General features: G+C 38.6%; 1 protein-coding gene across 1 annotated transcript; it reads right to left on the reverse strand.

The window, feature by feature from the left end:
• Positions 1–8,145: 8,145 nt before the first annotated feature.
• slc1a7b (solute carrier family 1 member 7b) lies at positions 8,146–98,587 on the reverse strand. Its single transcript, XM_036591144.1, is given in 12 exon segments — positions 8,146–8,409; positions 11,902–12,001; positions 13,082–13,216; positions 23,908–24,102; positions 28,192–28,286; positions 28,288–28,426; positions 29,058–29,157; positions 30,359–30,590; positions 33,615–33,657; positions 48,602–48,817; positions 78,181–78,260; positions 98,444–98,587. Coding segments are annotated over 12 exon segments (1,740 nt in total). The 5' UTR covers positions 98,585–98,587.
• Positions 98,588–127,823: the final 29,236 nt, after the last annotated feature.

Below are 127,823 nucleotides of genomic sequence, written 5' to 3' on the forward strand. Positions count from 1 at the left end.
AGAACCAGTTCTTCAATGAAAAGTTCGTTTTAGCTTCCTAACGAACCTTTTCATGGAGGGTTCTTCAAAGAACCATTTTGTGAATGAGATGCGCAAGTATAAGAACGTTTTTTCATGTTTAAAGAACATCCACTCAAACACATATTCTAAACCACTTATCCTTCTGGGTTGTGGGGGGGAGCTGAAGCCTATCCCAGTGGTCGTTAGGCAGAAGGCAGGATACACCCTGAACGGGTCACCAGACCATCGCAGGGCAGTCACACAGACATATACATTCACACCTAGGGGCAATTTAGCATGTCCAAGTGGTCTGACTGTGGGAGGAAACTGGACTACCCAGAGAAAACCCACACAGATCCGTGTAGAACATGCATACATACAGAAAGGACCTTGGGTGCCCAGCTAGGGAACTGAACCCAGGCCCTTCTTGCTGTGAGGCAACAGCGCTACCCACTCCACCACCATGCCACCCAAGAACATCTACAAAATGTAAATTCTGTACCAAATCCTGCAACTGTACTACGAAGCCAGGAACTTTGAGGCAGGTCACTGAAATCTGCCAGCCAACAAGCAAGCTCTTCTGCGACCTTCTCAAATATTCAAACAGCCAAGTCTATTTTGTCTGAATGAATTACAGTAATTTTGGTGGAGGTACATATGGTGATCATGGAACTGGTGGTAGAATCATGTCAAATAGCTAATGCTATTTAGAGTAAGGTTGAACCTGGAACCGTGCTGAGACCTGGAGGGTTTCCAATGCACTCTGTAAAATCAAAGTGTTTTGAAAGTTCTTGGGAGCCATAGAACAAACACCTTTGACTCCCTAACAATCCTTTCCATGGAGGGTTCTTCAAAGAACCATCTTATTAAATGAGATGTGCAAGTATGAAAAACCTTTAAGTTTAAAGAATCTCCATATAATGTAAAGATTCTGTCCCAGTTAAAGGTTTTTCCTACCACTGCGCTACCAAGCCAAGAACCACTGACATCACTGAAATCTGCCAACAGTAGGTTTTATCCCTTGATAAATTAGCAAATGTGACTTCATGAAAAGTCTTGAAACCTGCTAGCTTTTCTCTGTGAACTTCTCAAATGTTCAAACAGCTGTATCTTGTCTTGTCTGAATGAGTCGCAATCATTTGAGCGAATGTTGCCATGGAGCTGAAGATAGAAATGTAGTGAACACTTTATGGTAGGGAAATGTTCATAAGGCTACATGACATGCTGGCAACTACAACCTGTATGACAAATGACACCTATGCAGATAAATGTTTGTAAATATTGATGTAGGTAAGTTGTCGTGAAGAGCTTATGTAGGTGTCATGTGGCATTAATAACATTGCCCTACAGTAAAATGTTACTGAAATATATTTAGGAGTGAATGTCAAATTCCATTGAACTTCATATACTACATATAGGAATATGACCCATCAATATGACAAGTAAGTGAAATTCATTCAATAACATGTCAGTGCTCCTAAGCAAGCCTGCTACTGTTCCTACAATGCTTCCTATCATACAGCCACCTCACGTTTCATTCAAGCTGAGCAAAACACTGCCATCCTTATTTCCTAACTGTCCAGAATGAAATCTGTTTAGTCAATACTGAACACGCCTGTCAAAGTGCACAAATACAGACATTGATTTACAAATCAGATAAAGTTTACACCTATTTTTCTAATCTGGAAATACTCGTTGGGCCTACCTGGCTACATATTATCTACATGAGGTCCTTTGTGTATTACAGCTTTACACTTATTGCAAATATTTCTTAAAAACAGCAAATAAATTATTTTTGAATGAAAAGATCAGTTGTTTTCTTCTTTTGTTTGTATTTTCTGTATTTGCAGAAACTGGCACTACAAATAACCTGACTGCAAGTCAGACTGACAGTACAAATGCATGAAAAAAGTAAAATAAAATCAATCAATCAATCAATCAAATCAATCTTTGGGCCTGCTGGAGGGCCCTGGCTATGTAAGAGGTTAATACATGGTCCTGTACATTTTTAGAAATGTAAATGTTGCTTCCAGTCATAAGCAGGAAGGGAGTTTCAAATAAAGTGGCCAGCGAGTGTAAGAACAAGGTAGGTGTTTCTAATAAAGTAGCCAGTGAGTGGAAGTACAAAGTACACTGTATGGTCAGAAGTATGTGGTCACCCCTGAATTACTGAATTCAGGTGTTTCAGAGTGGGTTGTACTGAAAAGCTTGTTGACTTTAAAAGCCATTTTGTGAAATGTCTACCCTGCTGGATCTGCCCTGCTCAACTCTTAAGTGCTATTATTGTGAAAAGGAAGTGTCTACAAGCAACAACAGCTCAGCCACGAAGCAGTAGACCACACAAACTCACAGAGCTGAGTGCTGAATAATATAGCACAAAAACATCTATACTCTGTTGCGTCACTCACTACAGAGCTCCAAACTGCCTCTGGAAGCAGCATCAGCACAAGAACTGTGTATCAGAAGCTTCATGAAATGGATTTTCATGGCTGAACAGCTGCACACAAGCATAAGATCACTACAGGCAATGCAGCATGTTGGCTAGAGTGGTGTAAAGCACACCACCACCGCACTCTGGAACAGTGAAAATGTTTTCTCTGGGGTGATGGGTGATGCTTCATTATCTGTCAGTCTGATGGATGAATCTGGGTTTGGCAGATGCCAGGAGAACACTTGTAGAACGCATAGTGCTAGCAGTAAAGTTTGGTGGAGGAGCGATAATGGGCTGGGGCTGTTTTTGTCCTTAGCTTTGTCAATGGCTTTGGCATGGGATGTCCAACAAGCCAATATGGCTGTGATGGTCAGATGGTCCACATACTTTTGGCGACAGAGTATAGCCATTTCTAATAAAGTGGTCTGTGAATGAAAGTATAAGGTGGGTGTTTCTAATAAAGTGGCCAGTGAGTGGAAGCACAATGTAGGTGTTTCTAACAAAGTGGCCAGTGAGTGGTAAGTGTTTCTAGTAAAGAGGTTGGTGAGTGTATGTTTACAAAAATGTATTGTGACTAATATTAAATCGCCTTCTTTACTTTTTAGCATTACTTCAGTTCACTTTGTGAGTTTACTTATTTTTTTATGTGAGTTAGAGACAAAGAGATGCAGTGGCAGTTAAAAGATTCTCGAAACCAATCACAGTGTGAAGGAGAGTCTTTAGCAAAAATAAAATAAAAATCCCAGACAAATTTTACAGCACTTTTGCTTTGAAGTTGCTCAAAAGCAATCATTTGGAAAGGAAGGCAGTTTGATCTCATTCCCAGAGTAAAAGCCTGTAAAGCTCTGGGAGACGGCGGCAGAGCAGAAGAGGAACTTTTAGTCATGCCATCTGCTGCTGTTTACAAATTGCAGGAGAAAATTGAGCCATTTCTCTGGTAATATATATGATCATCTGTGTCTGAGTGCGCGTAGTGGGGCTAGATGGGGAAAAAAAAATTGTCCTCACATGGAACTGCTAGTGCTGGAATGCCTGAAAATAGATCATTCTGTAAAGAGGAGTGTGGAACATTGGAGCCGGGCAGTCGCCACCTGCGCATACCTGCCATAATCCAGTGAGCGTGGATTTCAGCCTAATTCAATTAATTATTCTGAATAGGGCCATAATTTAGAGGAAGCAGGGGGCCCGATTCACAACTAGAACGTTACTGAAGCACTTTTTGCCTGACAGAACAGAAATGCTTCCATTTTAACCAATGACTCACTCCACAGCAGCTCTCCTAGACATACAGTCTAACTAGATAATACTCAAAATGTCTAACAGGTTTTAGGAATTAAGTAGAAAAAAGTTTGTCACTCAAATTTCAAAGAACTGCGTATCAATTTAGGGTAAAATGATGATCATTTTCCAAAAAGGTTCTGCCTATTAAGCTGATGCAGAACATGGTAAAATATCTTATAAATGGATAACAACTAATGGAGTAGCAAGGTGGTAAGTATGAACAAATGCACACTACATTTCACTGGGATGTCACAATTTAATCAGAAGAAAAATCAAAATGCCAAATATGTGTTGATACAGGTGATACAAAGATATCTGCAGACCTGAGTTATACAGTATGGGCCTGTTTATTACCTAGAAACAAAGTCCGGGCTATAAAAGAAAGCAGTGACTCTTATTATGGTTTACTGGTAAATGGTCCTTACCATTTGCTTTACTTAGAGAATACTGAGATTTACTTTCCTGCATAAATTTGTACCATTACAGCAAAATTAATATGTTGGTACTCACCACCTTGTAGCTCCAAATAATTATCCAATTATGAGATATTTTAGAAACTCTTAGGCATTTCAGTGTAATTTAGTCTCTGTACTTTTACCCAAAAAATACACAGCACTATGAAGTTTGTACCTCATACTAGCTAGAACCTGTTTGGCATTCCAGTGTCATTTAGTCCCTAGAAAGTGTGCAGGCATTATTGAAGAGCCAAAGGCTGCTATTCTTACTGGAATGCTCACAGAATGAAATCAGGTCAGCAGCAGTGTGGACCGGATAGATGGACACTATTCATTTACACTGTGCTTATGTGTCACGGTGTAAGCCATGCAAATTCTATGTTAGGCCAAAAGACAGCCCATGCAAGAATGCAAACGCAATTAACAATATTTATCCAACAAAAGCCAGAAATTTAAGTTTTAACCCTGAGAAGTTTTTGACCATAAAGGAAAGTGTTTAAATGAGGGAGAGAGCGATTGTTCAACTTTTTGCTATTATGACCCTTTTTTGGCCTAATCCCTACTGGGGTCTCACACATATAGGTGCATTCTCAGCAGCAGATTAATAGGATGAATGGATAGGCATCTATAAGCCCATGCAACAAATTTATGAAGGGTCCTATTCTATGCACATGACAGTACACAACAAACTTACACAATCGTTTTCAATAGTACTTCTTTAGCTGTGTTTGTAATATCCTGAAAGCTAACTGGTCAGTGGTGCCTGGCACAGCTAACTAGCTATCATGTGGATATGCTGTAACAATTTGGATTCACATAATCACAGAGTTTAGCCAGAGTTTACTTGATGACTGCAGCCAGTCTCTTCTCCATGTTCACGCACTGAAACGTGAGACCGAAAAGCAAGCGAAACATGTCTTTCTCACCGAAAACCACTGGAAACAGCGCAGTCCCTTAAGACCTCATATAATTAACCTTGGATAACTTGAAGAGACTGCATTTCCATCCTTGCATGGAGTGCATTTCTGCCTTTAGTGGTCCTTTAGTGTGGACCACAGTGGCCTTGGGTGTGGAACTACCAATTATGCGCAGTCATAACATTTACTATACATTTACATGTCAGTAATATTTATTTAAAGAGAACTTGTTTTCTTTTACCAAGATTTTTTTACATATATGATTCCATAGGATTTGTGCTCTTATGTGCAGGCATCAGAGTGAAGCTTCAACCAGGCAATTTTTGCACCCTCAGTCTAATGGGAGAGTAAAGTGTAGCATGCTGGTGATCAATCAGGACCAGCAGGGCCTCCAAATCCCTCACTCTCCTCTGCTGATAAGGCAAAGATTGAGGAAGAAATCTGTGTGAAGATTTCCTCTGAGAGTTCTGAAGTGGCTGCCCACACCTCAGCAGGGTGGATGGATCTGCTACTGCATTTTACTCACTGACCTGCAAATCCATTTGTACGAGTAGCAGAACTGTAAGCTCCAAATAGACCCTTTAAATGGTTCTATTAGAAATCAAAGTGTTTCTTGAAACCACAAAGGATTCAAGGTTGTATCTACGGTGCAGTAATAACACTTTGTGTGGAACAATTCATTTGTTACCAATAGGGGGCATTCAGATAATGCTTGTTAGAAGGCCAAGCACACTGTGTCTGCAGGGGGTGCTGGAGCCTATCCCAGCACTCACTGGGCAGAAAGCAGGAAACACCCTAGACAAGTTGCCAGTCCATCACAGGGCAGACACATAGACACTCAGACCTATGGACAATTTAGCATCTCCAGTTCACCATTGGACTGTGGGAGGAAACCACACAGACACAGGGAGAACTGGGTTCAATTCCTGGCCTGGGAATCAAACTCAGGCCCTTCTTCTTGTGAGATGACAGCACTATACACTGCACCACCATGATTGAGATATCAGCAAACTTGAAATTCCATGGTAAAATAGCAGAGCTCTTCAATAATGTGCTACTGAGTGTTGGATGTCATTTTTAATACCTGGTTGCAAATCTTTTGCAGTCAATGATAGTCTGAGGCCTGGAACCCATACACATCACCAGACACTAGGTTTTTTCTTGCTGGGTGATGAGCTGCCAGGTCTGTCTTCAGTCAGGCTTCTTCTTAGAGCACTTTACCTTTAGTTTGGATTGGATTGAGCTCAGGTGATTAACTTGGCCATTGCAGAACATTCCACTTCTTTGCCTTCAAAAAAGTCTTGTGTTGGTTTTACAACTTTGCTTTTGTCAGCAGTCACATCACCAATAAATACAAGCCAGTTCTATTAACAGCCATGCATGTCCACACCGCAAAACTACCTCCACCATGCTTTACAGATGAGCTGGTATGCTTTGGGTCATGAGCAGCTGAGACCTGACAATGGTTAACAACATTTTATGGTAGACCTTCTGTACTTACTCTGGTAAAGTTGTCTCTTGATTGTCGATTTTGACCAAGATATGCCAACCTTGGGTGATGTTCTTGATCTGGCCAACTGTTGTAATGGGTTTTTCTTCATCAGGGAAGAATTCTTCTGTATTCTACCACAGTTGTTTTTGATGGTCTTCTGGGCATGTTGGTGTTTCTGAGCTCACCAGAATGCTCTTTCTCTTTAAGAATTTACCAATTAGCTGATTCCACCACAACTAATGTTTCTGCTGTCTCTGCTTCACTAGCAGTGACAGCTGTTGGACAGCTGGACTTCATATCGAGAGTTAACAGCAATGTATTCCACATGCAAATTCCACATTTGAAATTATCTCTAGATCTGCTTACTTGTAAGTGAAATAAAGAGGGAATTACACACACTTGTCCATAAAACAGCTGAGCGGCCACTTGTCTAATAGTTTTGGAGCCCTTAAAAATAGGGGGATGTATGAAAATGATGAAATGAAGTTCCCACATCATCTACCCATTTTTAACTCCAATATGCCATGGTAGACAGCTAAAACAACTATCACTTTTTTGATGTCCAAATTTTTATGGACCTGATTTTATGGACCTGATCACTAGATAATAGTGTGCAGGGTTACAGTCAAAAACATAATGATACGCCCACACAACCACATTTTAAAGGGCTCTAAAAAGTTAAAAAGGTTAAAAAGCAGGGTGCTACTTTGGAGGATGGGTTAATGCATTTGACTGACAAACAGGTGAACTTGAGCCTGAGATAATCAAAAATGCAATGTGCTTTTCAGTTGCAGTGTGCATTGCTCCATTGACAACAATGAAAAGAAAGAGTCTGAAAAGGCTTCATTTGATTACCTGCATTACATTGAAAGTCAGATTCTTTTTTTAAATGGGATAAAATAACAATGAGATCTTCCCACATGTAGCTTGAAAGGACAAAAACACCCATACATAGGTTATATAAAAACTGAAAAATCAAAGAAAAGAAAAACAAAAACAATGCAGAGAGTACATAGACTAATACTTAATATTTACAATTAAAATATCACATTGTTTTGTCAGTCTCCAAAAGGACTGAGTAAGTTCAGGCTCCCTGACTGGGTTTTAAGCCTCACTGGCTTTCAGATTTTACAGTTTCTTTCCTTCCAAGATCATGGAAACCATGCATCGTGCTCCAGGAACCTGGCAGATCCTAAAAGTCTAGGCTAATTTCAGGCCTTGGTTTGATTTATCCTTGCAAGCTCTGTGGCTGTGAAAGCTGTAAATGATTCACCTCCTTCCAGGCCAAAGTGTCAATCCAAGATGGTCAGCCAAGGTTGCTAGCAGGCATGCTAACTCAAGCCTGCTCGTTAAGGAGTGCCAGAATAGCTTAGCACGCTAGCACAAACTGAACAGAAGATGTTGCGTCAAGTAAAAGAAATCTCAGGTTCTCCAAAGTCATAAAACAACACAGAATTAGACAAAATAAGATCAACCAGATTACAAGAAGAAACTACTATGCTAGTTCTTGCAGTCCTTTCTGTCCACTTTATTTGTCTGTTGTCCAAACCACCCTGGTCAAGATGGCTGCTATACATTAGTCTCCAGACCATTCATGTCAATGGCGCAGTGGTCCTTGTCTTTGTGCTTGAGGTGCCGAGGAGGAATTGGAGGCTTTTTGCGCTCTGGAGGTGGGGGTCGCATTCCCTCTTCAAGCTGCATGAGTCGTGCCACGTCTGGTGGGACATGCTCAGGCTTGCCTCCTGGTGGTGGAGGCTGGAAGTTGCCATTGTTCTGCTGACAGTTCATCAGCTGCTGAATGTTGATGGGCTTAGTCTCACAAATTAGGGGAACCTGTAGGAAGAAAGATCAGAAAGATCAGAGTAGATGGATTTGATTGGTAATGGAATTACACACAATTCTCAGCCAAACAGAAGAAATTATTTTTCAGATTTTTACCCAGATTTGTGTTCATTCTGTTATATCAGCTAATGGATTACTACATAGCGTATTCTCACACTGAGTAATGGCGAGAGAGTGAGGACCATCTTACCCACCCAGAGACTCTTTGATTCCCAGTGACTCATGATGTCCTGACAAGAGAGCCAACACTTAAGACAGTGGTTCTCAAACCGGTCCTCAAGGACCCCGAGATGGTTAAGATTTTTGCCCTCAACTTGCAATATTTTGGGATGCAGCAAAAATGTGGATTGTCTCAGGGTGCTTGAGGATTGATCCACTGGCTTAGATGGTTGCGCTACTTAGGAGACCCATTTGCTTGCTTACTCAAAATGGTAATCTACTAATGTCATCTTTTCATTTTAAAATAGATACAGTGATGCCATTTGGGCAGCTTAAGGCAGAATTAACCCTTTTATCCTCTGTGTAAAGGAGTTAACCATTTTTGGCAGTAGCTATAAAATGCAATTTCAAAGCATTGGCCCATATCATCAGGAGAATGTGAGTTCAGTCCCTGGTGATGCTACAGCCATCCATGGCCGGGAGTCTAAGAGACCACAATTGGCCTCACTCTCTGGGTGGGTAGGATGGCCCCCCATCACTCGACATGATGCTAGTCAGCACAGGTGTCTGTTAGCTGATGTAACAGAACTGGCAATTAGTGTTCTCCTCCAAGCATGTTCAGCTGTCCAATGATGTTGTGTGAGCAGCAGTCCGAAAAGATGCAGTGGCTGGCTTCACAGGTCTAACCTTTGCTCTCCTAGCGCTGGTGGTATTGTGTGATTGGGGGAGTTGGATATGACTTAATTGGGGAGAAAATTGGGTGAAAACATGCATTTGAGTCTGCTTTGGAGGTCCTCTGTTGAACTACACTATGCAGGTTTTCTTCAATAACACTGATGTTAAACATTTCATGGGGGATGTGTTTGATTTTCAAAACTGGAAGTGACTGTTCCTTCGTAGATAAGCTGGCAGATCAACATTTATAAAGGTGTTTTTTATTCCCTCGTTGCTCACTAGAAGATCGACACAGGCTCACTCAGGTTTATGAGGAAAACATTTTATTTGATTATATAAATTGAAAATATTCAAGTTGATTTCCATTCTGCCACAGGACACCAGGCACTTTTTGCACTGGAATCCTACCAGACAAGTAAACACCCTGCCTTGTTTTGAAATTCTTGATATTAGGTTCCTATTTTTCTTATTTATGTCAGCAAGGGTTTTATCAGCATTAAACCACTCTGTGCTAATCCTTTGGGTATATTTAACTTCATGGTCATAAAAGTGTCTTTCTTGACATGAAGATCAAGTTTTATGTAAATAATTGTTTGACAGTTTTCTCTGTAGGAGGTTGGACCAGAAAAGCCAAAAAGAGAGCAATACAGACAGACAGGGGGTAATGGAAAGCTAATGAGGGTCATAGACCAACACTGAGGTACCACACACATCTCCTTGTTTGACTCCAAACACATTGCCAATTCCTTCACTCTGTACTTTAACACTGGAAAAACTAAGTGTAGTCAAGCCGCCCAGAGGCAGCTTGCCCACATACTTTGGCAGCTGAACGATAAGGGGCTTGTCCTGCACACATGGTGTCCATTAAACATCTAATTCTGCACGGACTGAAGCTTTTGACCAACTTCTGTAAGAGTCAGTCACGATCAATAAAACATTCACAGCCATAACCTCCCCAACCATAATGTTAGCGACAGGATTTTCTGCTTTGCAATTCCTTCTATTCGTTTTTAACTAGAGTGTAGTGCTTGAGAGTCTGAAGTGTGAATCAGAGGAATGACACTTTGCTGAACCTGGTTTTGAGTGTCACAGTTTCCTTGCTGTCTTTCTCAGAGATGTGGATGGATTTGAACAGTGAATAAATGTTCACAATTTACAAGCAGGACAAGATCAGTAATTCAAGGCTATTATTGTCACACCTGGCTAGGGTTGGGTAGTTAACAGAATCTGGTAGTTGACAAGCTATTATTGTCAGTTCTGGATAGGGTTGGGTAGTTGACAATCTGGTAGTTGATAGGCTACTATTGTCAGTTCTGAAAAGGGGGTTGGGTAGTTGACAGAACTTGGTAGTTGATAGGCTATTGTCAATTCTAAAAAGGGTTGAGTAGTTGACAGAATTTGGTAGTTGATAGGCTGTTATTGTCAATTCTGAAAAGGGTTGAGTAGTTGACAGAGTTTGGTAGTTGATAGGCTGTTATTGTCAATTCTGAAAAGGGTTGAGTAGTTGACAGAATTTGGTAGTTGATAGGCTATTATTGTCAATTCTGAAAAGGGTTGAGTAGTTGACAGAATTTGGTAGTTGATAGGCTATTATTGTCAATTCAGAAAAGGGTTGAGTAGTTGACAGAATTTGGTAGTTGATAAGCTATTATTGTCAGTTCTGAAAAGGGATGAGTAGTTGACAGAATTCGGTAGTTGACAGGCTGTTATTATCAATTCTGACAGTACCTGCATGTTGATAGGTAATAATTGTGAGTTCTGGATAGAGTTGGGTATTGTTTGCTGATTCTTTTCAGTAATCAGGAGAAATAGTTTGTTCTAGTAGAACCAAATTATGCTCAATTCAATATTTTGATTCTCATGTTTAGTTTCAAACTGAATGACTTTCACCAGTACTGTGGTGGGCAGTGATTCTTTGTGTTTGTGAATGAAAATTGCAGCAGCAATATTTTGTGCATGTTTCTAGTAGTATGATGGATGCAACAAGCAGAAAGAATGAGCTCACATAATCTGTATAAAAGGCTACAGTCATTAGCAGGTTGTAGCAGGATTTCGATGCAAGTCCATAGTATAAGTTATATGGTCCCTGTGTTTTTTCACAGTTGGTGAACGGAACTGAGAGGTGGAGGGGTAGAAGATGAGGGCTAACCGAGAGAATGTTTAAACAGAACAAAACTGCCTACGGTTCAGTGAAAACAACATACATCAATTTCTCCTTTATACAAAAATCCAAAAAAGTGAGTATGAGAGTAAACTGTAAAAATAAGCTAGTAAACTCTAAAAAGAGGTGGGTAAACAATTATGATAAGTGAGTAAATACCTTTTTTACATTTAATAAAGTACGTAAACTGCATTCTGGCAAGTTGACCCTCCACTAAATCCTTGTTTTTGACTGAGAAAATAGCAAAGTGATGTTTGTTTTCCAACATTTGTAAAAGGTTTGTGCACAGTGGTTGAATTAAGCATGAAAAGGATCAAACATTAAAACAAGTCATGTCAAAAATATAACAAAGACTTATTGACCTTTCAGCAGATTCACATGTAGAGTCTGGGAATTAATTGTGTTTCGGTGTAGAACTCTAGACTGAGGTTGGATCAGAAGTATCAGAAGCTATAAGGTACTTGCACAGGGTGGAGATCAAGACTCACCCCATCTCCCTCTTGCATAAAGTCCTTTCTGCAGATATGTGCCATAATTCCTGTAGCGAGGGCATCCCCCATCACATTCACCATAGTTCGGAACCTGTCTCTAAACACAGGGAAGCAGGAGCAAAGTTCAAGCAGGCACTCACAGGCATGAGTCACCAAAAATACATTCTTTTACAAGTATTTTCACACGTATGTAGGTACACCACGAATTGAAGATATGAAATGCAAAGTATTGGTGATAGTTTTGTACCAAAAACTGTTATAATTCATTTTTGCATGACAATTTTCCAACCTGTCTTTATGCCTTAGGATTAACTCCTTAACATTGAAGGTTTATTTCACACAAAGGCTTATTATTCAGTAACTACAGGGATGTCAATGCAATCTAATGGAGTAATGCTTATGTTACAGAAGTGTGCTGATAAATTTGGGTGCACCAGGCTGTAAATAACCTCTGTTCAGTTTGACTGTTCTACATTGTGCCTCATTCACAAAGCAGTCTGGGCTGAAACACCCCTTATAACTTCAATATGAGTGGGTCGGGCTCAAATGCTGAAGGCCAAAAAGGTGGACAAATGTACATGCCTTGGTTTTAGTGACATCACAAAAACAATACATTCAAAATGGGCTGTTTTGCAGGTTATTTCCATACATTTTATGCACTGCTACTGGCTGGTGCTGCTGTTTTTATCTATGTGACATACTTCAGTCCAATTTTAGATATTACTGTATGTCATACAGCAGCAAGCCGGTTTGAGATTTTGCAGGATACAAGGTTTTGTTCCACCAGCAGCGATAGGTTACACAATTGTGTAACCTATCGCTGCTGGTGCAACAAAACCTCGCATCTCCTAAATGATAACTTTACAGGAAAAGGAAAAAACCTACTTTGCTTTCAATGTAAGTCAGTGGGACCGGACTTTTTTTTGAAGTCATTTTGGGCCGTTTCTTTTGGTCCGTTCATCATGAAATTTACACACAATGTAAAGGACGACAGGCATTTTCAAATTATGTCAAACACTGAGAAAAGATAAAGCAGCGCTATACATATCAAGTGTATCAATTGCATTATCTTTAAGAATGTATTCACGAAATGCTGTAAACCACTTTCTTCCAGACTCTGAGGGTTATTATAAACATCATTGACAGACTTTAGTCAAAAGTTGGGTTATTTACTCACAAGGCCCAGTCCACAGCGATGATAAGCGTGATGTCATCGGTGGGCAGGCCGACGGATGTCAGAACTATCACCATGGTGACCAGACCTGCCTGTGGAATCCCAGCAGCGCCGATGCTGGCAGCTGTTGCCGTGATACTGGAAAAAAAAATGAAACAACATGGTGGCTTAAAATAAAGTAATATGACCCAAACTCATATTAGAAACTCTGCAGTGACAGAAGTGTCCCATCTGCTGGAGAGAACAGAGAGCAGTGTTGACAGACCTCAGGCCTTCGCTGAAGTTTCCAGATGTTTTTAAGATGTGGATGAGGAACATCGCTGCAAAACCCAAACGTTGCATTTTTGCCATAATGGAAGATGCCAACTGCCTGATTTAAAAGTGCAGTTACACAACATGGCTTAGGTAAGGGAATCATTTTCCATAAGTGATGGCTGCGCTTCTGCGGCAACATCTACTTCATTTTCCATAAGTGATGCAACCCTAAGGAGCATTCCTTTAAAACAGTTCTGATTGAAACCTGCACAATTCCAACTGCACAATTGCGTTTACCATATTAAGTCACAACTGAGATACAGGCATATCAGTCGGTTTTATGGCCTGTGTGCTCCAGTTATGTTTCTAGTGGCTTTTACCTACGATAACACAACTGCAGAAATAATCCTGGGTTATGTTAATCTTGTGCTAAAAATAAACTGTATTAATAAATCCAGGTTATGTTAATCCTGTACTATAAAATGAAACATAGCAATAAGCCCAGGTTATATTAATCTTGTGCTATAAAACAAACCACATAAGTCAGCCAAGTCCATATTAGTATATATTATATCTTAGGCTTTAAAATGAACTATAGACATAATCCCCAGTTAGGTTGATACTGAGCTATAAATCAAACCATAGTCTAGGTTATATTATTCCTGTGCAATAATAATAATAATAAAAAAAAAAATGTAGAAATAAACAAAGGTTATATTTATTCTGTGTTATAAAATAAAACTGTAGAACTTAAGGCCAGGTTATATTAATCATGTGCTATAAAACAAACTGTAAAAATAAACTCAGGTTATATTAATCCTGTGTTATAAAACAAACTGTAAAAATAAGCTCAGGTTATATTAATCCTGTGTTATAAAACAAACTGTAGAAATTAAGCCCAGGTTATATTAGTCCAGTGCTATAAAAGAAGCCATAGAAATAAGCCCAGGTTATATTAATCCTGTGCTATAAAACAAACCGTAGAAAAAAGCCCAGGTTATATTTATCCTATGTTATAAAATAAAACCATAGAACTTAAGCCCAGGTTATATTAATCCTGTGCTATAAAACAAGCCATAGAAATAAGCCCAGGTTATATTAATCCTGCACTATAAAACAAACCGAAGAAATTAGGCCAAAGTTATATTAATCCTGCACTATAAAACAAACCGTAGAAATTCAGCCCAGGTTATACTAATCCCATGCTATAAAATAATCTAGTTAGAAATAATATACTAATCCTGTGCTATAAAACAAACTATCGAAATTAAGCCCAGGTTATATTAATCCTGTGCTTTAGAAAAAACCATAAAGTTAAGTCTAGGTTATATTTATCCTGAGCTATAAAATGAAACAAACAAAATAACCCATGTTATATTAATCTTGTATAGTAAAACAAACCACAGAAGTAAGCCATGTTTTATCTTGTGCTATAAAATGAACTGTAGAAATAAACCCAGATTAATCTTGTGCTATAAAACAACCTGTAGAAATAATTCCTGATTATATTAATCTTGTTCTACTAAACAAACCATAGAAGTAAGCCAAGTTTATATTAATCCTGTATGTAAAAAAACAAACCCGAAGAAATTAAGCCCAGGTTATATTTAGCCTGTGTTATTAAACAAACCATAGGAATAAGCTCCTGTTATATTAATCCTGAGCTAAAAAATGAACCGTACAAACCTGTTAAATACCAATGTTTGATACAACTAGAATGACATAGGGGTGCTAGCGGACATTAGTGGTTTTGTATTCTGTCTTTTTTTGACCTTCGAGGCCTGAACTGAAGGCCACAGTTCCACACATGACTTATTCCTTCTCCATCATGCATGTTTGTATGTGGTAATAACAGTGATTGCAGCTCAGCTGCGATGGCTGAGAGGAAAACAGCAGGCTGCAGGGTTCCACAGAGGCTAATCCCGACGCTTAATACAGCACACATACACATCTTTTCACCTTGACTGTCACATGCACAGTTCGGTTCACCTCACAAATCCCCCTACAGACTCATCCCACTCACACTTTTCTGTTTCGCTGTTCCTCTCATCTACTGGAGCTCCAGATAAACACTCTACTGTCATCTGTTTGGTTTCTCCCTCTGCGCTCCAACATGTGTTTGTGTGCTGGGGGAGGTGCTTTTTCTGTCCAGCTGCTGTTCAGCAGATGTAAAGCCCCGTGCCTGACAGAAAACATTATTAATCAGGCAAATAGGAATCTAGCAATTGAAAAAAAAAAAAATACCGCTTGGCTTTTGGCCTCAGTAACCGCTCAAATCTACATGTGGTACAGAAACCGACCAATCAGAAAGAAGGCCTTTGAGGTCACAGTCAGGGTCAGGCTCTGAGTCCAGTGGCTACTGCTGTGTGATCTGTTCTAGGATAAGGATCACAAGGATCTTTGGGCCTTTATTCTAGTCCTAAATGCTACAGGCTCACTGATTTATATTGATTTTATAGATTTATATTGGCTCTATTTACAACATGTATCAGAGTTTACCTGCAGTGCAGAACAGTATTGTGCAAAAGACAGACGGCTCTTCATTTATGTAATTTCTAGGTGAAATTAAGCCTCAATAATTCAATATAATATCAGATTTTTTCAGTATTTAGTGTGTCCACTCTATAATGGAATTACAACTTCCATTCTTTTTACTCACTCTCAGTTTTTTAAAGAATTCAGCAGGGATATTTTTCCACACCTCAAAAGATCAGTTCTGCATTTTTGCATCTCACGATCCAAGTAATCTCAAACACATTGAGTGGTGTTGAGGTCTGGACTCTGGGGTGGTCAGTCCATTGTTCAGCTTCTTTGTTTGATGTGTCCGTCTCCTTTTCTCAGTGAGGCTTCTTAACAGCTACACATCCTTTCAGACCCATAACACTGTAGCATTGTGGTCTTTGACTCATTCTTGTACATGACTTCCACGATTATATCAACACAATTATTTCCAAAGGTAAAGAAACTGAAAGGCAAAATTGTGTTGATACATATTTATTTTTGTCACTCAGAGCAAAAGTATTTTAGTCCAAACTCCACGTTAAAAGTCTGAAATGGGTTTTCAACCAATGACATACCTTTATATATCATTGACAAACTTAATTAAGTTTAGACCTTAAAGGTTAGACTTGTAACATCTAGTCTCTAAAGGCTTATTTGATGTCACTTACCCTTTGTCGTGGCACTTTGTGTGACAGTACATTTCCAAGGCTAAAGAATTGGGAGCAGAGCAAAATTCAATAATACAGACAGACTGTTCTATTTTCTTCTAAAATTAATGTCGTGTTTAATTAAACTGATATATTTTGTGCTTGTTGCATGGCAAAAGTTTGATGTTGATACAACTTTTATCTAGTAATATTTAAAACTACAATTACTGTCTGTATCAGAGGTCCTGTACTTTGTGTTCTTTAAAAATTAATTGAAGTCAATGAGTCTTAACTGCCAGTGCCAATGAGTGTAACTTATTGGCCATGTGATGTCATACGTACTAATGACTCAAAATGTATGACCAGAAACTGGACTGGAGGTCTAGATTTTAAGACTGCTGGTCTGTATGCATATATAAAATACCTGTTATTCTAAAAAAAAAAACAAACACCATCTTTCACTTGATTTTCATAAACTGTTAATGATGAATTTTGAATGAACATATTTAAGCTTAAAAAATTTACATCTTACTCTTATACATGGCATTACTGAGTGAATGAATAGGGAATTGAAAGGGAACTCAAATGGCACTTTTCATGGAATGACTTGTCGAAAAGAAGTAATTGTCATCACATTATTGTATTATCATTTTTTGACATTGAAACAAATTGAAAAAAGTTGAAAATTCTGATTCAAAACTGTCCACACAGAATGAGTCCAATATAAGTGTAATTCATTAACTAACTGTATAATTAGTGATTAGTGAATTAGTAAACACTATTCTTATCTGACACTATCTTCTTCTTTTTTGTCTTTGTCTTCATCTTCTTCCTCTTCTTCTTCTCCTTTTTCTACTGTATTTTTGTCCTCAGTTTTTGAGATATTGACACCAAACCTACTCTGAAATGTTCACTCTGATGGAGAATGACATCTTACACCTTAGCAACCACCTGTGATATCCTTGCAACTACCAAGCAAAACCCTAGCAACCACCTGGAGAACCACAGCAACCACTTAGCATCACCTGAACAATGATCTGGGATACCATGGCAACCGGTCAGCAACTGCCTAGCAAACCACCAGCGATAAACATAGAAACTCCTTAGTAACACACTAGTTACCAACTAAAACAACATAGTGCCCATCTGGCAACATCCCAACAACTGTGTGGGAGTTCCTGCCTGTGCAGTTACGCTGCATCTTCTTCAAGGAATACACTTTTCTTGATTGCATATCTGGACCACTAACACAAAAACACAGTCATAGCTATTTTAAGGCTTAATGTACACATTTATGGTCTAGTTAAGAGTTTGTTGCATCCATAATATTTATGTTAATGCATGTAAGTTAAAACAGCATGTGTGATATAACTGTGTGCTGAAGATAAAAGGGTTGAGGTGATTTAAGGAGAGAGAGTGTGGAAGAGAGAGAGAGAGAGAGAGAGAGAGAGAGAGAGAGAGCGAAAGAGAGTGAGAGAGAGAGAGAGAAAGAGAGAAAGAGAGAGAGGGAAAAGAGACACAGATGGAAAGTGAGGCCAATGATTGAAGTGCACTGGGGATAAAAACAGAGAGAGAGAGAGGGAAAGAATGGTGGCACGAGTGGAAGCTGCTGGTGATTTGCAGCTTGGTCACATGATGGTCTTATCAGAGGATTACTGTTTTTTAGTTTTCACTCCTTCCACCTCTGCGCAGCGGCCAACAAGCTCCGCCGCTGCTTTATTCAGTCGCTTCATTACCTTTTTACCTCAATCAACTGAAGACTCTTAATAACCAACCATCACACGCCATCTACTGTAATTATGGTACTTACAGTCAACTCCTGGCCTTTTCAGTCCTTACAGAGGCTGTTAGACATGACATTTCCACTCAGAGCTCTTCAGCATTAGACCTGCTTTGGTAGAATCTCACACCTGTACTATTTAACAACCGCCTTTTACTTGTTATTCAGATGCTAAAGCATTCGTTCTGTCCCTTTTTGCAGCACAGGGTCAAAGGTTTTATTCCGATGGAACGGTTCTCTGTTGCAGTGGGTGCTAGTCGAAGCGCGAGTGGCTAACGTTTGAGCACTAAGTCTGCTTTAGAGAGCTCTCTTCTGGCATGTGTTATTGGAAGCTTGCCAGTTGGGAAGTGTGTTTGCCTGCGTTTGTCCTGTTCTGCAGTAATAGGAAAAGCTTGAATATTGTCAGAGAGATGTGCAGATGGAGCAGGAAGGCCTTTTCCACATCTGGTCCACACGCAGTTCCTGAACTCCCAGCAGACAGGCCAGTGTCACTGACCTCAATGACCTATACACACCCAATCAGTGAGCATCCATCTACATTCAAAGTAATGTGAACTAAAGACGAACTGCCAATTAAATCTACTGGGTACAAACACATGGCATTGGCCACTAGGGGGCCCTCTGCCTCAGATTTAGAATGGATTGACCAGTAGGCTAGCTACCCATTTCAATCCTGGTTTTTTAACAACTCTTGTCCAGTTGGCCTCTTCATTTAACCTCGGGATCATTTAACCCCTGATGCCATCTTAAGTGGCATTCCATTACTTTATTTGCTCAAATAAAGCTTGTTGGGCTTCTTTTTCCAACTAAGGGTCAATCAACATAGATTAAATACTACACATTCAGTCAGTTGTAGGCATCAGCAAGACTTCACCAAACGTAAACCAGCAGTATACTTCAAATGACAAGAGCTAAAGAAAATCAAACTACTGCTATACATGCTGCTGTAAATATACTGTTAGAGGCTCTGTGCAGTGACACATTCAACCATACAACAGCATGCGGACCAATCACAGACCAATCAGTGGGAGGCCTCAGAACAAATGACACCATGACTGGAAGTTCTGTTCAGCAGGTGGTCCCAAATAATGTTTTGATTCGAAACGTCGGCTTCACAAGCTGTACCGATTAGTACAACAGTGAGATAAACACAGGCTGCTTAGCACTTAAACATTAGCCTTTAGACCATTACGGCTCGACTAACAACCAGCTCCAAATCTAATCCAGCAAGAGAAAAGCAGGGCTTCCCAAATACTGAAGCGAAGGGTTTCTCTCACTTTCTTAAAGCTTAAAAGTAAACTACACTTTCAGGGCTGGCATCCTGGAAATGGACTAAGCCTTGTCTTGGTAATAAACTGCTGCGTTAGCACTGATTCTCCACTGAAAATCCAGACAGGAAATAGACATAATACAGACGAGAAGGTTTTATTTTGGGAGATGTGCAGCCTTTGAAAATTTGGCTTTGAAGTCCAAGCAACACTCTCAAGCTTTCAGAAGACATTAAACCCAAAAAACTGATCTTTGATCTGAAGTTTCAAAAGGGTTTTCTGGGAAGTCATGTCGCATATCACACCAGTTGTAGCATCATTACACTGTCTTTCAGTCTCTTTTAGGAATATTAATTAAGTACTTACTACTCCTACTACTACTACTAATAATAATAATAATCATAATAATAATCATAAAAATACATTACAATTTATTAATAAATAAAGAAATGTGACTTTAGGGGCTCTGGAGTGGGGTGTGTGTGTGTGTGTTATATTTAACTGAGATGCAGAACTAAAAAAATGTGAGTTAGAAAAACTTCAGACTGAACTGGGGGCCCACTTTATATTGTGTTTCTAATAACTGTGTAGTTACACATTAACAATATATGCAATTACAATGTAACTACTAGCAATGTATTAACTGTTACAGATGGATTACGGTAATACAGCTTATGCAAATACACAATCAATTTCAGTTTTCACTCATGTTATTACGCACACATTTGATAGCATAAACAGCATAATGTTACTAACGTAATTACATATTTATAAAAGTCACATTACTGTCACATTACAGAATGGTTTAACGGCAGAATTTTGGTTGGGCACACAACTACTGCTACACAAGCATGCTACTACAGCTAGCTAAGTGTTAGGAAAGTGATGCTACTGTGTCAACATACATTGGATTAAGTACATAGGCTGTACTGCTGTCATCCATCTGTAACTGTGAATACATCAATAGTAGTAACATTGTTGCTGCATGTATTGTTAATGTGTTATTAGACACAATGTAAATCTGTACTGAACTAGGACTTTTGAGAAAGGCTGTGTAATAAGTTAACTTGAGAGTTCAAGCTGAGGTGACCTTTTATTTTTTACCGTGTGGAGGAAAAAAAATGATGGACAGTAATTGGAGTGATTATTAGAAATCTAAAGTCCAGCTCCTCTGAGTAATGATCTGCTACATGCATGTGTCTCAGTAGTCATCCAGCAGGAGGTTCTGTTAGCAGGAACATTCATGTTCCAGGCTATGTCTGCCTTAAGCAGCAGGCCATATACAGTATGATGAAGTGCTTGTTCTGTCGCTGTATGTTTTGCTGTTAAAGCCACTGGCTGATAGCAGTCTGATGCTGAGTGTAGGTGGGAGGCCCGCTCAGTGCATGATGAACATTTGCCTTCTCCCCCATCTATTCAAACTCCTACTTCACATGTAAACATTCTGTAATGAGTGCACTGCTGCGTGGGCTCAGTGAAGTGCATGTAGACTAAAGTATATGTAACTATGTCTTACGATCGTCATAGATGTCATGCTAACTATGGGCCTTCATGATGGAGTACGATGGCAGGTTTAGAACTATTTAAACAGTAAATGTTTGGAAGATGTAATTCTGGCCATCAATATCAAAACTGGGCTGTAAGTTTGAAATTATGTGTCACATTGAAAGCACATTTTGATTCCTGTTCTCTGAATAAAACAAACTTTCAGAAAGCCTCAAATAGTTTGACCTACTAATATAATTAATGTCAGATAAGTTTAACCAGTTCACAGTGCAGCACCTCTGGTCTAAAACTGGGATGGTGAACATAAGATCCCTTAAATTTAAGGCTGTTGTTGTAAATGAAATTATTATTGATCATGATTTTGATGCTCTGTGCCTACTTTTACATTTTTTTTTTTAAATAATGGTTGCTGGGGTCATTTTGCCTTGAGGCAATATTGTGCGACAATGGGAAGAAATGATATAGAGGCATGTTCCCTGAAGTGGTGACACCTGGCTTGTGATTGGTCAAATCCATTCCACTGTGGCACATTGTTGCTTCTAGGCAACAAACATATTTCTGCAAATTCTCATAAAAAAAAATAAATAAATGATACTGATTGGTAAAAAAAAGGTTGAAAAGTGACCACTGAGAGATTTAAAAACATGTCATTGTTTTTAAAAACAGATAATGTTATTGTAAAGTGAGGGAAATGGGTTTGTTGCCCTGAGGCAACATTTGCAATAGAGGGTTAATGAAGCCACTCCCACAGGCTACAATTATGTATAAAGCACTTATTTAAACAGCCGGGGTGGAGGCGGCAGGGCAGCATTGACTACAGCCTTCCGGTGATGCTTCAAGCAGGTGCCGGCAGTATGGTTGGCCAGGCGTCTGCTTCCTGAGGAACAGATGGGCTAGCTGGCGGCAGAGCTGCGTGGCGATGATTCAGTGGGCATCTGGCATTCAAGCAGACATCGTGGGAGGGCTTGATGCCTGGGTTGCCCCCTGAATGCGCTACTGCCAGAGGAGCTGAGACAGCATGTGCAGGTCACTGCACCAACTAGCCTTCAGTTGGTGGTTGCCAAGGCAGAGAGCTGGGGCTCCCATGCACTCGAGCAGCACATGAGGAGTTCAGCCATGCCTGGAGAGCAGGACGCAGTGCTCAGTCTTTTCATTGGGGCACACCAAGAAAGCCCCATAAGAGGACTGGGGGCATGCATGGCCGAGGCATTTGTGGGGTTTGGGAAAGGGGAGGTTCCAAGGCCCCTGTTGCAGAAAGACCATGGCGGGGTGAGGGACAGCATGCTGTTGCATGCATTATTGACTCTGCTTGGACTTTGTGAGGTCCTGGGATGGCTGCCCTTTGAAAGGGAGGGCTATGTGGCATACTCTGACCGAATGCTTAGAGGATACTTTTCATTCTACTTTAGAGAAAGTGTCTCCAAGGATAAGGATAACCTTAGACTAGACCTTAGACATCAGAAAGTCATGCTCAACCTATCTCTCCTCTCCAATTTTCTAATAAAAATAATTTCTATATTAACATTTCTATATTAAATCAGTGGGAAATCCTCTTCAGAAAGCTTAATGATTTCTGTGAACTGAAAAACATGTTTGTAAATCTGCACATATTGGAGCAATGCTCTTATTGAATTATATATTTTTTTGTTTGGAAAAGGGTTAAAATCTTGAAATGCTCAATAGAAAATCAAGCAAGCTCTCCCATTGGTTAGGACTTCAGGAGCTGGACTGAAAGTCAAATGTATCAGATTAACCACTGATATAATTAGGACATGGCAGTGGAATCAACCGGTCACATTAGTGGGACTAAGTACACGAGAAAAACATCACTCTAGTCCTTCTGGATGTTCTAGACACATCACTGACTGTGAATATGATCCGTAGTCCAAACAGATTTTGGTTAGTTGTTAGGAATGAAAAACTATGTCAGGAGTTTTTACTGAAAGAGTCACTAGATAAAATTAACTGTTGAACACTTAAGTTAAATGGTGCTAGGTATTTTGTAAGATAATGTTTAACGCAAGGCAGGTTCATGTAAGTCCCAAGTCAAGAGCTAAAGGCAGGTCCAAAGTTTTGAACTCTCAAGGCTTTGAAGTCAAGCATTAGGCTAAACCAAACTAACGGAGAGTAAACGAAGAATCATGCAAAACCAAAAAAATGAACTATACTGTTCTCAGAATGTTATGGAAAAGAGGATGAAGCCGTTGCACCTTAAATGCACAGCAGTTATCTTCTGGCATCTGCACTCCATTTAAGGTGGAACAGAACACTAAGATGAAAGGCTGGCGAAGAATAGTGAACTTTACCCTCATGAAGATAGGAACAAGATAATATTCATCTTGAAGACAGTTCAGTAAAAAAAAAAAAAATTTCCAGTAAAAAATGATTAATACTTATTAACTGACACATTTATGATTTAAGTTGAGGAACATTGCAAACACAAATGTGATATGGATGGAAAATTTAGAATCTGTACTTTCCACCAGTGAAGGTCTGACTATTACAGCTAGGCCTTCAGGTCGGGCCTTTAATGTCAAAACACAACCCACCTCTATTACAATGCTAATTTCTGCCATTTTCAGTAGTTTGTTAGTGCTTACATTTTTGTTTATAAGCAGGAGATATTTTATTATGATATTTTATTTTTATTTGACGTGTTATCTTTTATATTTGTGCCATGTTTCAATCATTTGTTGACCCCAAAACAGTTAAAAGTCCAAAATCAAACGCATTGGTACAGAATGTATATCCAATATAACTATAACTGTGTAGTAAAGTAGTAATTACAGTTAAATTAAAGTTTATCGAAATAACAGTAACTATAATCCTCTCAGGGTAAAATCATGGAACCTCAGTGTCCACAGTCTTTACCTGATAGTGATGATCTGGCCAAAGTCCAGCTCGTAATTGTTGACCTGAGCGATGAAGATGGCCGCTACAGCCTCATAGAGTGCCGTTCCATCCATGTTGATCGTGGCTCCCACAGGCAATACGAAGCGGATGATGCGGCGGTCGATGTGATTGTTCTCCAGCAGGCACTTAAAGGTGATAGGCAGCGTGGCAGAGCTGGAACAAGGGGAAAAATCATTTATTAAAAGAAAAAAGGGTTAACCTTGTAAAATCCATTATTAAATCCTATGGCTTGTTAGAGTAATTAAATGGAAAGCATTGTTACAGTAGCACAACTTCTATACCTCACTCCAACATCTAAAGAATTAATCAGCCACTTTGAATTGGTTTTGATGTAAGAAGTTAACATCATCATTTATTTTCTCTTTAGTTGGAGGCCACATTTGCTACTCTTCAACTTTATTCATGCTAATGGACACTTTATTATAGAACACCTACTTTGTTCTACCACTCGCTGGCCACTTTATATATCGCCGCTGTTGGAGCAAAGCCTTGTATCTCCTAAAAGGTAACTTTACAGGAGAAGGAAAACGTTTCTAACTTTTAATGGATGATGATGGAGAAATGATGTCTTCCAAATAATTAAACTCTGACACAATTTAAGTTTTACAATTTAATTCTGACAATTTTTAGTTATGTTAAAAAAAAAGATAAGAGAAAAGAACCCAATTTCCAAAAAAAGTTGGGAAGCTGAGCAGAATCTAAATAAAAATGTATACACATATGCAGAGATGTAGAAGCTTATGCATCTATTAAAACGTAATGGGAACATATTGAATAATTATGAATAACTGTAAATACAAGATTAGTTTATGATTAGTTAATTATGAAGTAAGAGCTAATAAATGTCTTATGTAAAAGTAAGAGCTTATAAATGTCTCAAATAATAATTATATGTAATTATCACAAAGCTTTACCCAAAAATTAGTCTTCACTAGGCTCAGATAATATTCATTTTCTGATCATTTATTTATTTATTTATTTATTTATTTATGTTTTCATTACTTTTTGCAGTCTCAGTTAAACATGCCTGAAATCTGGGGTTGCTGTGGCCTGAGCACCACCACTTTCTATGTATGCATCCAGGACCACTTGATGAAGATATGTGGTGAATGAATATGTGGCTATTAAGCTTGATTTGTAAAATATGCTATTACATGGGAAATATGTTTCCATGTCACAAGAAATATGTTTTGTACTGTTTAGCCGGTCTCTTAATGACTAAAGCATCAGTGTTCTGCCTTTTGAAACATGATGTTCAGCCAAATTTAGTAGCAACAGACTTATTGAAATAGGTTTGGTTATAGTCTGCCTCTGCAACTGCACCCCACTGCTGCGCTCCCTTCACTGGCTTCCTGTAGCTTCATGCATCAGATTTAAAACCCTTATGCTTGCCTACAAAGCCAAAAATGGACCAGCCCCTCCCTACTTGATGGCAATGGTGAAATCTCGAACTGTACCACGAGCCCTTTGAGCTTCGAGCACTGAATTAAGTATTGATTGTAATGTATTGTACAGCACTGCTCTGTGTTTACCTCTGTTCCTTTTTCTCTAGGTGTCAATGACTTTCTGATTCTAGCAATATCTGAGCTCAGGACTGGCTTTCCCTCTAACCTATTGGTAACTAGCGAAGATACTTTCTCTGGATAGACAAAGCACTTTTTGTAAGTCACTTGAGATAAGAGCATCTGCTAAATGATGTAAATGTAAATTTAAATGTCTTTCAGGTGTGGGAAATTGTAGGTTTGGTCATTTTGGATGTTCATTTCATGAGAAATCGAGGAGAGAAAGCCAGCTATCCAATGGATTTCCAATGCAAAACCCACTTTACCCATATCATCCAAAATGCTACTTGTTTGGCTGGATGAAACTGCCAATATTAAGCACATTTGGTAAAAAGTTCAGGACTTCTTTTCTTTACTTTTTCCTTTATTTTGCAGAACTGTTGTATAAAAGCAAAACTCAGAGGTTGTGTTTAAAAGCAAACAATCACTCAACTACCGCTTAATTCATGACCAGGATGTTATTCATGGTAATGCACTCTCTGTTGTGTTCTGGGGTGGATAAAAGTGAGGAGTGTACAGTAAATACTGATAGATCTGATATAGTTTTATTGTTGAGACTTTTGTGTAACTTTCTGTTAACCCCTTAAAATCTCAGGCTTATTACATGCTAAGGCTTATTAACTACAGGGACTTTGATGGAAACGGGCTGAGCTATTCTTAGGATATAGAAGTGTGCAATAAAACTTTGGGCCTGTTGGTGGCTTCTGGCCTTTTAAGGGATTAAATACATGTTTTTTCATGCTGAAAAATAAATAGCTTGTACTATGATTCCTGTTTTGACAGGAAATCGAATGACCAAAAGGGTGTTCTCTGTCTTTTGTACGTTTGGAATCCTTTCTGAGCCCTGCTGTACTTGACTTAACTAGTCTCGAAGATTGTATGTATATCTTGGTTTGTTTTGTCATGTTCTACAGGAATCAGCCACGAGAGGTAGCACGTTACCATGGTTTTCCCACGGAGTCGTATCACTGTACCACGTGGCATTGAGCTTGTTACTGCTTCTACAGCAAAAACCTCACACATTAGTCCATAATTGATGTTCGGTCTTGTGAGCATGTGGAGTGCATTTACAGCTGCGTCGAATGTCTCTCAGTCACGCTGTAAATCTGTCCTCACGAACCGATGATTAAAAAGTTTCAAGGCAACATCACAAATGAATTTGTACTAGGTAGAAAAGAAGCTCTGCAGGGAGGATGACAGTTCATTTCACCTTTGGTTCTTATAGATGCCTTTGGTGCGTATTGCATTCATTTTTAAAGAATCGTTTCATGGCTATTCCGTTATTTAGTTGTATCTGAACCCTGAGGAGGTCAGTCTCGGTCAACTTATTTGTTGGGGTTTGTATGGCTTCGCTTTCACTTCTTATAATGAACTTCATGCTGGGTCGTTATTTCTATCTGGTCACTGGGTTCAGGCTGTCGTGCGTTATTTCCAAAATGCCATTACTTCTGCACAGGCCACATTTTAGGTTTTATTCCCCCCCAGTGTGTTCAATTCAGTGACTGTGCATTAACATGTGCGGAGGTGTGTTAACTTATTTCACTTAGAAAAACATGGAAATTTGACCAGGGGTGCACAAACTTTTGCACAGACTGTAGAAAGAAATTGGTACACTTTTTACATCAACAATCTTGTCTTAGTGTATGAGGCATTACTTTAAACAAGGTCATTTTTGAGTGTAACTGCTTGTTGTTTTATGTGCGACTGTTAGCTAGTCCATTTTTGTTTGCTTATTTGTTTGTTTATTATTCATTAAATAATAAGACAGCTGTAGTCTGTTGTTGGCTTTACAGATGAACTGTTTTATTGTTACTGATATTGCAATTGCTATTGCTTGCTATTATCATTAAGACTAAATTATATACTGAACATTGATGTGTTTTTATTTAAATATTTAAATATTATATTATATATTTTGTTGTTATTGTCACATGACTGTAGCACAACAACTCTGCAACACTATAAAATTATAAAATTATACCAGGCCAGTGTAAATAGCAAATTCATTTAACTTACTAATTTGCTATTTAAATCAATCATTATCTAAAAGTTTGTTAGGAATTCCAAAATGCTATTTTTAGGCTTATTGAAGTGCAAATAATTAGCGCTGAAAATGCTTTTCATACTGTATTTGACATAATAAGTAATGCAATGTCTATTTGCAAAAGTTATAACTTAATAAAGGGATTCAGTTAAAGATTATTAATGTGTAAAAAGTATATAATAACCACTTAACAATGATTAACTAAGCATTAAGAAAAAGTAGCAAGATTGTAAGTAACTCCTTAATCATTTAAAACAGGAGAAGACAACTGCTAAGTAGTTATTTATAATGATTATGAATTTTTATGCAACTAAAGAGATGCATAATATTTTAAATTATATAATTCATGAATGATGAATTGTGAAATTCATCATTTCCACATGAAAAAACACAAAACTTAAGATTATTTTTTCCAAAGTATATTTTCTCTGAAATGGTAACTTTACAGGAAAAGCCAAAAACGTACTTTACATTTAATGAAAGTCAACTGAACCAGAATGTTTTCCAGTAGTAATAGTAGTATTTATGCATTTGATATTTTTTTCTTTTGGAAATGATAAACTCATTTGAATTGCATCAATTTAGTGAAGGCAAAGTGTCCTCAAACTTTTGACAGGCCCTGAGTATCAGTGTTACCTGGAAGAGGTTGCCAAGGAGATAAGCAGGGCCTGCAGGATCCCTCTGATGTAGACGATGGGGCTCTTCTTGGTGATGAAGAAGTACATACTGGGGCAGGATGAAGAGGCCATGGAGGATGAGGCCCATCACCACGGTGATGGCGTAAAAGCCCAGCTTCTTTCCCATGTCTGATGGGTCGCTCATCTCTAGGATCTTTCCCGCCACCAGGAACACGATTCCGAAAGGGAAATACCTGATCCAGCACAAACAGGATGCTCTCTTTTTCCATTGTAAATGTAGCCCTGAACAATAGCAACCTGAACTGAAGAAGCTTTCACATTGTTTTCCTCAACAGGTTCCGTCTGGACATTTTATTAGCTTAGCCTTTTGATAATGTTATAACTTAAATGTGGTGTTATATACCAAAAACAATCAAAATTTGTTTTTACACAACTATTTTGCAATACATCTTAGAACTAAACAAGCTTTTTTGTTGTATAGAAAAAGCATTTGGGGCTGAAACACTCCTTATGGCTTCAGTGTGGATGGACGGGACAAAGCCGCTTTAGGCTGAAAGAGTAGTTGTATGTATACGTGTTGACTTTGTGACATCACACAAACAACAAATTAAGCTGTTTTTGCAGCTTGATTTCCTTATATGGACTGTATGGAGATTAATAAGCCTGCAGTTTAAGTGATTTGGTCAGTAAGAAACTGCAGGAGATACTACATAGTTTTAATCTAACCTGGCTGTGAATCCTCTAAGGAGTTTAGTGAGGATTAGGAAGGTCGTTAAAGTTTGTGTTGAAATGATGTGGTTATGGTAAGGTGTTCATCTCCATGTATAGTGGCAGACATGAACATGGCATGGATGAAAGACTCACCAGATGACTATGGCCACTATTTTCAGCACGGCCTCGTTCAGACTCTGGCAGAAGTTGACCAGTGCGCTGCCGTTAGGCCCCATCCTACCCAGCATAATGCCTGAACACAAAACTGATGTTAGTCCAGTTTTTTAACTTAAGCTTCATTAAACTAGCACTCTAGTCAAAATGAGAAACTTAAATTTGTTGTAAACATGCCTACTAACATCCTACAGCTGTGCCACCATGGTCTATACCAGTAGTCAGCAACCCAAATGGTCAGAAGAGCCATTTTGTCCTTTCAACAAAAACCAAACTACCTTGGGAGCTACATTATATGTCCATTTTACCATCTTGGCTGTAATTAAGTCTTAGTGTGTGCTAATGTCCTAAAATATACACGAAAATGCAGACTTATGTTGCTCTGCTTTAGCACAGCTATAGCCACTTTTCTTGTATCTCCAGCAGGAAACTTTTCTGCAAAAGCAGAACAGTTTCTCATAAAATGTATCTCAATGTTCGACTTTTTTTTACAAGGGCTGAAGTCAGCTTCTTCTTCACCAGCTTCTTGCTCGAATTTTCCCATTCCACCTTAATTGATGCCTGGAATGCTGAACCTTGATGAAGGTGGAATGGGAAATTCTGAACAAGAAGCTGGTGAATGAGAAACTGACTTCAGCTTTAGCGATCGTCAGTTTCTCATTGCAGATGGAAACCAGCTGGAGTGATTATAAACGCAAATAAGTCAATTTGTCTCCAAATTATTGATTGATTATTGATTATTGATTATTATTGATCCGTCTTAAATCTTTCTCTTTGCTGTTTTGTTAGCTACTAGCTAGGCGAGATTGCTGTGTGTGTTGCTATAGTGACCAGCAGTCTACGCGCCAACCCTCAGGGCTAAAGGGTGAAATAGCAGTTCTACATTAACTCCAGCATTTAAGACCATTTACTGTTAAACTGTGTTGAACGATCAGCAGAGCTTTATTTTAGTGCAAAGGAGGATTATTTTATTTTTACCTACAGATCTAATTCTGCTGTGGAGTCACAACAGGACAGTAAAAGAGCCACATGTTGCCGAGCCCTGGGCATACAGTGAGATTTTCTGGTTTAAAGGCTATCTGATGATGCATCTTGAAGGTGGGAGAAAATTTCAGAACAACTGCAAATGCCATACATTATCATGTATTTTTTATCATGTAATTTTAGGCCAGAATGCCCCTTTAAGTTAATGTCCGCTTCAGTGCTATTACTCAAGTATTTACTGTCTGGTCAGTCTTTTTCCTAATACAGTTGAGTGACAGAGGATATTTATGTCTCACCCATTGTAGCGGAGAAGATGACGATGCCCAGTACGTTCATGCCTTCGCTGGTACCGGGCAGCGTGCGGAACACCACGTCCGGTGGAGGCGTCAGGTCCAGCTGGAAGTTCTGGACATCAGAGCCATTATCGTCCTGTACATCATAGATGAGAGGCCGGCGTGTGGTTGTCTCTGTCAGGCTGCTGACCGTGGTCTTGGGTGTCTTCATGATGGGGACACTGTTGGTGCGGTACTGAGGAAGAGAAGCGGATGAACACAGGTTACTGAATTCATTCATTACAAATATACCAGCTGTGGAAACCTCTGACCTCATCATGATTCAAATACCATTCATTAGAAAATGATTCAGTGCATCATGAGAGCTTGTATTAAACCATCACTGTAAGAAATGAATCAATGCATCATTAATTTTCAAATTTTGTTATGACTCAATTTAAATCATTAACTCAAACTGCATCATGATTCAATTTGATTGCATTCTGTAAGCAGTTTGTTCACTATTTGATTTGATTCTTTAGGAAAAGATTCAGTGCATTGTGAATTCTCAGCCACACTATTTGGATTGTTTCTTTAGGAAATGATTAAGTGCATCATGGACTCTTAAATTTCATCATGATTGGTAAAAAAAACTAGATGCCGAATTTTTGGGGAGACGTAGACACCAAATGTCTCATTGTTAAATTCCGACAAAATAAATTTTAGCAAAGTTTCAGGCCTTTTCAAGATAGTATTATACCCAAGTTTAACCAAAGACTTTCCTGGCGAGCTACATAAAGGCCTACTTGCGTTAGTCATAAACACATTTACCACAATACCCAGCAAACCTCCAGCATTGTCACAACACAATAGGTGGTACTGTTTACATTGTCTCAACAAGGTTGTCAAAAAGTTGTCACAACCTCATTATTAAGCCTTTACATTTTATTACACACTTCTATAACCTAAGAATAGCTTGCATTGATCTCTGTAGTAGCCTGGGATTGTAAGGGGTTAAGTAACGTTGGTATTCAGTGGAGTTCCATGCACAACGTGTTGGAACCTACGCTACATGGGCAAATTTTGACACACCTCTTAATCACTGATTTTAGGTGTTTCATTCAGTCTCAGGTGTATAAAATCAGGCACCTAGCCATGCAGTCTGCCTTTACAGACATTTGTTAAAGAATGGGTTGTTCTAAAGAGCTCACTGAATTCAAGTATGGTGCTGTAATAGGATGCCACTGTTACAAGTCAGTTCACAAAATTTCTTCCCTCCTAGATATTTCACGATCAACTGTGAGTGGTATCGTTGAAATTAGGAACCACAGCAATTCCAACATGCCACGAAGTGTCAGACTATGTAAAGTCACAGAGCGGGTTGCAGAGTGCTGAGGTGCACAGTGCATAAAAGGCGCCAACGCTCTGCTGACTCAGTAACTGCAGAGTTCCAAACCTCCTCTGGCATCAACATCATCACAAAAACTGAGCGCCAGGAGCTTCATGGCATCGGCTTCCATGGCCAAGCAGCTGCATGCAAGCCTTACATGACCAAGCACAAGGCCAAGCATCAGTTGAGTGGTGTAAAGCACGCTACTGGACTCTGGAGCAGTGGAAACGCATTCTGTGGAGTAACGAATTACACTTCTCTATCTGTCAGTCTGATGGATGAGTCTGGGTTTGACGAATGCCAGGTGAACGTTACCTGCCTGACTGCATTATGCCAAATGTAATGTTTGGTGGAGGAGGGATGATGATATGGGGTTGTTTTTCAGGGGTTGGCCTAGGACCTTTAGTTCCAGTGAAGGCAAATCTTAAAAGATAATCTTTAAAGACATTTTGGACAACTGTACACTTCCAACTTTGTGTGAACAGTTTGGGTCTCTTTTCTGTTCCAGCATGACTGAGCCCCAGGTCAAAGCAAGCAAGCAAGGTCCATAAAGTCATGGCTGGGTGAGTTTGGTGTGGAAGAACTTGACTGACCCTCACAGAACCCTGAACTCAACCCCATCGAACACCTTTAGGATGAGCTAAAACGGAGATTGCGAGTCGTCCAATATCAGTATCTGACCTCACAAATGCTCTTCTGGATGAATGGGCAATAATTCCCACCGACACACCCCAAATCTTGTAGAAAGCTTCCCAGAAGAGTGGAAACTGCCTATGGATTTAGAATGGGATGTCATAAAAGCTCAGTGGCATGCACCCTCCCCCTGGGCCCTGATGATGGCCGCGAGAGCCGGCAGGATGGCGGGGAGAGAACCGCAAGTGAGTGAAGGACGATGTGCAAATCCTGAACACTGCCGAGGGATGCGAGTGACGGCGGGAGGAGGACAGATTGTCTCTCTCTCTCTGTTCCCTCTCTGCTCTTTTTAAAAGCGCTCACCTGAGCACCTGAGCGGAGAGGGAACGAGAGCTTGCTGTCACCGCCTCCGCTCGGCAGCTCGGCCATCCGGGTTGAACATAAGGCAAATTAAAATGGCCTCACTGTGGGACCGGAGGCAATATAAAAATAGAAAAAAAGGAAAAGAGAAAAAGGAAAAACAAGGCCAGGGGTTGACAGAATGAGTATTAATTCAAAGAAAAAACTAAATTCAGCTTCAGCGCATTGACCATAGTCATTACCGGTTGAACGAGTTCTCTCCATAATACAATATCTTGCATTGAATCAAAGTCTGACCTGTGTCATAAAGTAATCAATCACAAAGAAATGAAAAAAAAAAAAAAGAAAAGGCCTTCTGCCGTGGGTTACTTATGTCTCTATGGTTACAGTCACTGTGAGGTGTCAAATGTGCAGATCAGGCAGAGAAGTGGAGTTTTTATAGCTTTTTAACTACATTTGAATAATCAAATTTGACTGTGGTTAATGATTATCAATTTGATAGTCAAATTTACAGTTGAATTGCCAGCACTTTTTATAAGCTGGTTGCAAGGCAGTGTCTGATCTATTCCTGCACAGAAATGCAAGGACTATTTCTCCACTCTTTTATGTGTACTTTTAAAGGGTTATTGTGAATTTGGGGCAGCTGCTGAGTGAGGAAGCACTTTCATCAGTGTACCTGACTGCACCTGAATGAGATGTAGCGAACAAGAATTTAGGATTCAAACCACAAAGAAAAAGACCTTACTTTAGTACAAAAATTGTATTTTGTCTTGCTCTCAAAAATGTTTCTTAGCAGCTTCAAGGCCTCTGCCAGTCAAAGGTGAAATTATACATGAATGGAAGTTATGACAGTTATTGAAGTAAAAGCATTCAAAACTCAAAGCCAAAATGTCTTACCTGCTGAAAGGTGGCTTGAACCAGATTGGCTGGAAACATGTTCCTGTGGGGGGGGGATACAGTTAATACATTATCATTATCAACATCAAGTATACATAAGCCATTCAACTGACAAAAGTACAATAGCCATACAACAAAATAAAAAAAAAAGTTCCTCCAAAAACATCCAAAACATATTGCCTTTTTAAAATAAACTTTGGGTCTTTTGAGGCAACACATCAAAATCAAGGGTCTGAATTCACAAAAGCTTTCCTTATAACTTACAGACAATGCATCTCAAGGTAAACTACGGACCCAATTCCAAAAAAGTTATGTACGGTATGCTAATAAAAAAGGAAAGCAGTGATTAATAAATAATTCTGTTTGACCTGTATTAAACTGAATACAGTACAAAAACACAATATTTGATAGTACATACTCCCTTCAAATGTTTTGCTTCTCTCACTAAGAGCTGTGATTCGACATAAGGGTTCAAGATTAAATCTTCCTTAGATGCCTGCAACAGTGTTACATCATCATTAATTGATCCAGTTCTGAAAGCAGAATTTTTGCCATTTTTCCTTTATACAAGACTTCAGCTGTGTAACCACACAGCACCTTTGTTTTTGGCTAGTCTAGCACCCACCCTCTCTGATTAAGCAGCCATGCTGTTGTAACATATGCATAATGTTTCTTGGTGTTGTCATGTTAAAATAAACATAGACATCCCTTAAAAACATATACATCTTTCAGTGTTAATGGTGCCTTCACAATTGTGCAGGTTACCCACTAATACCTCCCCATACCATGACAGATGCTGGGTTTAACTTTTTTTGGATGGTCTTTTCTTCTTTGGCCCAGAGAAAATCTGAAAGGTTGACTTATCGAACCACAATACACATTTCCACTGAGCATCAGTCCATTTCGGATGAGCCAGAGCCCAGAGAAATCGGCAGTGTTTCTGAACGTTGTTGACATGACTTCCACCATGTATAGTATAGTCTTGGATTTGCAGAGTGATGAATGGTGTTTATGACAACAGTTTGTCAAAGTATTCCTGTGGGAATATGCCCATGTGGTGATATCCATCACAGAAGCATGCCGGATTTTAATGCAGTACCATCTGAGGGTGTCAAAGGTCATGGGCATTCAGCTATTTTTTTGGCTGTGCAGAACTTTCCCATAATTCCCTAAATCCTTCCATAACATTGTGCGCTGTAGAGGGTGAAGTACCTTAAATCCTTATAAACACTCATCGAAAAATGTTATTTTCAAACAGTTGGATTATTCACTGCATTCTTTGGCGGTTAGTGGTTAGCCTTGTCCCATCCTTGCTCATTATGGACTAGGCCTTTCCTGGATGCTCCATTTATACCCAAACATTACTGCATCATCTTTTTAAGATGTTTTTTGAACATGTTCCTGGTCTTAAATTGGCCCTCTCTCAACCCTTTGGAACATGTTGCAGGCCTCAGTTAATGAGATAAAACACCAAACATCTTCTCTTTGTACTGCTTTTGTTTAAATATATGTCAAAGTGGTTTTACAAATAACTGTTTTAATTTTATTTGCATTCACTTTTTTGGAATTGAGGTTTGTAGGGACATTCAGAAGGATGGGCCTCATTCACCAACCATTCCTAAGAAGAAATTTCTTCTTAAAACCCACTTTCACGAAGAACAAAACCTTAGATAAGAACAGAATCTACACACTCAAGAGCACAAAAGTGTTCACGGTTCTGCAGTTTAAGAACACATCATGAATCCGACATATGCTTTTTCTTAGGGCCTTTCTCAAGAACAAATTTAAGAAAAAATTTAGGAAGATATTGTGAGTCCCATTTTTATTAAATGTATTTCGTGTCCTTAAATAATGTCTTAAGAAAATGTTAATTATTTTCTGTTTCTTCAAAATAATCTTATAGCTCACCCTAATTGACTCAAGACAAATTCTGAATTCAATTACATTATTTTTATGAGCTGGCTTTTCTCTTTAATCTGCTCTGTCAGCGCTTAAGGTCAGCAAAGCGGAGGAAAAACAAGAAAATCAAAATTAACATTTAGATCTTTTAAGAAAATGTTTTTGTGATGGTGGAAGAAATAGCCAATAGGAAAAAAATGTTTAACTTTTATGTTTAGTGATGCTCATTAGAAGTTACAGTTTAAGAGGTTTACCTGTAAAATCTCTCAGTCTAAGACAAGTGAAAGACTATCATATGGGTAAAAATATCTTGAAGTATACCACAGAACAGAATGCTTGAATTTTTTTTTTTAAATCCAAGAGAATTCTTAAGATTTTACATTTAATCTGATTTTACATTTCTTATTTCTGAAGTGTGAAATTAAGGGAAAAAAAAAAATCACATTTTTTTTTCTTAAGAAATTCAGGAAGTCTTGATTCAACAGTCAAATATTTGGTAATACATTTATTAATAAATTTCTTTTTCAATATGTATCAGTGTCTGTATTACCAATAACAGCATTTTTCATGATAAAATACTGAAAGCAATGCAGGATAATGACTTTCTGTGAAACGACATCGATTTTCTGTGAAACTGCAATTTTATAGACTGAGTTATATTGTATTGGAGTATTGTACTTCAGCACAGACAAGGGGACTCAAACACATCCTTCTCAGCAATAAAAAACATCTTCAGGATGCTCTACTCAGGATGTAATCTGACACTGTGCAGTGTGTTTATACTTTTTATGTACATGCCTGAACCCTTCTGAGAGTACCTGCCTGCTGGAGAGCTATTGAGGAGTCAATGATGGTCCTTCACTGTCTTCAACTATTGTGTGTCACAGTAATGACTGACTCACACTGTATTTTTGTGGATATGTTGTATATAAGGGCTCTATTGATCTGTTCCATGAAATACTGCTCATTTCATCTATAAACGTACAATGGCCACTTTCTCAGAAATCTTCTATAGGTCTATATTGCTGGTGGAGACTGGAGCTCATCTGTTGATGCACAGTTTTTGTTACCCATCCTCTAGCCCTTCATCAATGCTCAGTTTCTGACCACAGAGCTGCTCTTGGCTAGATATTTTTGGGTAGTGAGTAGAAGGTAGGTGTTTCTAATAAATTGGCCAGTCAGTGGAAGAACAAGGTATGTGATTCTAATAAAGTGGCCAGTGAGTGAACATACAAGATAGATGGTTTTAGGTAGGTGTTTTTAATAAAGTGGCCAGTGGGTGGAAGTATAGGGTAGGTGTTTCTAATAAAGTGGCCAGTCAGTGGAACAACAAGGTATGTGTTTCTAATAATGTGGCCAGTAAGTGGGAGTACAAGATAGATGTTTCTAATAAGAGAGATGTTTCTAATGAAGTGGCCAGTGAGTGAACACTCAAGGTAGGTGTTTCTAATAAAGTGGCCAGTCAGTGAACATAGAAGGTAAGTAAGTGCATCTAATAATATGGCCAGTGAGTGGAAGTACAAGGTGGGTGTTTCTAATAAAGTGGCCAGTAAGTGGGAATACAACATAGGTGTTTATAATGAAGTGTCCAGTGAGTGAACACACAAGGTAGGTGTTTCAAATAAAGTGGCCAGTGAGTGAACATACAAGGTAGGTGCTTCAATTTGTCAACAATCTTCATGTCTATAAACTATAATGGCTTTCCAAAATCTTCTTAATAAAATAGGATCACTATGTTCTATTCATCACAGTATCCATAGACTAATTTAGATTATATTTAATATAGGAATGCCCCACACAATCTGTCCAGAAAATGTTTAAATCAGATACAAATCCAGTACAGAATAGATTTATGGGTCATGTGGAGGGTAACTGGGTCACTGCCATGAAAATATTTATTCAAATATTTATTGGATTCTTCCTGTTCTCATCAAAACATTGCACTGAAGCATTTAATCAGATTTTTGAGTGGATTGTTCTAAGATCAGTGTTTGGCCATTCCATACTCCACCAGTGGTCAGGAAGTCTCTTTAAGATGTGATCTTCCACCATATCCTTAAACTTTTTTCATCCATCCAAACAATTCAGTTTTGAAAATTCTATCTTACTGAAATCCTTTCATATATTGCATCCTGATTGATCCCATTCTGAGAGCATACAAAGGCCCAGGCAGCTTCTATACATCCATTTTATCCACTAAAGCCTATAATCAAGTTTTATTGTACGTTAAAGTGGATATGCCTCTGTTTCCAGGCAAATTTGCATAAAACTTTATTTTATTTTGCGACTTGCTCCTCGAGAAAACTTGACGGCATTGATGCAACTCAAAATGCAATGCTGTCACTGAAACATGATAAAGTATAAATTCTAATTAATATGATTAATACCGGGATTAAACAGTTACTATGAAGTTGGTATATATGCCTAACATGCTTGAACAGTAAATAAATACGTTCATTGGCAGTAAATAGAGTGTTTATGAGATAAATAAAAAGACTATGCGCAATAAAAGTTTTGTGGTAGTTAATGTAAAGGTAAATATTGATTAATGCTACATTACCATTTCATTTAATCTTTAATTTGAATTGAATGTACTTTTTGCAAATTCATCGATTCACACAGCCCTATACTGAGAGTATTATTCATTTGTTCATGTAGTTAATACTGATGGGAATTGTGGACAAATGTATTTATTTGTGGAGGTTAATGTTGCAATAATTTATTATTATATTTCAGCAATTTTTTCATCAGTAGCAAAATTCGCTGTGATTCCTTATTGTAAAATTTCAGTGTAATTGCCATTTTATAGTATATAGTATAGTATAAAAAATGGTTCTTCAAGAAGTCTTTTGTGAATGGAACGGTTCTATTTAGAACCATGAGCTCTCTATAGAACCGTTTCATGCTTAAATGGTTATTTGCATGGTGAAATGGTTCTATATAGGACTGATGGTTTTATGAGTTCTACTCATGACTGTATACAGAACTCATGGTTCTATATAGAACCATTTCATGCTTAAATGGTTCTTTGCTTGGTGAAATTTCTTCAGATGATTCTTCAGATTGTTGGAGAATGTGTTGTATATGGTTCTATAGACATACTTTTTGAAAATGGTTCTGTATAGAACCAAAAAAAAAACATGAGTTCTGTATACAATCATACGTAGAACTCACAGAACCATGAGTTATATATAGAACAATTTCACGCTTAAACGGTTCTTTGTTTCGTGAAATGTCTTCAGATTGTTCTTCAGATGGTTCTTCAGATTGATGAACAATGTGTTGTATATGGTTCTATATGGCACCATTATGAAAATGGTTCTGTATAGAACCAAAAAGGGTTCTTCTAAAGTTATGATGACCAGCTTGTAACAACAGAAGAACCCCTTTTGGTGTTGTAATCATTTTCAAACAGGTTCTATAGAACCATGTTCAACACATTCTCCATCAATCTGAAGAACAATTTTACCAAGCAAAGAACCATTTATATGTGAAGTGGTTCTATATAAAACCATAAGTTCTGTATACAATCATGAGTGGATCTCAGTGAACCATAAGTTCTATATAGAACCATTTCACGCTTAAATAGTTCTTTGCTTGGTGAAATTTCTTCAAATTCTTATTTAGACGGTTCGTCAGATTAATGGAGAATGTGTTGTATATTGTTCTATTTAGATCTATTTAGATCCTTTTTTGAAAATGGTTCTATATAGAACCAGAAAAGGTTCTACTATTGTTATGATGTCAAGCTTGTAACAATAGAAAAACCCTTTTTGGTGCTATAATCACTTTCAAACAGGTTCTGTATAGAACCATGTTCAACACATTCTCCATCAATCTGAAGAACCATTTTACCAAGCAAAGAACTATTTACATGTGAAATGGTTCTATATAGAACCATGAGTTCTGTATACAATAATGAGTACTCACAGAACCATAAGTTCTGTATAGAACCATTTCATGCTTAAATGGTTCTTTGCTTGGTGAAATTCCTTCAGATTGTTCTTCAGACAGTCCTTCAGATTGATAGGGAATGTGTTTTATATGGTTCTATATTGACCCTTTTTGAAAATGGTTCTATATAGAACCAAAAACATTTCTTCTATTGTTATGATGTCAATCTTGTAACAGTGGAAAGAACCCTTTTGGTGCTATAATCATTTTCAAGCAGGTTCTATATTGAACCATGTTCAACACATTCTCCATCAATCTGAAGAACCATTTTGCCAAGCAAAGAACCGTTTACATGTGAAATGGTTCTATATAGAACCATGAGTTCTATATATACAGTCATGAGTAGAACTCATAGAACCATGAGTTTTATATATAACAATTTCACCATGCAAAGAACCACTTAAGCATGAAATGGTTCTATATAGAACTCATGGTTCTAAATAGATTCATTCTCTTTAAATAATAACTCTTGAAGAACCATAAGATAGTCGTAAGAGTGTAGGACTTTTTTGAATGGTTAATTAATGAATTAATGGTTTTATCAGATATTCATATTCATCAGACTGTTGTCCTTTATATCTTGTAACTGCTTATTAATGATTTTCTAAAATGTTGACTTAATTAATAAACCTATTTGCAGACCATTGATAGACCCTTTAGAAGGGTCATCTTTTTGTAAAGTGGTGCCAATAAATTGTTACTGATCCAACACTGTTATTAGCTGTTTATATCCTCTATTTTGTGGTGGAATCTGAAGTTCTAAAGATGTTCGGACCCCTTCTGAGTGATGAACAGCACTGGGAATTTGTAGCAATAGCACAAAACTACAAAAATTCCATTAGCCTTCACCACATGCCCACCATCACTCGCGTTCAGATACGCTCAAAGAGGCTTTTGTAGAGATGAGCAACAGCAGGGCTTTTCGCTTGAGCCAGAGAGTGTGGCCAGTCCGGAAACGCAAGGGCTGACCTTCTGGGAGGCCGCGGTAGATGAAAGAGGTCTGTGAGTCATTACGAGTCTCTATCCAAATACAGCTCCATCCATACAGCCCACCTCCCATCTTTGGACTAATTTGCTGGACGCTCACCACGATCCCCATGCTGGTCAGAAACTCGACCTTGATGCCAGAACTGACAAAAGAGGATGAAAGGACCCCAGTCTTGCATTCAGAAACCTGTTTACCCAGACAAACATCAAAAAAAGGCCTTTTGCCAACTTTAAAAAGCCAGAGCGAAGCCAGTCAATGGCTGCCAGCGGTGAGCTGTTGTCACTTTTTTCGACTTGACGTTTCTGACCGAGGGAATGAGCTTACTGGCATTCATCCGCCCTGCTCATTCTGAATAAACACATGTAATCAAAGCTGTCTCGCTTAGCACGTCTCCAGCAGGGCAGACTCGCTCTTCTACGCAGCCGAGGTGAGCTGGTGGAGTCCCGCTGGGGGTTTTGTGCTAAGTGCTCGGAGCCGAACTAGGTCATGTTTGTACGGAATTTGAACACGTTTATCTAGATGAATCTTCAGTGACGTCAGCTGCCCGCTCATCTTTTCCAGGCCAGGCTACGTGCTGCAGCTGGTACCCAAAGCTGAGCAAATTTGAATGCGTTGCCAAAGTACGTCAACAAATAAGCAAGGCTTGTTTTCGTAAACAGTGAGTTTTGGTGAAAACCTGCGCTCTGTGTTGCACAATATGGTGATGTGGGTTTGTTTCTCCCAGATGGGCTTGCACAGCCTGCTCCTTTAGGCTTTGCTCAGCCTTAGAATCATTATCTGAGGAAGCTGATCATGCTAGTTTCAAGCTAGTGGGCCTTTCTGTAAGTTTTACAGAGGTGACCTCTTTAGTAGTCAAGCAGCAAATCACTGCTTCATCATTAAAGCTGGAATATGCCCCTTGGCCTGCTATTACCATTATCATCGTTACTGACAATGCACACGCTATGGCTAGCTATTTGCAGCTTTGCTTGTCTCTCCAGATTCTGGGGTCAGCAAATCAGCTTCATTAGACTGGACGCTAATAGCTTTTGTGAGTGTAATAATGAAATAGCAGTGAGTCTCTGGACAGCAGTCTCATATATACACTCTTCCACATTTGTGCTGGGTCAGATGCTAGCATTAGCTTTTATGCCAACACTTGATTGTTCTTGAACCTAAGTTAACCTGCTGTTGTCAGAACTCAGACAGGTTAGATAACTGAGAAGGCTGGGTTTAAGTGGAACTATTTGAGGCAGAACCTTAGAGGTAGAACACAAAACAGCATTTGTCACCAACCCTGGAGATCTTACCGTCTGGTGGAGTCTGGTTCCAACCACAACCAGCTCCAGCTAACTAACCTCTAATTCAGATGCATTAGTGCAAGGTATGAGAGGTAGCATATACTGTATGCTACACAGTAGGGGGTCTCACTCCCCCCTTTTTACTCCACATTGCTCATTATCAGCCCAACAGAGAGTCACAACATTTCACACATAGAGAGACAGCAGTTCTCTTATTTGAAAATATCTATGGCCACTAGGGGGCCTGCAGAAAGAGGTTAGGTTTAAGCACCAAATCATTTTTTACAGTGTAGATGTAGGTTGGAACAACATATTGCAGTAGATCTGCATCGTCAAGTGTGTGCATCATCAAAATTCTAGATAGTGACAAAGCCTATAGACTTTAGTGAGTTCTGCAAGAGTGTCTGGGTCTCAAACCTGGTTTACTGTGGAATTGATTAGAGTGACACAGATCTTAATGGCCACTATGAAGAATGTCTTCACCAAGCCTCTTAAACGTCTCCAGAATGTTCTGGATTATTTCTCTGCTTCTGTTTTGCTCAGTCCAGCTCCAACTCTAATAGCAGTAAGTAAGGAAGTTTGGTCCCACTTTATATTAAGTGTCTCTAATAACTGTGTAGTTACACATTAATAACATATGCAACAACACTGTAACTACTGATGATTTAGTCAGTGTCACAGACGATTACAGAAATACAGCCTATGTAATTACACATGTGTGTCAACTTCAGTTTTGCTTAATGTAATTACACAAGTGTATCTTCTACACAGGAGCTGTCCTGTAGTGCAATGTTAAAGTTATACTTTAAAATAAGTGACAGTTCCTATGTAGTTGTTATGTAGGTAATGTGTAATAACAGACTGGTAATATAGACATTGCTTTGGGGGAAATGCAACACATTTAATTAATGTCATAAAAGTTACATGTTAAGATAATGGTATGTCTGCTGTTTTGTCACATATACATATAGAATGATGTCACAGCACTAGCAACATAAATGCTAGCTAAATGTTAGGAAAACAGACAGATACAGTGTCTTAATGTATATTATCAGACATTTCCTTTTACTGCTGGGAAAAAAAAAAAAAAATTCTAAAAACTGCTGTTCCAGTCTGATTACAAATTTAATTACATGTGTTACTACCCTTGTGTAATTACATAAGAGAGAATAGGCTGTTACAACTATTAAGATACACAAGTGTAATCACATGGCAAAACAGAAGTTGATATACATGTGTAATTGCATAAGGTGTACTTCTGTAATCCATCTATAACGGTGACTAATGCATTAGTAGTTACATTGTTGTTGCATATGTTGTTCACATGTAACTACACAGTTATTAGAGACACAGTATAAAGTGGGACTGGCAGTTTTATTTGTATAGCATTTTCCAGGTAACAGCTTTATTAGGTGATCAAGGAAAGTCAACAAATGCTAGAATATTTAAAGACTTCTCTTGTGAAGGTGTACATTTTGGAAGTGTGTTTGCAATAAAAACTACACATTTTTAATGTGTCTTTCATACATACAAATTGTATTATTTTGGCGCAACTTTTAAAAAGTGTTTTTAAATATTAATTAAGCCATAATTATTAAGCATATATTAAATTCACTTGATTGTGAATTTCAGTGCATTTAAGAAGATATAAGTAAGTAATCCGTAGACACGTGTTATTACAATTGGACTATGTTATAGACATACTATTGAATTTACTAATACACTTCATTGCTACTTATTAAGTTATACTACAACAAAAATGCACTTTAATGCATTTTAAATTACATTTCAATTTCACGTCATAAAATACGTCATATCACTGTCATAAAATATCCATCTGAATAATATACTTATGTTCATGACAAATATATTTTTGTTTAATCATGCTTTAGTATGTTCAGAAATGCATCTATTTATGCATTCCAGAGTTTAAGAGCTGGTGTGATGATATAAACCCTTAAATATTTTTTTCAGTATATTTTAAAACACAGGTCTGTTCTCACCTTTGCAATGTTTTGTAAATGAAAGAGCAAGACTGAGCAAATTTCTTGGTATGCAATGCAAGTTTCAGACTGGTGTCAAAAAACAATGCCTGGATTTCTAGAATACTGTTTAATATTTGTCCATAGAGGACCAAGAGAGCGCTGCAAATTTCTTGAAACATCATCAAGGCCAATGATTTCTATATTTTAAAGCAGCCTGAGGAAGCACATACAGGGAAAATAATATTGGCCCCAGGATAGACCCCTGAAGCACCCCACAGTTAAGACCAGCAGTAGATGACCTAATGTCACCAACAGATACAGCAAATCTCGTATTGGTTAAATAGAACATAAATCAGTCAAGAGCAGCTCTCAATATACCATCCCACCATCTGGGCCTTTACAGTATCATGGTTGATGGTGTCAAAGGCAACACTGAGATCAGATAAAATCAGTCAGACTGAATTACAATATCTTTTAAGAGTTTAAGGACGCTTCCTTTAAACGGTTTGCAATGAAAGGTAGTTTAGAAATGAGTCTGAAAGAGATACAAATTGAAGATGCACCCTATCACTGGCCACTCATGTATCAGTATTACCCACCACCAAAATACAGCCTAAGGTACCTGCTGATTTCTCAATTATGTTACATGATACTTAGTGATCAGTGGCCTTTCTGATGCTGGTTGTAGTATGTTATTAGAAGGTAACAGTACAACTTAAATCTCTCATCTAATTGCTAATATAGCCTACTACAGAGCTTGAAGCCTAAACTGAGCAGCTACTAGAATTAGACTAAAGCATACTGATTAGCTAACAATGCTACTAAAAAAAGTGCTTTACATTTTAACAGCATAATTTCACTCAAGAGCTCTAACATTTTATCGAAGCTATGTTATATGTTAGCCTATAGTATGTGTCCTTCATACCTCAACATCTCAACAAGTCAAAGACCCCGTTTACACCTGGTGACTAGTATCTGGATTGTATCCTGATAAGATTAGATTTAGCCACATACATTTACATTAGGTAGTCAGATGTTTGTCTGGTTAGTTGGACTGAAACCCGATTACTGTGTGGGACAGAATATGCAAATGTGCTCATTGCACGGCAACCAATTACCAATTGTTTATCCATTCGACGTCTTCATCTGCAGTTTGTTTTGCACAGTAGTGTCTGTCCATAGTGCTGTTAGGCATTTTGTTTCGTCCAGTCCCCAACCATATGCGTCCTCCATCATTATCTTACTTATATATATATGGATCACATGGCCAGAGGAGTTTTGATTGTGCCTGGGGGCAGCTGGGTTGTACTGGGGTGGTTCGGTAGTACTGTGAACAGTTTTGGTTGTACTTAACGGTGGTGGTGGTGGTGGTGGTGGTGGGGGGGTGGTTGTTTAATGTGCCTTGGAGGGACAGATTTGTTTATATTGCTATAACGTGGCTCAGATGCATCTCAGACCACTTCCTGAAGTGGCCTGAGTGATTGGATTTGTATCTGTTTCAAATGCTTGCATTGGTTTGGCCTCATCCAGATATAATCCTGATACTCAGGATGCATAAACTGACCTGGCGTAACTGGGGTCAAAGTCACTGTAGGTAGCGTAGCATCTCGTACAGATATAAACATAGCAGATGGCCAAACCACAGCTGTTCTAAGGTCAGCTGAGATTGAGTCACTGTTGATTGTCTTGATGCTGTTTCGACCCAGAACCTCATAAAACCCTTTAGAAACTATAAAAGACTTTGGTGTCCTCATGCAAGTTATTAATGTGATGGTCACCGATAACAAACTGAAAGCTTGAGGTAATGATGTATAGCAGCGATTGCTGAGCGGTGATTGCTGGGATGAGTAATAAGGCAGAGCTTGCTGGAGTGTGTAATCATTTTTATTGGCCATATTACAAGGACATCGCTCACAGAAAACAATCTTTAATAGGGATTGTTTCAGTTGGAGAAGAGGGTAGAATAACGCAAAAACTATTTGTCTACTTCAGTATACTGCAATGGGAGGATCACGCTGCAACAATCATACTTCCTTACAAGGTCTCTCTCCCATTCTTTCCTTCTCTGGCTTTGTCTGCCAGAACAATTCTTTTGATTTCTCGAGGGATCCAACTGTATCTGATTTTTGAATGCAACGGAATAGTTTACATGCCATGCTAACGTGGTGTGGAGGAAGTGAAGCAGTGGTCAAGGTAAAAACTACCACTATGAAACCATTCAAAAGGAAGAATTCGCTTTCTCAAGGAATGTTATTGAACAGAATATTCCACCTTTCAAGTCCTTATCTGTATGATATTTTAGGATTTTGGAAAAAAAATTCTAAGAAGCCGGAAACCAACCTTTATTTATTTAATTTCTAGTCAAGTTATTAATTTTTCAGGAGGTATTTCTGGAAAGATTAGATAATCCAGTTTCTGAGACTGAAATTTGGAGGTGTGGGAAATAGTTTTCCAATAAGTTGAACTCAACAAATAAATAAATAAAAATCAAAACTGCAGAAGAAATACTATTTCCCCCCCCTTAAAATCCAAGGCTTATTACACACTAAGTGTTTATTATTTAGTAACTACAGGGACTTCAATGCAAACTGGCTGAACTATTCTAAGGTTATAGCAGTGTGTAATAAAACCTTGGGCATGCCGGTGCGCTCTGGCCATTTAAGTGGTTAAATTGTTCTCTGTAGAGATGTGTTAACCTTTTTTACTTGAACAAAACATGTAATTTGACCAGGAGTGTTCAAACGTTTGCATACAACTGTAGCCAGGAGGACATATGATAATAGCTATTAATCTTGACGAACAGTGAAATAATTAAATCTGACAATTAAAGTGGTAACAGATCATTGACATTATGCTCTGATCACACCAACAAGGCCAAGAACTATTCTTTCTAAACCCTTGAATGTGCTACGCTCTTGATAATAAAGGTTCCTAAGCAGTTTTTGGTTTGGACACATAGTCCTTTAGTTGGTATAAAATATTTAAAATTTAAAATTGCATGTTTTAATGGTTATTTAAAGAATTGGCCATTGAAGGTATTTCAGGGAACCAAATTGGTTCTTCTATGGCATTGCTGCAGCATGGAGTGTTGGGAAGCTGCTGCATGGAGATCTCCATGACAAAGTGTGCTACTGATGTACAGATGAATGTGTCCAGCTGTCTGGGGCTGATGGTGATCATCCATCAGTCACTGCCTGGGAGATCTGACAGTAATGAATAATAATGGAGATGCCTCAGGCTTAGAGCATCTTTGCAACACTGTGCAGAATCACAACCTGTCACAATCCCACATATTCAAATGTTCAAACCCTGTCAGAATCTCAATTCCACACATTCATACAACAAAAAGACACACGACTCATGGAAATGACCCAAAGGTGTAGGAGTGATTTGGAATGATGCTGGGGTGTCTTACTTAAACAGTAAAAATAATCAGTCTGAAACCTATGCTGCTCTTTAATCACAGCACCAATTTAATAAGTGTTTTTGTTAAATAGTAAGTTAGACTACAGCTTGCACACATTTGCCATTCGTACATACGACGTTTGCAGTGCAAAGTGCTGAAGCCTTATACCTGCTTATTACAAACATCCTTTTTTCAAAAGCACTTTTAATTATTGCCAGAATTTCATAATATTAACTAATAATTTAGTGTAGAATAACAATGTATTCATCATTCTGTTGTGATATCAACTTATTTTAAATACATATTGTGTAATAACGCAGCAAATTTGTGTGAGGTTGACAATGAGCTGCAGCACACAGCATCAAAACCTTAAAAGTTTTATGCTGGATTTTTTAACTCCTTAAAATCCTAGGCAAATTACATACTGGGTTACTATTGAGTAACAACAGGGACTCCAATGCAAACTGGTTGAGCCATTCTTAGGTTATAGAAGTGTGTAATAAAACTTTGAGCCTGGCCTTTCAAGGTGGTAAATTATTTTTTAAATGCAAAAAGGGTTGACAACAAATGTTTTGGTCGGTATTGCCAGATATGTGTTTTTGGTGTTTATGAGAATAAACATATAGCAATACATAACAATGTGTATTTGCATTTAAAATCTATATTTTAGATATTCTGTGCACAAAAAGTGCAAGACATGGTAGACAAAGATTTAAAGCCCTGGCTTTAAATGGTGAAAATTAGATCTAATTTAAAAAAAAATCATTACAGTTACATCACAGTTATTCCTCTAGATCCTCTAGATTAGTGACTATTATTTATCATATTTTGCATATTTTAGCTATTAACTCATCTGTGATATGCAACTTTGGACTAGTAAAACTTTATAAGAACGACAGTTAAGACGTCTAATAGCTGTTACTTCATAATCGTCTAATCGTGAACTAATGAAGTATTGGGAGATATTCATCAGTGATTCCGCTGTAGGATACATATATACCTTTGCTTGATTGCGGTTTAGAAATGACTTATAACTGTTTGTAATGATCATTTATGTTTTCAAAAAACATTTACAGGTCTGGTAAAATTAAGAGACGGTTTCTTTCTAATGTTAATTTACAGTAAATTTCAAGCTACTGAGTTGCGTCACTTGCATTATTATTACACTGCTTAGGAAATGATGACAATAGTAGATTATTCACTCACATTACTCAACATGTTTGGGGGAAAACACTAACTGCCAATTCTGTTACAATAGACACGTTATCTAACATGGGGTAGAAGGTGGACCATCCGGGCCACTCAGAGAGAGATAGAGGACAATTATGCTCCCGTGGCATCACCGGGGACCAAACATTTCAGCTATTTTTTTGTTGTTGTTTGACCATTCATCATGAAATGTTCACACAATGTGAAGGGAAAAAACTTTAGTGTTTTTACAAGAATGATGCTATGTAAGCTGGCATGTATGTTACCGTATAAGGTCGAGCAGGGCGTCGGCGGAGCTCATGATGGGCTTGCTGCTGTCCTCACTGTCCTCTTTCTGGGCCACGCCGCCCGGGTGGATGATCAGCACCATGACAATGCCCACCACCACTGCCAGGAAGGTGGTCCACAGGTAGTAGGAGACAGTGATGAGCCCCAGCCTGCTGGAACACTTAGGCTCCAGGGCGGCCAAGCCTGACATCAAACTGAGACAAAGAGAGAGAACGAAAGGAGGGACTTAATTCAACAACTTTGGTTCAAAAAAGACATTGTAAGTGTCATATAGTCAGGTAATAAGCCTGGCTTTAAATGGTTAAAACTAGACTTGTATGAAACATAATTTTAAAATAAATCTGTGATATGGAAGTTTTTCCTCTAGTTGGGAAGATTAGTGACTATTATTTTTCATATATTGGGTATTTTAGCTATTAAATCATCTGTGAAACGTTATTGAACTTTAGACTGGTAACACTTAATAAAAACAACAGTTAAGCTGTTATTTAATTATCATTTAATCATGAACTAATAAAGTGTTCATTCTTCATTGATTACTTTGTAAGATAACATATGAACCACTACTTGTGGTCTCCAAATGACTTATAACTGTTTGTTGCTGTTTGTTAAAGTTCACCAAATCATTTGAATATTTTTAGTATTACTTTTTTGGCATTTAGAAAAGACACTACTCACTAAAAGTGGATAACACCTGAATTTCTGATTTGTTCGTCACTGATTGATTACAAAGTAGACACATATGTAGACTGTCACATTATAAATTAGTCATGGTCAAATGTCTGGTTAGTGTATGATTTATTAATTATGAAGTGGAAGCTTCTATGTCTGTTATAAAGTACTGTGAATATATTATTTATTGATGAATAATTTCAAGTACCTGATTAGTTCGTAGTTACTTAATCATGAACCAATAGATGTCTTACCTTTACCTCTTTGTATGACTTTTAGCTCTGATGGTGCCATGAGAGAAGAACATTTTCTACCCACATACATGGGGATAAAAGCTGGTTGAGTGCTAGCAAGATGCAACTAATCATTACTCTAAACACCTTACAATTACACTGGGTTTATAGGTCATTTAAAAGCTTCTGACGACTGAAGACCAACATACAAGCGTTTTAGTGCCACACAGCCTCAGACAACCCAACAGATTGTCCTTTTCCTGTCTTGAAAGTATGCCGTTCCATTTTAAGCTCTAATTTTTGCATTCTCGTGCTTGTTGTGTTAGAGCTATTCATTTATTTATTTATTGGATTTTGCCATTGCTCTTTTTTTTGAAAACCAAATATATTCAAGTCAAAGTTTATTTATATGGTGCATTTACAACAGAAAATCTGGGCCCGAGCCCCAGTATGCAAGCCAGAGGCAACTCTACCTAAAAGAACAGAGGAAGAAATCTCGAGAGGAAGCTAGATTCAAAAGAGGAACCCATCCTCCTCTGGTCGACACCAGATAGCAGAACAATAACACAACAAGAACAATGTGAACAAAGAACAGCATTTTAAGATTAACATAAAATATTAAATGTAATGAAAAAGAAAAAAGAAACCAATCTATCATTGGACAGAGGAACGTAGCTTGTCTTCCTGTGTTCTGAACAGCAGTAATCCATGACTATTAGAGTAAGGCTTTTATTTTGGGCCATAAAAAACTTTCTCAAAAAAAAAAAAACCCAAAAAAACAAGAACCCACCCACATCTCTACTGTAACGTTAATTTTGCTAGCACCCCTATGGGATTTGAGGTAGTATGTTAGCACTAACCTAGCAGTGGCGCACACAAACATTTTTTGGCAGCTCTAGAAGTTTGTTAAAGACATTCCATGTTTTTTTTTTTTTGGTAAGATTGTAAGGGACATTGTTTGTATGTATCAGTCAAAGAGTCCTGACAGCCACTGGTTACCATTTCAAGCAAGTAACTGAAAGCTGATTAGATATCTAGAACTTCCAGAAGTTCATCACTAGAGTGATGCTTTTCTCAAAAACGTGGTTGACTGGCCCATGATTGGTTGACTGCTCTGTCACTTCCTAATTATGTTGGTAGTTAATCTAACATGTAAGGCCTTCAGTCCAGCTCCTGAAGTCCCAACCAGTGGGAGAGCTTGCTTAGCCATGTCTACCTAGATACTGAAAAGAAAAAAAATACTGATTGCATAATATTCTGTTGAGTGTTTCAAGTTATTTCCAACCAAAAATTAACAGTGAAATCTATCAGTAATATTTTACCAAATTAAAAAAAAAACTACAGACATATTTTTATTTACCAGAAAACATTAGGACTTCTCTGAGGACCTAGAAGGCCCTGAGGGTTGCCCACTGGCTTTGTTCTCAGTACAATGGTTCTGATTATTGGATTATCCCAAATAAACTCATGCATCACTCATTCTTAGCAATGACTGTTGTTCAGTCATGTGCAGTATTTGGCTAGAACTGGGGTGGAAATATAATTAACTACCATAATAATCCTTATGTTGTAGGAATTAAATCTTGAAATGTCATGATTGCTGTAGCTTTTAATGTCAAACTAGTTGTAGAAGTAGTTGAGCTACCAATACAATGGAGAACAATGTTAATGTGCATGAAGAGACCAAAAGAACTGGGAGGGCGTCGACCTCTAAAAGGCTGTTGTTTCTAATGGAACAGCTGGCTGAGGCCGGCCAGAGATTACACGGCAGGGATGGTAACGGATCTCTCAGCATGGAGAGGTCAAAGTAAAAATGTTGCCTCCACTCCATCCCCCACTTTGCATGGCCGGATTGCAATTTTCAGGGTCAGGAATGGTTTAGGCCATGGTTATGGTTTAACGTAGGAGTTCAGTCCAAACAGCAATCATACAGTAGCTAATGCAGATTAGATTCCTTCTCTCTCTCTCTCACACTCACTCTCGCTCTCGCTTTCTCTCAACAGGACTGTGAAGTCTTTCATGTGTCATCAAAGAAATAATGTTCAATTCTCAAGTGTTTTTAGGGCTGCATGTTATGGATAGAATGCTATACTGTGTTTATACTGGGTCCAAACCACACAAGGTCCCTGTAAGCAATTATGGCAAAATCTAAACAGCTGGCTTGACTCATGATGGGAGCTTTACTAGCAACATTATTATACACTCAAAATCCTGATGCTCTTCATGTCATTCCTGAACATCCATTTCATTTTCTCCCCCAAACACTGCTTAGCAGCCATCCCACTACGCATTATTGGCTCAAGTTGTGAATTTATCCTGAATTTTAAACTCAATATATTGAAAAAAGTAAACATAACACCTGAAGCCCATATGATGGTGGCCATTTCCAAACCCAAACACAATTAAATTTCAGGGCAAGATTTACAAAAGTGTTAAAAATCTACTCTCACGTACTAATTCATCAAAGGTAGGATATAAATGGTGCATTAACATTTCAATGCCTGCTGTGGTGGTATGCTTTAGCTTAGAATGCTTGACATTATGCTGTTGTACACATCACTGCAGTCAGCAATAGTTTAGGATCTCATATCATGACCTAGCAGTACAAAGAGGCAGCCCTATGTCATTATGCTCCCACCTTCATACCTCACTTTGGTTATGGTGGATCATATATGCAACAGTTCTTTCTCCAGACATGATGAATGGATATATTTCCAAAGAGTTTTGTCTGATGAGGGTACATTGTTCCAAACAGGTCCACCTGGACTCTTGTATGCAAAGTTTAGATGTGCATCTCTATGCTGCTTTTTCAGCAGAGGAGTTTTGCATGGAGTGTAGTAACTGAGATGACTGTGGTGCATTTTATTAATGACTGTGGTGCAATTCATTGTTTACCATGTTTAACTGTTGTGCTTCCTGGTTTCAACTCATCCTGCAACTCTTTGTGAGTGACTACTGGCTTCTCTATAACATTCCTTATCATTGGAAAGAACATTTATTTTAGTGCCGCTTCCTGTGATTTCAGTAGTGCAAAGGCCAATATCATGATAACAGTTACCAAACTATATATTCTATATCCCCAATGGCTTTTATAGAGCGCATCCAGAAAGTTCAGCAGTGACCCTCATTTTAATCTACGGAACAGCCCCCCTCTATGTCCTTTTCATCTTTATACATATTTTAGACATATATACATACATTGTGCAAGAGAAATCAATCAGTCTGATGTCACTAATCTATAATGATAATGGATAATGACATATTCTATATTGAATTTCTTTCAGAACACTCAGAGTTCCTCATTAATCAAACCTAGCAGCATGTTTCAAGGTCAACATGTATTTCTTTTCTTGTATCTGTGTTCATCAGATGTAAAAGGGGGGAATGAGGTTGGTAATCTATTATTATTTTCTTGAGTAGATGTTTAATTCATCCAGCTGAGTGCAGGGAAGGGTATGTATGTATGTAATTATTTATATAAATATTATAATAGATGTATTATAGTGCTGAACTGTACTCAAGGATGCTGTTATAGACTTTTACTAAAGCATTTGTGCAAGATTGATCCTTCCAGGTGGGTTTTTTCAGATTTCACAAGCTTTGATTATTTAAATCATTTTAGGCACATTTTATGAATTTTGGTAAAACCCAGTGAAACAGAAGAGATGAAGCAGAAAATAACATTTACTTCCCCAACTAAGGATGAACACAATGTTCTTTCCCTAAATTATCATGTGATTTGAGTGGCTCTTTCCCATTGTCCAAGTTACATCTCTCTGCTGTGTCTATATTTGTTTCTGATTAGCATATTTGCAATTGAATTATTTCACATTATTCAGTCTGGTTTTATGCATTAGGTTCATCTTCACATTCAGTTGTGGATTGAATTATTTTGTTCAATTGAATGACAAATTATCTTCTGCACTGAGTTTTGTTTATTTATTTGTTGACTATAATTTTCTAATTATTTCATGCTTTTGGCACTTTTTTTTCTATTTTCAAGCTATTTGTAGATTTATTGACTGTAGTTTTTGCCAGTTAAGCAGCAAAGTGGTAAGTGCAGAAGTACATTTGTGTAGGTTTACTTTCAAATATTCAAAACACAATCAGAGACTCCATAGAGTTTAATGCTGTGCGCAACACACACTAACACACCACCACCACGTCAGTGTTACTGCAGTGCTGAGAATGATCCACCACCCAAATAGTACCTGCTCTGTGAGGGTCCATGGGGGTCCTGACCACTGAAGAACAGGGTAAAAGGGGGCTAACAAAGTATGCAGAGAAACAGATGGACTACAGTCTGTAACTGTAGAACTACACAGTGCACCTATATAGTAAGTGGAGCTGATAAAATGGACAATGAGCGTAGAAACAAGGAGTTGGTCATAATGTCATGCCTGATCAGTGTATAAGACTCTCATGTCTTAAACTGTGGTGTCTAAATTGCATTAATAACACATTGACATGATAAATTATTACATTTTTTACACCGTTAGGTGATTTGCGTAGCCTTTCGAACCATCCATAATTCCAGCCTGAAACCCAGCTCGCGGGTTATTGCTATTGACTTCCTGGCTTTAGCTCTTCAAATACAGCTTTCAAATGTCAAGTTCGATCAATGACTCTCTTGATAAAACTTATTTTGGTAACTAATTATTTCAACCCTCGACAAAATATAGACATGACTACTGAAACATTTGGTGAAGTTTTGGAGCCATAACTATTGTTTCTTAGTGCCTACAAATGTAGTTAAAGTGTAGGACCACTCAAAGCAAAAGGATTTTAGTCTAAAGTCCAAGTCTTTCATAAGTCCAAAATGTGATTTCACAGGTAATTGTGAACTAATTCGACAGAATGATCCAGACACACTCATTGGTGGGATCTTGCCGCCATTGTTGCTGTCACTGGATGTTGATGATGAAAATTGGAAACTGCTTTCGCCTTGTTTTCATGTTCAAGTTGAATTACTGAAGATAATGAATGTACTCTGAAGTATTCTTAGTCTCTCCATATCAGACTGCTTATTTGCACTTTTCATGATTTTATCTATAAGTTAAAAATCATGACTGGCCATTGTGCTGCCTGATTGCTTATTGTTATGATTGTTATATGTTTTAAGCATTTAACAATTTACCATCACTCAGATTAACATACTTCAATCAATCTTGTTTCATTTAAGTTCATTTTTTGAGTCAGCCTACTTACAGTCATTGTTGTTTGTTACAATGCAGTAATTGAAGAATGGTCCAGCTCTGTCTGCTTTGGTGCTGGACTTCAGGGTATTGGACTTGAAGTGAAATGATGAGTATGATGCTAAAGTGCAGATTTGCTTTCATTTAAGGTTACCTGTGTAGAATTTAGTCTTGCCATTTCAGAAGTGAACCACAACCCATGCATATCCAGCCAAGAGTGTCTTTTTGGTCAGAAACTGACCACGGATGACAGGCTAGAGGATAGCCAACACAAACTGTGCATCCACAGATCCACAGAGCTACAATCTCTAAGTGTATGCAGCATGGTAGATAAATTTCTGATAAAGTGGCCAGTGGTTGTGGCCTCCGTAACAATAAGAAGGGACAATATAAAGAATGTGAAAAACCTCAAATAGCAACAACAACAACAACCACAAAAAAAGAAATTAGCAAAAATATTTGCTAACTAGAGGATGGAAAGCAAGAATACGCTAATTGGAAGGTAATTATTAGAACAAAGTAGCATGTGACATAACTTTCATGACATCACAAATGATGCCACATATGTCTTGACAGTTTCCGGTAATGTAACACAACATTGTTGTATAAATGGACATTATCTGTTATGGCAACTCATGAAAGCATCTCCTACGATGTTAAGTATGCTTATGTCAAAGTTATGTAGCAAGTAAAGCTATTAAAAAAAATAATATCCATATAGTAATTTGTGAATAATCTACATGAATGTAAATAACTGCTTCCCAACAGGCCAGACTGCACGTCCTATCAGCATGTGCCTCAAACCATTAAGGAGTGATTGCTGTTCTTCACATTCCATCTCATTAACCTTCACATTTACCTTCTGCACCGTCTACAGTGCGATAAGCAGACTGACATGTGTTCATAAACAGCCTCAACACTGCATAATGGTGTTTCCCATTACACACATGACAGCAAACAAACATGCTTAATTATGAAATCCATTCAAAAGTGAGGTTTGCCCTTATCTCCTTGGACGTGTTGCTGAGTGACTGAAGGAGAACTCCCAGTATGCTGCTACTCATGCAGTACAACAACAATATATTTCAGCACACGATACACTGTGGAGAGTAATTGTCCATATCTCAGCTGTCCTTGGCCACCAGTGCCTGACGAAACAAATTGCCACATTGTGATTCGTGGCTGCTTTGGGAGGTTCATTCTGCCACCAGTTGCTAAGTTACCTGCAAGCAAGTCATGCATGTGGTCTGGTTACAGTTCAGTGCTGAGGGTCTACTCAGAGTGTGTTAAGGTTGGTTTTGAAATGAAACCAACAATGTCTCTTAGGCCCCTTTTCAATCCATTAACCTACATCTATGATTAGCACTAGAAATTGCATGGCTATTAGTTGTATTAGTCCTTCAAAAAATGCAGACAACTAGTCCTCCAGACATCAGTGAAAACATTGTTAGTAGTTGCTAATAGGGGCTGGTTCTAGTGGCAGATCTTGAGGTTTGAGGTGTGAGAAGCGCACTATAGAGTTTTTCTTTCAGTAGGTTTCACTCTCAGGTAATCTGAACACAGAAGTACACAGACTGTCTGATGTAAACTGCATGCTAAAACCACCACAGCTCTCAGAACGTCGCCTCTCTTTCGGAATTCTAACTGGTCTGTGCACTGCCCGCTGGGAAACAAATGATTGTTTATTAAGCTAAACGCTAGTAGCAAGTAGTTGCATCTCCTTAACAGTAGGCCTTTCAGAGCAAGGCACAGGCTTAATTGCTCAACCAGGAGGCATTCGTGATATCTCATTTTTCAAAGTTATTGTCATATGCAACTAGTAAACAAGATGTTCTCAGGCATTTGTAGTCCATGTTTGTTTTCATTGTGCACATCTCGCTAAATGTTCTGTGACTGCTCTTTTTTCATGTCAGTCAAGCTGCCCTTCCTTTTGTGGTTCTCGAAAACTACATACCCGGCCTGCTTGTCTGAAAAATAGCTTGACTTGTATCTCTCAGGACATGACACTTTTTTGCCGTGATATGCTGTGTTAAAGGAATACACACTGTTGGTATATTTCCTTATTTGTTTATTGTTTCAGATGAATAAGCTATTATGTTGCGAATAATATTTGTGAAAACAATAAAAGTATTTCGGTAGCACTTTCTATGAATGTATTCATAAGGCATTATAAACATGGTTATAAATATTTATAAAAAAGAATGACACTGAATTACATTTTATAGCCATGTTTATTATACATTATGAATTGTTAATATAATGCATTATAAATGGTGTAAATAACATGTATCAGTGCCAATGAAGTCAGTCCCAGCTTGGAGAGCATAAAGTAAAGACAAATACCAAGCTAACGGTGGTGTACATTGACTTTCCCACATTGGGTAAAACACTGATGGCAGCTCTAGTTTAAACTCTGACATTTGAAGCCTGTAATGAGCTTTATTATGTATGTTTTAGTGTTTCAGTAAATCCTTCAGTAAATACTTCAACTTGAAGCCTCACTCTGAACACTGGAGGAGGCTTTAGTACAGTACGCTTCACTTTACTTAGAGCGGACTAATACAACTTATGAGCTCTTATAATTTGTTATGATCAGTACTTATAATGTATTATGTTAACAATTCATAATGCATAATAAACATGGCTATAACACAATGCATTTTTATAAATATTTATAGCTATGTTTATAATGTCTTATGAATGCATTATAACATGTTATGAATATGTTTATAGATGCTTACAAAGGTGACATTCATAGAAAGTGTTACCAGTATTTCAATATAAAAATCACTACAAATGATGGTTCTTTTGGATCTGCCCCTCGAGTCAATTTTTATTGGTCAGTCACCTGACATGAATATCAAATTCACGACGAATGTATTAATGCATATAAAAATATTGCTTTATAAATCTGTAGCATGTGGTCAAATTACATGAACCATGATATTGACATGTTTCCTTGCCACTAACCCCCTTGAGTCTAAACTCACTTTCACTATATGGCAAATGTTTATGGACACATGATTATCACATCAATATGAGCTTTTTGGACATCCCATTTCAAAACCATGGGCATTAAAATAGAGTTGACCCCCTTTGTAGCTATTACAGCCTTCACGCTTCTGAGAAGGCTCTCCACAAGATTTTGGAGTGTGCCTGTGGGGATTTGTGCCCATTCAGAACATTTGAGGTTGGACACTGATGTTGGACAAGAGGACCTGGCTCACAATCAATGTTCCAGTTTATCCCAAAGGTGTTCAGTTGGGTTGAGGTGAGGACTCTGTAGTTTCTCCACACCAAACTTGACAAATCATGTCTTTATGGACCTTTTTTGTGCACAGGAGCTAAGTCATGCTGGAACAGATGAGCAAATGTTTTTATATGCTGTAGCATTAACATCACCCTTCACTGGAACTAAGATGACGAGCCTAAATCCTAAAAAAACCTTAGACCATTATCCCTCCTCCACCAAACTTTACTGTTAGCACTATGCATTCCCATAGGTATTGTTCTTCTGACATCCACCAAACCCAGATATGTCCAGCAAACTGCCAGATAGTGAAATGTGATTCATCACTCCAGAGAACACATTTTCCACTGCTCCAGTCAGTCCAGTACAGGCATGCTTCGCACCACTCCAGCTGACATTTGGCATTGTGCATAGTAATTTTAGGTTTGTGTGCAGCTGTTTAGCCATGGAAACCCATTTCAAGAAGCTCCCAGTGCACAGATGTTCTGTCAATGTTGCTTCCAGAGGCTGTTTGGAACTCTGTAATAAGTGATTCAACAGAGGATAGGCAATTTTTTTGTATTACTTGCTTCAGCACTTGGTGGCTCCACTCTTCTAGATGCTTCCATTTCACAATAATAGCACTTACAGTTGACTAGGGCAGATCTAACAGAAGTGGCACCTATGAAAGCACCACATTTAGAGTCACTGAGCTCTTCAGTATGGCTCTTTCTACTCTATGGAGGTTGCATGTCTATGTGCTTGTTTTTATACACTTGTTAGCAATGGGTGTGGCTGAATCACTTGGAGTAATTAGGAGGGGTGTCCATACATATTTGGCCAGATACTGAATGTCATCAGATTGCTGTTTCACCTGCTGCCTATTGACCTCTAGTATAAAAGAGCCGTGTTGGTTCTCCTTAGGTCTTTGCAACATGAAAACATGGCCATGTTCATTCTCTACATGTGCTCCAAATGGGCTTTGGTCTTCCTTTAATTGCCATTGCCTGTGTTTGTGGTCTGTGTCCTGTGGCATTATGCATTTGTAACTAAAGTGCTTTTAAAAGCTATCAAGGTCATTATACAATAAAAAACACCTCCCTTTCATTTGTGGCTTCCAAACTGGGCTACTTAGAGTTATGGGAAACTCATTTTCTGAAAAATACAAATTCATTTTCTGCCTTCGACAAGCTCCGGTTTTAATCAAAGAGGCTTAATGATTTTAAGAAGTGGATGGAAGGACCACAATTAATTAGCATACATGTGGAGAAGGAGGTGGTAGGGAGAGTAGGAGTGAAAGGAGAAGAGGGATCTGTCAATAGAAGCGTTGTGTAAGTTGCAAAGAATCTTTTTTATTCAGCTGATGAAGAAATACGATCGCAAAATTATAGCAATGTAAATTCACAATCTGACAAAAGCAGCCTCCGGCATCCTTGAGGGGAACGGGTCCTTGAGTAAGATTATTCTTTAAAGCTTTTACAAGAGCGCAGGGCTGATCTTCGCCAGATTATGAAAATGCTCTTTCATATCTGTATACCCTGATTGCATGGCCGAGCTGCCAAGAAGCTGAACATTCTCTGCCAGCAGATTCACACATGAGAAATGGGAAATATATTTGTTTAAAGCAATAGTTTGGTACATTATTCTAATGTGCCACATCCTTGTTGACTGGCAGCAGATTCACATATGGGAAAGTGGAAACACACTCATTCAAATGAATAGATTGATGAATTAATCAAATGTGCCCAAGTTTTCACATATGGGACATTCACACTTTTATGGTCTGAGACTCGCTGCTCTTGCTCGCTTTCCCTTCTTACAGGTTATTCTCCAGCAAGAGGGTGGATGTGCTAATATAGTGACATTGCTTCTGCTGAGTGTTAAAACATTTTTTACAGCCCCTTAAATTTCAGGTATTAAACAGGTAAATGTGAGATACAAACTACAAGTCCTTGGAGGTGTTTTTGATTTACTTGCTTCAATGTGTTACATTACAGTGAGATTTAGTGTATGTTTATACTGACCACTTTGCTGCTTATTCATGGCTATGATATTTGACTGTGTGCTTTATCAGCTTAATGGGTAGAACTTATGAGTCATTACAAGGTAATTTGGTTAGATCAGCACTTTGGAGACTCTACCCCACACTTATTCAGTTAACTCCTTCAATGAGGGCCCATCAGCAGGCCCAAAAGCTGCGTTCCAAAGCCAAGGCTGCAGCCGAGGTAGGCTGCATTTCTCGACTGCTATATCATAGAAGGCTGTTCCAAAGTAAAGGTCCCTTCGTATAGAGCCTAGAAATGCGGCCTATGTTCTGAGTGATTTTGAAAACGCATCCAATGCATCCTTCCAGGTCTTCGGTTACCCACAGTTCTCTGTGCATGAACGATGCCAAGAAAAAAAAAAAAACAGCACCACGAAAATGGCTGAAAACTATGCCTTTGAATCCGTCTTCATGACCTAATAAAGTGTAAAATGATTCATTAATTAAAGCATTCATCCATATATCATAGTTTAATCAGAAGTGTTTGTTAATATGTAGTTTATCATGCTACATAAGCTTGCAGGCGAATAACTACCATAGCACCAAACACAATGCAATGGGCTCCATTTTCTCTCACCAGTTCCCTCACAAATGTTGCACTGCAACTGCAAGAGTGTGTCACCATGTAGCTCCATTTGGACAGTTTGATTTGTGTGACCAATAGGCTACTAAGGAGGAGTCTTCATAGGACTGTCCTACCGAGGACCCGTCCTACCTCGACTGCAGCCTAAGCTTTGGAATGCAGTTTTATTACACACTTCTATCACTTCACTTCAATACTTCAGTTACTTTGCATTGATGTCCTTGTAGTTACTGAATAATAAGCCTTAGTATGTAATAAGCTTTTGATTTTAAGGGGTTAATGTCTAGAACCTATTTGGCATTTTGGTTAAACTTTCTCTGAACTTACCATCATATTACCCAAAATAATTATCTGGTACTTTGGGTTGGTACTTCACACTTACTAGGTCATTACCTAGAACGTACGGGCACTGTAAAAGAAAGTGTTACTGAGTGCACCTCTGCTTCCATCTTCCTGCCCAGATTGACCACCAGATGTTGTGTAACTTTGTAGCTAAAGTTTTGTACTTACTTCACATCAGAGGCAAAGCTAAGGGAGGTGTGGCTTCGAAGGCTTAGATCACCACTTGTCAGCTAGATCCCCCAGAATTTTGGTCGTTAAAAAGTTATTGAAATTAAAAGGGCTGCAGACATCACTGGGATTTGAACTCATGATCATCAGGAGACAAGAGGTCATGAATTTTTGATGCCCTGTGTTGTCAGAAGTCTAAGGGAGACAGCCCTCACCCACATACGAGCAATTTCAGCTTATAAAAAGGCAACTATGTTCACCATTTTTGCTAAATAAGCTTAACTTAAACAGTATTTCATTGTCCTAACAACAAAATACTAGTCAAATGTAAGTTAGGAGGAGTAATATGAGGGGGGAAAAAGCTTTGACTTAAAATGTGCAGTCAATTGTACTTGTGTTTTTGTAGTTAAGTTAATTTATGAGTTAGTCATTATTGATTATTTGTTTGTTGTTTTTGGGCATACACTTATCCCTGACAATGTAATGCTGTCAAAACACAACAAACGATCTATTCATCTGGCATGTTTGGTCTGGAAGCAAGAAGAAAGTGCAGGGGACTATCCTTCTTTATATTGTAGGCCTGGTCTGGTGTCAAAGACTACATAAGCATGTCTATTTGGTATTACTCCACATGAAAGAAGCAAACTTCAGAAATAAAACATGTATTTGTTGATTAACATTTCACTTTATTGAGCCAGTAGATTCTGAAGTAAGAAATCACTGGAATGACTTTTCCAGCAGGCCATGTTAAAAAAAAAGCTTTCTTGAGCCAAACATGACCCACAGTATCTCACCCCAAGCCATAAATAATACCTGTGGTTCAATACAAACCCACCATCTACTTCTGCCATGTGAGTGAACTATATATGAATGATTGAAGTTATGATGATGAATCAGCGTACATTCCCATTCATCTTTAAACCACCAAGGCTGAAACTCCCAAAAGAATTACAAAAGAACAATCTCCAAACATCAATCACAAGAAATTAGCATCATATGGTCCAGTGAAAGTCCACAGAGGAAACTGGATCTTTACCAAGATTTCCAGCAGCAGTTCATATTCTTTCCAAACTGAGCTTTGCTTTGCTTTGTCCATTTGTATTCACATAGTTCCTGACCATTTGCATATGTGTCCAGAGGTGTTCTTGGGTTGCAATGCCATAAACCTAATGTTGGTGCATATTTGCAGTGTGTTAATGTTTATTAATAACTCTGGACTCAATGCATCCATCATGTCTGCTCTCCATTCCATGTGAAGGTCATGGTGTCTCAGAAGATTGAACGTGTTCACCAATGCGGCCATTACACAGAACAGCCTGTCGGAACAGCTTGTTTTAGTTAAGAAAAGGTCAAGTCTCGACTGGCACATAGCCTACATTTTGCATGAGCGTTTTTGTATTTGTTTATGCACCAAAAACAGTAATAATTCATTTTTACATTCCATTTTCCAGCCTGTCATTTTCTCTCACAATTAAACTGGTTGTTTTGGTTACTGTGCTTTTAACATTGGCTGTCCTTTTTATTTTTTTTTCAATAAAAAGGAGAAATCAAAATTTGCAGAAATTTGCTTGTGAATACAGAAAGTACATACCTATGTAATTAAATATGTAATAACATTTCAATAATTGTGTAATGTATTTTTTTGTTTAGCAAAACAATAAGTCTAGATTTTTGAGAGTTAATCACTCAGCTGTTTTAACAGACTTCATGGGCGACGTTTCAGAAGTTAAATCCTCAAATAACTAGGATGAACGTAAATTTAATTCAGTGCAAGAGAAAAATGGCTAAAGATAAAATGTGCCAAAGTCTAAAACTGTGCAAATCATTTTAAAGGTAATGAAAATGGCTATGTTGGAAAATGGGCCCTGTTCACAATATAGTGGAAAGGGTACAGTTCCAGACAAACCACAAAATGGTGCACTATATGGTGAACAGGGCACAATTTCAGGCAAACCCATAGTGAAAAGAACCCAGTTCCAGACACACCCCAAAATAGTGCACTATATAGTGAACAGTTCACAGTTGCACACACCTCCAAATCATGCACTATATAGTGAACAAGAAATGGTTTCAGACACATCCCAAAATATTGCATTATATAGTGAACAGGCCACAGTTTCACACCCCAAAAATCGTGCACTATATAGTAAATAGATCACAGTTTAAGACATGCCCCAAAGTAGTGCAATATATAATGTATAGGACACAGTCCCAGACACACGCCAAAACAGCGCACTATATAGTGAACAAGAAATTGTTATAATTGTGTTTATATAATCGCATTATGTAATGTATAGGACACAGTTCCAGACATACCCCAAACAGTGCACTATATAGTGACTAGAACACAGTTTAAGACATACCCCAAAGTAGTGCAATATATAGTGAATAGGTCACAGTCCCAGACATACTCCAAAACAGTGCAATATATAGCGCACGAGAAATGGCTATAATTACGTTTATATAATCGCATTATATAATGAATGGAACACAGCTTCAGATACACCCCAAAACAGTACACTATATAGTGAATAGGACACAGTTTCAGATATGCCCCAAAACAGTGCATTACACTGTACTGTGTCTGGAACTGTGTCCTATTCACTATATATATATATATATATATATATATATATACATATATATACATATACACAGTACCAAACAATCCATTACTACTAGTATACACTATGTACAACTAGTATCCTATTACTCGTATTACTAAAAACTAATTCTTGCTTGGATGAACATTTGTTTTCTGTCGTCGAGGATATTTGATTTTGTGGTATATACTGTAGCCTACATACTGCAATCATGTAAGCATTCATCATCTCCAACTTCACTTACCCTTTCAATCAAGAATGTTCATTTGCTGAAATGCACTGGACACTTTAGTGGTGCTGTTTGAAGTATTAAACAGACCAGCAATACCACCACAGCTGTTACGGCAGTGTGTGGTCTGCTGGATAACATCAGAAAATAATGCCTATTGTTGTATGTCTATGATTCCAATTATGTGTCACTGTTTCTCATTAACTGACTCTATGTAAGATGCTTTGGGTCTGACAGGTCTTCCATAACAGCTGAAGCTCAGTAGACGTATTATTCCTGAAGCTTATATTCATCATTATTATCTAACTCTGTTTGCTCTTATGGGTCTAATTGAGTCACTGACTGTTCAAATGACCCATGTGCCCTCTGTCTCTTCTGTCTTTTCTAATGGCTTCTAGAGTCGAAGTGGGTTTGGACACTAAGCCACAATGATGTAAAATATATTATGATTATTATTATTATATAGATGACAGCATGTCATACAGTGTCAGAAACCACATAATCACACCATATCAGAGATTACTGAGCAACTCAACACAATTTGAGGTTTGTTCAAAGATAATTAGGGTAAAACCACCCACATTTTGCTTTAGTGGATGGTTCCAGCATGATTGTGCCCCTGTGCACAAAGCGAGCTCCATTTATGAAACTTTTAGTTGAGAGTTTAGTGTTTATCTCTTGAGAAGAGCTTAAAAAGTCTTCAGACAAACTGTGTTTCAAATCATTTCATTGTGCAGTAAGGCCCTGTGCAACTGTCACTAACAGTTAAACCATCCACTGGAGAAGCTGTTCCAGAGTTTCAGTCTGTCCTTCATCTGACAGATGGACAATTAAGAGTCATGTCCACCTGAAGCAGTTTGGACGAGATGGAATCAGTGGTACCTTTCAGTCTGCCACTTTTCATTAACAACAACCAGAATGAGGAAAGGAACAGGCTAGCATGAAGATCAGTTCACTTCAAACACTGATTCCATAAAGTGATCCTTGGCTTTTTCTACCTAAGAGTTCACCATCATAGGTTACTTTTTGTTTTCAAAGAGGAAAATTCCTTACCATCTGCAGAGTAATTGCACACTTCCACACTAGGCCTGCTGCTAATAATTATCTATTACTCAAATAAAATACAGCTTATTTGGTTAATGCATAAAAACAAAAACAAAAAAAGATATTATTTCCAAAGAAGATTATAACTGCAGTTCCAGTCATTCATTATAATAACTGGGATCTTGAACACCAAATGCCAAACAAATCAAGCCCTACATGCAAGGAATGCTTTCCCCCGTGAAACATAACCATGAGCTTAACCCTCAACACAAGCTGTAACACGAAGACCAAGCATGGCTGGATGTAGAAGCAGAGTTTGAACAGTTCACAGTCCAAGAAGTAAAAAGCCAGCATAAAAACACATTATCATAACTAACAAAGTGGTTGTTAGAGATTTTCATATAACATACCACCAATGATGCACTAATACAGCTCATAAGCTTAATGAACAGTAGATAAACAACATAGAAGTGCCTGATATGGGCTTTATTGAATAAAGAATTACACCTTAATACAATGTGTTATAAAGTGATACCACCCATACAAATATATGGTGATATGTGGATTTAAAATATATGACATATGTTAGCATATATGGATTTTCCTTATGTCCAGCTTATAATGATCAAATATGGACATACAGGTCCCACACACTACATGGACAAAAGTATAGGGACACCTATACATTATACCTGAGCTCTCACTCTAAATTCATAGGCATTAATATGGAGTTGGTCCCCCTTTGCAGCTATAACAGCTTCCACTGTTCTGGGAAGCTTTCTACAAGATGTTGGAGAGTGTCTGTGGGAATTTTTGTCCATTCATCCAGAAGAGCATTTGTGAGGTCAGACACTGATGTTGGACGAGAGGGTCTGGCTCAAAATCTTTGTTCTAGTTCATCCTAAAGGTGTTTGATGGGGTTGAGGTCAGGGCTCTGTGAGGGCCAGTCAAGTTCTTCCCCACCGAACTCACCCAGCCATGCCTTCATGGAGCTGCTTTGTGCACTGGGGCTCAGTCATGAACAAAACAGAAAAGGTTCTTCCCCAAACTGTTCCCACAAAGTTGGAAGCATAGAATAGTCCAAAATGTCTTGGTCTGCTGAAGCATTAAGTTCCATTAACTGAAACTAAGGGTTCTGGACCAACCCCTGAATAACAACCCCTATAGCATTATTCCTCCTCCACCAAACTTTACAGTTGGCACAACGCAATCAGGCAGGCAACGTTCTGGTATTCCCCAAACCCAGACTCGTCCATCAGATGTGTGATTAGTCACTCCACAGAATACATATCCACGGCTCCAGAGTCCAGTGGCGGTGTGCTTTACACCACTCCCTATATATATGTTAACAATTTTAACTGTATTGGGATATATATATATATATATATATATATATATATATATATATATATATATATCCCAATACAGTTAAAATATATGTCTCATATACGTTATAGGTTACATATATATGTTACATATATTTTAAAATATGTGCCTGACCGTTTATGATACGATATGATATGATGTGCATAAATGACCATATACTGGATTTTCGTATGTGCAACAAGGGTTGCAACTTTGCAACAGCGAGTCTCTGAGGCTTAAATGATTTTGAGCTTGTGGTTACATTACAAACATATATATTGATGAAATACAACTTTGACAAAAACATAACTTTATATACCTCAAAGCAATAACAATTATAATTTACAATAGCAGTAGCCTGTATGGTAACTGTTTAGGCTGATGTCTTAAAACTATAGCAAGAACTTCCACACCAAGTAAAAAAGCTAGCCTACAGGATACTGAGCACAAACTCCAACACCAGCACCATTTATGTTCTCCAGTTTGAGAAGGTTTCTCAGTGACATTATTAAGGGTCAAATCATAATATTACATCTCCTCTTCTACTTACAAGCACATATACAGTGTGTGGTTTAGACTCTGCTTCACAGAGTTTCTGTTTAAATTAGATCAATATCAAACTACATCATGTGTTTGTTTTTTCCCTCCACTTTTAATGACTGAAGATTTTGGTTGTAGGTGCAGCTGTGAAACTGTAGAAGTGGAAAGAATGTCAAGAACTTCAGCTGGAGGTGTGGGCAGCTCCTCTTTGCAGTGGAAGGTTGGCCTCCACTTGATGAAGACTCTAAATGGACCAGACTAGAGAAACAAACCCTGATGATTATGTTTCTTGAAGGTGAGAGGAAAAACAGAGCTCTAAAACAGCTTGGAGTTGGGGGGGGGCATGATGGACTGTTTGAAATGTGTCCTGCAGAAACATGAGCTATCTGGCAGTTGGTAACTATCACCGGTTATTAAAAAATGGACATTAAACATGCAACAAAAGGCAACGTGAGTGTGTCCATGTACACATGATACTCCAGCACTTTCGGAACAGCCCCAAAACCACCACCCCCTCCACCCCCCAAGAAAAGCAGTTTTAGTTTTTCCTCTCACCTACAAGATACATTAAAAGGGTTTTTTTCTAATCTGCTGTATTTAAACTCCATGTTAAGATCTTTATCAACTGGTGCTCGACCTTCTACTGCAAGAAGAAGCTGCCCACTCCTCCAGCTGAAGTTCTTGCATTTCTTTCCCCTTCTGCAACTTTACAGTTCCTCCTAAAGTCAAAAACTTTCATTCTTAAAAAATTCATATTTCACCTTTACGATTTTTCCTACACTGTTAAAATGTATTTTTTATTTTTTTTTCAAAGTACTGTAAAATGTAATGGCCAACTCCTAGGAAAAGTTTAAATGCTTGTAAATCATCCATACTTATACTGTATTTTAACACATCTGCTGTTAATTTACAGAAATATAATGCAAATTCACAAAAATAAGCTTTATTTCACAGACATATGCATTTAGTTGTTACTGCTATTATGATGGTAAACTATTGTATGTCAGAATAACTAGTTGAACCAATGAAAATATTTCTGAGAAATAAAATGACTGTAATTTTACAGATTTCTATCATTGAGAACAACATACTTTTACTGTTAGAAATTATCAAGAAAAGAGAGGAGATGGTAAGATGGTGGCATGTGAAAGCTCATCACAGAGAACAGAACTAAGTGTTGAGGCGAAAGTTTCAAGTGTGGTTTCTTTCTTTCTTCAGTTAATTCCATTAAACACGCCATTGCAAGCATTATATTGCAAAGAAATAACACATTTACAATCTATATAACCATCTGTGCCTATATATACAATCAAAATAACCCCAGCACTTCTAAGAGAGGGGGAAAAAATCAAGAATAAGACTGCAGGCATTTTAAACAAACATCAATTCAATTTCAAGCACATTTACAAGGACAGACAAAGAACATGCCTCCATATACAGCTTTTAGTGTAAAACTCTGAAGCTCAAGTTCGAGTATAAAAGCTATTGATTTTTAGGAGATGTTTCTGAGATTAGATATGATACTCCACTTGTATGAGGAAGGAGAAAGTCAAAGGAAAAAAACAAAAGCTTCCAAAACGTGCATTCAAAAAATGATTGAAAGTTATGAGAAAAATCGGAAAATTTCTGCCGTGGATGCTGTGTGGCATTCCAAATGGTGATCTGAATTCCTGCAATAAACTTCCCTCCACTAAGTATTAACACATGTGCCTTAGTAAGTGCCTTAGTAACAAAAAAATCACAGTCTTAACCCCCTTAACAACCACCTGGAAGACCTGGTAGACACCAAAACTGCCCCCATCAGATAAACAACACTTAAAGCTTTCATCTCTGAGAGAGAGGAGAAAATCAAGCTGCTTCAGATCTGAAAACATCCACAGGTGTTTCTGTCCATCCTTCCACTGTGAGAAGACGACTCAGCGCTATGGGTCTGAAAGGATGTGTAGCTGTCAAGAAGAACCTCACTGAGAAAAGGAGACGGACACATCAAACAAAGGAGCTGAACAATGGACTGACCACCCCAGAGTCCAGACCTCAACACCACTGAATGTGTTTGATTACTTCAGAAAATGATCAACCAGCTTCTCAGACTGAACTTTTCATTGAAATGAATGGCAGCTGTAATAAAGGTAAGGAGTGGACACATTAAATACTGATGATGTCATATGTAGTTGTTGAGGTGCCTCTGTTATTTTCAGTTAAAGATGTTTTCTGTCCTGATGCTGAAAAATAGATAACTTGTTCTTAATGGCTCTTTTTGGATATTTGCCGGTGCCATAATACATTTTATATAAAGATTCTGTGGGGATGAAATGACCTTTTCTGTGGGCTAATTGCAGCACAAAAACAAATCTGTCAGTAATAGAGTTTAATCTCATTGATCATTTTAATTGTTTCATACCAAAGCAGCAAAACACTGTGATTAATTTTAATTCATCATTAAACTGAAGGGCATGAACACAGTTTAATACATAAACTGAACACCAAAATTGGTTGCTAATCATGCATTCCTGGTTTGTCTTGCAAATAAGCAGTGTGATCCACAACTTCATCTAATCATCTAATATACATTCAGTATATCTCATGCTTAAAGCGTATCTATTTGAAATGCTGGGAGTGAAGGGCTGGTTCTCTTTAGCTGCTGTCTGTTATGAATGTATAAGGTGCAGCACCACGAGGAAGGAAATATGAGGTGGTAACAACAAGCCGAATCACAGTGCAAATGACAACTGGAAAATTTCTGCCACAAAACTCGTGTCCCACTATGTGCCATTCCAGATGGTGATTTGAATTCCTGCAAGAATCTTAGCTTCCTGCACCAGACTGTGCCAACACAATTTACAAATTTGCCCATGGAAGCTTATTATAATTAACAATTTGGAGTAAAACATGGCTCCTGCAGCTCTGTTTGTTCCTTCAGAAGATGCACCCATCAAAAGCATGACTTCAGTACCTTAATGTAAGAGTACCATAAGCTATTGCAGCAACAAAATGAAAAAATGTGCTCCTATTTCCTGGTAAAGTGAATGTAGTGCACCATTACTCAGTACTGTAAAAACCATGCTGTACTGTTAAGGGTATGTTTACATTGTGTGTACTTTGGGGGATTAAAATTACTGGGATAGTACCCTTTTTTTGAGAGTACCCCAACAAACTTTTATGCCTAGTGCTGTACAAGGTGGGCCTGTGGTTAATTAGCCAGTATTTGCCATAGTATGCTATCAGCTAGGCAGTTAAACAAAAAAAAGGTAAAAAAAGGTGAACAATTCAATTTTTCATTTTCTAGTTATGGCAGCTTCAATGTAGGAGGCTAGTTGGCTAACTGGTGGTTGTTATCTTTGTTACAGCCATGTCTCTGGGACATAACGCTTCCTAGCGCAGCCAGCCACCATGCCCTAAAATAAACATCTGACTGCTGGCCACTTCATGGAGAAGATGGAAAGACAGCAAGAAATACATGCACTAAATGCAAACACCCACAATAACTGCAATCCCACTCACTTCTGCTGTGTTCTTGTTAAAGGCTAGTTTTGATTCAGGTCAAGTGTATGCAATTATGTGATGTTATGAGTGCTATTTTCTGTAATGCTCATTTTGCAGGAACCACCCTTAGGCTCTTAAAAAGGTCTCTACAAATAAATACCATTAGAACCTTTCCATTATTGTTGTTGTTATTACCATTATGGTTGCTAGTACAATCATTATCATTATTATATCTCTCCAACCATCAATAAATGACTTTCGCAGATGGATTTGCTGCCATCATGGAGCAAACCATTTCCATCATAATAAAGATAAAAATAACAATAATGTGATAATAATAATCATTATGATAATTATAATAATTTCCGATTTTCCAGTTCTGTTCCCACTTCACTCACATGCTGTCACGCACCCCTATGGCTCAGAGGTTTCCCTGGACTCCATCTCCCAGAATCCTCTGGGAGATCACATGACTCCTGACCCTCCACCATGCTCCTATCACAGAGCTCTCTCTCCTGAGTACTGATCTGTTACACCTGTGACCTCTCATTAGCTTCAGTATAAAGCCTGTGCTTTTAGAACAGTTCAGTGCGAGGTATTGCTTCTTTATAGAGCTACTGAGCGTTTATTGCCTGTGTTGCGTTTTCTGGTCTTGACTTGTCCTCTGTATTTTGACTCACCTGTTTTTGCCTGACCCCTTTTGGATTGTGTTTGCCTGTTGTTATGTTTGTGTGTCTTTACTTGCTGCCCTTTCTGGATTTGACCTGTGCCTGTTTCTTGACAATGATTTTGATTGATGATTCAAACAGTAAAGCCTTTTTTTTGTTCTTTTTATCCACAAGTGTTTGAGTGGTTCTGTCAGGTTACACCTGCCATATCTGTAAAATATGCTTCACTGTGAGTGTTCCTGATTCAGGATGGCATGGAGGGCACAGCCTAGATGGTGACATTATTCCTGCTGCTTTAAATCAAGCTTCATGCTGGGGACAGATGCACACTCAAAGTAGTGCCCTTTTTCAGTTCTCAGCATGTGGAATGCATCTGTAGGACGTAAATGTCAAAGCAGAACACCATGGAGCGTTAGCTCAGTGGTCACCAACCCTCCTCCTGGAGACTTACTTTACTGCATCTAACATGCTGCCCCTCCCCCTTTACCTAATGCTAAAGCATCTGATCCAGCCAAACATATCCTTCTGAAGATAACTCCTTGGGGTCCACGAACTCATCTAATAAAATTAATAATGTGTGCAGGGGTCATTTTGGGGTATGTTGCCTTGAGGCAACATTGTGCGACAATGGGAAGAATGATATAGAGGCGTGTTCCCTGAAGAAGTGACAACTGGCTTGTGATTGGTCAAATCCATTCCACTGTCGCACTTTGTTGCTTCTAGGCAACAGACATATTTCTGCAACTTCTCATAACAAAAAAAACTGATGATAATGTTAAAAAAGAGGTTTAAACGTGACCACTAAGAGATAGTATAACCAGGAACATGCTTTTTTGTTGACATACTCAAACTGTTCCCTTTATTGTTAACCCTGTCATTTTCTTTAAATACAGATAATATTAGTGAGTAAGGAAGTAAGGAAAATGGGTTTGTTGCCCTGAGGCAACATTGTGCAATAGAGAGTAAATGTTTCTACAAATTTAGTGTCTCTCTATCTTTGAGAACATACGGCACAGAAATACAGTTCAAACATTTCCTGAATCTGTCGCCCTGAATCAGTCACCCTTTCCATTCCACCTTACCATGAGATCATACGTGACTCACATCTGGGGTTATGAGGCTATGAAAAGGGGCTGAGATACACATCAGCGGCCTCTCACTGTGTGGAACTAGTGGATTCATGTGTCCGTCTACATTTTGTGTTGACTGATCAATGGACTCCCATTACTCATCACACAGTAAACCCTTCATTCTTCATTCAGTCCACATTGGAGAAATGGCATCCAAAGAGTTTGCAGCCATTGAAGTTGCTGCAGAGCTTTTGGAAAGAAGTGATGAAAATAATGGAGCATTTTGATCCAAAACATATTGGTATCATGTTATATGCAAGTGCATTTAAAGGCAAATTTAAGAAGATATACAAAAATAGAGAAAATGCCCTCAGACCCCAGAGGGTTGTCTTGAGCAGGTGTGGCAGACTGACATATGAACTGCAATCCACTGGAAGGAATATTTCCAGGACCAGGGCTGACCACTACATTAGTGTGTGGAGCAAAAGTCACTAACCTGCACCGTAATTGCACCTAATTCAATTAATTATTTTGGAAATTGAGTTACTCTGCAATTTTTAGCACTCGTCGTCTGAAATTTAAAGTTTTCCTTTTTTTCCCATTGCATTGATCCCATCATCACATAATTGTAGGCTCAAAATCACCTTCAAAAAATTTTTTCTGACTAATTAACAACTGTAGTTAAGTGTGAAAGCAATTATTTCAGGCATTTGCATTTTCATCTTTTTATTCTGCATAAAAATGATTCCATGATACATTATGTAGATGACTAACACTAGCCAGTGCTAATCTGTCCAGTTTTACTTTGTGGCTTGTACTCACACTGCACAATAAAATAAAAATGAATTTGTCACACTAGGATGTCATGCACAAACAAAACATGCACAGCATTCAAGATTAGGGCTGAATTTAGTGGTTGTAGCTTTTATTAAAAATCTTCAAAATTCTTAAAATCCTTGCAAAGCCGACCTAAGTTGACCTAACAGCTCATGTACACTGTGAGATGACTTTTACTGGCCACTTTATCAGAAACCCCAGCCTTGTAGCTTCACCTTACTGGTATACAGTTGATGCACAGTTGTTAGTCTTTAATCAATGGTCAGTTGCTGACCACAGAACAGTTAGTTGTGAAGTACACATGACCAAGAAATGGAAGATTGGCAGTGAAAACAATTCCTCCTTTTTGGTGTAGTTAGCAGTTTAGCACTGACTTGTTTCAACTATGGCTATAGTGATATTTTGGTGAGAATGAGGAAACTGTACAAATTACTAGCAAGAAAGCAAGGTTTACATTAGCCAGCAAATGCTGGTAGACTGGTAAATTAAAATTCTGCCAAACACAATGTCAAGTGATAAATATTCATCCAAAGTCCATATCAAATTTTATTTGGAGAAGAAACCCTCCTGCACTGCCATCATTTCATGACAGAGTTGCACTGATGTTGAACTTTATCACAAATAAAGATCCTGTTTGGTTCATTTTAACTTTGTCTCCTTGTCAATTACCATAAACACCGCATTTCACACCATTCCATATACAAAAAAAGACATGTTTTTGTCATGAACACATAAATATGCTAAAGTTAATGTTGTTTTTCAGTGTAAGAGTTAGAGTCACAGCAGCTTCTTTCTTTAAAACAGTCAATGGTTATGCTCAGATAAAAATGTGATTTCTGTCTGGTTTTCCTTTAGGAACATGGAATGTATTTGTATAGTGGAAATAATTTATGAAACCAAAATTTTCATGTTCATAGGTGAAGAAGCAAGTCAGCATTTATAAAAGTGCTTTTATTGTGTTTAAATCCTATTTTTTTATTGTGGCTGGATTGTTTGATATTGTTGCATCAGGGGTTGCTGGGCCTACAGTTTCTTGTAAATGCAGCCCCAGTGACCACACAGTGTCCAAGCAGTAGAGTTCCTTGGACATGTGCGGAACAGTGGTTCTCTCTTGCTGCCTGACAAATAAAAGAGCACTTGCTTTTAAAGGTGCAATAATTCATTCATCTTCTTCTTTTTCACTGATGCCACACTGGTGTCAGAAGTGGGATAGAATTTTTGTATTTGTCTAATAAACTTCATGATTTACAGACACTGTAACCTGCATAGAAATCTCATAGAGGAAACTAAGCAATCTAGCTAACTCACCATTTATGAACAGTACAAGCACAAAATAATGACAGTTAAACCATGTAATCTAGCTGCTAGACTAAAAATGTAAATGCTGCCTTTCTTTTTCTCTTCAATTTCTCTAGAAGTCAGTGCAGCCAAAGTGGTTTTGATGTTGGTCTTAACCTCAAAATAATAAAGGGGCCAAGAACAATTTTTGGTCTCACAGCACTGAGAAACCAGCTTGGGTCTTTTGAGATTTTATGTGGAATTTTAATGATGGTAAAATATAGCAAATGAGGAAAAAATAAGTTTTCTTTGGGGACTGTTTTTGCCTTCCAACACCCTGCATGTATTCCACCACAATGTATATGTACATATTAGGCCAAAACCTTATGTCAAAATTACAGTATAACAATATCTCAGACAGCATATTCGGAAAAAAATACATATAGTAGCATTTTGTAATGGTACTTTTCCCATCCCATCTTCAGATATCTTGCTCCTACCACCACCACTGTGTACAGTTTTGACTCTGTAAGTTTCTGTAGAAGGAGTGGACTATAAAACTGTATGCATGTCAGTGCATGTTCACCAAAGTTTTGCCCATGAGTTTGTTCTCTCCAGACATCCATCCATCCATCCATCCATCATCTAAAGCGCTTATCCTTCTGGGTCGCGGTGGGGTGCTGGAGCCTATCCCAGCTGTCATCGGGCGGAAGGCAGGATACACCCTGGACAGGTCACCAGTCCATCGCCGGGCAGACAAACAGACATATACATCCACACACTCACTCACACCTAGGGGCAATTCAGCATGTCCAATTGGCCTGACTGCATGTTTTTGGACTGTGGGAGGAAACCGGAGTACCTGGAGGAAACCCACGCAGACACGGGGAGAACATGCAAACTCCACACAGAAACGACCCTGTTCACCTGGCCGGGAATCGAACCAGGCCCTTCTTGCTGTGAGGCGACAGCGCTACCCGCTGCGCCACTGTGCCGCCCTTCTCCAGACATCTGTCACAGTGATTTCCAACTGAACTGAATGTAGTTTGGCTTGAGAAATTGTGCTGTTAAATTGCTAGTATGCCTGGGCTTTGCATGGATGCTTAGCTTTGGTTGTAACAGACTGAAGAACTGCTGAGAAACCCAAGATTGTTGTTTTCGTGGTTTTCCATTTTATTCCTTTACATCTGGTCTCCCAAATGGGACAAATAAAAACAGGAAAGATTCTGTCACGTCTCAGTTCTGCCCATGACCTCCTCGGTTGCCTGGTCCATCTCAGCACACTTATGTAATTTAGAAGTAGCTATGCACTGTGTGTCCCAGTTGTGCCCAACAATCAGAAAGCTAGCACTTCTCAAACAGTCAGGATCTGCTAAACTACCAAGCTCTGTCTTATCTCACAACTCACAGCTCAATCCTATCAGACAATGATCTCTTACCTTCTTTTTATCTCTCTTTCTCTCGTTCTATGATGACTGATCTGATCAGGGCAGGTGTAGGCCATCCATCCTACATGATACTTCTCTTATCTTTCAGACTTTTCCTGTATCTTGTTAGGGCTTTATAATATCTTTCAGTATATCGTTGTTGTCAGAACAAAACCTTGTATCTCCAAAATGAGAACTTTACAGGTAAAGGAAAAAACCTTCTTTACTTTTAATGTAAGTCAATGGAACCAGACTTTTATCAAAGTCATTTTTGGCCATTTCTTTTGGTCCCTTGGTCATCAAATTTGTAGACAATGGAAAGGGCCACAGGCATTTTCAGATTATGTCAAAAACTGAAAGATGCCAAAAATGGAGATACAAGGCTTTGTCCCAACAGCAGCGATCTTCTACACTGAATATGTGTTTTCATCATTTCCACTTTCCTTCATCTCAACAGCTTCTGAAGCTTTTGAACTTGGCAGGTTTCTATGGTGCACCATTAAGCATCAAAAGGTCAAAAGGTCTTACACTAGGAAAATGGTGACTTTGGTGTCCGTGATGGACAGTGGAGCATTACAAGTAGAAGAGGGACACTCTCATCACATGAAAGGTTGAAGCTCTGAAAGGAAGGAGGTTTTCACCTGCTCCATGGATGATACCAGCATGTGCCTTTGAGGACGCATGAGCAATTTTTGTGTGCGTTCTGGGTTTCCATCAATGAAGGCTACAAGGATAAAACATGAGCACTTTTTATTCTGATTCTTGGAATCCCATCACTAGCACACATTTTTAGGTTTCACATCAAGCTAGCCTCAAAAACACTTAGCATAAAGGACTACAAAGGAAAAAACAAAACATACACGAAGGGCACAGTTTCATCAGCCTAATGCATAATAAGTATGGCAGAAAAACAACTCAAATGCCACATTGATTAGTTACCAATGGCCAAGAGAAGATCCTTGTATATCTGATACTTGGTGAATAAAGATTTTGATTCTGATTCTGATTCTAGTGGAAAACTTCAAAAAGAGCTGTGACATACACCTGTTTATGCTAAAAGCTAGCAGGCAATGACACATTCTTGTGCCACACTGCACATATTCTCTCAGCCTTAGATCCTGTTCTTCTTAATGGGGTCAAGGATGTGTATTTGTTCCTGTGAAATGTGTTTGACCCTCTATTGCATCATGTTGCCTCAGGGCAACAAATCAACTTTCCTCAGTGACGTAACATATTTAATAGTGACAAAAGGATTTAAGAGTAATAACGAGAGGCATTTGAACCTTTGAAACCAATAAAACTTGTACTTGGTATCTTTTGGTGGACATTTTGAAATTTGTACAAATGCTGTGCAAACCTCACCTGCATGCCCCTGTCCATTTCTTATACTAATGGTCAAACCTTATTCTCTGCTTATATTGCTCTTGTGTTATATTTTTGCTATCTGCTGTTGACCAGAGGAGGATAGGTTCCACTTTTGGGTCTTGGTTCCTCTCATGGTTTTTTCCTCTTACTCTTAGTGAGTTTTTCTTCACCACTGTTGCCACTGGTAATGCCCGTGGGGGCTTGACCACATCTGTTGTACAAAGCGCTATAGAAATGACTTGATGACTCAAGTTTACATCCTTTTAACATTTAGTATCGTATAAATGCTTTTGTGTTATGAGAAATTTCTTAAATACTTAAATATGGTTGTTGCCTAGAAGCAACATAAGTATCACTTATGTAGCCACATGTAAATTACTTTTTGTTTAGAGTTATTTCTGTGTTTTTTTGTTTATTTGTTTTGAATTTGCCAATGTCTCAAAGCTTGTAACAGACAAATCTGTGATGTAGGTTAGTAAATGGTATATTTTACCAGAATCAGAATCAGTTTTGAACCGATCCTGATTTTTTGAAATTTTAACTGTTAATTTTTAATTGGTTTTTAAATGATCATTTGCTATTACATCATAGGAGCATGTCTTTGAAAATAACTTACATAAGAAGGTGAAGTAGAACTGATCTCTGTTTTTCTTGCATTTTCAGAGTTTAATGAATGATAATTACATGGTTGTTTTGTAGTTTCATTCAACATATTTAACCAAAAAATCTTGTTTTGCATATCATTTCTTTTCACCGTCCATCAATGTTGCCTCAAGGCAACATAGCCCAAAAAGAGCCCTACATTCATAATTTATTATAAACGGTTTATGCAAGAGAAGTGAATTAAACCCTTTTTAACACTTCTCTCACAATGCACACAATAGAGGGTTGGTCTAATTTGATCCATATTCAGTTACAAAGCATAAAGTTTGTTACAAGAAGTTAAGGATAAGCTAACTTGCCCAGCAACTGCCTCAGGTTGTGAGAGTCACATATGGCATCTAAATGCAAAACTCTCCTGGTTTCATTTAGTTGCCCAAGCTGTGGTGCAGGAAGTCTCTGATGGGGTGTGAATATTAATGTAGCAGAGAAGCCCTGAATGTTTAGCTTGCTAGCATTCACAGCTGGCATGCATGGAATTAGCCCACAAGTCTTGGAGAGAAAAGGGAGAGAAGCCCCTACCTGGACACAACGAGAGGCAGAATCAGCATCTTCAGCATCCTCATCAGGAGCTCTCCCGGGAACTGGAAGTACTTCACTTCCTGGAGAGAAAGTGAGACTCTCATCAACAAAACTTTAACCTTGAGATTTCGGTGCATATTGTATAATTCATAAACTCTCAATTTTGCTTAGCCTTGCTGAACTGCAATTGCAAAAAATGTTAAATGTGTAACATTAGAAAGTTTTACTTTTGACTGACTGCAAATAGAAGCCAGTGTGAATTGTTTATTGAACATGTGTGCCATTGTGGTCCCATTTGTGAAGCTTAGTTTTTCATTTCGTAAGAGACATTAGAACCCAGTCTAGTTTCACAGACATGGGTTAAGCCAGTAAACTACCAATGGTGAGTCAACGGTGAGGTGTATGGGTGGGTGATATGATTTGTTATGGTCGAGACTGTTGTTAATGTGGGTTAAATTACTGGCAAGAGTTGAGGGTAGGTGTAGGGGGGGCTCTATAATAGGCTAGAGGGCATGTGTGATTGTTCAACATATGAAGTCATGAGGTTAAGTTTGGAAATTGTTGGTGTAAATGTGGGATTATATGACTGGATAAGGTTGGGGTAAGTGTAGGGGTCAGTTATGTGGCAAGTCAGGGATACGTCATATGGCTAGAGGTGGGTTATGATTGGTTAGGTTGTTGACTGTAAATGTGGTTATGTGACTGGTTCAGTGTGGGGTAGGTGTGGGGATCAGTTACATGACTGGCTACGGTTAGGGTAGGTTCAGGGGTCAGCTATATGGCTAGCTAAAGTCAGGGATGGTTCATATAACTGGCTAAGGTTGAGGGTATGGCGTGAGTTATACTATTGGCTAAGGGTGAGTTAAGATTGGTTAGGTTGTTGCAGGTGTCAATGTGGTTATGTGATTGGTTAAGGTTGGGGTAGGTGTGGGGTCAGTTGTATGACTGGCTAAGGTTAGAGTAGGTGCATAGGTAACTTATATGCTGAAGTCAGGGGTTAGTCATATAACTGGCTGAGTCTGAGGGAAGGGGTGGGTTACTTTGTTGGCTAGGGCTGGGTCATAACGGGTTTAGGTTGCAGGTAAGTACAGGGGTAGGCTTTATTAATATTTAAGGTTGGTGTAGCTGTAGATGTGGGTTATGTGAGTGCTTAAAGTTGGGGGTAGGTGTAGGTGTGCATTATATAATTCATTAAGTTAGGAGATAGGTGTAGGTGTTTCTCTCTCTCTCTCTCTCTCTCTCTCTCTCTCTCTCTCTTTTTCTCTGACCGTAAGGTGATGCTTCTTTGCACTCAGTGTGATGTGATGTGAGTGCAGAAGTACAGATGTGATATGAATGAGGTCTCTCTTCCTTCTGTACTGCAGATAAAGCCTCATAATGATTCTTGGCAGTAGCTCTGCAGCCCACCTGCTCTGTAGAGGGACAAGCTAAAGGCTGACAGCTCTGCTATGCAGCCTCATTAGTCACAGCACAAGACACACACACACACACACACACACACACACATGCTGATGCTTGGCTCTCAAACCAGATATTTTCATTAATAAAGTCCAGGAAAGAATTCAGCCTTTTAAAATTCACAGATACAGATAAACAGGCTCGGCCTTTCTACTGTTGCTAATAATTATGTAATTACACATTAAAAAACACATGTAAAAACTGTGTAACTACTGGTGACATGTTCAGAGTAACAGATGGATTACAGAACACACATTTATTACTCTGCTTATGTGTGAAAGGGTGAGAGGAGTTGAGTTTGAATGAGCTCAACAAGACTTGTAGTTACTGACTGTAACTACATTGTGAGAGCATCTGCACAGGAAACACCAGCTTTCCTAACATTTAGCTAGCTGTTGCAGTGTGCTTGTGTTGTGACATGGTAACCAAACCTCTGGCTCTAATATGACTGTATGCTCACAGCACCAGCACATATAATTAAAAGTAATGTTTATGTAATTCATGAAATATGTGTTTTATTATGTGACCCCAAAAGCAATTACCAACATGTAATTTCACTGTACCTACATTACAACTACACAGGAACTGCCCACTTATTTTAAAGTGTAACTTTTGCATACATGCTGTGGGATATTTGTGCTGTACACACATCAAACCAAAACAAACCAAACCACAGCAATCAAAGCAAACTAAAGGAAAATAAACCAAGCAAAAATAAACAAAATAACTAAACTAAAATAAATCAAACCAAAATAAACCAAACTAAAACAAAGTAAACAAAACTAAAATATATTAAACCAAAATAAAGCAAACCAAACTTAAGTAAATCAACCCAAAATAACCCAAACCAAACTAAAATAAACCAAACCAAACTTAAGTAAATCAAACCAAAATAAACCAAGCCAAACTAAAATAAATCAAATAAAACAAAAGTCTAACTAAACAAACCAAAATAACAAAAACGTACAAATAAGACAACAATAAAAGAACACACTGTTTGTGTTGTGTCATTATAACCTGATAAAATCACATGGAATAATACTGATCTGTAACTTTACAGCACAGACTCAAAGGTAAATCATTTAAAGGCCAGTGAACCTCTGACGCTATGGTGTAAATACTTTTGTTAGGTTGAAGCTGATACTTCATCCAAACCCTCTCTGAGCTGCAGCACTGCTGGCCCACACACACTGACTGCATGTCTGACGGTGGCAGACAGACGCTGCTAAACTCACACTGTGTGTTTGGTGGTGTTTACTGCAGCTCTCGCTGAGATGGCACTGAGCTCTGAGTTTGTGTGTGCATGTGTGTGTGTGTGTGTGTGTGTGTGTGAGTGTGTGTGTGTGTGTGTGTGTGTGTGTTTGTGTGTGTGTGTGTTGCTCTCGTGCTCATCTCACAGCGGCTCAAATGTAATTTTGCACTCATGTAATCTGGGGACTGGATGTTTTGGGCTTTACTCCACACACACACACACACACACACACACACATACATACACACACACACACACATTCTCACATATGACCTCACACAGACAGAGAGAGAGAGAGAGAGAGAGATTTTCATGAAATTCGATTTTTTGGTTTTATTGGTTTATTTGTTTGTTTGTTTGTTTGTTTGTTTGCTTTGGTCCATTTTGTTTGGTTTATATTTGATTTGATTTGTTTCAGTGTGTTTTTTATTTGTTTTGTTCTGCTAAGTTTAGTTTGCTTTATTTTTGTTTGTTTTGGTTTATTTGACTTTGCTTTGGTTTGATTTATTTGGTTTGCTTTGCTTATTTTGGTTTGGTTTGTTTTGTGAACATTTGCTTTAGATTGGTTTGGGTTGAAGTGACTCGATTTGACTTATTTTGATTTGCTTTTTGTTTATTTTGCTTTGGTTTGTTTTACTTTAGTTTGGTTGGATTACTGTGGTTTGGTTCCATTTTGTTTATTTTGGTTTGGTTTGTGTGGCTGGAGGCGATTCCTTCTTCTCTTTCTGCTTTATTTGTGACTCTCTGTGGAAATTTTGTTTAATTTTTGCTTTTTCCAATACAGAGTTCAACGTGCTGAAAGCTGACCGAGGGGGAGGAGGGGGTTTATGGGGGGAGGCGGTGTGATAATGGAGGCTAAAGAGCTTTACCAGCCTGCAGCAGCATTAGCCACAGCTTAGCCTGCACTGCATCACCATCATCACTACGGGTGCGTACGCACCTCTGTGTGTGTGTCCATGTGTTACCTGTTGCCTTTTGACAGAGAAGCAGGAAAACACAGTGTGTGTTTGTGTTGCACAAAAACACACCAAATCTGTCATTCCCTGCTGAGTGGTCAGTCAAGAGGGCAGAAAAAGCTTTCTCACTCAGCATGGTGATGCAGCTAAGCAGCACCGGTCAGGCTTTGCCTGATTTTACCATGACCTTGTAGATAAATCTAGTCCCAAAATAATATATTCACCTCCCCCCCAGCCCCCTCAGTCAAATAAGAATATAATCCTTAAAACGATGTTGCTCTTCTGGGTGTAAGGCCCGCCCACTGCATTCAGCGGTCAAATATTAACAACACTGGTCTAAGATGGTTTCGCTGGTCTGGTGCTGGTTTAGCTGATCACCCAGCGTGGTCATGCTGGCTGACCAGCATACCAGCATCTATAACACAATAGCTGCATTCCAAAGCCCAGGCTGCAGCCAAGGTAGGCCAGGTCCTCGGTAAGACTGTCCTATGAAGACTTCTGCTTAGTAGCCTATTGGTCACACAAATGGAACAGTACTAACAAGGCTGCCCTGGTGACATCACCAGAAAGGGCCCTACTCTTGCAACTGCAGTGCGAAACTTGCGAGGGAACTGTGAGAGAAAATTGAGCCCGCTGCATTGAGTTTGTTGCTTTTTCATTTCTTCATGGAAATGGAGGGGGTGTTCTTATACAGTACGATAAACTACATACACGCAAATACTTCTGAATGAAATACAATATATGGGCAATATACGATATATGGATGAAGGCTTAAAATTAATCAGTCACTTTAAACTTTATGAGGTAACGAAGACGAATTCAATGACATAAACAACATGCAGTTTAAAACAAGACCAAAAAAATTCATTCATCTCAGGAGTTTGCTGCTTTTATTTTGCACTGGTGCTACGAGGCTAATGTAGCTAACAAGTAATGCTACCTTATAGCCACAAACAAGCATCACGCTATCTGAATGCCTGAATCATTACTTCCCTCAACCCACCTCAAGTTGGTAACTAATCTCAAACAGACTTGCTTATGAGGCCTCTGACACTGGATGACACACTGAAATCTATAGAAATAGAAATAAAAGCAGACAAAATTCAGACTTCATGCTAGCCGCTAATGCTAACATCTACAAACCCAATAAAAATCAAATATGCATCAATTTTCTCTTTTCTCAAAATGTAGTTTATCAACCAAGATGTGTTTGGTGGTTTTTTGTTTTGCTCAGGAGTTCAGCTAATGTAGCTAACGTGTATTGCTAGCTAATAGCCATCATGCGAGCTGAATGCATAAATTGTCACACATTTTCCTCAAAAAGTTGTTAAGTAATCTTAAGTAGACTTGCTTATAGTGTTTCTGACGCTGTATGACATACTTTTGTCTATGAACACGGACAAAAGTATGTCACGTAGCTAAAAACACTAGCAAGCTTCACACCTGGGTTTGGTCTGTACTGCTGTCCATTTCATAGATAACAGTATTTTGTACAGGGTTAGACACAGACATTACTCACAATGCTAATGAACCCTTTTCACAAAGGGCCTCGATTACTTCCGGTTTACGTGTTAGCAGGGTAAAACTCATTTCCGTTCCACATAACTACTGCAGAAGCGATGACAAAATGTTATAGTAGTGCACTATAATGCTCAAACACTGAGCTACAACAACTATATTTTAGTTTTCCTGCACTGTCGTGACAAACAGCGAGAATAAGAAGTTGATGGAAGCATTGATTTAACTTTAAACAGAGCTAAGATGCTGTATGTGTGTGATATAGCATTGTTTTTACTGCAGTTTCGCTGCAACTGACTCACATCAAGCAGCCAGCGATTTCTGTAATATTTCTGTTTTCAAAAGCAAGAAGGACCTTTTATATGTAGCATGAATTTGATGGACACCATTTATATTAAGCTAGCTACGCTGGCTAGAAGCTACTGCTAAAAGTAGCTATTCTCCCAAACTGGATTACCTGGCTAACATAAAGCAGCTTTTCCGCATCACCAGCTAATTTGGTACTCATCTTTAGAAAGTTAATGAGGCAATAAACTGTCAATGAAATAATTATTACAAGATCAGCTTGGTACAAACAGCTAACGTTAGCTGGCACATCATGTCAGAAACCTTACGTGGCTCTTTCCAGATCACAGACTAGCTGGCTATGCCAGAAAATGGAAATCAAAACATCACAGCATAACCACGATGCTAAGATACAAGTCAGCTAGGAGTCGCATTTTTGATTGCAAAGTGAAAGGTGGATGTTTTCCGAAGTGCTGCTTCAAAAATGGCCATGAAACTAAAAGAATGATGCTGTTTGGCAGATCGCTGACATAGCTAGCCAGCTAGCTTTAAAGTTTGCTACTCATACGAAGCTGGTGTTCCTTAAACTGCTAATGGTAGGCTCGCTAATTAGCGCATGTAGCTAAAGTTTTGGTTTGCGTTTATAATATAAGTGAAATCATTGCCATGCTGTAAATGTGTCACAGAACCTGCTCCACTGCCGGCTGGTGCCAGCAGCTAATGAAAATTAGCAAGTATAAGCTTCTATTAGTATTAGCCACATTAGCATGTTAGCATGCAGTTCCAAAGAGGCAAACTTCAGATGTCTTGGCTAATCAGCTAATTTGGAATGACAGGGAAATTGTGTGCTGAATTATTTGTTCTGCACTCTGCTGAATAAAAACACATCACCTTGAACAGAGTTCATTCTGAGTGAAGAGCACTGTGGTGGAGCTACTTCAGCACTTGAGTTTGTGGAAACCTGCAGTTTGCCAGTGAGAGTCATTCACACTCTACCATTCAGGTTCATTTGCTTGTCCTTGTGTGTTCTTACCCAAGGAGCTGCTGTTTTTGAGACTATAACTGGACCGAAGCAGGCAGGCTGTTCTAAACACTGACCAACTCTTACAGAGGAAGTGGCAAACAGGAAATGAAGAAGTGTGGCCACTCTGAATGCTTTGTTTTTGTCTTTAATCTGCTATTTTTTAGCCTGGTTTTAATAGTTTGACCTTCTTAGGCGTGCACTTCATGCTCTGCTGTTGGCCAGGGAACACAGCCAACCGTTTATTAGCATATCGGAAATCGGAAAGGGAAACTGCAAACACAGTCCACTTTCCCATATAGTACCAGTTACACAACTGCAACTTTTGTTTGCCGGTTCTTTAGGTAATATTTTTACCAGTTGATAGTGGCAGAAATGGTAACGGAAGGCCTCTATGTGGGGCTTTGAGCTCTGTGTAAGAAATCATAACACCACTTTCAGCACCAGTTTTGACATGCCCTTGTCCACTTCCCCTCAAGGGAGTCCCTGGTGCAATCTTCAGGGGCCATTCCATTACTTAACTCAAGTGAAGTTTATTAGCTGAGCCTTCAGAGGGGTGAGGAAGTAATGCCGACAGAACCATAGCAGTAAACTAATTTGAAACGCTTAATATTTCAGAATCACAATTTTAATACAACTTATTCCTTCTGTTATACATAACAGCTGGCTAGTTAGCAGGCTAAAGGCTACATGGCTAATGACAAAAAGATTTCTATTCCACAGTGTCCATAAGCAATACAGTTATATTCCCTGGACACTTGAGCACGGGATGTGGGTTAAGAGAAGTGCAGTTGGCAAACACCATCATTCGGTATGTCCTTCGGCATCATAATCAACACGCATCTTCAGGAGACATGCAATGACTGATGGGTAAACTTTAATTCTACTACCAGCAAACTGAAAAGCTCTTGTTCAGGGCACCCAGTGCAGTTTGAAGCTCCCTTCCAATGGAACATTTTCACTCCCTATGGCTTGGAATCACCAGATAAAATGTCTGAATACCCTATGCAGTCCAATTTGCAGGGAACTATTTGGGCAACTAGAACACACCTGAAGTCAATACATCATTATTTACAAATAATGTTCAAACTTCTCAGTTTGCATGGTTGTTAAGTGACCCTTATTAGTCCCACAACAGGGAAATTTTACATCCGCATTTTAAGCAATCCATGCAGTGAAACACCCACATACACATTAGTGAATATACACACTAGGGGGCAGTGAGCGCACTTGCCCAGAGCAGTGGGCAGCCCTATCCACAGCGCCTGGGGAGCAGTTGGGGGATTAGGTGCCTTGCTCAAGGGCACTTCAGTCACATACTGTCAGCTCAGGGGATCGAACCGGCAACCTCCCCATCACCAGGCTGGATCCCTAACCTAGTTGTGCATTCTCACAATCCTTTGTCCTCTGTCCAGGTGTGATTCACTTCTAAGTGATGAGTGGAAGTTGATGAGGAAATGTTAAAAAAGTATTTAAACAGGTCCACATCATGACTGTCATTTCAGAACTTCAGAACTTCATTTTTCAGTTTTTTACGCAATTCCAAAAACCTGTTGCCTCTTCACATTCTATCAACATAATATGACAAATAAAACAATTGAAATGTTGTGTTTTACAGCAAAAAGAATCTATTTTAGAATTTTTTTTGTTATTGATGGCCCTCAGCATCCATGGTTTTGACCCAGTTTGTATGAAACTGGCCCCTTGGGCCCATAGATAATACCAAAATGTTTGAAAACACCAATCATTATCCATTTAAGGGATTAATCAATAGCGTCATTTGTGTTACTTTATGTTTGTAAGTCACCAAAGATTTAATTAAGATTTAATAAGCATTTATTACAGACTTATGACGCATTATTAGAGCTTACAAATAGGCTTACCATAGCATTATTACCAAGTTATAAAGAATTATAAGCATATTTATAATGTATTGTGAACATAGCTTTCATTATTGGTATTAATAAGTGCTGATAAGTCATTTCCAACTCCTGGTGACCATGTGAATAGTGTTTATCCAGAATATCATGTCTTCTGTTTAGGTCTTCAGGCTTCTGAATGGCTGGTTGATGATTCCTCTGATTGTATCCATCCGTCTTGTAGCTGGTCATCTTCTTCCTCTTGTACCTTCACCTCTTTCATGCCATAATGGACCATTCCATAATGGTCTTTTCCAATGAATAAATGAGAGGTGAGGCCTGGTTTGCTGTAGGACCCATTTCTTTGTTTCTTTTGTCATCCAAGCATCTCTCAAAAGTCTCCACCAACTCCAAAGTTGAAAGGCATCTACATTTGTCCTGTCTTGCTTGTTTGTGGTCCAGCTTTCACATCCAGTAGCCTTCAAAGAAAGTTTTAAAACTACTTGAGATGCTACAGTATGAGGCACCAACCCCTCTTGGTTTACCATGAACCTGAAACAGCTAGCAGGTACTGAATGAAAGCTTGTGCTTGTATGAGTGATTCTTATTGTAAAGTGCCTTTCATGTACATCAGGTGTATTGTTTTGTTTTGATTCCACAGATTGTTTCTCTTTGGTTCTCATTCACATTCACATTTCCATTGTATTTATCTATTGCTTTCAAACCCAACCAGGCTACAAAACGTTTAGCAATCAGCATGTAAAGAGTGGGTCAACATCTTCTGCCTCGTCTGTCCTGCAAGACCTCCAGGCACGCCGCCACCTAGTGGAACAAATGTGCTAATTAACGCACTAATTCTCTGCTGGCTGAAGAGAAGAGCTGTCACTCACAGATCATTGTCCCTATTCATGGAGAGAATAGGATGATTAACTCCAGGAAAAGAAAAGACCACTCAGGTATTTCTGGTAAAGTCTGGAACACGGCATACTTGTGCACTCATCTTCCAGAAATTAATTTCATCCCTTCATACCTTCACCCCCTTTTTTCTTTCCTGTATTCGCTGCCATCATTAGAATGATGGACAGCGGCCAAACTTTCTTTTAATTAAGACTGAGGTTTTCAGTGACCTCGTCCAGTTCACAAAAATAGGCAAAATTAAAGATGATTTGTTGATCATGTTCCAGTTTTATGAAGATGTCAGCTCAAGGCAGATTCCATGGATTTTTCATTGATTTTGGGGTCTGTTATGTAAGGATATGTTTGAATAGCTGGTGAATGAACATCCTTGGTATTAGCAAAGAATGAATGCCAATATTTTCTGAATGGACACTGACAGAAAACAAAGGGCCGTTGAAAACAGATGCATTAGTGTACAGCTGTGAAGAGTGTGTCTTAGACTGCATGATTAGATTAGACTGGATAAGCTTTCATAATGTAATAGCAGTAATTAGAAGCAGACATGCATACAGATTAAAGTGTTTGTGTTGTGAATATAAAGCACAGGAGGATGACATAAGAGATATTTCTGGATCTACTGCAGGCAGCCGCTAACTGACTGTGGTAAAAATACAGTAAATATAAATATATTTTGTTGGTTCAACCCAAAATACAGGTCCAAAAGTCTAAGGCCACTGAAACTATGTCTGTTTTTCACACAAGCCCATTGCACCAAAGTAAAGGATAAAAATACTTTTTTTTCTTGCAGCAGAATGTCAAAATTTTGACTTGGTATCTCAAAATAATGACTTATTGTCTCTGTTGGCTTACTTTGAAGAAATAATTACATATTTTCCCAAAATATTGACTTTGTTGAAATAACGTCTTATTTTCTTTGACATGCTATGTTAAAATAATGATTTTCTTTTTTAAACTATAGACTTAATATGTCCAAATAATGACTTACTATCTGATATTAATGATTTACAATCTCAAATGACTGATTTTCTGAAAAGTTCTGGCTTACTATGTCAAAATAATAATTTATTTGGTGTATTTAATATTTAGTATTTAATTATCATTTAATTAGTGTGAAACAATGACTTACTACGTCATTAAAAACAACTTATTATCTCAACTTATAAGTTATTTACTGGTATTTTTGTTTAGCTTGTTTTACTGATTATCTCACTTATTATCCCTAAATAATTACTTACTTTCTTGAAATGTAATAGCACATTATTTAAATGAAGTATCTCAAAATTCTGAGGAAAAAAGCAACTATTTTGAGGTATCAAGTCAATATTATGAAACAAGAGATCACTATTTTGACATTGCTGCCAGAAACAGAGAAGAAGAAAAAAAACATATGTCAGTTTTTGTCCCCTAAGCTGGAAAGGGCTTCCATAATCTTGCATTGATTTCTAATTTAACATTTTTGGAAATTTCAAATTGTATTATCAGCAAATTTTGAGTGAAAAGTGGAATCTTTAAAATATTCAGATGAATTTCAGAATTTCTGGCATGGAGTTAAAACTTCAAACTACAAGTTGTCTCTGATAAGCAGATCTAAAGCACCTGAGAGTTGACTGAACACAAGCTTCACTGGAAGAGACAAGATAAAAAAAAGCTCCCCTTTTTATACAAAGACAATAATGTTGTCAATATCACAAATGTGCTTATTTGAACATTGACAGTCAATTCTGGAATAATTCTTCTTTGTTTCAGTTTTCTTTGTTTTGAATTAAAAACTAAATGTAATCACAGATTGTGAATGTTGTCTCAAACATTTGAACTGTATGTATTTTAGGTTGTGGAAAGCAGTTTAATTGTTGTATAAGTGAAATAAATTATTTTCAAAATGAAGCAAAGAAGAATAACAAGTCAGAAGAACAAGAGCAATGTTCTTCATGAAGCCAAACTGCACAAATCAGTCAGATCATCAACCTGTTCTGAGGGGCAGATTCTCTGGAAGCTTTTTACAGGAAACTAATTTCATGGAACAATCTAAACTCACTCTCTGCTCCTTATGAAGGTGGGTTACAAAAACACCATGCTGGGTGTTCGTGTAACCTGCCATCTGTCTCAGGATTTCTTGCTTTAGGCTTAAACTTCAAGCTTGATCTAACCCTGGATATCCTGTTTCACAAGAAAGAATCACGGGTAACTGTTTGCACCATGGTAACTTGTGCTGCATGAAGTGCATGAAGACTAATCATAGCTTGAGCATGTAAATCTGAGTTGATAAAGTTGTCATCCGCCATCATAAAATGAGTTAAGCATAGCTGCATTTGTCAGGTTTTGTGAAGCTGAAACTTAGCAAGGAAGCCTGTCTAATTTAAGCGTGCTTCTTAAGACAAACCTCAGGACTTTGGCTTGATTTTGGCACTGAGGATCACCTGCTCAGTTCAGTTCCATTCAACTGTCACAGTGTAGCTTTACAGAAACTCAGTTCATGACCCAAAAAAGCAAAGCTTCAAAACTTGAGATGACAGAATCAACAGAACCAACATCAATTCAACTTGGACTCAAACCCCAGAGACTTGAGACTCTACCTGGACTCCACATAAGACACCCATGAACTTTCACTCCAGAGACTCAAGATTCACCTGGGACACTCATCTCAGGGACTTTAACAATAAACTTGGACTCAGAGACTCATGGACTCGCACCCCAGCGACTTGAGACTTGACTCAGACTCCCACATAAGAAACACACCCATCTTGCAGAGACTCAAGACTCAGCTGGGACTCAACCATGGACCTCAGAAAACTGCAGACTCACACCTCAGAGACTCAAGACTCAGCTGAGACTCTTGTCTCAGAGACTTAAGATTAAACTTGGACTCAACCTTGGACCTCAGCAACTCATGGATTCACACTGCAGAGACTCAAGACTCAGCGGTACTCAACCTCAATCATTAAGAATAAAACTCTACTTATACTAGAATCCCACTTGCACCTCAGAGACCTAAGACACTATTTGCACTCGAACCCAAGAGACTCAGCTGAGACCTGAACTCCAGAGATTCGACCCAGGCTCTCACTCCATGGACTGGACACTCGACTTGGACCTGCACCTCAGAGACTGAAGACTCTGCTCACACTCAAACCCTGGAGAGTCAACATTCAACTCGGACTCACACCATAGAAACTTGAATTGGAATGTACATTCATGAGGAGAACATCTCTGCTGTGTATTTCCCTACAGTACAGCTGCAGTTATCGAAATAGTACATCATCTGTGTTTTAACAGTGGATTACATTCCACCTTATTTTACAGTGTGAATATGTTACTTGAGCTAGAAGTGACTAGTACACAGTGGAAAGATTCGATCTGAGACGCAATGAAGGGGACAAAAACAAGGAGAAGAAAGAAAAAAGGTGACCGGGGAAACTATGACTGAAACCAAGATCTGTATTGAAATGCAAAGTACTATACAAGTTTATTGAAGTAAAGCCTAAATTTGACGTAAATGGCTAAAAAGAAACAATGTTTTCTCCATCATCATTTATGAAGACAACAATTATTGTTTTTTTTTATCTGTTTCTATTATTCCCAAGGAGCATTTGGCAGTAAAACTGACCAAACTGATTAAGGTGACCAATTAACCTGATGGAGTTTTGCAGTATTTACTGAAAGCTTACTTCAAACCTCAAAACTTTCTTATACTTGCAATGGTTCTTCTCCTAAACAGTGTGTTCACTTCGTTTTACCTTTTAGGCCTTTTCAGTGAAATATTATAGCTGTGTGGTGTAAAATGGTCCCTAAGGATTTCAAAGGTGTATTTTGCAAATTAAAGACACTTCTCAAGGCCTACTACCTCTAAGGACTCTTCAGGGTGAAGGTTTCTGCGCTTCAGGTAAACAAGCTAACAAACCTGTCATCTAATAGCTTATTTCTGTTTATAGCACTAACATCATGAGAAGCACTTCAATTCAAGAATTCTTCACAGAGAGAAATAAACAACTAGCCTGCAAAACCTTCTGGCAAACAAAGATGCAGATCTTGTCTTAGGCATTCTTTTGGTAATGGATTTTTTCAAAGCTGTGAGTGCCACGAAAGCCTGTCTTGCTGTATTGCACCACAAGTAAGGTTGCTCTGTTGGTTGCTATATTGCCTCTCTCTTTCTTTACAACCTCTCTTTATTGACTGTTTCCTTTTTAACCACCTTCATTTTCTTGCTCAAAACCAGTAATAATGGTCTACTCACTTTTCTTTCAATGTTCACTCCACATCTCCACTCTACGTTGTACAACCCCAATTCCAAAAAAGTTGTGATGTTGTGTAAAATGTAAATAAATGTAAATAAAAACAGAATGCAATGATTTGCAAATCTCATGGATCCATATTTTATTCACAATAGAACACAGAAGACATATCAGATTTTGACATTTTACCATGTCATGAAAAACATTAACTCATTTAGAGCTTGATGGCAGCAACGCATCTCAAAAAAGTTGGCACAGGGGCAACAAAAGGCTGGTAAAGTAAGTGGTACTAATAAAAAACAGCTGGAGGAGCAGTTTGCAACTGACTCACATGACTGGAAATAAAAAGAACATTTTAGAGAGGCAGAGTCTCTCAGAAGCAAAGATGGGCAGAGGTTCACCAATCTGTGAAAAACTGCATTTAAAAAATGTGGAACAATTTGAGAAAAATGTTCCTCAGTGTAAAATTGCGAAGACTTTTGGATATCACACCATCTACCGTACATAATATCATCAAAAGATTCAGAGAAGCTGGAGAAATCCCTGTACACAAGAGACAAGGTCGACGGTCAGTATTGGGTGCTCGCGATCTTCGGGCCCTCAGGCGGCACTGCTTCAAAAACTGCCACGATTCTGTACTGGAAATCACTGCATGGGCTCAGGAACACTTCCAGAAATCATTGTCTGTGGACACAGTTCGCTGTGCAATCCACAAATGCAAGTTAAACCCGTATCATGCGAAGAAGAAACCATATATAAACAGGATCTAGAAATGCTGCCAACTTCTCTGGGCCCAAGTTCATTTAAGATGGACTGAGGTGAAGTGCAAAAGTGTATTTCGGTCCAGTAAATCAAAATTTGAAATTTTTGTGGGCACAATGGACACTGCATCCTCCAGGTTAAAGACCTCCCAGCTTGTTATTAGCACACAGTTCAAAAGCCAGCATTCATGATGGTATAGGGGGAGCATTAGTGCACATGGCATAGGTAACTTGCACATCTGTAAAGGCACCATTAATGCATTTGTGGCCAGGACTGTTGAGCAGCTAGAATCCTACATCAGACAAGAATGGGACAACATTCCTCTCCCAACACTCCAGCAATTGGTCTCATTTAGGGACTGTTGATAAAAGAAGAGGGGATGCTACACAATGGTAGACACGGCCCTGTCCGAACTTTTTTGAGATGCGTTACTGCCATCAAGTTCTAAATGAGTTAATGTTTTTCATGAAATGTTAAAATGTCGTGGTGGGGTGCTGGAGCCTATCCCAGCTGTCATCGGGCGGAAGGCAGCGTGACCCAGAAGGATAAGCGGTTTGGATGATGTGTGTGTGTGTGTGTGTGTGTGTGTGTGTGTGTGTGTGTGTTAAAATGTCTCACTTTCAACATCTGATATGTGTTTTATGTTCTGTTATCTATATCTAATGAAATATGGGTCTATGAGATTTGCAAATCATTGCATTCAGCCTTTTTGCAGGCTCTCTATCTTTGATCTCTTTATTATCCCTGTATATAATTTCTGAATGAAAGTGTATAAAAAATAAACTCTGTCCAGCGTGTCCCTGTCCACCGGTCTAAACCCTGGTGGACCCCACAGGCATGGCTGTTTCCTTATGTAATGCAGCAGCACTGTAATCATTCCATATTGAGCTCATATTACTTGAAAAATAAATGTTGATATGTAATTCAAGTGTAAAACATAATCTGCAATATATATCATCAGTAACACCATTGACCGTAACACCACTGACAAAATTACTAAAATCTGAGCTTTTCCAAAATGGTGGTCCACTGCCAGTTATGTCCACTGCCACTTACGTGATTCATCACATTGTACATAAAACATTACAAATACAGCTTTACATGTTGTAATTTTATTTCAGTTTTAATATTATTTAATGCTTAGGAATAACACCACTGACACAATCTTTTCACAACACACGAAGCTGTCAATTTTTGCAAAAATATAAAACTAACCATGAACTTCCCAGAGTTAGTCTTTCTTTCTTTGAGATATCCATACAAGATCTACATTATTGTTTTTGTTTTTGCTTGTAAGTATTTTTTTAAATGCCAGTTTATATTTCTGTATCACCACTGACAAAATAAAATTCAAATTATGCATTAAAAAACAACAAATAGGACAATAATTCTAATGCGTTTTTACAATTCAAACAAAAAAAAAAATGTTGTTTCACATAAAAATCATATGTCAGCATCTATGAAGTCACTGCTGTTGTGATGCACAACAAAAATCACAATCAGTATTTTATAAGCTAAAAATGTTTTCATGCAGTTGTTTTGACCCAACATAAATCCACCTCCATCAAATACTGTACATTCAGTTAAATAGGGTTCTTATACATGATGCCATAGAACAGTGATTCCCAGTCTTGGTCCTGGAGGCCCGCTGCTCTACACATTTTAGTGTTCTGCCTGTTCCGAACACATCTGTTCCAACTAATCAGCTCATTACCACCAACCCTTTACTGAGTTGAAGTGGGTGTTAAAGAAGGGAAAAGCACTAAAACATGCAAGGAAGGACCAAAGTTGAGTGCAATAGAAGAACCACCTTTGGTTCCCTAAAGAACCTTTTCAGGATGCTTTTACTGGAACTGCATGCCCAGGCCTAGTCTGCAGCAAAATCTGCTCTAAGAAGGGTACACCTCCTCTAAATCCTGCCCGTTTTACTGTCCAGAGAACTATCGATAACATAAGCGAAACAAGCTAGCAAACGCTATCAATAACTAAGGGAACTGTTTTTCCTTTGCAAGAGATAATGCTTATTTTTAACATATCGCTGTTGTCGGAAGAAAACCTATCTCCATTTTTGTTGTTTTTCAGTTTTTGACTTGAAACAAGGTGAAAAATACCTGTTGTTCTTTATATTGTGTGTAAATTTCATGATGAATGGACCAAAACAAACAACCCAAAATTACTTGAAAATAAGTCTGGTTCCACTGACTTACATTAAAAGTAAAGTATGTTTTTTCCTTCGACTGTAAAGTTACCATTTTGGAAATTAGAATTAAAGTTTTCGTCCGACAACAGCGATATGTATTGTGATCTCTGTCATTGTGTCACACATCTGCATGTTTAATTGGAGGTTTTTGAGGGAATTTTTTACTTATTTATTCTACTGACTGGCTTGCTGTCCCAATGATGATGATGATGAGCACCATCATCCCCTGCTTTGAGCTCCACCTTCACAATTGGTTTAAAAAAATCACACTTAGTTTAGTTTCGCGTCCCACCCTAATAAATCCCTGCTCCTCACACATTTAGGCCAATATGGTTGTGCCCAGGCGTTCATGTGTGGCCCCTTGGGACTAACCCAGGCTGAGAAACATTTAGGAACCTTGATATTTAAGAATGTAGTTCCATTGGTTCTTAAAATCTTGTCCCAAATTATCTTTATACAAGAATCTGGACCCGGTGGTGGCACCTGACAGCATCTAACACAATCTGTTGGAGAATTGATAAGAACTATATGAAGTGAGAGTGATTTATTGGGATTTTGAGCAAATGTTATTGCAAAAAAATATAGCTGCTTGTATAATTATTAACCTTAACCTTAGCTTTTCATACAAATACAAGTTCATGCAAGTTTCCAGATTGGCAATGTTGAGACAAGGCTGCTAGCCCATCCATAAAGTGGAGCAGCAGTGTGAACATAAGGCCTAATTCCCTTGGGTTGCTTAATTTTTTAGTTTTGCTTCTATGATAAATCTGTCCTAAACTGGTTGGCCAAGGTTCTCTGAGGTTCTGTTACAACTCATGTGTCATTTTTTTTCTCAAAGTAATGTCCCTGTATCCATGGTGATGCATGTTCTTTGTAAGCCTGTTATGATGTCAAGCCTGACCTGTGGGACCCTTGCACATGATTTGGCCTTGTAAACGTTTTATGAAAGGCATTAATTTGAAGTAATCATGTTTAACATGTAAATAGGAGGGACAGATGAGGTATGTTAAGAGGTTCCATAAATAGGACAAAGGCTAGAAATCTGCACTTGCCAATTATCCACAGGCCATCTCTAGACTAGGTAAAAAAAAAAATAAAAAAAATCCTATACCTATCTAAAGCATGTTAACTGGAACAAATACTGGAAGATACTGCCATTGGCAACATTTGCTCTGTATCACAGCTGTGAAGATGAGGTGTTTACAATTTAATATTGCAAACTAAATCTCCTATATGTTGCGGTCACTCACAATGCTCTGCCATCTCTTAAATATCTTTCAGAAAAATGGACTCCAAATTTAAGAGCCTGTTTCAATCTCGTTGAAATGACAGACAGCATCTCCCGTGGGCTTTAACCTGCACTGAGGCTAAGCAGCTCTCTTGCTTAATATACAATTACTAAGAGCATTTGTATGATTGGACAGTAATCCCTGAGCACCACTGCAAATGGCATGTGGTGCTTTTATTTTTAGACAAATTCCAAAAAGAATAAGGTTTTGGTGAGCGTCAGTTTAACAGCTGAACAAAAGAAACAGCACAGTTTGTTGATTGCGCTGGTTCAGAGGGTCCACATGGACAGAATTAGCCCTTTTCTGGACAAGCTTTGCTTTGAACGCCCAGCTTTCCTTTTCAAATCGCAAGGTTTCACAAATAGATAAAAAAAGAAAGGTTCAATTAAAAGAGTCAATATGCTTTTAGGAGCCAATATGCCAGCTCAGATGATCTTTAGATAAGCGGCTGTTTTTGTGCTTGTGGGAATATTCTATGCTTCCATGTGGAGTTGACCTTGAGTGTAAGTGGTATGTGGATTTAATTTAAATCCTCCAGGCTGAAGTTAGATTTAACGCAGTCCAATAAAAAAATGTATGAACTTCCAAAATAGCAATTTTACCAGAAAATGCAAAAATGTTCCTAACTATTAATGTCAGTTTATGTACCAAGATTTGATTCCAACTAATTTTAGACCATTCCAGTTGATGTTCACACAAAACAATATTTAACAGTAGTATTGAAACAGTGTGAGTGAAAAAATAGATAGATGATATGATAATATCAACAATATATCACAAACATCAATAGTGTTTTAGAGAGAAATAGCAGAATACAGATCATAATTAAGACATGCAAAGGTACAGACAGTGTAGGGGGAATGGTGGTTAGATGTTAGGGGTTAGAATGTAAGAATAGTGGTTGGGGTATCAGTTAGGAGGTAGAATTTAGAGGACAAGGAGCAGGAAAGTTGTGAGGTAAGAAAGCAGCAGTTGAAGCACAGTGGCTGCTCGTAGCTGCAGTTGTAGCAAGTATGTCAGTAATCCAACTGTTCTGGCAGCTGGGGATGGGGATGTTGAATTGAGCTGTGTTTGATAATGGGATGAGGAGACATAGTGAGTAGGGCAGTGCTCAGCATGAGAACTATATTTTTTGTTTGGGAATGAGTTGAACAGAAATACTGGGGATAATAAATTGGGTTGGCTTGAGTATGTTGGGTAAGACCAAGTGGGAATTGTGAGTTGAGTTGGGTTGAGTATGTTGAGTAAGACTGAGTGGGGAGGGTAAATTGAGTTGGGTTGAGTATGTTGGGCAAACCGAGCAGGGATTGTGAATTGGGTCGGGTCGAATATGTTGGGTAAGACTGAGTGGGGATTGTGAATTGTGTTTGGTTGAGTATATTGGGTAAGACTGAGTGGGGGTTGTGAATTGGGTTGGGTTGAGTATGTTGGGTAAGACTGAGTGGGGATTGTAAATTGGGTTGGGTTGAGTATGTGAGTAAGGCTGAGTGGGGAGGGTAAATTGAGTTGGGTTGAGTATGTTGGGCAAACTGAGTGGGGATTATGAGCTGAGTTGGGTTGAGTATGTTGGGTAAGATTGTGTGAGCATGGTGATTTGGGTTTGGAGCATGATGGGTAAAGCTGAGTGGGATGGAGAGTAGGAATGTATTAGGAATGGTGAGTTGGGACAGGCTAAGAATGGTGAATGTGTTTAATAATAAGAAAAGTGAGTAAAACTATAGTGGGCATGGTAAATAGGGTTGTAAAAAGGGTAGTGAGTAGGCCTGTGTTAGGTACGGTGAGTTGAGGATGATAAGTTTGGTTGGGTTCTGAATGATGATTACAGCTGGATTCGAAATGGTGGAGGATAGGTAAGATGAGCAAGGCCAGGTTAGGAATGGGGAGTAGAGCTAATTTGGGGCTAGGCAGTGTCAGTAGGCCTGGATTTTGTAATCATTAGCATGTACGAGGCCAATCAATCTGATTAGAAATTTCAGGACTGGAACCTGGATTCAAGATCCAGGGAAGAAGTCCTCTGGCGTAGGGTTTTGGATAGAGAGTAAGGTTGTGTTGAGGTTTAGTTTAAGTCAGAGAGGATGGGTAAGGTTGAATTAAGGTCAGTAGGGGTGGACTGGAGACGGCCATCAAAGGTATGTTGGAGATGGTCAGAAGGATTGGTTTGGAGATGGTGAGTTGAGGTGTGTTTGGGTTGGTTTGGAGTTGGTGAGTGGAGGTATGTGGTGGTTGGTCAGCAGAGTTGGTTTAGAGATGGTGAGTTTGGGTTAGTAAGAAGGGTAGGTTTGGAGGTGGTGAAGGGGGATATTTTTGGGATTGGTATTTGTTTAGAGATGGTGAATGGAGGTGTATTGGAGTTGGTCAGAAGGGTTAGAACGTTGAGTATGGTCAGAAGTGTTGATTTGGAGATAGCTTAATAGAGCTATCTTGTGGATGGTCAGTAGGCCTGGATTAGAGAATAGGACTGTGTAGGGACTAGGAGGGTTGTTTTAGGGCTGAGGCTACTTCACAGTAGCACTTACCTGCTCAGAGAGCTGCTTGGTGCGCAGAAAGAACCCCAGCAGGCACCCGATGATGACAGCCAGCACTGAGAGTATCAGCAGACCGTTCTGTTTGCAAACCCCCTTCACCCGCACCCATACTGCATCCAATGCCACCGCCATGGCCACTCCTTGACCTGCACCAGCCAGTCTAACAAATCCCCATCCAGCAGGACCCAGGCCCAGAGATGCTCACCCGCCCGCACTCACACAGGAATAGAGGGTGGGGGATAGATGCAAAAATCGGCAGGCTGAAAGGTTAAAGTTCACCAATCCAACACCGTCAGATGTTTTCTATCACCCTGCCTATTGGCACTCATGGGTTTTGTCACTTTTCTCTAGGACTTCCCTTTCCCGCTCTCTCGCCCTCCCTCTCTCACCCACAACATTGGACTAAAGAGATCATCATTCTTTCCAGGCATCCTCTACAAGCCCCACCCACCGAGCATGGATATTTTCCACCCACTTCTCCGCCCTGGCCAGTAGAAATACAGCGATGGCCGGTTCATTGCTTGCGATTGGCCATCTCAATCCTATTAGAACTGGCCAGTGTAAAGAAGCCTGAAGCCTGGATTATACAGCCGGCCACACTGAAGGAGGGGGAGTGTGGGAGAGATAACATACACAGAAATGCAGGAGAGCAGAAAGAATAACTCACCGAGTGGGTGTGTGTGTGCGTGACAGAGTTGGGGCTTGACATACAATGGGATAATAAAAACAAACGGAAAGCAAGAAATGAGGTTGGCGGGCAATTTCTGCAAAAACATGGATACACCTCGGACAGCTCATTGTCTTTTGAGACCAGGAAAAGAATGGACGGTGAACATCCGGAAATTAAGGATACAATTGTTTGGCTGAATGTACCAGAAATAGGTTTTAGATTCAAAAAAGATAACACAAAAATACTATTTGAAAAACGCTTATTTTAGGGGGTTTTATTAAAGTCGTTGTTTAATTAAGTCCATTTTAGAGATTTCTAGATTATTTATTCACTGTACAATCATCTTTATTCATTATATCATACATTGGTACATAACTGAAGGTCTCTTATGTGGAAATCACAAATACTTGCATTATTATTTGTAACATTGTGCAATAAACACTTTCTTAGGACTTTGTTCTGCATATTATTGAGCATCCATTATCAAGTCACCTAGTGTCCACTGACTGCCAGGGTTTATTGCTTTAGAGCTAATAAGAGTTCAATAAGTCACTAACACTTTAAGATAACACTGTAAATTACTAATTAAAGGCTAAACAAGTTTTCATTTATGACTCATATTCTGGTATAAAGATTGTGGCTTTTTTGTTGCCAAAAATGTACAATCTGGGAATATTTTAAGTTAGTTTCATTCCATTTTAACAACCCATCCTGGATAAACTTAACTTTTAAGCTTTCAAAATTTTTGCAATCAAAATATCTTGAATAGTTACTGACATGCTGAGTATTACTGACTTATTAAACTGTTAATAAACTCTTATTACTTCCAATGCAATAAACTTCAGACATCACCAGATGCTACATAGAACCTGTAGGGATAACATTTTTCCAATTATACATGTCTATGATGTGAATTTAGGTGGATTCATACTGAATAATTTGCAGGTCATAATGAATAAACCATGTAGAAGTGTCTAATTAGGGCTTTAGAACAAGGCATTAATAAGCCCTCAATGCATGTTACCTAAAGATCAATACAGCTGATATCATTTCAGAGGACCCTTAGAATGTCAGGAAAAAAAAAAAACAAAGAAAATTTATGACAGGAAGAAGAAATCTTCAAGATTCTACACTATTTGTAGGTTGCTATTAAAATTTTAACAAATTTGTGACCCTTTGAGGCCTTTGCACAAAAGGTTCAGATTTGTTTTTAGTTCATTATTTCCACTGAAGTTTGTATTCACATGACTCTGAGGTGGATTTGATCAGCTCATAAAAGGCTTTTTAACCAACTTGTGGAGTCCATGCCAGCTCGAAAGCACAGTCATTAAAGCAAAACCGTACCAAATACTAATGAAGTCTGAAATTCATGTTCAAATTTCTCAGCATTTGATTTTTCACTCAAATTGCCATGATAATAATACAATTTGTGATGAAAATCTTTTGTAGAGTTGTTTTTTACTAGTGGTCTCAGATTTATGGTCCTCAGTACATGTCTACATAATACGTAATATGAACATATGAGTCACATTAAGGTTTTTTGAATAAGTGAATGAATTAAAATCACTTTTCCACTACATTTGATAAATGCAGCAGGTGAAAATCATCAACACTGTGTCTGGACTGATGCAGAACGTTTTGGAGACATTCGAAAGTTCATCTTTAAAATAGTTTGGTGCTGTGAAAAAGTATTTGCCCCTTAATTGTTTCAGATCATCCACTTCATTTTAATAAGAAAAAGACAACATTACTAAACACAAAATGCATCTTTTAAATGATCATTCCATTTATTGAAGATAAAGATTTATTCAAAACCTATATCACTCATGTGAAAAAGTAATTGCACCCCAAACTTAATAACTGGTTGTGCCACCATTGGCAGTAACAACTGCAGTTTGTGATAACTTGTGATGAGTCTTCTACATCACTGTAAAGGATGGCCCACTCTTCTTTGCAGAATTGTTTTAATTTGGCTATATTGGAGGGTTTTCGAACATGAATTGCCTTTTTTAAGGTCTTGCCATGGCATCTCAATGGAATTCATGTCAGGACTTTGACTCGGTCACTCCAAATCCTTAATTTTGTTATTCAGAGGTGGACTTGCTTGTGTGTTTCAGATCATTGTTCTGCTGCATAACCCAACTGTGCTTGAGCTTTAGGTCACAAACTGACAGGCAGTTATGAGAAGATGTTGAGGTCCTGCAGAAGCAAAGCAGCCCCATCATACTACCATTACCATGTTTGACTGTTGGTATGATGTTCTTATGGTGGAATGCAGTGTTAGCTTTACACCACATGTAAAGGGACCCATGTCTTCCAAAACGTTCCACCTTTGACTCAGTGGTCAACAGAATACTATCCTAAAAGTTTGGGATCATCTAGATGTTTTTTGGCAAATGTCTTTGTGTTCTTTTTGATGATCCGTGGTTTGCACCTTGCAGCTCTCCCATGGATGCCATTGGATGAAATTGGGAAGGGCAAATACTTTTTTCCAGCACTATACATCCTCAGTAAGTGATGGTGCTGTGCCACAGGGACATCAGCCCTCATTAAATTGCACTGCATGTTCTGCCCAGGGTCTCTAAACTGTTATGGCTACAGCTATTTACAGCGGACAGACGGCTACCAAAACTGTTATATATATATATGGCTGTCAAGTGTCTGTCATCTATAAAAATGGACAAAAGTTCAGACAAATTTCCGGCATCAAGATGGCCTTTTAGTAATGCGACATACATTTGTTGAGGATCTTCAACCTGATGCTTCAGTTTGTGGAAAAATGAATGGCTCTGAATTGTAGCACTCCACAGTAGCAAGGTCATCTTAATGTCCATTAAAACTGCAATGATTTCTCTTTAGGGTCAAGAGCCCATTGACTGACCTCTGTAGGCTGTACCAGGAAAGCTAATGGAGCATTGGCGGCAGCATAAGGTCATCCATTAGTGACCAAAATGTACTGCGAGACTCCATGGAGGAACATTTTGAAGGAAATAACTAAATGAGCCCAGGTGGATTTGATACAAGACATACAAATATGTAGACAGACTGACCAGAGGATGGCAGATGGATGGATAATCAGATGGATGGAGAAAAAGAGAAAGAGCAGTGTTCACTATGTACCACAGGTTCTCTTACTCTTTAATTGAAATTAGGAATATTATTTGAGGAAAGCAATTTGCTGGAAAAAGCTCTGAGGAGGACATCATTTCTGACAAAAACAAATCCTCTTAGGTGAAGTCCATTTTAAAACAGCAGATAAAACACTGCAGGATGCCATTACTAGAGCACCAGCAGACTGTGGTTCACTGGAAATACAAGAACGCATTCAAGAAAGTACTCAAGAGAAATGAGCTCAGCCTGCAATGTAATTTGCCAGTAGTAGTACAGTAGTACCAGTAGTAATGCAGCCATAATGGCAGCAGTGGCAATGGTGGCCTTAGTGGCAGAATTTGCAGAAGTGATAATAGTACTAACACTGGCAGTAGAGTTAATAATGACAGTACTGGCAATAGTGTGAATAGTGGCAGTAGTGGTAACGGGAATAATAATGGCCATAATAGTAATAGTATCCACTGGCAGTGGCAGTAGCAGGATTAATGGCAATAGCAGTAATAGAGGCAGCAGGGGTAACAAAGGCAATAGTGGTATAGTGAAAGTAATGGTAATAGTAGTAAATGAGTCAGTACTGGCAATAGTGGCAGTAGTGGTATAGTGGAAGTAATGGTAATTGTGGTAAATGTGGCAGTACTGGCAAAAGTGGCAGTAGTGGTATAGTGGAAGTAATGGTAATAGTGTTAAATGTTGCAGTACTGGCAATAGTGGCAGTAGTGGTGTAGTGGAAGTAATCGTAATAGTGCTAAATGTGGCAGTGCTGGTAATCATGGCAGTAGTGATAATAGTGATAATTGTGGAAGTAGTGGTAATAGTAGTAAGAGGTAATAATGACAGTATTGGCAATAGTGTCTGGTGTCATAATAATGGTAACGGTGGTAATAATGGTAATACTGGCAGTAGTGGTAACAGTGATAATTGTGGCAGTAGTGGTAATAGTGATAATAATGATAATACGGACAGTGGTGGTCTAATGGCTGTGGTGGTAATAGTGTTAATGCTGGCAATAGTGGTAATAATGGCAGTAGTGGTAATAGTGGCAATAGTAGTAATACTACCAGTATTGATATAGTGATAATTGTGGAAGCAGTGGTAATAGTAGTAAGAGTTAGTAGTAAGAGTGGCAGTAGCAGCAGTATTGATAATAATGGTAGTATTGGCAATAGTGTCAGCCGTGGTAATAATGGTAATATTGGCAGTTGTGGTAAGAGTGATAATAGTGGCAGTACTGGTAATAGTGATAATAATGGTAATACTGACAGTGGTGGTCTAATGGCTGTGGTGGTAATCCTGGCAGTAGTGGTAATTATGGCAATTTTGGTAATAGTGGTAATCATGGGCGTGGGGTAATAGTGGAATTGCAGCAGTGGTAACAACAGTAGTATCAGCAATAGTGTCAACAGTGGTAACAGTAGCAATGTTGAAAGAGTGGTAATAGTGGCAGTAGGGGCAGTAGTGGTAATAGTGGCAGTAATGGTAATAGTGTCAGTCGTGGCGGTATTGGTAATAGTGTCAGCTGTTGTAACAGTAGCCATGGTGGTAATAGTGGTAATCATGGGCATAGTGGTAATAGTGGAGTGGCAGTAGTGGTGATTATGGTAGTATTGTCAATAGTGGCAATAGTGGTATTAGGGGCAATGGTAATAAGAATGGTAATACTGGCAGTAGTAGTAATAGTGGCAGTAGGGGCAGTAGTGGTAATAGTGGCAGTAATGGTAATATTGTCAGTCGTGGCGGTATTGGCAATAGTGTCAGCTGTTGTAACAGTGGCCATGGTGGTAATAGTGGTAATCATGGGCGTAGTGGTAATAGTGGAGTGGCAGTAGTGTCAGTAGTGGTATTAGTGGCAATGGTGGCAATGGTGGTACTGGCAGTAATGGAAATAGTGATAGTAATGGTAATAATTGGCATGTTGGTAGTAGTTGTAATAGTGGCAGTAGGGGCAGTAGTGGTAACAGTGACAGTGGCAATAGCGGCAGCATTGGCAATAATGTCATTTGTTGTAACAGTGACCATGGTGGTAAAATCGGTAATACTGGCAATAGTAGTAATAGTGATAGCAGTGCTAACACTGTTGGTAGGAACAGCAGTCGCTCCACTTGCAGCAGTAGTGGCAGCAGGAATCGCGGCAGAAGCAGCAGCAGTAGTGATGCTTTATGAGCAGAGTTAAGCCCCATGGCTCAGCTGTACCGTCTGCCCCTTTTATTCTCATAAATGTAGAGGGACGCATACGCTAATCTGCTGCTGACCCCGAAGCTTGCACAAATTCAGGTCGCTTTGTCCTCCGAAGTCTGCTGCACTCACAGATGCATGCATACTCAATACACACTTTTGCGCAGCTCTTCTTATCACTTGGATACAATCATCAAAATATTATTTAGGACAACATTTTGTTGGATATTTTTATGTATCGATGTTTCTATTTTCTCATGCAGCATTGCTGGGTGTAATCCAGGGGAGAATGTAAGCCCTGAGCAACATGCCTCCTGGACGAGATTTACAGCCTGGTTTAAAGAGAGAGAGAGAGAGAGAGAGAGAGAGAGAGAGAGGGAGAGAGAGCAAAATCCCTAGTGTTGCAGTCCAGATAAATAAAAATGAACACTGTAATGATTGATTCAACATGTTATTTCAGATGAAGGTATTTTGTTGAGTATCAACGTGTAGTAATAATATATACCATATGTATTACATCTGAAAGAAGCTACATGTAATTTTGTGTTGTATATCGCTACTGTCAGAAGAAAACCTCGTATACCTGTTGTCTTTTACATTGTGTGTAAATTTCATGAAGAGTGGACTAAAAGAAACAGCCCAAAATGAACTGGAAGAAGGTCAGATTCCATTGACTTACATTAAAGGTAAAGTAGGTTTTTTCTTTTTCCTGTAAAGTTACCATTACAAGTACAGTACAAGTCAGAGACTCCCTTTCATTTATTTAATTTCCAGTCAATGTGGCCATAAAGTACAAGTTATTCATTTTTCAGGAGATAGTTCTGAGGAGATTAGATGTAAGATGATCTACTTGCACAAGGAATGAGAAAGTCAAAACTTTCCAAAGTTTCCAAAACTAGAGTTAAAAATAGCAAAACAATGAGACTCCTAACAACCACCTGGAAGACCCGGTAGACCACTAACACTGTCCCCATCAGCTTTCATCTCTGAGAGAGAGGAGAAAATCAAGCTGCTTCAGATCTGAAAACATCCACAGGTGTTTCTGTCCATCCTTCCACTGTGAGAAGACGACTCAGCGCTGTGGGTCTGAAAGGATGTGTAGCTGTCAAGAAGACCTGAAGAATGCTGAATATTCACTTATACCAGTTTTGCTTACAACCAGTTTTGTTTTTAGTTCTCTAATAAAGGTGATTTCAATCATAATTTAGCATTAATGTTGTTTGTATGTGTAAAGCCCACACACAATAATGCATCTTTGCTGCATTTTGCAACAAAACTCTTCGAATAGACAAAATAAAAAAAAACAAAACAAAGAAAATTGACCACCCCAGAGTCCAGACCTTAACAGCACTGAATGTGGATTTCTTGAATGGTGAGAAGCAGAAAATGCAACCGACTTCTAAGACTGAGCTTTGGAGGCGTGTCTGCAGATTTCTTTGAGGAACTGAAAGTGAGTCTCCTCAAAAGAATGGGAGTGATAATAAAGCTGTTGAAGCTTCAATATAATTTCCTGTAAAATTTCATTTTTTATAAATATTTAGAATAACTGAATACCTTCTAATTAATGGCTGAACATTAAACAACTTGGTAGGTGATATGGTGGTGATAAGGCGGTATTTTGTGCAGATTTACTGTACTTTACATATAGGTTACGTTTTGCTCTTTCACTTTTTAACTGGAACCTTTGTAAAAAGCACTTTATGCAGTCAGGAGCCTTCTGTCCTAACATTGTAGGTTACCTTTATGTTTTGTCCTGAAAATAGATGCACACACAGCTGTTCTACTTCCTCTTATCCCACCCAGGAGACCAGAGGTCAAGCCCACACACACACAGCACTGTCCACACACGTCTTCAGCCTAATCTCTCATTTCAAACACAGCCGAGAGTCATGAATGAATGAGATTGGATGGGGTTTTATGTCTGTCTGTCTGTCTTTCTGTGTATAACATGTAGGGTGGGTGTTGATCAGGCTGTCTGTATCTGTTATTATTAAGGATAGACAAAACTTTAGTCCAGAATTAGAAATTTGGTATAGCCACTTGGGATTTTACTTCAAATCTACTGAGAATAAAATGTTGGACATATTTCCCATTATTATCTTACTGCCATGCCTCTTTTAAACAGTGAAGTGGAAATGGAATGAGGCAGGTGACCTCTCCCATTGGTTAGGGCTTGGAAGATTCACTGAAGGCCTTATGGTTAATGTCAGATTAACCGCTAACATAATTAGGAACTAATCTGGGATTCAACCAATCATGTTCTAAATCCAAGTTTAATTTAAAATGTCCAAGAAACGTTTATGAGAATACTATTAGAAACCCATAGGGATGTACTATTGTAGGGATTTTTTTTCCCTTGTTTTGATTATTAGGCCTAGCTCTAATAATTATGGTTCAGTAGAACATGCAATTTATGCAAAAATGGACTAGATACTTTGCACTAGGCCAGAAAAGGTGTATGTTATGACTAACTTAGCTTACAACCAGGCTGTAAGACACATTGGTGCAATCGACCCCAATAGAACAACAGAAATTAATGTGATCTGAATCAGAAATCATGGTGGATAAAGCTGTTTGTAGAGAATGAAAAATTGAAAAACTCAGTAGTTGAACACAACATATTTGCTTTGTTCAAACTGGAAATAATGTAGCAAATTGTTACTTTATTAACTTGCAAGTCAAATCAGTTTTAACTGTGCTGACTTGAGTTCAATATCTGTAACTAAGCACAATTTTTGGAGATAATATCCACTTAAACACATTTTTCCAACACTGATAATGTCCTTTTTTTATCAGATTACCTGTTAATGGAGCTAGCTTGCTACCTAGTTAGCTTGATATGTGCATGGCATAGGCTAAGTTGTGGCTTGGTGATTAGCTAGCTGTTCAAGCTAACCTATTAATGTAAGCTGCTTTTAATTCACAGCATCCTCCACCTTTCATTTTAACTAGCCCGCACCCTCCATCCCACCTACCCCGAACCTACCATCCCAATCTGCTGTTTATACCAATGACCACTACCATCCATTCCAGTCACCCCCACTCTTCATCCTAACTACTCCATCTTCTATCCCACCTATCCCCCACCCTTCATCCCAACCACGAACTCACTCTCCATCCCCACTACCCCTACAACCCACCATCTCAACCACCCCACCATCCTAATAACTCCCAACCTCCATCCTACCTCCCCAATCTCCAACTTACTCCACCCTACTACTCAGTACCAACTCCCCCACCCTTCATCCCAGTCACCCTCACTCTCCATCCCCACTGCCCTTACAACCCACCATCTCAACCACCCTAACATCCTAATAACTCCCCACTTCCATTCCAACTACTTCCCCAATCTCCACCCTACTCCACCCTCTACTCAGTATCTATTCCCCAATGCTTCATCCCAATTACCCTCACCCTCCATCCTAGTCACCCACTTACACTTCATGCCAACCACACCCCACTATCCATCCCCACTACTTCCTCTCTTTATCTCAACAACCCCTATCCTTCATCCCACCTAACCCTTTAGTGTTCTTCCCACCCCATCCCAGTTACCCCACCCCTTCCGAACTACCCCATGACCATCCCTCCTGACTAAACCTATCCTCATCCCAACCAACCCCTGCTCTCCACCCCAACTATTCCAACACATCCTATCCCAACTAGCCTCAACCCTCTTACCCTCTATCTTAAATATCCCCATCATACCCTTCCACCCTTCACCGCCAGAGAATTAATCCTGTGGTATGTTTTGTCATCTGTGACGTTGCCCCAGACTCCATGCTCTGTAATCCCGCTCTTTTGCCAGTATTTCTCTCAATCTGGTTTCATCAGGCGCAGATTATCGGAGATTAGATGTGCCTCTCTCGGGTGCTGTGCACACGTTCATTCATTAATATTATTAATGTCCTTATTCATCATGCTGCACATTATAGCGGCACATTCATCCTGCACACGACATGGCATGACAACAGTGCAATCCATTTGGACCAGTTAATGGCACAGTATGTGCCATTTTCACAGTTTTTACATGGATGTCCGGGGGGTTTAAAAGAGCAAGAGCTCTAAGAGCCTAAAAACCCTTTCAGTGAATGTTTTTTTTAACCTAAATTTAAAGAACCTTCACATAATGTTGATGTTCTATACAAATTAAAAGATTTTCCTTGAACTGTATCTCCAAGCCATGAACCATTTAGGCACCTTTAAGAATGCGTGGCCATAATCTGATTTTTTCTATATGGTATCTGGGTAGATTCAGTCATGTGAGCACTCCCTTTGGTTGAGACTTCATAAGATAGACTGTCTTACATGTCCTTCTAACTACCAACATAATATGGAAGTGATAGAGGAATCATAATGAGTTGCAATTTTGCAGGCTGCTTTGAAACCTTGACTATTACATTCCTTTTTACAATGGAACGGAGAAATTTTCTTCAAGAGGTTCTAGATACATCACTGACTGTAAATCCTATTGCTTTCCCATTAGTTAGGCCTTCAGGGGCTAATAAGCCAGATTAGTCACTAATGTAATTTGAGAGTGAGAGTGGAATCAACTGATCAAATCTTGATTTCCAATTGGTGGGACCAATTTTGTGAGAAAAAAGGGCACTCTAGGCCTTCTGACTGTGAATACAAATCATAGCGTAACCAGGCATCAGTCAGTTAGGAATGTAAAACAGCAGCAGCTCTACGCCAGTATCCTTCACTGAAAGGGTCACTGCAAAACCGATACACGGTAAAATATATGTTAATTTCTGTTACATGCTTTAAACATGCTTCAAACAGAGCAGCCAAAAAATGTTCATGTAAATTGCCGTTAGATTAGCTAATATACTATTAGAATCCCATAGGTGTGCTAGCAGAAACTTGCTCCAATAGTCACGGTTCACCAACGGCTACAGGATTAGACTTTCCAATATGAAGAGTCATTTGGTTCATTGCTCTGGAGGTGAATGGTCATTAGTAGTGAGAGCTGATTGGCCAAGGACTTTCCTAAAGTTGAGCTTTAAGCTTCAGTGACCAGAGAATGGAAACACTGCTGTATCCAGACAAGCTCAGTTCAGCACAGGATTCTCTTCAAAACATCAGACACCAAGGCTTTCATATATCACCAGACTGCCTCAAATCCACTTGGTACTGAAATGAACTCTGATAATTCTTTCTTTCTGTCTTTCTTTCTTTCTTTCTTTCTTGGGATCATTCAATTCAGTAATAAACACTACGATTATTATTACAGAATATTCTGTCTTGTTTAGGGTCTTCAGGCTTCTAAATGTCTGGTTCAGGATTCTTCTGATTGCTGTTTATTTTGGAATGAAACTTTTCTTTTTAAATTATTATAATTTACTAACTTTATCACTACATTTTATTTGTCACCCTCTCACTAGAACTTTTCACAACTGTTCACCATCCCCAGCAACACAAAGTTTTGTATCATCACATGCACTTCTTTAACATAAAGTCTTGTATTTGTTTAATACAATATACTTATACAGCATGATCTACTAATCTACTGTATGATCTAACGATGTACTTAGATGCTTGTATGTTAAAGTCTATTAGCATGCATAGAGTAACACTTAGTGTAGACGTTACCATGACAACGAGCATTGTGTAAGTCCAGTCAGAGTGAGACGAGCAGCAGTGAGCAGTGCTTGTGTTTTTAAAGGCTTTAAAATGATGTCAGACTCAGGAAAAAGTCCTTCACATGTCCTTATTAAAGAAGGCCGTGAGGAAGACGTCGTGTTCTGAGACACATAAGCTGGACGTCCGTCCCACCGCCGTCTATTAAAGATCAGAGCATAAACTTCGTCTCCTCTGCACACCAGTTTCTGCTCCGCCATGTTAAACTTTCCGATTGGGAATGTAATCAGATACAGGAGTTTACATTATTATTATTCTTCTATTTAACTGATTATTTACAGGATTACTCATCTCATTCAATCGAATAGAAATTGTATTCCAAATGGCGACAGTCAGACTAATTTCTGATTGAGGTGTATACATGGAGATATTCTATTCCGATTGAGCTATTAGTCAGATTTTTAATGGATTATCAAGCCGCATGTAAACATGGCTACTGTCAAACATCCGAAAAGTGTATTTGGATTAGTCTGCTACACTGAAGGCACATGAAGGTCTACATTTCCCATGAGTCTACTGTGCGCAAAGACGTAAAGGCATTACTCGTGGATTTAAACCGTGTATGTTTAAAAATGATATTTTAAATATAATAATTATAACAATCATCATATTTAACAAATTTAGTCATGAGGATGCAGGAATTATTATTAGTGGTAATTCATTCTTCTCCCAACACTGGAAAGGACATTACACCCCCGGTGCCCCCAAACCTGTTCCTATTGTTCAAGTTATGATTTGATGTAATAATATTCTTTCTCAGTCTTAGTCTGCCTGTGTACTGGTAGTTCTTGTTCTCACTTGTTCCCGCTGCAACTTTTTCAAGGATGTTCCAGGAACATTAGGAGAGGTTCTTCATTCACTCTGTGTAATCCAGGTTAATTTTTAGCTCATTCGCTCTGTGCTCTGTACAAAAAACATGTTCATATCTCCACATCAAAATTCTGCTCTGATGTGAACTACATGGCTCGTGACCGTTTAACCATTTAACACAACCTTCCGACTGATCAGCCTGTCTGGAAGAAATAAAGTGTTGTGCTAAGACTGGGACTGGCCTGAGAAGCATTTTACAGGCTTGGAAATATTGTTGGTGTTTCCAAGTAAGTACTTGAATATTATAATATTCTTAGCACCATCCTTAGGACGGTATTAATTTTTAATTAAATCCTTTTTGTGATGGACGTCCCACAGAGGCTGACTGTTTTTTCTTTACCCAAATAAGAACAATGATATGGGTTCATTTTAAAATCTTTAAGTTTTCTTAGTCAGATTAGCTGATTTACTGAATGTAGCCCATTCATAATTCATTGCGAACATAGATTCAAGTTCAGTTGTGTCGTGAATGAAATAAACATAAATATCATTCAGGTTTCAGGATTCTGTGAATCATTTCAGTGTTTTATACAAAATTGGTACAGTTTTAAAAGCTACACTACTTAGCTATCCTGCCAGCAGCTAAACAAGTGAATCAGCTTCCTCACCTCAACATTCAACAGTCAAAACTATTCCTAAAAATTAACACATATTTGGTTATTTCTCTTTGTGTAAATGTTGTTTGCCATTTTAATATCTTTCACTAACTTGTCTTGCTGAAACTTTTCAAAGAAAATGAGGCTACCTGCCAAACAGGGGGTGCATGACTGTGTTCAGCTAACATTCCAAGGGTACGGCATGATATTTTAGGGCCTACTATCAAATGAGTTAAATAATAGCTATTTTCTCCTAGTTTGATGATAAAATAATTTGTTAAAAACAGTGATAAATAAGCCTGTAGCTCTTTTTCTGGTGGGGTCTAAAGCATTGACAAAAAACCAGAGCCAGTTTAAGGGGAGTCTGGCCCCTTCCTACTTCTCCCATTATATAAAAATAGGTTGCCTGCAAGCAAGCCCTCAATAAATAGAAGAGAACAGAGCTATACAGCTAAAAAAGAAGAAGTAAACATGTTCCTAGACATTTATATGGGAACTTCCTTTAATGTTTGAAAACAAAAAAATGGTATTCCATCTTTTCATTTTTCAATAGCAAACAGTTTTTAAGCTAAGCTAAGACTAGAAAGCTCAGTGGATTGTCTAAAATTCTACAGAGCTCAGTCAAAACCAGTGAAAAGAATCAAGCCATATTAGAGCATAAGGCAGTGGCACAAGCTTGGAGCACTGGCAATGGTTAAAATACCTGACTTTGCTAGCACTGGATACAGTGTTTGTTAGGTTATGTGAAGCTGAAACTCAGTCAGATACACTGTTGAACAAGATTTGACTTTAAATAAAAAAGACAACAAGCATGTTTGAGTCTATGCTGGTAGAAATCCTGTGATCTGCTTCATTGCTGAATACATATTGCGTGCATTGGATCAATATGCTTTATTAGGGCTGTCAAGCTTCATTGCTGGAGGCTCTCACACACCTGTTTCAGCTCATCAGCTCATTACCAGGCTTCAGCAGGAGGAATGCTCTGGGAGCATTCAGGACTTCACATAAGATTGCATAAAAGAAGCTGGCACTTATTCACGAATGTGCTTAGGATGGAATCATTAACAGCTCAAGTGACTGACACCAAGACCTTGTTGTAAATCTTTTCCTTTACCAAGGAGGAAGCCTGGAGACCAGAGATAGGCTTCCAGTGGTCTGGTCAGTCCATTTTAGTTGGTCGGTTCGACAACAGTTCTGACATATGTTCTTTTATACCTTGTATTTCCCCTGCAGCTCTTTGCACATCTGCTAAAGACTGAATCAGGCAGTAGACAGTCTATTGCAAAGACATACAAGCAGCTGGCTAAACAAATACGAAGTACAACAGATATTCTGTTGTAAATAAGGACATGCCTACAATTGAAAGGCTTAGCTGAAGTTAACATCTGATAGCCATATGATCAGTTATTGGTAAGCTCTGCAATTAAAAATAGAGAAAAATAGAAGGTAAATGAGCAGAATTACTGAAGAACTAGCAGTGCAGTTTGATGACCACCAATGAGGACCTGAAGGCTAGAAGCCTTGGCTAATTAAACTTTTAATAAAACACCATGAGCTATAAGAAGCTAACTTGGTATTCCCAGTATGGCAGAGGCTGCAAAGAGACTGAGAAAGACGTTGTCGGAGGAAGTGAGGAAGAGAAAAAGAGAGAGAGTGACCGACCAAGAGACAGGACAAGAGTAAATCTCAGACTGGCTTTTAACATTACTCGCTGGCGAGAGCTAAACAAGATAAAAGAATACAAGACTCACGGCTAACAGGAAAACAACGAAAAGTCCTCCTTTTTTTCTTTCTTTGTTTTTTTTTTCTTGCTTTGTTCCTTCTTTTCTTTTTCTTCTTGCATTGGTTCTCTCTTATTCTTCCTTTCTCTTTTTCTTCTTTCCTTCTTTCCTTTCTTTCTCTCCTTTTCTTCCTCCTTTCCTTCCTTCTCCTCTTTCCTTTTTTCTCACTGTCTTTTCTCCCTTCTTTTTATTGATCTTTCTTTTTTCTTTCTTCATTTGTTTTTTTTTCTTTTATTCTTTCTTGCTTTCCTTCCTTCCTTACTTTCTTTTTCTTCTGCCCTTCTTTTCTTCCTAACCTTTTCCTTTTTCTTCTTCTTTCCTTCTTTGCGTCCTTCCTTCCTTTCCAATCTGTGCCTTTTCTTATGAATAGTGTTTTATGATATTTTTAGGTGCCTGTTTTGTTCATTAGGTCTTTTGTGTTGCTCTGATTAGGCTGTTGCTGTAGCAATAGGGAATGCTAACTTGAGATTCATGTGAAGTGAAAGTCTCTAATATAACCTTTAACCAGTCCCTCTACAATTAGGCTTTCAGGAAATTCAATGGATGTATGTTCATGATTGGCTCACTGTGCCTCTCAGTGGTTTGTATTTTTTGTTCTTAATGGGAGCTGGTTTAGGAGCAGAAGAAGAACGTGACATCCGCAGGTCTGAATTACTGAAGGGCAAATGCGTCACTCTGCACTCAGTAACCCAGCAAGGGACGCTGCTGGAAACATTTCTAAGTAAGAACTTTCTAACCTCCTGGTCCAGGCCTAAAGTAAAGAAAATGAAGTGCTTACTCACTTCCCTTCCACTCTTCCACGCTGCAGGCCAGTGGTGAAAGGATAAGGGGGAATGATTTGAGTGCTTCACTGCTTAATATTCGTTCTAGTTTCTTTCAGAAAGACTATTGATTTATTTCATAAACTGAAAAGTATTCAGGTCAACAGTACAGATTAACCCAACTGGAGCTCTATAGTGCACATCCGGAGGCCTGACCGTTCAGGCCTACTTATCTAGTGATTCAAAGAATTGTATATTGGTGGGTTGGCATATGTTGGTAGTATTTTTTTAACATTTGCAATCATCATGATGCTGATCATTACAAGCTCTATTAAGTTACGGCATGCATGGACGTTCTAGCTTCAGCTAATCAATTAAAAGCATCGAGTCACTATGCTAGCTCCTGTACTAAATTTAACTACAGCTCTTGGCTGTGCTAGTAATGGATGTAAAGGGCCATTACAGAGAAATGCCAGCAAAAAAAGGAAAAAGTAGATGAGGAGCCCAGTGGAGTAATGGACTTCTGAGAGCTTCTAGTGGAGCAGCTGATTCAGATGGAAATGACAAAGCCTAAAAGTAACACGACAAAATATTTATTTCGATATATAGACTTGGATATATGGTCTCTAAAGCTGGGGTTACACTACACGACTTTTACCACGTAAGTCAGCGCAAACGACAGAGCAAACAGCGGCAGCAGCTCCACTTTTGTTTATCTGGATCTCCTAGTAACGGAAAACATGAGAATTTACGTGAGTTTACGCGAGTTCAGTGAGTTCCATTCGGTTCAGCAATAGTTTAAAAGTTGAGTATCGAGTAATTCCTAATCATTTAGTGTGTAATCACCTATATCTTAGCCACCTAAAAATCTGTAAAAAACCAGTCAGATAGAGTGAGATACATACATACATACATGCATCATCTAAACCGCTTATCCTTCTGGGTTGCGGTGGGGTGCTGGAGCCTATCCCAGCTGTCATTGGGCGGAAGGCAGGATACACCCTGGACAGGTCGCCAGTTCATCGCAGGACATCTCTAGTGTGAGATGCCCAGTCTTTTTATAATCTGTTGAGACTTTAAAAGTCATGTACTTTTGAATACCCAAGGCTTTAGGCTATGTTCACACAGCAGGTACAAGTGGCCCAAATCCAGTCTTCTTATTATATGTGACAGAGATGTGCCGCCTGTGTGACAGTGTAAACAACAAAACACACTTTGAATCTGACATTTTCAGTTCCGATTTGAGACAATTTCGTATGTGGTAGTGAAATCCGATACGTATCCAATATGCGGCAACGCGACTCAGTCTGAACAGCCAGATCGGAATTCATGCGACGTTTGCGTCAATCCAACTCGACATTCATCACAATTTTGCACTGCTGAGACCTCATAAACATTTGAGATGATGTTTCTGTACAAAGAATTAGAAGAGACGCATCCAAAACCCTCCGTGTTTGAAGAGATTTTGAAAGAAATGGATGAACGCAGCTGTAGGAGAACAAGGCTGCAGCATCAAAGAACAGTTAAAAGTCTGAAAGCAAAGTTTAAAGAATCCGAGGACACAAACTAAAGAAGTGACCGTGCCCTTTTTACGGCTCGACCACATTCTGTGTGATGAGTCCAGCTGTCAGTCAGCGAAGCTTCATGATGGCTCCTGTGATGCCGGTGAAGATGAAACTGAACCCTCCGGGAGCGACTGGCGTTCATTGGCAGTCGTGATTGTTTACCTCTGGATGAGCCGTGAAGCAGCGTGACGCGTTGTTCTTTTGCGCATTCGGGTCAGTTTAGGAGCTGATCTGTTCAGACTGATGTCACATACAGATCACATTTAAAAGATATTGTGAACAGCCAAACAAACAAATCATGACCATGTCATTTTTTCTCAGATCTCTGTGCCACAGTTGCTGTAACTAAAGAACATTCCTATTCCCATTGTCTGTTTCAAAGATCACCTTCACCTTCATGGTCAGCCACTGCTTCCTGTTTCTGTACACTTACAAAAAAAGGTTCTTCAAAGGTTCTTTAGTAAGGTTCTATATAGAACCATGAACACTCCAAGAACCTGCTTCACTCCAATGAACCCTTTAATCATGCAAAGTGTTCTTTGAGTGTTCATGGTTCTGTATAGAACCATTTTCTTTACTAAAGATCCAAAGAGTGAATATAGCAGTGATGAGTGGCCATGAGGGTCAGGGATGCAGTCTCACATCCTGCTCTAATATACAGAGGTGTGGCTAAAATAAGGCTCCGTCTACAGATTAAAACTCGTTGCATTTCGGTCGTGATATGAAGATGTGGGGACAACATGTTTTGAATAATGACACACACTTCCCAGTAGAAACCTATAAATGATGATCTTGCACAAACCCATTTCCAAAAAAGCTGAGACGCTGTGTAGAATGTAAATAAAAATAGAATGCAATGATATGCAAGTCGTTTAAATCCTATATTTAATTGAAAATAGTACAAAAACAACATATCAAATGTTATGACATATCAAACTGAGAAATTTTATTGTTTGTTGAAAAATATATGCCCATTTTGAATTGATGCCAGCAACATTTTCCAAAAAAGTTGAGACAGGGCATGTTTACCACTGTGTTTCATCACCTCGTCTTTTACCAACACTCTGTAAAAAAGTAAAATGTTTTCCCATTCTCGCTTTCATTTCAGCTGCTCAACAGTTCAGGGTCGCCTTTGTTTTATTTTTCGTTTCATAATGCACCAAATGTTTTCAGTGGTGACAGGTCTGGACTGCAAACAGGCCAGTTTAGCAGCCAGACTCTTTTAATATGGAGCAATGCTGTAATACATGCAGAATGTGGTTTGGCATTGTTCTGCTGAAATAATCCAGGACTTCCCTGAAAAAGACGTCATCTGGATGGCAGCATATGTTGCCAAAACCTGTATGCATCGTTCAGCATTAATGATACCTTCACAGTTGTGCCAGTCACCCATGCCATGTGCACTAATGCACCCCCTATAACATCATGAATACTGCCTTTTGAACTGTGCACTGATAAGCTGGATGGTCTTTAGCCTGGATGATGCAGTGTCCATGATTTCCAAAAAGAATTTCAAATGTTCATTTGTCAGACCTCAGACACTTCTTCACTTCCCCTCAGTCCACTGTAAATGAACTCGGGCCCAGAGAAGGCGGCAGTGTTTCTGGATCCTGTGTATATATCGTTTCTTCTTTGCGTTTTAGAGTTTTAACTTGTATTTGTGGATGCAGCACTGAACTGTTTCCAGAGACAGTATTTTTCAGAAGTGTTGCTGAGCCCATGCAGTGATTTCCACTACAGAATCATATCTGTTTTTAATGCAATGCTGTCTGAAGGTCTGAAGATCATGGCCAGCAAATACTGTTTTTTGGCCTTGTCCCTTATGTACAGAGATTTCTCCAGATTCTCTGAATCCTTTTATGATATTATGTACCATAAATGATGAAAAGCAAAAGTTTTTTGCTATTTTATGTTGAGAAACATTATTCTTGAATTATTGCACTATTTGATGGTGCAGTCTTTCACAGAGTGGTGAAAGCCTCCTCATCTTTACTTCTGAAAGACTCCGCCTCTCTGAGATGATCTTTTTATACCCAATCATGATACTGACCTGTTGCCAATCAAGCACAAGGTGTTTTTTAGCATTACACAACTTTACCAGCCTTTTGTTGCCCCCGTCCCAACTTTTTTGGAATGTGTTGTTGGCATCAAATTCAAAATGGGCAAATAGTTTTCAAAAAACAATAAAATTTCTCAGTTTTAAAATGTGACATGTTGTCTTTGTACTATTTTCAATGAAATATAGGGTTTAAATGATTTGCACATCATTGCAATTTGCTTTTATTTACATTTGCACAGCTTCCCAACTTTTTGGAAATGGGGTTGTATATATTTAGCTTATTACTATCTTTATTAATGCAGTTTAAATTGATCATAATGTAATGCTAGTAAATATCAAAGGTCTAAATATTTGTAGTTTAAAATAGTTCCTTTACTGCGGGACAGCAGAACTAATTCAGAAAAAAGAGATAAACTCCTCTCTTTTCTACCACTTCCAATGACTCAAGGCCATTTTTGAACATTTGGAGGGTCTAAAAGACATCCTGCTTTGAATAGAACAAAAAATTAAAGGGTCCTTGTCCTGGAAAACCGATTTTTTTTCTTGCTTTTTTGAAATAAAACACGTTCATGTAAACTGCAAACAATGTGAACATCTCACAACAATCCACACACAGAAACTAAGCTCCCTGTTTTTATGATGTCACGACTAAAACAGACTAAAACAGTTTAGCCCCGCCGAGTTACGCTGAAAATATAAGGAGTGTTTTAGCCTGGGCTGCTTTTTGAATGAGGCCTAACACAGTGCAGCCAATCTGAACAGATATCATTTACATATATGTCTTAAAGGCACAGCCAGTTTAATTCTAGGGAATAAAGAGAGGTTGGAAAATGGTAAAAAAGAACTAAAGCTGTAAAACTATACAAACAATGCTTTATTTTTGTAAAGAAAAAATGTAAGATTATAGCAAAAAAAAAAAACAGCCTTGCTCAAAATATACAGTCTTAATGTCCTCAATTTATGCCCACTTTGAGTCTTTATAACCTTTCATAATTACCCATCTCATGATTCAACAGCAAGATCCAAAATAAACTTTCAAATATCTCTGCACACAGCCTCCACATATGAGCGCTACCATATACTGTTTTTTACAAATGTGGTTCAATTATCTCATCAAATTCCATTCATTCCTTCTTGTTTTTTCTCTGAAACCGTTGCTTTACATCCAGTATAGCTTTGATTATTTTTCAATGTCAAAGAACATCTAAAACATCTAAAATGTGAAAAATGAACTTGATCCTTGACCAGTATCTTCATGAAACCCAAACGCTGAATAGTGAATGCAGGGATGTGATACAGAGCTCCGGCTTTCTGGTAGGCATTTCTTCCCTGTGTGTCATTTGTTTCCTTGTGAAATCTCATATACTAGTTTTGAAGAGTGCCCCCCACTGTGTGGGCATTAGATTGGAGCAAACCTCCATGAAGTCTTGCAGTGCCAGAAGTGATCTGACAATGAGAAGATTTGGGGACAGCCAAGAGAAATGTAGGGTGGACATAGACTTTTTTACCAATCCGGTCCAAAGTGGGATGCGATGGACAACAAGTCTGCTTTTAGCCCCAGTTATAATGCTGTAGAAATAAACATTACCTCTGGCGAGAGAAAAATAATTCTGTTAGGTAATGATAGTGATTTGAATTAAGCATGTTAAAAGAGTAGTAGAGGAATTGCACTGCAGGATTTAGAGTGAGTGAACTCTTGTTAGCACAGGAAATACCCAAGAAAACTACACAAACAAGTGGCTAACTGCTAACAGGCTAACAGGCCATGCACCCACCATCCACCACAAAACACATTTGATTCCATGTGTCAGTCCACCTCCACTCTCTCAGCATGCTCTCAGATTCTTTATCCTGTAAATGGGTGTTATTTGAGCATCTGGTACTGAAACAGCCTGGACTGTGGTGGATTTCACCTGTAGCTGGAGAACTAGCTACATTAGCATTAGCGTTGCTCGGCAGGATACAGCTTAAAGCACCACAGAACATTACATTTTTAATCTTTCTGTAACTTCAATACAAGTCATTCGAATTTATGCTTTATCCTCTAAATGGGTGTTTTTACTCATCAGTTCGCTAGAACTGAGCCCGTACTGCAGTGTGAGAGGCACCGTGCACTTGCATTAGCTTAGCCTAGCTGGCTACAGCTTAAAGCACTACAGAACAGGTTTGATTTTGGCTTTCTGTCAATCCACCATCGATCAGTCAACTTTGTTCTCACTGTTGTAAGTTTTTATCATCTATACTTGTGATATCAGAGCACCAGTTAGTCAAATTGAACCTGCACTGGGGTGTTTGGATCTCTTCAGCTATGCTAAGTTAGGAGGCTCCAGCTTCAGACACCAGAGAACAGGTTTAATTTCATCTTTCTGCCCCTCAAACACCAGCCGCTCAACTTCGCTTCCTCAGATTTGAGTTATTATCATTAAATTTGTGTCAGTAAAGCTTTTGTTAGTCAGAATTGAATCTGTTCTGTGGTGAGCAGAGCTGGCAGCATGCTAGCTAAACTAATGCTAACCAATTATTCTTTCCTGGTCATCAATGCTGTTTAATATTTAGAAATTGGTGTTAAATTGAAGCTTTGACCTTTATTGAATGCTGGGTTTAAAATCGTGCACTGCTTTCAACCAATCAGTAAATAGTTATGTAGTTACTTCATCCCACTGAACAGTTCTGTGGCCCGAGTACGGTTAGCTAACCGTGCTGAGAAATCGAGCTGAGCCTCATTTTTATGCGCTCAGTGATGAACCGTGTCCGTGTAGTGGAAAAGAGGCCAAGGTGTCCCCAGTATTCTTGATACAAGATCATGTCTGACCCCATGACTCTGTGTAGTTTTCTACCCTACATCCATAGCGATGTAAAATAGTAATGAGACTGACTACACAGCAAAACCCCCATGTTTGGCAGCCAATTAGAGGATCCATTACAATCTAATAGATCCAATCAAGGCTCTGGGTTTTATCCTGTCGTGCTGCCAAGCTGTTTAACATGACCTGTCCCAACGTTCACACTTGCAGTTTTGTGTAATTCAGTGCACATTCATGTGTCATGAGAATTGACCACATTGGAGAAAAATAAAACATAAATTGTGGCCTGTCTAAAAGTTATGGCACACTTGTGTTTTATTATGTTTTATTTTTTCCAATATGTTAAACTCTTCAATAATAAAAATAAAAACTGTGCAATAAAATTTGCAGAAAAATTTAGAGATTAAAGTTTCTTCCCTGTAGAGGACACGTTAACTTATTTTCACTGAGAAAATCAACAAAATATGTAATTTGATTGGAGACATATAAAACTTTGCATAATATATTTATTTAAAATGTTAAGATCTGAATAAAAAAAAACGAAATCTGAAATCGTTCTTACATTTAAGCCTTAAAAGTCTTGTCATGAAATTGCAAAACTCCGTCATGGCTCTGTAAAAAGCAGCGCATAAGAAATGTAAAAGCAGTATGCTACATCTTCCTAGATTTCCCGTGATTTTCCGTCATTTTAATTGCGCATAACCATTTTTCAAACTCACTTGATCCCTTAGAATCAGACAGGCTGTTTTTGTTTCTGTGCCTTTAAGACTGATGTATGTAAATGAGCTCTCCTAGCTGTCCTATATTGTGTCTTATTCAAAAAGCAGCCCAGCCTGAAACTCCTCTTAAGTTCAGCGTGAATGGGTGGGGCCTAACTGCTATTGGCTGAATAGGTGGATATATGTAAATGTGATCATTTTCATGAATGACATCGCAAAAACAGTGAATTTAAAAAAGCATCAAAGTTTCTATTATTGGACTGTATGGACTGGACAGTGAATGCTGTGTTGTAGAATGTAAACAATGTCAGTTTTCCAGATAGGGGCCCATTCAAAGCCTAGCAGAAGTGCTGTTCTGTGCTCTTGTTTTCTCCTGAGTAGGAGAATTCAGAGATCACTGATCTCCAAATTAAAATGTAATGTATTCTTGAACAGACAAAAAGTCTACTGTAAATACTAGATTTGTCCTGAGATATGTTAGTAAATACATTTCCAGTTCCGTAAATTCACTTCGGCACTGAACTCAGCAGCAGAGATGTTTCCGGATATCACTGCTCGACACTGCCCTCTGTTGGTGCACAGGCTGCACATCCCTCACACTTATTTCAGAGCATGAGCCAATGATTTTTGCAGAGAAAGTATTTAACCGAAGCTTTTAAGCACAAATGGACTCAGTATGTGTCTATCAGAGCACCTCATAGCAGCAGTGAGCGTGGGAGTGCAGCACTGAGCACAACTTTATACAAATCATTCAGTTCATACGGATTAAAATTCATTAGCAGTTAGAGCTCGCTACGCTAGCCGGTCAAAGGTCGGCCTGGATCGGGAAATACATTTAAATCTCATCTACACCAATGATGAGGGCATGTCAGTGTGAGAGAGAGTGAGAAGAATAAAAAGAGAGAGAATAAATGAACAAATACCAGAGGCAGAGTGCTGTCATCCCTTACAATGAAAGAAGGACTTAAGTACTTAAGTTCATCAATAGTATAAAGCACATACATATAGTACAATAGTGCACTATATACATACAGTACATACATGAAAATCATACATATAATACAATAGCACAGCACATAATATAGTACATACATACAGTACATACATGAAATACATATAATGCAATAGTACAGTACATACATACAGTACAATAGTACAATCACTGCATACATATAGTATGTTATGTACTTTGTTGGTCCTACAAGGGAAATTTGTAATTTTGCTGCCTAACTAGCCCAATCTGGGAGCATCACTGCCTGTCATATATATATATATATATATATATATATATATATATATATATATATATATATATATAGTACATACTTATAATACATAGTATTGTACATACAGATAGTACAATAGTACTAACACCAAAAGTACATTTTGAGTTTCATGTATTTTACAGAAATACATTGAAAACATAATTTCCCTTTTAAGGTAAAGCTGTAGGAAATGTATGCGCTTTTGATAAACCAAGGATGCGTTTAGTGTTTCTATCTGTAGGCTTTAAGAAAACTGTTCAGCAGATAGCATGAACAGAAATCACACATGTGCCTCAAGGAACCTTTTATGTGGTACAAACGCGCCCTGTTTCCCAACCGGGTGGACATTTATCACAGATGAAGAGATGTCCTTCATCAGCTGTAGGAGCAAAATGCTCCTAGAACTGTAGAAAGTGGACCTTCATTTATATGTGAGAGAGAAAGAGAAATACTGATTAATACTATTTCATTCTAAGTGAAGTAATTTGCTGATGTGCAACACTGAAGCCCTTTATTTAAAGCCCTTTGCTTTATGACCAGGTTTAGAGTTTTTAACATGAGATTTCAAAAGAAAGTACTCTTTTTTCAAGGTAGGCTAAATCTTAGAAAATATTTTCAAATATTCAATGTAAAATGTTTTTAAGAACCCATTAAATGAATCAAAGCAATGGCAGATTGCAGCGAGCTTTTAGCATGCCAGTGGTTTCTGTTCCAGAGCTGACTGGGTTGAATTTGGGAGATAGAACGGGTCAGGAGCTTTCACTCACGTGGCTATCGAAGCAGCAGATGCTATAGAAAGCAAATATCAAACAGATATCAAACCTAAACTTCCATTTACTAGTAATGCTGGAAAATTCAACCTTTCACATGTGTATCATATTTTCAAGTGTTCATACCTGCCCAGAAAAGCAGGATGTGATGTTTAACTCTCTAGAACCTAAACCTAAAAGGCTGACTGGACATATCTTTATGTTCTGACTGCAATTTGGTGATCTATTACACTATTATCAAATGATTTATATGATTTGGTTCAGCACAAACTCAGCTTTTCAGTAACACCAGTTATTAACACAAATTTGCAAGATAAAAATAGTATGCAAAGGCATAAACATGTAAAAACTGGAAAATTACTACCAATCATAAGCAGTAAGACCAAAAACGTGAACACAGTTATATTTATAAAGATATGAAAGGTGTTAATGGCGTGTGAGGTACTGCGTAGCCAAGCAGCTAACCTGGCAGTCAGTAAGTTCTGACTGATGTCATATGATGTGTGTTTTTTTTTTAAACTATCATTATTCATTCAATTTTACAGTACTTTGACAGAAGAAATACTTTTTAGTATACATTTTAGATCTTCAGTGCCACAGTCTCTTTTATATGTGTTTATTTATATCCAGTGGAGAAGAACTGTTAAGGTTCAAGCTAAGATACTGCCAAAATGACAATTTCCCACACTGTGTTTGTGTCTGGAAATTTGTAGTAAAAATAATAATAGAAATAGAAATAGTAGACAAATCTGTTAGTTAACAGTAAAGTATGTTTTCTCAATGATAAAATTACAATAATTTAATTTCTTAGAAATTCTGCTTTTTACTGTAATTTAACAGTTTAACTAGCTCAGCTACAAACATACAGTATTTGCCATCAAAATAACAGTAACAACCATTAAAATAAACACAAATATCTGTAAAATAAAAGTAATTTGTTTTTCGTGAAGTTATATTCTATTTCTGTACACCGTATATATTAACAGTTTATTTTTGACAGTTAATAGTTTAACAGTTTTCTATTTCTGTACACAGTATATAAATATAGTATATTTTGAAATAATTTGAAAATATCAGCTGCTTATCAACATTGTACAAATGTCTGGTTCCATTTTCTTCCACTCAGTGTTAAGATTTGCATGGTTTTGTCCTAATATGTATGGCTTATTTACACCAATCAGCCATAACTTTATGACCACCTCCTTGTTTCTACACTCATTGTCTATTTTATCTGCTCCGCTTATTATATAGGAGCACTTTGTAGTTCTACAGTTACAGACTGTAGTCCATCTGTTTCTCTGCATACTGTGTTAGCCTGTTCTTCAGTGGTTAGGACCCCCTCAGGACCACCATAGCACAGGTATTATTTGGGTGGTGGATCATTCTCAGCACTGCAGTAACACTGACATGGTGGTGGTGTGTTAAGGTGTGTTGCGCTGGTCTGAGTGGATCAGACACAGCAGTGCTGCTGGAGTTTTTAAACACCTCACTGTCACTGCTGGACTGAGAATAGTCCACCAACCAAAAATATCCAGCCAACAGCGTCCTGTGGGCAGCGTCCTGTGACCACTGATGAAGATCTAGAGGATGACCAACACAAACTGTGCAGCAGCAGATGAGCTATCGTCTCTGACTTTAACCTACAGGGTGGAACAACACGGTAGGAGTGTCTAATAGAGTGGACAGTGAGTGGACACAGTGTCACTGACCGTTGAAGAACAGGGTAAAAATGTATGGAGAGAAACAGACGGACTACAGTCTGCAATTGTAGAACTACAAAGTGCTCCTATATAGTAAGTGGAGCTGACAAAATGGATGAGTGTAGAAACAAGGAGTGGTTTAATGTTATGACTGATAGGTTTACATGCATGTAACTGTTTTATTAGAAACAAAAAAAAAGTAGTGCAGTATACAATTTGTATCTGCTGTACAAAGCCCTGCCAATTAAGAGGTAAATGCAGCTGAAGAAGTAGTAGAAGTAGCACTACTGGTGGTGGGAACAAATTGGCCTTTAAAAGTTCACCAAAGATAAAGTCTATGCAAAGTTTCAAACACTAAATATATTCACTCTGGAAGTCAGCAGTGTGAAACCACTCATCACAGCCATTTCCAATGAACAAAATCTCTCTGTAAAAATACTAGCTTGAGTGGGTCTTATGGCAGAAATGTGCTTCAGTCGATGATACAACTAACAATCTCTTACAAAACAATTTCCACAGTATTGTGCGGTGCCTGAAAAGTGTCTTCTCCACACGATGCCGCCTCTTTTCTGGTTCATTTTTCTCTGTAACACATCTGCCCCAGATTTATCTCCGAGTTCCTCTCAGGCTTGTCTGGGTCTGCATGTTTTCACACTACTTTCTCAGTGATATCTCTCTATTACAGCCCCAGCTCGGGGTAAGCCTATCATTTTTTTCACGTCTCTTTTGTTTTCCATCTCGTTCCTTGCCGAGCCTCCGCATAGCCTCACTGAACCTGAGTTTATTCTTCTTCAGGGCTCACGGAACAGCCTTAGCAATTAGCAGGAACTGTGTGTCACATGACGAGTGTAAGAGGAGCAGTATTTGAGATTAAGGCCCAATCTCATTTCCCCCCTTGCTCCTACCACTTAGCCCTTAGCCCTCTGTTTGTGCGTTCACGTCCAGGGGTAAGATGTCCCAATTTTTGTTGAGATAGAGGGGTAGGGGGGGTATGGTGACTAGGGTATAAGTGTTAGGGCTACATGGCCCTCCAAACAGAGGTTTTTCAGAGGCACTCCAAATGGAGTGTTATGAGAAAAAAAGAAAGATGAAAGAAACACACAAATGTGAGAATTTTCTCTGTTAAAAAATTACGATAACCACTGTATTCTCTTAGTTTAATGTTGTTTCAATGTATTATGGTCGTTTTCTTCATAACGAGTATCAAAATCGCTAATAGCATGCTAATGTCTTGGTAGCTAGCTAGCAAACTTTCCTGTTCCACCTTAAATAGTCCGGCAGTTCTGACGCCTGAAGCACCAGAATGTAACTGCTGTACCATTTAAGGTTGAACGGAAAATTCAAACAAGAAGCTGGTGAATATCTGGCCTCAGCTTAGTATCGCTGAGGAATTAGGGGGGTTATAATAAATAATTGCCCCCCTCTTTGAAAGCATATGATGCCCTTAATGTAACTAAAGCCCAGCAGTGAGGAGCTGAACTTTTCCCTTCTCTGCTGTCACTGCAGACTGGCAGGGTCGCCTACAGAGCAGAGCCAGTAGCTGTTAATGAAGTAATGTTCTTTTTACTTGAGGGTCCCATTTCAAAGGGGAAGATTTCAACCACTACCCCTTGTAACTCAGTTCCAAGGGGTTAGGGTGACACTCGAAAACAAAGGGTAGGAGTAAAAAGAAGAAATGGGATTGGGTCTACATGTGTCTTCTATGCTGAAACTGCAAAGCTGAAGAACATATGAGTCCTACCTTAGGAATAACACAATAACACCATAGGCCACACATTCTATCCCCTTGTGATGTCAGCACTCAAACCTTTCAGGTATCTAAACCACCTTTGGACCAAAAGAACTTCAGTTGGCTCACTACACTCCACCATCCTGAAATCCAACGTGAGATGGGCAAAACTCCAGAAGCTGCTATAGAAGATGACCTGCTGGAGTGCTAATCTTGAGCTGATGGCCAATTTGACAATGAATGAAGGATATAAAGTACACAGATAAAAACTTACTGACTCAGACATCTTTACAGTGGTGGTGATAGGAACCAGGGGTCACCATGACTACAACATAGATATAGACATATTATTTACTATCCAGAACCACCACTGAATCTACATGAGTCTTCTGAGCTCTAATATGGAATGTGGATGATGGTAAAATAGTGGAATAAGTTTTGGACAACTCCTTGCACTTACCTCTGAACCAAGAATGAACAGGATGTTTTGGGCCAAAGCATTAGCATAAAAATCACAACACAATGCCTCAGGTACCAGGCAGTGAATTCATAACCATTCCATACAATAACTTTCTGTGAGGGAGCTTTTAGAGGTGGACGTCTGGTTCCTATCACCACCACTGTGAACAATTCTGACTCTGTAAGATTCTCTAGAACCGAGCATGCACATTCTGTGCATTTTCATGCTCAATTTACTGTTTCTTTGCTAAATTTAACATATTGGGAGAAAAATAGCACAAAATATGGTTTTATTTTTTATTTCATTATCTATATACACCGATCAGGCTTAACATTATGACCACCTCCTTGTTTCTACGCTCATTGTCCATTTTATCAGCTCCACTTACTATATAGGTGCACTTTGTAGTTCTACAATTACAGACTGTAGTCCATCTTTTACCCTGTTCTTCAGTGGTCAGGACCCCCATGGACCCTCACAGAGCAGGTACTATTTGGGTGGTGGATCATTCTCAGCACTGCAGTAACACTGACGTGGTGGTGGTGTGTTAGTGTGTGTTGTGCTGGTCTGAGTGGATCAGACACAGCAGTGCTGCTGGAGTTTTTAAACACCTCAGTGTCACTGCTGGACTGAGAATAGTCCACCAACCAAAAACATCCAGCCAACAGCGTCCTGTGGGCAGCGTCCTGTGACCAC

Source organism: Colossoma macropomum, unplaced genomic scaffold (assembly GCF_904425465.1).
Source record: "Colossoma macropomum unplaced genomic scaffold, Colossoma_macropomum, whole genome shotgun sequence".
Classification (NCBI taxonomy): domain Eukaryota; kingdom Metazoa; phylum Chordata; class Actinopteri; order Characiformes; family Serrasalmidae; genus Colossoma; species Colossoma macropomum.